General features: G+C 37.1%; 4 protein-coding genes across 18 annotated transcripts; 2 read left to right on the top strand and 2 right to left on the bottom strand.

The window, feature by feature from the left end:
* Positions 1-11,476: 11,476 nt before the first annotated feature.
* LOC127502735 (RAC-alpha serine/threonine-protein kinase) lies at positions 11,477-48,010 on the top strand. Of its 5 annotated transcripts, none has more exons than XM_051876026.1 (15): positions 11,480-11,735; positions 13,990-14,181; positions 16,060-16,208; positions 25,419-25,547; positions 25,712-25,823; positions 26,007-26,133; positions 26,414-26,545; positions 26,747-26,812; positions 28,078-28,146; positions 28,336-28,461; positions 29,234-29,362; positions 41,464-41,678; positions 42,746-42,833; positions 42,927-43,029; positions 43,233-48,010. In XM_051876026.1, the coding sequence occupies exons 3-15, from the start codon at positions 16,163-16,165 to the stop codon at positions 43,310-43,312; spliced, it is 1,422 nt and encodes a 473-aa protein (XP_051731986.1). In that variant the 5' UTR covers positions 11,480-11,735; positions 13,990-14,181; positions 16,060-16,162; the 3' UTR covers positions 43,313-48,010. The 5 variants fall into 5 exon arrangements, with proteins under 5 accessions (XP_051731989.1, XP_051731986.1, XP_051731987.1 ...); XM_051876027.1 differs by having other exon boundaries at positions 13,990-14,123; XM_051876025.1 differs by lacking the exon at positions 13,990-14,181 and having other exon boundaries at positions 11,482-11,735.
* Positions 48,011-48,353: 343 nt separating this feature from the next.
* cep170bb (centrosomal protein 170Bb) lies at positions 48,354-72,199 on the top strand. 7 transcript variants are annotated; one of them, XM_051875944.1, is made up of 20 exons: positions 48,354-48,595; positions 50,655-50,789; positions 56,732-56,821; positions 58,615-58,693; positions 58,987-59,045; positions 60,214-60,328; positions 61,265-61,381; positions 61,482-61,979; positions 62,491-63,602; positions 63,939-64,115; positions 64,244-64,370; positions 64,487-66,184; positions 66,624-66,855; positions 66,997-67,156; positions 67,460-67,498; positions 67,972-68,103; positions 68,269-68,357; positions 68,680-68,773; positions 68,862-68,913; positions 69,009-72,199. In XM_051875944.1, exons 2-20 carry the CDS (start codon positions 50,685-50,687, stop codon positions 69,182-69,184), a joined length of 5,151 nt encoding a protein of 1,716 aa, XP_051731904.1. In that variant the 5' UTR covers positions 48,354-48,595; positions 50,655-50,684; the 3' UTR covers positions 69,185-72,199. The 7 variants fall into 7 exon arrangements, with proteins under 7 accessions (XP_051731904.1, XP_051731909.1, XP_051731905.1 ...); XM_051875945.1 differs by lacking the exon at positions 48,354-48,595 and adding an exon at positions 48,912-49,175 and having other exon boundaries at positions 50,637-50,789; XM_051875943.1 differs by lacking the exon at positions 48,354-48,595 and adding an exon at positions 48,912-49,175.
* A 1,437-nt stretch (positions 72,200-73,636) lies between these two features.
* On the bottom strand, positions 73,637-83,657 carry LOC127502725 (pleckstrin homology domain-containing family G member 3-like). Of its 2 annotated transcripts, none has more exons than XM_051875992.1 (4): positions 82,935-83,657; positions 80,188-80,295; positions 78,387-79,929; positions 73,637-75,528 (listed from the first exon to the last, which is right to left on the bottom strand). In XM_051875992.1, the coding sequence occupies exons 1-4, from the start codon at positions 83,004-83,006 to the stop codon at positions 74,600-74,602; spliced, it is 2,652 nt and encodes an 883-aa protein (XP_051731952.1). In that variant the 5' UTR covers positions 83,007-83,657; the 3' UTR covers positions 73,637-74,599. The 2 variants fall into 2 exon arrangements, with proteins under 2 accessions (XP_051731952.1, XP_051731951.1); XM_051875991.1 differs by having other exon boundaries at positions 82,848-83,657.
* A 2,937-nt stretch (positions 83,658-86,594) lies between these two features.
* Positions 86,595-105,986, bottom strand: LOC127502740 (pleckstrin homology domain-containing family G member 3-like). 4 transcript variants are annotated; one of them, XR_007926913.1, is made up of 7 exons: positions 105,701-105,986; positions 102,028-102,485; positions 92,811-92,911; positions 88,161-88,230; positions 87,538-87,584; positions 87,164-87,267; positions 86,595-87,054 (listed from the first exon to the last, which is right to left on the bottom strand). XR_007926913.1 is itself a non-coding variant. In XM_051876038.1 (6 exons), exons 1-6 carry the CDS (start codon positions 105,798-105,800, stop codon positions 87,240-87,242), a joined length of 804 nt encoding a protein of 267 aa, XP_051731998.1. In that variant the 5' UTR covers positions 105,801-105,986; the 3' UTR covers positions 86,595-87,239. The 4 variants fall into 4 exon arrangements, 2 of the variants coding, with proteins under 2 accessions (XP_051731998.1, XP_051731997.1); XR_007926912.1 differs by having other exon boundaries at positions 87,164-87,270; XM_051876038.1 differs by having other exon boundaries at positions 86,595-87,267.
* Between the last annotated feature and the right edge of the window lie 38,193 nt (positions 105,987-144,179).

Below are 144,179 nucleotides of genomic sequence, written 5' to 3' on the forward strand. Positions count from 1 at the left end.
CTTTCTTTTGTTTGTAATTAATTTGTTTGGTTGGTATTTATTGTGATTTGTTTTAATGTACGTTTTGTATTTAAGTCTTTCTTTTGTTTGCGGTTAATTCATTTGGTTTTGTATTCATTATTTTTGGATTTGCATCTAATCTTTTTGTTTACATTTAAGCTTGTTGCATTGTGAATGTTTGTTTTGCAGTCAAGCATTCTGTTATTTAATAATTCCTAGTACTACGGGCCCTATTGAAGCCTGGTGTCTCGCCGCCTCCCTATTGCGAAGCCCCTGCTCTTTTGTTTACCCTTGTCCTGTTGTCTTGTATGTACTCCCTGGCAGCTTGTTGCACTTGTGTATAATCTTCATTTTTCTACTGAATGAGACAAATTTTAACTGAGATTGTTTAATAAAGATTTGTATTTTTATACAAGGTATTCACGTCTCTGGGTCATTTTGTGAGAAGGTGAACCTGTGGGTCATTCCCGGGTGGCATAGTCGCGACTGTGAATTAGTAGAATAGTTTCAAAGTTGAGTAATTTCTTTAACCTTTTATATAACATCATCTCATGTCACACTATCACTAGTGATCATCAAATCCTTTTAACGGTTTATTTTACAGACTTTGTGTTTAAGTCTTCCACTTTTTTCACAAAACCTTTGTTTTCTAGAAACCCAGTCAGTTTGGGTTAAAATTCTTTTAAGTTCAAGTATTAACATTATAAACACTGAATTAATACCAACATATGAAATTAAACTAAGGACATGCATCAGAAAAATTGGGAATGTAGGACAATAAATATATAACAGAATATAACAACTTGACAGTAAACTGTTTTTGCAGTGTTGTCTTATATTAATGTCTGTTAAAGCAAGACTATGTAAACAAACAAAAAACACAGCCACTGTGTCCAAAAGTGGAAATTATGGGATAACAGACACAGCAATGCATCATGTTCTATAAGATCATGTTTGCAGCTTAATCCAGGGGATTAAAACGTATATATTTCAGACCTAGTGGAGTAATTTACTCCACTTTAATCCCCTGGATCACGCTACAAACATGATGATCTTAACTTTATTAATTATTAATTTACTATTAATAGTAAATATGTAAAGTTGCATAAAATTGAAATACTCAAAGTAGGCTAACTGCGTTACTTCAGATGTGTAATGGTTGAATTCCACAACTGATAATATAAAACATATATAGGCTAAGACAATACAACATTTACTGTAGATGTCATAAAATGTACTGAATTTGAGAAATTTTCTATTGCGTTCCTGGCTGTGAGATTCGCCGATTTTGGGTGCGTAAGATGTGATTGATTCTATTGTCCAGTTGGCATTTTCACCCCAAAATGGCTGCCGCGCTACCGAAGCGCCACCTAGTGGCTGTTACCTAAAAAGCATCAGAGTTTCGCCTCTTGGGTTCTATGCTCTTTGGTTGCAAACCAACTAGTTACGTGCATACCGGCACCTCTGATGCTGGAGTGTGGACAGAATTCAGTCAGAGTCTAATCATATCCAATACCCACACTTGCGGTCTTTGCAATTTAAAATAAACTTCTTACATGTATCTTCAGTAGTTTCTATGTAACAGAGGACAAAATTTATTAATTGTGGTGTCAAGTAGGTTACACTTGACATTTGATATTCAACAGTGTTTTGATCTGCCTGCACTGACACCATTGTATGCGAACTGAACTGAGCTGGATGATGACATCACTGTTTATTCCAGTGCTGATATAGATAAATGAACTAAATTAATAACTATTGATTCTTACCTCGGAATGAATCAATACTGAATTTACTTAAGATGGATAATGACACCATTTTCTTTAAGAGCTGCTGTGCGGCCAAAATTATATATCAGTTATCACTGTAAAGCTGCTTTGACACAATCTGCATTGTTAAAAGCGCTATATAAATAAAGGTGACTTGACTTGACATGACGAAATAAACCCAAACCGTGTAGCCATATAGCCTACTGTAAATAAATAATTTTAAAATAACAAACAAAATAAAACACTTAAAAAAATAAACTTGGCATGAAACAGAAATTGTGATAATCTTCTCTTCCCTATTGTCACATATATCCAAGTGAAACAGCTTCTCGAATGAGAGAAGAAAATGTAACAATTTTGTCTATAGGAATTGATTGGATCGTTGTTTGTTAATTTCTGAATTTAAATAATAATATAATGTACACTGAAAAATCATAAAATACACTGCAATATTCCATTAACAAAAATAAGAATTGTTTATTTTGAATTCATGTTGACTTTAAATAGTAAGAAGTCCCAAAATGTTTGGCAGACAGTTACTGAAATTTCTGTAGTGTAGAAATTTCAAAGGTTGCGTCCCAATGCAGCATTGCTGGTTGACAGCCAGTCAACAAAATGTAGTTGGTTACTGATTCTAAATTACATGACAAAAATTGTAGTTAGTAACATAATCCATTACTGTCACACTCGGTTGTCAGAATGTGGGTTTTTGTTTTGGTCTGTGTGATCCCGCCCACTGCCAATTCACCCAATAGTATTTTGACAATCAATGAATTATGAATAATTTATTGCCATTGAGAATAACATGTAATCAATAAAAAAAAGTATCTGTTGTCTGATTAAGAGTATTTTAAAATGTAATATAATCTAATTACAAGTACTTAAGTTTTGGAATCTGATTACGTAATCCAAATTACATGTAATTTACAGTTACTACCCAGCACTATTGGCAGCATATATGTTTTGCACGCTGGGACCAGCATGGGATGCTGGTTTGACATTCCCTAGTCATTGAAATGTTTCATTCAGGGGTCCTATATGTTCCCCAGATTTTTATGACAAATAATGAACTCATGACAAAGGGTCCCATGTTCCCTGGGTCAGGCATATGCTAACATAAGAAAATTTAGGGTTAACCATAGGAATATAATGAAAAACAGACATCTTGATTACAATATTACAAATAATAGGATTCAGATGATAGGATACCAGCTCATGTGGGAGTAAAAATAAATTTTATATCAGATGATAGTGCAAAGAATCTAAAAAGCAAAGATATATGGACATAATTGTTAAATATAGTAGGACTGAAATCCTACTATATTCTCCATCCTCCAAAATCACACCAAACAATATTCATCCATCCTCCAAACCGCTTGTGCCATGCAGGGTAAGACTAAAATGAAGAGTACAATTAAAAAAAAATGAGGATCAGACATAAAAATCAACAGGAAGAGGATACAACAGGTATGGTTTTATGAAATTCAAACAATTCTCCAGATTTAAGTTCAAACATGACACAGGGAAATGTGAATTTTGCAAGGAGGAAAAGACAGAACGTGGTGATGATCGGTCCCAAATATTAACATGACAGGAAGGAATTGATTCATGTAAACTTTGCAATTTAGTCAACAAATATTTTATAAAGGACTTTTTTAATTTTAATGAAATATTTGGAAGTGACTGTGATATAAGAGAATATAGTATAAAAAAAAAAAAAAATTTATCCTGATTCACACTCCTTACCAGTTAGTGGCGGTAAAGCACCTTGTATTAACCCTCTGGTAAGCAATATGATATCAATGAGGAAAAAATGATTTGTGTTGTTTTTCCTGGTTAAAATTGGACACTTTAACAATATCAATAAACATTTTCATTAATTTTACATTTTTTTTTTTTTTTTAAAGTTTGTTGCCTCGAGGCAACATTGTACCACAATGGACAAATTGAAACATTTGGCATTTTCATGTAGAAAAAAGAAATATATTCATTGAAAACTTAAATTTCTTTAACTAGACACTTGAACAAACAAATTTATCCAGTTTTTAATGTATCAAAAGTTTCATATTTAATAAAAAGTAACATTTTATATCCAGCTGTTGCCTTCAGGCAACATTGTACCATAATGGAACACAAGTATTACCAAACCATCATATTATTATGTTATCATATCAAGTTATCATATCCGTCTTCATCCTCATCTCCATCTTCTCTCTCACCCTCACTCTCTCCCTGACGGATTGTCCCTATGACCTCATCTTCCCCATCACAGTATGACCCCTCATCCTCACCAAGTGCCTGTGCTATGTGTGTTTTATACCTTTTTGAAGTGCTATAGAAAATGTGCAGATCATAATATATGCAGATATGTGTATTACTATTCTTATAAGTGCATTACCAAATCATGACAAAATGCAAATAAATTTAGATAATTCTTTTAGATAACTCTATTCCATACAAATATATTACATTTGTTTTCAAACATGCCTGTATGGCCTTATGCAGTTCCAATATGGTACAATGTTGACTTGAGGCAACACACATTTTTTTGTTATTTTCTCTAAAACATTTGTTGATATTTAATGTAAAGTTTGTGAAAATACTTCTTTACTTGCCAGTGAAGGTGACTCGTATTTTTTGTGGGTGATTAAATGGATACAAATAAGTGAAAAACGCACTTTTCATTGGAGAAAATATGGACCCATGTGACGTGCACATGTGGTGAAACAGGACACAAAATGGACCCCTGTGGGTCATGTTTTGGTCTTTTTTGCACTTTCTTTGATTAGTATTTGAGTTTTTCTGCCCTGAGATATGCTTGATCAATAAATGGTGTCTTATTTTATTAAAAACAAACTAAAATAGACTATGTTGCCTGGAGGCAACACGGTACCATAGAGGGTTAAATGCCAACCACCTCAAAGGACAAGAACTCTGGCAACAGGTTAAACTGATGCTGAATTCGGAACCACATACTAGTACTACTACAACAACAGTTTTACCACATCTTTCTATGGCAGAAATAGAGTAGTACATGTTTCCGAATTAAGCATGAATCAAGATCAGTTACATACAACACATTTACAGTATTGAAAATAAAAAATAATAATCTCAGCCCAGTATGGAAGGTTCTGTTGCATTGTAAATACTTTTTTTTTTTTTTTTTTGTGCAAAACCAAGCCCAAATGAAAAAAAAACAACAACTAAAAACTACTTCTGTCATTACTGCTAATAATAAATAATAGGCTATATTGTTTATATTCTTTATTATTGGCATAGTGAAAATAGAGAAACAAATTGTATGACTTAGTTTCTTTTAAAATTATACACGCAGAACCTGTAGATTATGAAAACCTAATAGACCTATAATTGTATTCATTGATTTACAAGTAATTGGGGATGTTCTCATAGAGGCTATCAGTATCTCAGTATTGAACTGTGCTCTGAAGACAAGGACATTTTTCATCAGTCTCAGGCCAGAGATTTATGAAAAATCATTGTCACGTGTTTAAATGTTACAAGCATATATACTGTAATTTAATAAATACAATACTTGTTGTCTAAAAGGATATTTTTCTAAATCAGTGCTTATCAAACCTGTCCTGGGGATCCCCCACCACTGCACATGTTGGATGTCCCTCAATGGGACACACCCATTTGGGGATTTTGCACTCTGTACTAATGAGCTGATTAGTTGAATCAGCGTGTTAGCTAGATGAGGGAGACATACAAAAGGTGCAATGGTGGGGCATTCCCAGGACAGGCTTGAGAAACACTGTTCTACATTAACATTTACAATGGCTTTGTTTCATAATTGTTTTACTACTCTTCAGTAGGCTATTTAGCAACCTACCCCAAACAGTGACAAGATGTCCTAGTATAGATCAGTGAACTGTAGCCAAGCCAAGCTGTTTCAACCAGGGGACTGTGAACTTTCTAACTAATTGTCGGGTGTCACCACAGTCACCACAGTCACCACCCACTACCGTCACCAGATCCCAATCACCTGATCACATTCACCTGTCAGCGATCATCAGCCAGCACTATATTAATGCACTCCTCCCATTCACTCACTGTCTGGTCTCAACTATACCATGTTGTTTCGCCTGAACCACTTACCTGTTGTTTACTTACGTGTCGTTCCTGTAATACCTTCCGGTTTTTCCTCATTGCTGCTCACCACTGACTCCACACTCCACAGCTCCTCTCGGATCACCTGGAAAATACAAGGACATGATCAGACTCAGATAAGCCGCTCAAGACTTTCCCACCTCCCGCCCGCTTACCTGGACAGTCCTCACGCCTGTGTTGTCTTCCTCGTTGTCAATAAACCTGCTGTTATTGGTAACACTTACCTCTGTGTCCTTCGTCTATCTGCTGACAGAAGATCAGACCCAACCTTCATCCGGAGATGGAGCGCCTGACTCCCGCGGCTGAGAATACCATCGAGGAGCTGGTCAGCGCTCTTCGAGCCACTCTCTCTCTGGACCCACATCATCAATCTGCCTCTGCCAGTCCCATGGCTCTTCCTTCCAACTATTTGGGTGAGGCAGTAGAATGTAGCGGTTTCCTCCAAGTATCACTATACATTGAGATGCATTCCCATAAATTCACTAACGAACGATCTAAAGTGGCGTTTTTCATCTCCTTGCTCACTGGACGAGCATTACTCTGGGCACAAGCCATCTGGAATTCACAGTCTAACCTCATTGACTCTTTTGAGGACTTCTCTTCTCATTTCCAGGAAGTTTTCGGTCTTGCCACAGGATCGCACTCCGTTTCCGACCAACTCATCTGTCTCCGGCAAGGCAGTTCTTCGGCCAGTGATTACACTCTGCGGTTTCGGACTCTAGCAGCCACTTGCGGATGGAACAAAAATGTATTACTAACTGCTTACCGTCAAGGTTTAAATCCCCAGCTGAAAGCCCAAATGGTGATTTATGAGAATTCGGTCGGACTGGAGAACTTTATGCAGAAAGCAGTGAAAATTTCCCAACATCTTACAGCCTGCCTACCGGAAACAACCGCTCATTCTCCATCCTCACCCGCTGCCTGTCCTCCAGTACCAGAACCCATGCAGGTGGATTCCAGTCGCCTTTCCCGCCCAGACGTGGGTGCATCAAGTTCCGGTCTCCACCTATCACACTGCAAATCAGATGTCTTCACAGCGAGAGAATCTCCTTTCTGGTACTGGAGGGACCCACCATAGATGTCATCCTGGGACGCCCCTGGCTCTCTCAACATTCTCCAGAAGTCAGATGGGACACAAGTGAGATTTTAAGATGGAGTCCTGCCTGTTTCCAAAACTGTCTTTCCAACGTTCCTGAACTCCCAGTTGGTGACCCAGTGCTACATGTTCAATCCACACTTGTGGAGAGCCCTGAACCTCACACTGCTCCCACGATCCCATCTGACTATATGGCGTTCCAGGATGTGTTCAGCAAACAGGCAGCCACGAAGTTACCACCCCATCAGCCATGGGACTGCGCCATAGACCTGCTGCCTGGTGCCACACCCCCCAAGGGGCGAGTGTACCCCCTGTCCATCCCGGAGCGCAAGGCTATGGAGGACTACATCATGGAGGCTCTCCAACAACAGTTCATCCATCCACCTCACCGGCGGCATCGAGCTTCTTCTTAGTGGGTGTTGGGGAAATTTTAAATTTCTGTATGATTTCCATATGATTTTACTTATATGCTTATGGTTAAATGATTTTGTTTTTCTCAGAAGTGTTTAAGTATGCATTCTTTGGGTGACGGGGGAAAAACACTGAAGTGGTAAACATGTTCCTAATATGGTAAAAGGACAGAAGCTTCAGCTTTGGAGGTTAGAGATATAAAAGTGAGGGGAAGCTTTCATTCTTTGTCTTACACTCTGCAGCTACTTGTGTTCCTGTATGACTGTCTGACCTATCTTGCAAGAAATAAAACTTTCGAAAGACAATTGGATGAGTTTGTCTCTTATGCAGTAAGAGTCAGTGTTGATCTTTGCCACAACAGTGGGTAAGAAGGACGGAGGCTGTATCGACTACCGGACCCTCAACGAACAAACCGTCAAGCTCCCTTACCTTCTTCCTCTGGTCCCGGCCGCCCTCGAGGAACTCCGTGGGGCCCGCATCTTCTCGAAGCTGGATCTGCGGAGCGCCTATAACCTCATTCGTATCCGGGAGGGCGATGAGTGGAAGACGGCTTTCATCACCCCTTCCGGCCACTATGAGTATCAGGTTATGCCATATGGCCTGGCCAATTCACCGTCCATCTTCCAGGGGTTTATGAACGAGGTGTTCCGGGAGTTCCTCCATCGGTTCGTCATCGTGTATATAGACAACATCCTGATCTACACCCGGAACCTGGCCGAACATCACCACCACGTAACACTCCAACAACTCAGGAAGTACCATCTCTACCTGAAGCTTGAGAAGTGTGAGTTCCACCGCCCCACGGTCCAGTTCCTCGGTTACATCCTGAGCGCCGATGGTATCCAGATGGAATAGGGGAAGGTCCAAGCCATCCGGGACTGGCCTCAACCTCAGACTGTTAAAGAACTTCAACGATTCCTCGGCTTCGCTAACTTCTACCATAGATTCATCCAGAACTTCAGTATCCTTTCAACCCCACTCACTTCCATGCTCCATCAGAAGCCCAAAGCTCTGTCCTGGAACCCCGAAGCTCGAGCAGCCTTCCAAGCACTCCAAGAGGCCTTTTGCACTGCTCCTATCCTCACACAACCCGACCACAAGCTCCCGTTTGTCGTGGAGGTGGACGCCTCCACCACCGGGGTAGGAGCAGTGCTATCACAGTACCACGGAGAGCCTCCCTGACTTCACCCTTGCGCTAACACCCCTTTACTGTCATCACGGATCACAAGTACCTGGAATACCTCTGCAGCTCCAAAAGGTTAAACCCCTGGCAAGCCCGCTGGGCCCTCTTCTTCACACACTTCCAATTCACCATCACGTACCGACCCGGAGAAAAGAACGTCAAGGCAGACTCTCTCTCACGCATCCATGCTCCTGAGGAACCATCCATACCTGAACCCATACTCTCTCCAGCCGTCCTCGTAAGCCCCATCCAGGGGGACTTAGATGAACAGATCCGCATCACCACCACGTCAGAACCTGCTCCGCTGGGAGGCCCAGAGGGTAAGATCTATGTACCCACCTCCTTGAGAATCACCCTTCTGGGCTCCCTTCACGCTTCCCCAGGCTCTGGACACCCAGGCAGCCAGCGTACCCTCTCGCTCCTCCAAGCTCGATGCTGGTGGCCCAGTATGGCCCGGGATGTCTCCTAGTATGTTTGAGGATGCTCAGTCTGTGCCATCTCCAAAACTCCACGTCACCTACCCGCTGGTAAGCTAGTACCACTACCCATCCCACGTCGTCCCTGGTCTCACGTCGGAGTCGACTTTGTAATAGACCTGCCAAAGTCTGATGGTCACACCTGCATTCTTGTTGCAGTGGATAGATTCTCCAAGGCATGCAAGTTGATTCCCATCTGGGGTTTACCCACCGCCCTCGAAACAGATGAAACCCTCTTTCATCATCTATTTCACACCTGTGGCATACCAGAAGAGATTGTCTCCGACCGTGGGCCCCAGTTCACATCCCGGGTATAGACAGCCTTCTTCAAACTCCTCAATGTCTCCATCAACCTCTCCTCCGTCTATCATCCCCAGACCAACGGCCAGACTGAGCGGAAGATCCAGGAGATAGGGAGATATCTCTATCTGGCTCTTGTCCCAGTATCTGAGTCTCCACCCGCCTTGCTGGAAGCTGAGTCCCCGCTACATTGGTCCCTTTACCATCGAGAGGCAGATCAACGAAGTCACCTACAGACTCCAGCTTCCAGCACAGTATCACATTCATCCTTCCTTCCATGTTTCCCTTCTTAAACCTGTTTCTCCCTCTTCCACAGAACCCGACGAGCCGCCAGTACCTCCTCCTCCTGAAGTCATTGAGGAACCTCAAATCTACTGAGTGCAGGAGATCTTGAACTCTCGGCGACAGGGCGGTTGTCTGGAATATCTCGTAGACAGGGAAGGGTACGGACCAGAGGAACGGTCCTGGGTTAACCGAGACGATGTGTTGGATCCCACTCTCCTGGCAGAATTCCACCAAAACAACCCGGACCGTCCAGCACCCAGAGGCCGTGGCCAACCCCGTCACCGTAGTAGGGTGTCAGGAGCCGCCCCTGGAGGAGGGGGTGCTGTCAGGGAGTCACCACAGTCACCACAGTCACCACCCACTACCGTCACCAGATCCCAGTCACCTGAGTACTGATCACATTCACCTGTCAGCGATCATCAGCCAGCACTATATTAACGCACTCCTCCCGTTCACTCACTGTCTGGTCTCAACTATACCATGTTGTTTCGCCTGAACCACTTACCTGTTGTTTACTTACCTGTCGTTCCTGTGATACCTTCCAGTTCTCCCTCGTTACTGCTCACCACTGACTCCACACTCCACAGCTCCCCTCGGATCACCTGGAAAACACAAGGACACGATCAGACTCAGATAAGCCGCTCAAGACTTTCCCACTTCCCACCCGCTGACCTGGACAGTCCTCACACCTGTGTTGTCTTCCTTGTTGTCAATAAACCTGCTGTTATTGGTAACACTTACCTCTGTGTCCTTCGTCTATCTGCTGACACTAATGATCTGTCAATTTTTTTTTTACAATTTATTTAGGCTATGCATTTAAACACAATGAAACCCCTATAAATCCCTAAACTCCTCTCAAAGCTAATGTTGAAATAGTTATAAATACATTAGCCTATATCTATAATTTCAATAATTGATCAATAATTCACCCTTTTAGCATCGTTTTGGGGCTCATTTGATTACACTACTCATAGTGGCCAACATTATTTGGTTGAAAAGTTCCACCCTCCCACATCTTAAAATGGAACATTTTTGCTATGTAAGCTTGTGTGTGAGGTCTCTTTTAATTTTATTTATTTATTTTTTATTGCAGAACAAATAAGTACAAACATGAACAGGGAAATCATATTTATATCTCAAATAAGATACAATAACAATAAAGATAATAACTAAATAAAAGGCAAAATTAAGTGAACACATGGATTTACATACATAAATTAAGAAAAGCACAGTATTAAATTTAAATACATTTTTTAATAGAGCATCAGAAATCTTGCACTTTTATCATTGTTTATCTGCCTGAGGGATGAAATTAGAAAATTAAATTCGGTAAGAAATAGTGGAAGACATAATGGAGATTTAAACCATTTTTGTTTATGAATGAAAAATGTAGCTTACCAAATAAAGTAGTTGGCAACATATTCAAGATAGGGATAAATGAGACAACATATTCAAGAGATATGAGATCAGGGTTTTCATAATAAAAATGATATCTTTGATAACGATTTACTTCTGTAGGACTGCAAAAAAAAAAAAAAAAAAAAAAACCTTAAATCAGCACAACATTGCTTGGTTATATTACAAAAAAGGCACCAGCTTCTTCTAAAAGACCACAAAAAGAGCATTTCTAATGAATGTCATAATATTTAGAAATTGTGAAATTAACAGGATAGTTTTTATGGAGTATTTTAAAGTGGACTTCCTTAACCTCATTAGATGTAATCTTTCCCGCTGTGAACTTTTTCCAATCCTCCAGGTAACTTCCCTTCCCGGGCTCCGTACTAAAGAACCCCAGTATAATTATACCGTCTCTTTGAGGAAATGTTGGGTCTGTTTAAGACAACCTGACGTCACTGCCTGCGCAACTCAGTGCTCACTACTGCATCACACTGAAATATCCCGAACGAAGGGAAAACCAAACGAGGTGGATGAAATACACGCCAAGCCGAGGAGAGAGATAATAAGAGCGGGAAGAGTAACTTCTGCAGGACATACTTTTACCCACAACATGATGGAAATAAGATATACGATAAGAAGCTTGAAGAATTTGTGAAATGAGCCGAAGTCGCATCTGAAGTGTTGAGGTATGACATGATGTTGTACATATGTGGATATAGAGATTTTTTTTAGTCGTATGTTTATCAAATTAGAGATGGGTTCCTCAGGCATCTAACTGTTTGACGGCTCAAGTTGCCCGAGCTTACACAACTTTTAACTCCGTAATGGTAGACAGAAATATTTTGCGACCATTCTGTTTTTCAGAAGTCAAAAATCATATGGTCAAGATCATCTTTCCACCATCTTATGAGTAAATCATTTATCACATTAAGTTCTTTGGCTATTTTAGGGCAGTGCATAACAGCCGATTAGCCTAATACAGAACTGTTCTAAATAAACTAACAAACTTTTGTTTATTTTATTTTATTTTAATTTTTTTCAAATCATATGAGCTATTTATTTCATTTAGAGCAATTATTCATTTAGGTTAGATGGCCATTCATCACCAAAATGCATAATTTACATATACAGGGATGGATGTTAGCCTATTTTGTGTCTGAGGTGGACATTTGTACATTTGTGGTGGTCAACCAAAGCTGAAGTTTAGTGTCCAGTCGCCAGGAGGAATGTTTCTTTGTGGAGTCTCACAAACAGATGTTTAGAATGTAGGAAACGGTCATAAATATTTGACATAAATCTATAAATGTCTGCTAAAACCAGCTAACCCTGAGAATTGTGTGAATTGGACAGGATTTCCTCAATCAGAAAGAGGGATTGATTGTTTTATGAATTAGATTATTAGTTTTAGTAGTTTCATGGGATGCCTCATGACTTTTCTTACATCCCATCAACATTTAATCCTCTGAGAAATTTTGAAAATTTAACTTAAGTGTATTAGTCAAAACCCACTGCTCATTGGCTGTTTAGTTGCTGAGAGAGCAATTATGTCCTCCTTTTTAAGAAATTCTTAAAAGAAACCTTGTCCTCAGGCTGAAAAATCAGGCGTCTCTCTCAAGGTGGTCCATTCTCAACCAGAGGTGTAGTGGTTGCTAAGTAACTGAACATAAAAACAAACAGTGCTCTAAAAGCAGTAATTCAGGCCTTGTTGTCTTGTCCAGAATAATTCAGAATTCTGGAGATGTATTTGAACATTTGATCTTGTAAATAATACTCCCTTAATTATTTATTTACAAAGTAATTGTTGTAAATGAATTGTAAATATTGACTCATGTGAGCAGCATCTAAATATCTATTTTTCATCCTTATGGTACTAGCGTTCACTACTGGTCAAAAGTTTGTTTTATATGTTTGAAAGAAATATCTTTTGCTAACCAATAATTTATTTTAAATTTAAAATTTAAAATTGTAATTAATCCCTGTGATGGCAAAGCTGAATTTTCAGTATCGTTACACATCCTTCAGAAATCATTCTAATATGCTGTTTTGCTGATCATGAAACATTTGTTGTTATTATCAATGTTAAAAACAGTTGCACTGATTAATATTTTTTTGTGGAAACAGTGAAACACTGCCATTCAAAAGTTTGGGGTAAGATTAAAAAAAAAAAAAAAAAAAAAGAATTTTTATACTTTTATACAGCAAGAACACTTTATTAAATTGATAAAGTGAAAGTAAAAATATTTATAATGTCACAGAATTTTTTTTTTTTTTCAAATAAATTCTGTTCTTTTTAACTTTCTATTCATTAAAGAATTCTGAAAAAATGTATCATGGTTTCCACAAAAATATTAAGCAGCAATAACAATTTTCAACCATTATTTATAATTGAGTACCAATAATAATTGAGCACCAAATCAGCATATTAGAATGATTTGTGAAGCATCACATGACACTGAAGACTGGAAACATTCAGCTTTGCTATGACATGAATTAATAACATTTTTAAATATTATAAAATAGAATACAATTAATTCAATAATATTTTACTGAAATGATCGTAAATGATTATGGAAAAATCGTAATGATTCCAAACTATTGACCAGTACTGTATATACAGCCTTACTATGCATACCAGGAGTTGGCATGCAAGTTACATGCAAGTTAAACTCAATTCTGTGTGCCAAATATGTCATTAAGCGCTCCTAAAAACCGGGGTGACTGATGCATTTTCCTCCCCTTCTTTCTCTCACTGAGCCACGAGTAAGAGCAGAAATGTTGAATGAAGTGGGTGGCCCTAAGGGGCCTCTGTCTCTCACTCTTTCGCTTTATTTGTGCCACGTGACCATCTGTGAGGCCACTGAGTTCATATGGAGTGCTGCATTGAGCACAGGCTTTGGTCGCCCGCCCACTTTTTTTTTACCCTTTCTTTTTCTCCCGCAGCGTGGCGGCTTTGGGAGGGGCCGTTCTCAGAGACAAGCTGCAGTGGCAGCACCAGACACACATGAGACTTCCCTGGTGCGTTTGGGGTTGTGTGAGACAGACAGACAGACAGACAGAGAGAGACATTAGAGAAGGTAGTTGTGCCTGAGAGTTATAGGTCTGTGTGCACCTTTGCATTTGCTTGGCATCATTGTGAGTAAATGGTTCTTCAGTGTGTATTTTTTGCGTATGCTTGTGTTCTCATAGATTATGTGATTGCATGTCAGCTAACTTTTTTTGGCTTGCAGCCTTTGCTTCTCACATGTGTTGCCATCCCAGGGTTAGTATGTTTTGTGCATGCATGTGTGTTTTGTGTCAGAGGAGTACCTGCAGATCACTGAGGCAGGGGGAGGGGAAGTTCACATAGGGTTGTTGTTTTAGACGGCTCTGAGGCAGGAGAACGCTGTTCTTTCTCACTGCATTCCAAGCAGCCGGAGGCTGCATAGCTGTGGGGTGCATCAAGGGCAGCAGGTTTTAATAGACAGAACTCAGAAACTACAGTCAAAGCTATTCCCCTGTTGACATGACTCGTTCTAATACTATACTGTAACTAACCATTGTGCTTTTTAAAGAGTTAATTTGCAAAACTTGTCAATTTGTCTATACGATTGACTCTGGACCATGCTTACGCACTCTTTTACTGGTGTGAATGAAGTAATGACATAAACAGAATGATTTTAAATTCTGCTTTCCATTTAATACACAAATTTTTATTAAAAGTGCCATACTCATGAATGGAGTTAAACACTAAAATTACATAAAATCATTATTCAAAAGTTAAGATATTATATGAATTTAGGCTATAAATAGCAATATTAGTAGTGGATGCACTGCTACAACAGCAATTATATGATTATATGGGTCATTAGAATTCCACTTGAAATTGTTATCAAAATTACAGAAATAATTTTTTTTGTGTGCAAAAGTGAAAAAGATCAATCCAGTTTGACCAGTTCATGCTGCCACATGCAGGTGTGCTATTGGTTTCATCTGGATCTGATCGCAGTGACCGTTAAGCGCAGTAGTGTCACATGTCTAAATGGGAATTATGCATATGTAAATGATAAGCATATGAGGTTAGGCATAGTCAAGCTAGGCATTGTAAGTTCCAGATACAATATGGTTTTTTGGGAGAGGAGACTAATAATGAGGTGGGGAATAAAGCTTGTACATTTCTCTTCCACTAACTGGAAATTATAAAGGGATTTTTTTGCAGGTTTTGGCATACCTATGGTTTTATCAATCTGAAAACCCTTTTTTGAACATGTTTGTCGACCAGTTAAAGTTTTGATGGTGAAGAGCATGGCTATGTTGGTCTACCTGCATAAATCAGCCTGGAACAACATGATGCATAATTGCATAATAACCAGATAAATAAATAATTAGAGAATGCCAAATGTGTGCAAAGCTGTAAAGTAGGCAAAGGGCTGTGGAGATTCATTCCTTTTTTTTTTTTTTGCAGTGTGGTTTTCTTTCTTTTTTAACAGACACAATATAAATATATTCTGTAAGAGTCCCATTTATGAAAATTGCAAGCCCACTTTGAGCTGAAACAGAGGGATAAATCTACAATAATATTATCTTAAAGGGATAGTTCACCCAGAAGTGAAAATTCTGTCATTATTTACTTACTCTCAAGTTGTTCCAAACCTGTATGAGTTTCTTTCATCTGCTGAACACAAAAGAAGATATTTTGAAGATTATGAGTAACCAAATAGTTGATGGACCCCATTGAGTTCCATAGTATGGAAAAAAATACTATGGAAGTCAGTGGGGACCATGGACTGTTTGGTTACCAACATTTTTCAAAATATCATCTTTTGTGTTCAGCTGAAGAAAGAAACTCATACAGGTTTGGAACAACTTGAGAGTGAGTAAATAAGTTTTCATTTTTGGGTGAACCAACCCTTTAAGTGACTTTGACTTGGTCAGAAATAACTAGCATTTTTGATAATTGGATAAATAACTATTATGTTCCTATAGCTTTTGGTGAAAAAAGATCAGAATTTTTTCCCCTTCTGTTTCCTACAGACCATTTGTCATGCTGAATGTCTAGACTGAAGACACCCAACACTTCCCACCTTCTGCTCCTGGTCCGAGTCAAAGGGACAAGAGGGTTTTCTCCCCAGCCACAATGAGTGATATTGCCATTGTGAAGGAAGGATGGCTACATAAGCGAGGTAAAGTTTCTCTGAGGCTTTCCTCCAGTTTCAGACATGAGTCACAAGAAAATTTTGTTTTGTTTGTTTCCATTATTACCAATAATAGGTTAGTTTTATAATAATGGGTCCATTATTACCAATAATTTGGGTTAGTTCACCCAAAAATGAAAATTCTGTCATTAATTACACACCCTCATGTCATTCCAAACACATAAGCCCTTCATTCATCTTCAGAACACAAATTGAGATCTTTTTAATGAAATCCTTTCTGACCACCCCATAGACATAAACGTAATTATCACTTTCAAGGCCCAGAAAGGTAGTAAAGACATTGTTAAAATAGTCTGTGAGACTACAGTGGTTCAACCTTAATTTTATGAAGCAACGAGAATATTTTTTGGCCGCAAAAAAACAAAACAAAAATAACAACTTTATTCAACAATTTCTTCTCTTCCGTGTCAGTCTCCGACGCTGTTCATGTGAGCATAGCACATGCGTGTTATTTTTGTTTTTTTGCACACAAAAAATATTCTTGATTATAAGTTAATAATTTAAATCAAGTCACATTTATTTATGTAGCACTTTATGCAATACAGATTATTTCAAAGCATAAATTCTTAAATATTAAACAAATTCAATTTGAGCTGTAAAGCAGCTCTACAAAAGACAAATGTGCCATTATTCAATGTTAATTCAATTTATTTCAATATCAGTGTTGCAAAGTTCATCAATGATGAAACAACTTCGTGACAATAGTGTCATTATTCAATTTGAGTCTGTGTTGATTTCAGTTCAGTTCAAAAACAGTTCAAAGTTCTTCAATTATGAATTCAGTTCAGCTTCAAAGCAGCTCCACAGAAGGCAATAGTGTCTTTATCCAGCTCAATTCAGTTCAAGTTTTGTTCTCATCTGATAGTGTCAGTGCAGTCAAATCAATAATAGGTTATGTTTGTTATCCAGGTAAGAGGTGGTTATGAACTGTCAAACAATTATATTCTGTATGTTTACTGTTCATTTCATATGAATTACAAAGTCTAAATTTCTACATTAAAATGTCAATAAAGATACCCCCCCCCCCCAACTGGCAGCAAATAAAATATACTGAAAAAAAAAAATGTTACTGTAATTGGTACTTTTTATAGTTATTCCTTAAGGTAATGTAAAAAGTTTCAGAATGCAACAACTTGATCAGACAATAATATGACATGCAGAAATATTATGGTATGTTTCGGGTGTTCAAACTGTGTAACTATCAAATGAAACATGAAATGAATTATTTCAAATGAATTTAAAAATGACAAAAAACAAAAAAACATAAAGAGGGGACTTTCTCATCATTTTATAAGTCCACCTCACACCACTGCCTGTTAGCAGTAGCACTCACAGTGTGTATACACTGCAGTGGCAAAACTCGCTTTGGGGTGTCTTGTAGCGTGCATATTTAATTGATGTTTTATTCAGCACATATAATGATTATACTTGCTCACATTTTGTGAACCAAGTCGCCTACTCACAATGAAAGCGCCCTAAATTGCATATATATATATATATATATATATATATATATATATATATATTAAAAACATATATATTTAATATATGTAAGAACTGCAAAGTATCCAGTATGTGAACAATATGATTTAAGCATGAAATCCAGCAGAAACTCCTGCACAATCTGCATATTTTTAAACATTCAAGACAGACATCACTACTTGAACTTTACATCTGTTTGCACAGGATTTCTCAACTTTTGGATGCTCTCGACAGCTCTCAACACTTTCTACGATCCACTGTCAGTCCCACAATTTACCGTGCAAGCATGAAGCTCAACTCCCATTGAAAACGGCCACTCTGCTCCGCGCCAAGTGTAAACAAACTGTCAGTGACAATGTAAAAGACTGTGTGTGCCTATAGCCATTACAAAAGTTGCCATTCTGCTTATTTCATCAGTTTTTATATTTTGCTACTTTTGTCATTTATTCAGTATTTTCAACATTAGCCAACAACATCATCATATCACATTTTTCTCAAGTAAAATTTCCAACGGTACGTGTCAGTGAGAGGATAATACTGTGTTGCACTTTTCAAAGCATGGAAATTTTGAGCGCATGTCTGTCCTTGCAAACCACAGAGCATCAGAGTCATTGGGCCAAACAGGCAGACGCAACAGTGTGCAAGAAAAAAAAAAAAACAGAGGGTGTGGCAAGCAGAAAACAGAAAAAGGGCTGAATATCAAGCCCTGAGGCACTCAGAGTGTTTGCTAGCCTCAGTTTGCCAGGGCCCACGAGGCATGGACTGTCGGACAGTGTAGGGCTGTGTGCTTCTGTAGGCAAGGTCATTCCAGTTCAGCTATGCAGACAGACACCACCCGTAATGGCACTCTAGGCCCAGATGAAAAGCAGCTCTGCCTTTGCCTGGATTTATGCTGCTTAGTGTGGCGGCAGGCTTGTTTTGCCCACAAGGGATTTGGGGAGTTATTTTTTCCTCTATGTGTAGCCATGGGGGCATGCAGGACATTGTATTGAATATATTCTGTTGGTTTCTCACATTTTTCTCACTTTTTTTTTCTCAACTTTATTTTGACATATGGGATTTGTTTGTTTTCAGACATGCTTTTCCTAAAGACTTATTCATAATCCCCTTAACTAACTAACTTACTAAATAACTAACATCCTCTGCTCATCCGTCTATAAACTTATTTGATGTCCTTAAGCAGAAGGAAGTCATTGAGTGCAAACTGTGGCCGTGCTTAATCTGGAACAGAACAATTTTCACACAAACTCGTTGATTATGTATACACACACAAATGAGCTGGGCTGTTTGTTTTTCATCACAGACAGCTGCTTAGATCAAATGTTGCTAGTGAAGATTGATCTTTCTCAGAGGGGAACTTCTTGACTTTTACCTGATGAAAGAATGTATTGCTGACACAAATCATATCTAATACCTTTATATTGGATTTTATTTTGGATTTTGAATTGCAGAGTTTTGCTTGATGTTAAATAGGGTCTTAAATATTCCACCATGTGTTATATTCATAGCCCGTTTCTTTGGATGTTTGGGATAGCTCAAATTCCAGGCTATTATAGTTTTGTTTATTTTTTTTATTAACCAATCAAAATTGCAACTGAGAACTTTGCTGAGAACTGAACAGCCAGTGTTTACAGTGCATTTTTGTTATGGGTTTAGTGCACATACTTTAGTGACCTCAAATATCAGTTTCAGAGGTGAATGTTGTTAAATGTATATGAAGAGGCAAGATTTGTGTAATCTAACATAGGGACTGAACAATTATTTACAGTGTACTTGAGCAGAACATTTATTGTGTTATTATGAGTAAAAAAAGAAAGAAAAGATTTTATTATAAAATAAATTATCGGTAACATAAATGAATAATGAATTACAGGGGCAAGTATTTCCTTTTAATAAAAAGGTTATTTTCTGTCACACAGTTAAAAACTGACACACTCCCTGGACGATCATGTGATATGATCTTACTGTGCATGTGTTTGTGTGTGTATATCAGTGCAGAAATGAGTCAGCAAAAGCAGTAGCTCATTTTTAAACTGCTTGTGTTGCCACGCTATCTTTTGTGTCGTTTCCTGTTTTCAAGAATCCGACTCTTGGTTACCAGAAGTCCCACTAATGTGGCGACATTAAAATAAAAAAAAAGACAAAGAAATGAAAATACAACCATAAAACCCCAAACACCAATATCAGTCATGACTTCTTACTGTTGTTTTTGTTTTTTTGAGTAATCTTGTGCAGGTTTGTGTAGGTGGTGACTACTCTCGACTGATTAATAATGTGAACTCTTGCCTTTGACAGAGACTGTCTTGCTCTTATTTGATCTTAGTTTTTTTTCACTCTAGTTGAGTTTGTGTGAACCTTATCTTGAGTAAGTTATTCAGAACTAAACAGCAGTTTCCTGTTTGTTTTGATGGCTCTAGATAAGCTCATCAAAAAAGGAAAATTCTCATCTTTCTCTTTTATAAGGGTTCAGGGATGCCCCTTCACTATTTACCTGAAAGTAGTGCCGGGTACTTCCCCAACAAGAAGAAATTGACTAGTCGTAGGTGTGGACTTGCAATCTATGTGGTTTAAAGGAGAACAGCCAGTGACAGTTGTACTGTAATTTGTGTAATTTACAAGAATTTGTATGTTGGTCATAGATAATGGTGTCTACATAAGAATAGAAATAGTACAATTTGACTTATTTAGTTTACATCTTATTTCCTGATCGTAAACCTCTAATACAACATTTAATTGCAAAGTAATTATTCACTCATATCATCCTGTTTTTTTAGTAAGATGACAAGTAATGAGTAATAACTTAAGTGCCCTCTACAAGTGGTAACAGAATAAGATAGATTGGCCCAGACAAAATTTTACAGGTACCATAGGATATTTTAGCTTTCTAGACCCTACAAATCTCAGTTCATTTTACATTTTCTAGTTGAAGTAAATTATTTTAGGGATGCATGATATTGGAAAAAACTGACATCGCAATTTTTAGTTTTTCTGCGATATTTATTATAATATGGAAAAAAAATAAAATAATAATAATTCACCAGATGACTTGAATAGCTCTATTTGGAAAGATTAATCATTCTACAACGATTGGGGTGATTTTGTAGGGGAGTCAATCTGCATAGAAAATAATAAACAAATTACAAGCATAGATAAATACAATAGAACAAAAATACAGATGAAATACATTTACATTTACATTTAGTAATTTAGCAGATGCTTTTCTCCAAAGCGACTTACAAATGAGAATAGTAGAAGCAATCAAATCAACATGAGTACAACAGTATGTAAGTGCTGTGTCCTGTCACAGTTTCATCAGTAAAGTGCTCGTAGCAAGGTTGGGTTTTTTTAAATTTTTTTTATAAATATATATGCAAATAGATGTAGAAAAAAATAGAAAATCGAGAAAAGTAAAATATAAATTTAAAAAAAGTGCTATATTACTGGGTCAAGTGTTGACGAAAAAGATATGTCTTTAGCAGTTTTTTGAAAATAGCTAAAGACTCGGCTGCTCGGATAGAGCGTGGTAGGTCATTCCACCAACCAGGAACAGACCAGGAGAAGGTCCGTGAGAGTGATTTTGTGCCCCGTTTGGGATGGCACCACAAGACGCCGTTCACTTGCAGAACGCAAGCTTCTGGAGGGCGCATAAGTCTGAAGTAGTGGGTTTAGGTATAGTGGTGCAGAGCCAGTGGATGAGGCAAACATTAGAGCCTTGAATTGGATGCGAGCAGCAACTGGCAGCCAATGCAAACTGATGAAGAGAGGTGTGACATGCGCTCTCTTCGGTTCGTTAAAGACCAGTCTTGCTGCAGCATTCTGGATCAGTTGTAGAGGCTTGACAGTGCATGCTGGAAGGCCTGCCAAGAGAGCATTACAATAGTCCAGTCTGGATAGAACAAGAGCTTGGACAAGAATTTGTGTGGAAAGCTCCGATAGGAAGGGTCTAATCTTCCTAATGTTGTACAGGGCAAATCTGCAGGACCGGGCCGTTGTAGCGATGTGACCTGTGAAACTTAAACAATCATCCATCACCACTCCGAGATTCCTGGCTGTCCTGGAAGGAGTTGTGGTTGATGACCCAAGTTGAATGGAAAGGTTATGATGAAGTGTTGGGTTGGCACCGACCACAAGCAGTTCCGTTTTTGCAAGGTTGAGTTGAAGGTGGTGGTCCTTCATCCAGGCAGAAATGGCTGTCAGGCAGGCTGCGATGTGACCAGCAGCCGTCGGATCATCTGGTTTAAATGAGAGGTACAGTTGTGTGTCATCAGCATAACAGTGATAGGAAAAACCATGTTCCTGAATGACAGAACCTAGTGATGACATGTAGATGGAGAAGAGAAGTGGTCCAAGCACAGAGCCCTGAGGTACCCCAGTAGCAAGATGATGCGACTTAGACACCTCACCTCTCCAAGATACCCTGAAGGACCTACCTGAGAGGTGAGACTCGAACCACCGGAGTGCGGTTCCTGAGATGCCCTTCGACCTGAGGGTTGACAGGAGGATCTGGTGGTTAACTGTGTTAAAAGCAGCAGACAGATCCAGCAAGATGAGTACTGATGATTTTGAAGTTGCTCGTGCCAGTCTCAGGGCTTCAGTAACTGAGAGCAGGGCAGTCTCAGTTGAGTGGCCACTCTTGAAGCCAGGCTGGTTGTTGTCAAGGAGGTTGTTCTGTGTGAGATAAGTAGACAATTGGTTGAACACAACTCTCTCAAGTGTCTTCGCAATGAATGGAAGAAGGGATACCGGTCTATAGTTTTCTAAAAGTGCTGGATTCAGAGTGGGTTTTTTAAGTGCTGGATTCAGAGTGGGTTTTTTAAGCAGTGGTGTAATCCTAGCCTGCTTAAAAGCTGTGGGAAATGTACCAGCTGTGGGAAATAAACAGTGCTTTATGTTTTTCAGGTACAGAAATTGAATAATCAAATGTAAAATAACACTGCATAGTCTTCACTGTATAGATGAAATATAATCAATCTTTATTACAACTACAAAAGTGATTTTCTCTTTGTATTTTGTTGTTTGATTAATATTAATGACACAGACAGCAGCAGGAATATTAGGCTGCTGTCACTTTAAGAGCGAATGCACGGATCCAATATAATGATACACACTTGTTTTTTTTTTTTTCTCAATTGTTTATGTTCACGTAAACCATAAGCGACTGTTTACGAGGATACTTGCCGAGACGTGCATTTTGACATAATTTTGCATGTATATGTCCATTTAAGCACATATAGAGACCGGCAATCAATGTTCACATGCTGTCTGCGTAGCTCTGTGTGCATGCAAAAAAACAAAAAAAAAACAGTTCTGAACAGTTCTGAGTTCTGAATTTCTCTTTTTCGTCTTCTTGCACACAAATTGTTTAAAATTGCTTTTGATGTTTAAACTGACAGGACTTAAAACACGTGCAAATTATAAACTTTTGGTTAAACATTGCAATTAATCTGAGAATCACATGCATTTCGAACCGTGGTGCCTGGTTCCTTACTGATCAACTACGATCCATATACTTGACATCGCGGATGCCCACATTGTGATATTGGAGCTAAAACGTTATATCGTGGACATGTAGCCCTAAATTATTTGCCTTTTATAACCCTGACGTGGAGTTTTACATAACTTTCCATTATATAAATCCCTCAAGATTTTAAGTTAACATTTGAAAAATATGAATGTTAAATGGAAAGTGTATATGTTATGCACTGTTACTGGTTACCATTTCTTTATCATTTTAAACACCTTTGCTGCAGTTCAGTTAAATAGATAAATAAGAAATATACAGAATGCTGTTTAAAGTAGTTTTAGTATAACATGACATACCACTGGTCAACTTCCTAAACGTATTTCATATAAATTACACAGATATTTATCGTACACGATCGTTTGAAAGTTTGGAGTCAGTAAAATTTCTTACTTAACGCATTCAACAAAAATGAAATTGATCAAAATTGACAGTAAAGACATTTAAAATGTTGCAAAAGATTTGTATTGCAAATAAATGCTGTTCTTTTGAGCTTTTTATTCATCAAAACAATCCTGAAAATAATGCATCAAAGTTAAAATATTAATATTAAAATATTAATCTGTTTTCAACATTAATAATATTAAGAAATGTTTTTTGAGCAGCATATCAGCATATTAGAATGATGATGCGATTGAGAGTAATGATGCTGAAATTCAGCTTTGCATAAATTATATTACATTACATATTAAAATAGAAAACAGTTATTTTAAATTGTAATAATATTTCACAATATTAGTTTTTCCTGCATTTTTGATTAAACAAATGGCTTTTGAACAGTAATGTATTTTTATCATGTACACTATATTGCCAAAAGTTTTGGGACGCCTGCCTTTACATGCACATGAACTTTAATGACATCCCATTCTTAATCCGTAGGGTTTAATATGGAGTTGGCCCACCCTTTGCAACTATAACAGCTTCAACTCTTCTGGGAAGGCTTTCCACAAGGTTTAGGAGTGTGTTTATGGGAATTTTTGACCATTCTTCTTGATGCACATTTGTGAAGTCAGACACTTGATGTTGGACAAGAAGGCCTGGCTCACAGTCTCTGCTCTAATTCATCCCAAAGGTGTTCTATTGGGTTGAGGTCAGGACTCTGTGCAGGCTAGTCAAGTTCCTCCACACCAAACTCGCTCATCCATGTTTTTATTGACCTTGCTTTGTGCACTGGTGTGCAGTCATGTTGGAACAGGAAGGGGCTATCTCCAAACTGTTCCCACAAAGTTGGGAGCATGAAATTGTCCAGAATGTCTTGGTATGCTGAAGCATTAAGAGTTCCTTTCACTGGAACTAAGGGGCCAAGCCCAACCCCTGAAAAACAACCCCACACCATAATCCCCCCTTCACCAAACTTTACACTTGGCACAATGCAGTCAGGCGAGTACTGTTCTCCTGGCAACTGCCAAACCCAGACCATCGCATTGCCAGACAGAGAAGCGTGATTCTTCACTCCAGAGAACACGTCTCCACTGCTCTAGAGTCCAGTGGCAGCGTACTTTTCACCACTGCATCCGACGCTTTGCATTGCACTTGATGTAAGGCTTGGATGCAGCTGCTCGGCCATGGAAACCCATTCCATGAAGTTCTCTACACACTGTTCTTGAGCTAATCTAAAGGCCACACAAAGTTTGGAGGTCTGTAGCTATTGACTCTGCAGAAAGTTGGCGACTTCTGTGCACTGTGTGCCTCAGCATGCGCTGACCCCGCTCTGTGATTTTTACGTGGCCTACCACTTCGTGGCTGAGTTGCTGTTGTTCCCAATTGCTTCCACTTTATGATACCACTAACAGTTGACCGTGGAATATTTAGTAGTGAGGAAATTTCACAAATGGACTTGCAAAGGTGGAAACCTATCACGGTACCACGCTTAAATTCACTGAGCTCCTGAGAGCGACCCATTCTTTCACGAATGTTTGTAGAAGCAGTCTGCATGCCTAGGTGCTTGATTTTATACACCTTTGGCCATGGAAGTGATTGGAACACCTGAATTAAATGATTTGGAGGGGTGTCCCAATACTTTTGGCAATATAGTGTATATCACAGAGATTTTTCATTACTGTATTATGCCTCCACTTTAAACTTGGCTTCATAATAATATCATAATAGTGTTTATGTTTGGAAGCTTTTTGTTAAAGATGTTCTACTAATCTAAATGCACTCTCTATTTTTAGGAGAATACATAAAGACATGGAGACCAAGATATTTCTTACTCAAGAGTGACGGAACATTTATTGGGTACAAAGAGCGACCGCAAGATATTGACCAGCTGGAAACTCCACTCAATAACTTCTCAGTGGCACGTAGGTATCCATTTTGTTTTAATTTACAGAATTTACAGGTGAAAAAGAATCTCTCCCTCTCTCTCCCTCATCTAGCCCTTTTTGCATCCTTTCCTAACCTCACTTAAGAACCCCAAAATAACCAAACTGCACACACACTTTTTCTCTCTCTTGTATTCTCTCAGAATGTCAGCTGATGAAGACGGAGCGACCGAAGACAAACACTTTTATTATTCGTTGCCTGCAGTGGACTACTGTTATTGAACGCACTTTTCATGTTGAGACCCCAGAAGAAAGGTTGGTTTGTCAAATTCATGAGCAAATAGTATGCAGTACAGTTCATTTACTGTATAAACTCTTTTGCTTAAATTCATGATAGCACTTCTCAAGTTCCCTAAAGTACATTTTTTTAAACTCTCATTGGACAAAAGAAAGCTGTAAAAGAAGAGTTATCCTGCATGATTTTCTTGTTTTCTGCAGGGAGGAGTGGACAAAGGCCATCCAGGCTGTGGCAGATAGTCTACAGAAGCAGGAGGAAGAGAGAATGGACTCTTCACCTGACCCCATGGACATGGAGATGTACCTGTCCAAACCTCGACTCAAAGTGGTAAGATTATAGCCCCCCCCCCCCATAATTTCTGGTCCTCTCTTAACTATTTCTATAAAAAATGTAAAGATGAAGGGAGTATTTTTTATGAGTATGAGTATGTTAAAATACTTTCTCTTATTCTTTTCTTAAAGAAAATAATTCATTTTATAAGTAAAAACACTATAAGATGATGAAAAAGGAATAAAATATTGAAAAACAAAATCTGTGTAATATAATTGTGATTCATTGGATATGCATTTAAAACTATTTCTCAAAGACTTCTCTTTATGTTGTGCAGACAATGCATGACTTTGAATACCTCAAACTTTTGGGGAAAGGCACATTTGGGAAGGTCATACTAGTGAAGGAAAAAGCCACGGGCAAATATTATGCCATGAAAATTCTCAAGAAGGATGTGATAGTAGCAAAAGTAGGTTCTTCGCTTTTATTTTCTCTACTTTTTCTTTCAGTAAATTTAAACATTGCATTGTGTATTCACCTGTACAATGTTTTATTTATTTATTTATTTTTGATACTTACATTTATTTATTTAGTTCTAATTATACATAAATTGTAATTACTGTATATAAGAAGTTCTAACACGTTCTTTTCTTTTCTTATTTATTTGTAGGATGAGGTAGCACACACACTTACTGAAAACCGGGTCCTCCAGAACTCCAAACACCCTTTCTTAACAGTAAGCTGATGTTATCAAAGTAGAAACATTTTAGAATTAGTGGTTTATACACTAGTAAATGTCATTTATGGTACATTCCAGATTCAATAAAAGTTAAACCCTTATGCCAAAGTCGATAGAGCTTGTTTGTTTTTTAACCACAGAACAGAATTTCAACTCTTCAAAAATTGTGGTTGCAATAACTCACTTATAAAAGAACCAGAGTTCCAAGTTTAAAATCAGAAAATGCTCAAGTCTTTTGGCTATACTTTTAAAACTGTGTATACTGCCTGGCTCCATATACTTTTTTGCATTGCAAGTGTCTTACAATTGCCACAGTTTTTGCTTGGAAAAAAAAAGAGGGAGATGAGCCAAAATGGTTTTTCACTAGCTATTGTAACGCAGACTTAGACGTGTTTGGGTTGAGATCCATATGCGGTTTATTGTACAGGTGTGTTAGCAGAAAACAAACAGGCATGGGTCGAATCACCAGCAATAACAGCAGAACAGGCAGAGCAGTTTACGTAGACATACAAGCAGTAGGTCAGGCAGGCAGCAATTAAATACAGAGTAATCCACAGACAGGCAGGGTCAAAAGGCAGGCAGCAGGAATCAAAAACAAACCAGGATAGCAAAAGTCAAAACCAGGCAACAACATAGGGAGTAAGTGCTCAGAAATGTTAGCCAGGGCAAAACAAGACTTCGCACTGAGTGTGGATCGCTCAGTGCTGAAATAGTCTGTGAAATGGAGTTCAGGTGTGTGTAATCAGTCCAGGTATGTGGGTTGCTGGGAAATGAAGTCCGAATCAATATTCAGGGGAAAGAGACCTCCGGTGGTGAACAGAGGGATTTTCAGGATCGGTAACCGTGACAGCTTTGTTTCTATCCACCTATTTTCATGCGCATTTTAAAATATTGCATACAAAAAACGCTGGATGGAATGGCAAGATGTGCATACATTCTAAAAATGTGCATACAAAAATTATGCGCTCGATTGAGGTGGATAAATTTGTGATCCGATAAGAAGACATGCGCATAAACTACGATGGAAATACATTTACTGAATAAATCCCCTGATGCACAACAAAAAACTCAAGTGACTTTGCCTCAACAGAGGATGTGATTGGATAACTAGACTAACCAGCCAAACATCAGGCATCTGAACGCAAGATAACATGATAACGCAGTTTCTTCCCCGATTTCAGCAACTTTCTTCTCTTGAACACATGGGATGTATAAAAAAACAGAAAAAATTATGTGCACCTATTGTCACCTCTGTGTTGCAGGGTCTGAAGTATTCTTTCCAGACTCATGACCGATTGTGTTTTGTTATGGAGTATGCAAATGGTGGAGAGGTGAGCTCTTGTAAAGGTGAAGTTTAGCAATGATTGAATTTGTTCATTAAATCTAACCAAATAAATATTTTCATTTATTTTGCACACAGTCAAATGTTTATTTAATTAATGTGTGTATTAATTATAAACCACTTTACCCCAGAATATTTACAATTCCAATGCATCTTGATATTTGTTCTTTTATTACAGCTTTTCTTTCATTTATCACGAGATCGAGTTTTTTCGGAAGAGAGAGCTAAGTTTTATGGGGCAGAGATTGTCTCAGCCCTGGATTACCTTCATTCGGAGAGAAACGTGGTATATAGAGACCTAAAGGTGAGATAAATAGAAAAATATAGTTTAAAAATAAAAAAATAATGAATTCTATACAGGATGAAACATAAATGTGTGAAATGACTTGTCAGAAAAGTGTATTTAGGCCGTATTTACACTGCAGTTCTTGATGCCCAATTCCGATTTGTTGACTATATCCATTTTTTTTTTTTGACCATCTTACATCTTCTTTTAAAAGTAACCCATATCTGATATCTACATTTACACTATACACTTGGCGAAACAAGCCAAGGTAGACGAACTGACGTGGAAAAACTTGCTGAAAAAGAATTAAAAATGGCACATTGGACACAGACGAAATGATAATACAAGCTTTTGCTTTCCGCACCTTCTTTAAAGGTCAGCAATTCCATTGAAAAGAGACATGTGATCGCAGTTGGTGTCCACCTGAGTTGACGTCATTCACCACCTTCGCTTTTTCAATGACGTATGACTCACATTGACATAGGAATATCCGATCTGTCCACTTACATGGCAGACGCAAATGCACTTATCCAATTCATATCCGATTTATTTCCACATATTATTTCCACATATGAATGTGGCCTGAAACCAATCTGAGAATATCGAAGTCCATGTGCTTTTTTCTTGCTTACACATTCGTGGGTCCGATCTGTGCCACATGGGAGGAAGAAATCGGAATTTGTGTCACTTGAACCATGTAATGTAAATGCAGCCTTAGTATAATGCTACTGGTTGTATCACTATCAAACAGATATATCACATTATAAGGAATATAATTATTCTGTGGCAGTTGGAGAACCTGATGCTGGATAAAGATGGCCACTTAAAGATCACAGATTTTGGCCTGTGTAAGGAGGGAATTACAGAGGGAGCAACAATGAAGACATTCTGTGGTACACCAGAGTATCTCGCTCCAGAGGTAATAAAACATTTGATATGAAATGAGTTCCATACGATAATAGTTAGAAAATATATTCTAATAATTTCTGTATGAGCAGTGAATAGAGAAGGAATTCCAAGGAGGAACAAAAGAAGCAATTTTTTACTTTTCTTTTTCTATCTCTATTTTTTTATTTTTTTTGGAAGGTGTACTTTTTACTGCACAAATTTCCCTCTGGCTCCTGGACCGTCACCCTCCTTTTTTTGAATAATTTAAGTTCCCTTTCATAGGTTCACTCGATGCTGTGTCAGTAGCTGACACTATGGGAACACCCTTCAGGTGTGATGATTGTCTGAAGACTGTATAGAATCACAACAATTCGTTTGCTGATGGTGTAAGTGCCGACCTCCAAGGCACCGCATATCCAGTGCTTTAAAAAGATGCGCCTATGCTATCGCTCCTCAGATTTCTCTTCTTTAGGAAGATGGTTTACCTGCCCTTGATATCTTCAGAGCTTTACTGTGTTATAGAAACTTACTTTAAGTGGTGTTTATCTTCCATTTCGTCATTGCGTGCCTCAGTGTTCTCATTATGAGCAATGACACTCACAGGAAATGTTTTGGCTTTCGTCGTGTGGAAACTGCACTCAACAACTTGTCGAACTTCTCACACTGCAACAATAGACCATTTAGATATTTGCAAACAGCGATGACATTTTTTGTGGGCGGAGCCTACCTGGTGGCAGAAAACAGCTCCCATTCAGTCAGTCACGTTCGACGTTACGTCGATACTGACGTAATGGGGTCACGCTTGGGAGCCTCAATCACCTCTAAATGGTACAAAACGAGCCAATGGGAATTGGCCAGTGAGATTTACATGCCGCGCCACACCCACCCGGCACATCCGAGTATAAATAGGACCGGCATATTCACTTACATTCATACTTTTGCTTCGGAGCCGAACGGTTGTTTCATCGCTCTCTCCAGTTACCTGCAAAATGCAAATTTCTAAAAAGAAGCTACTAAGAGCAAACAGCAATTTTAATTGCTATGAGAAAACCATCTCCTCAACAGCAATTTTTATTGCTCGTCTGCAGCAGCTTGTGAACTTCTCGGCTGGTGGGAAGGCGCATTCAGCGGTGTGTGTGTGTGACAGCGTGCTGGCACAGGCAGTGCAGCACTCATCCCTGAGCGCTTCGCTAAAAGAGCAGTCCCTAAAAGAGCAAGCGCGGGCGTTCAGCGTCTTTTTCAAGATGTCTTTTCACCCGTGTGTTTCTGGATGCTGTCATTTCCTGACCTCATCTGACGGCCACGATCGCATGCTGTTTGCCCAGGCATGTGAGACAGCGATTGTGGCCGTCTATGTTGGCATGGCCCAGTCCCGAGATCAGTTGTGCGAACACAGGGACCTGGTGCTCAGGCACCTCGGCCAGTTAGGGCTTCGGAGCAACTGGGAAAAGAGCAAGCTCTCCCCCTTGCAGAGCATCTCTTTTCTCGGTGTGGAGTTGGACTACATGACATGACAGCGCACCTCACCAACGAGCGCGCGCAGTCGGTGCTGAACTGCCTGAATACGTTCACGTGGAAAACAGCGGTTTCACTGAAGCAATTTCAGAGGCTCCTGGGGCGTATGGCATCCGCAGTCACGCTGCTCAGATTGTTGCATATGAGACCGTTTCAGCACTGGCTACACAGCCGAGTCCCGAGATGGGCATGGCACCACAGCATGCTCCGTGTGGTCATCACACCGAGTTGTTGTCGTACATTCAGCCCGTGGTCGGACCTTGCTTTTCTACGGGCCGGGGTGCCCCTAGTACAAGTGTCCAGGCATGTTGTCATCACAATAGATGCCTCCACCACCGGCTGGGGTGCTGTATGCAATGGGCATGCAGCTTGGGGCTCCTGGATGGGACCCTAACTATGGTGGCATATCAGTTGCCTCGAGTTGCTTGCAGTACTCCTTGCCCTGCACCAGTTCCGACCGTTGCTGCACGACAAGCATGTACTGGTCCGGACAGACAACACCAACCGTAGCATACATCAACTATCAAGGTGTCGCAACTCGACCCTCCATCTCCTCCTCTGGAGTCAGCAGCGGCTCAGGTCGCTACGTGCAATTTACATCCCGGGCGAGCTCAATCGTGCAGCCGACAGGCTCTCACGACAGCTCACACTCCTGGGGGAATAGAGACTCCACCCCCAGGTGGTCCAGCTGATTTGGAGCCGATTTGGCGATGCACAGGTGGACCTGTTTGCCTCCCAGGAGTCCACACACTGCCAGTTGTGGGGACCCTTGGCACGGATGCACTGGCACACAGCTGCCCCTGGGGCCTACGCAAATATGCATTTCTCCCAGTGAGCCTTCTCGCACAGACTCTGTGCAAGGTCAGGGAGGACAAGGAGCAGGTCTTGCTAGTTGCGCCTTACTGGCCCAACCGGACCTGGTTCCCAGAGCTGATGCTCCTCGCGACAGCCCCTCCCTGTCGGATTCCCCTGAGGAAGGACCTGCTTTCTCGGACGGGGCACCATATGGCACCCATGTCCTGACTTTTGGAACCTCCATGTGTGGTCTCTGGATGGGATGCAGAGGACTTAGGTGACCTACCACCAGCGGTAGTTGACACTATCACTTCGGCTAGAGCGGTTGGGGACCTGCAAGCATTTTCGGTCAGTCGTGCCTGGAATTTGGGCCGGCCTTGTCTCACGTCATCTTGAGACCCTGTCTTGGATATGTGCCCAAAGTTCCCACCACTCCTATCCAGGACCAGGTGGTAAACTTGCAAGCGCTGCCCCTGGAGGAGGCAGACCCAGCCCTTGCGTTGCTTTGTCCTGTTCGCATTCTGCGCGCTTACGTGGACCGCACGCAGAGATTCAGAAGCTCAGAGCAGCTCTTTGTCTGCTTTGGAGGTCAGCAGAAGGGAAAGGCTGTCTCCAAACAGAGGTTGGCCCACTGGCTAGTGCACAGGTGTCAAACACAAGGCCCTTGGGCCGAATACGGCCCACAAAGTTATCCAATCCGGCCCGGGGGATGATTTGAACAATAATTAAAAACAGTTATGCATGGTCCACTGTCCATAAATCCGAAAGGTTATTAGTTTTATCTTGGCCAATATCTATTCTGGACCTGCAAACAAACTGCTTTGCAATCATTTCCAAAACTGTCGTTTGTGTGGAAATATTACGAAGTCTATAAACAGGACGTTAACACAGCCACATGCTGAATACTGACGCAAAGAGAAGAGCAAGTACTGTACCAGGCTAAGCTCACTGTTTGTGAAATACAGGAAGAAAAATATAAATATTGAATTGGGTTTTATATGAATGTAGCTTACAAGGGAACTGTCTTCAGAAAAGTTTCGATCTCCGTATAAGTATCCTAATTTAAAAGCAATTTAACCTAATTTAACCAAGGAAACGCTATGTCGCTGCTGTTCCACAAGCGCCACCTACTATCAGAGAGTGAATTTGCATTTTCATTCAGTCTGTCTGCTATTTTTGTTTTGTGCAAGTGTCTTATGTAGCATAGGGCCGGTTTCACAGACAGGGTTTAGACTAAGCCAGGATTAAGCCTTATTTCAATTAGGGTATTTAAGTATTATTTAAGTATTTAAGTTTATAAACATACCCTAGAAAAAAAACATTACTGGTGTACATCTTCACACAAAACAATGGCAGTGACATATTTTAAAATATGTCAGTGCAAGTTACTTTCAGTTAAAACAGCTCAAACATGCATTTTAGTCTAGGACTAGCTTAAGCCTTGTCTATGAAACTGGGGGATAATTTCACAAAGCAATAAAGTCAGACTATGCTGTTTTTCTTTATGAAAATCTTGAAATTATACAATCTAATTTAAATCAGAAACAACTGCTCATGCTCAAAATGCAGTGGTGCCTGTATACCGAAAGACTACACATATTTTTTTTGTTTAAGGCTAGTTTGGCCTGTTATAGAACAAATAAACAACAAATAAAAAAATAAAGAAAAAATTGGCAACTGGTATTAAATTTGCTCCAAAAAAAAAAAAAAAAAAAATGGAATTGGCCATAAAAATAAATAAATAATAAAAATATCAAATAAAACATTATTTTAAAAATCTAATAAAGTCTTTTCACAGTAAAAACAAATGCAGTTTTCAAAGAGCAGTGTGTTTTTTCTTTTTTCTTTTGCAAATTAATGTGTAGTTTGTATGGTTAATATTAATGTAACTGTCAGCTCACTATAAGGTTTTTTTTTAAAAAATCTGCCCGCACATGGTTACATTTTTTTTTTTTCCCATCCGGCCCTCAACCTAAAATGAGTTTGACACCCCTGGGCTAGTGGATGCCATCACCTTGGCGTACCAGTCCCAAGGGGAGCCGTGCCCCCTCGGGGTGAGAGCTCACTCCACTCGGGGTGTTGCTTCCCCCTGGGCGTTGACGCACGGTGCCTCTCTGGCAGACATTTGCAGAGATTCGCTAGATTTTACAATCTCAGAGTGGACCCGGTGTGCTGTCTACAGCTACAGTAGGTAGTCAACCAGGGGTGCGTTTCCCGAACAATGATGTAACTCGCTGCTGAACTACCATAGTACGATGCATTGTTGAACAAATCAACTAGCTAGTTACGACTGTTTCCCGAAACCGTATTGTCGCAAACCTTTTTTTTAAATTTTTTTTTATTAATTAGCCTAATGAAAATGGAACAATTTACAGAGCATAGCATAAGACAATACAAAGTGTTGGTTGTTTGTAACTTTGTTTTTTAACAATTTCAGAGAAGATATAAAACAATCAAATTACATTAAAAATACCTTGAATATTGGAGATGAATTTAAGCATTTTTGTTTATGTATATGAAATTTTGCCATCAATATGAATAAATTAACAATGTATTCAAGACCTTTGTTAACATTGTTTTCATAGTACACAATAATATCCTTTAAAGAAAAACAGTATTTATCCTTTACTAGATTAAAAATAAATTCTGCCATTTCCTTCCAAAAATTTTGGGTAATTTTACAATCAAAAAACAAATGTGTTAACACTTCTTTCTCATTTTTACAAAAGGAGCATAAATCATCAATATCAGACTATCTTGAAATTATTGATTTAACAGGGTAGATGGTATGCAACATTTTAAAATGTATTTCTTTAATTTTGTTATTGATACAATATTTAAAGGGGATTAACCAAGCAGCCTTCCAATTAATATTATCAATAATAGAGTTCCAAAAGAATTTTCCTCTAGGTGTTATTTTATTTTGTTTTTGGAAAATAATACAAATATGTTTGTTATTGCATTTTTTTATCAAACAGTTCAAGACTTTATTCATTATTGTAGAGTTATAATGAATATGACTTTTAACAAGATGAACAAGAGTAGGAGGAATAGCTTTAATGACCAAATTAAATTCCTTAAAATGCACAGGGATGCACTGTGGATTCACATGAATTGTTCATTAATTAAAAGATTCCCATAATTAACATATTCATAAGATGATTAATATCCCTGTTAAACCAATTCCTTAAAAATAAAGATTTATTGGCAGTCATTATATTGGCATTATTCCAAATGAAGGAAGTATGAGGAGAGAAATTGTGTGAGTAGCAAATTTTCCAGGCTAAAAGCACTTACTGGTGGAATTTGGACAATTTAAGAGGGAGTTTAGAAATATTAAAGTCACAAGTTAACAGAAATTCTAAGCCACCTATTTGGTTAAAGAGACTGTGTGGGATGTGGTTCCAAAGGGAGTTACGATTAATCAAACATTTTTTTAATCCAATTGACTTTAAAAGTTCTATTAACATCTTCAAAATAAAGTATTTCCAAGCCCCTTTCAGCTTTCTTATTAGTAAGAACCCTTTTCTTAGGTCTTTGGGATTTGTTTTTCTGCTTTAGATAATAGGACACAACCATAAACCAAGAGATCACGTTGTAACCAACAGTTTAATAACGCTTTTGTCTTTTTTAATCTAGAGGAGAAATTTAAGTTTTGTCTTTCTGTAACATCCTTTGTTACAAGAATTCCTAGGTATTTGACAGTGGTCTTCACTGGAATGTTATTAATAACTTTATCATTTAAAATGTGTAAAGGGAGGTTTTCACATTTGGATAAATTAAGAGTTAAACCAGAAGCCTTGGAGAAAATATTGATGAAGGAGATAGCATTGGGAATAAGAGATAAGATCTTTAAAAATAAAGTTGTGCCATCTGCCAATTGTGATATTTTAATTTCTTTACCAAAAATTTGGAGACCTTGAATTTGTTCATCATTAATGATACCAATGGATAATAATTCAACTGCCAACAAAAATAAAAAGGGGGAAATTGGACAACCTTGACGTACTCCACGGTTAATGTTAAATCTTTTAGAGGTGGAAGTGTGAAGTATTACGGAACTATTAATATCATTGTAAAACATTTTAACTACATTTAAAAATTTATTTCCGAATCCAAAAAGCATTATAGTTTTAAATAAGAATTCATGTTCAATTGTATCGAGCGCTTTATAAACGTCCAGAAAAAAATTAACTGCCCCTTCATCAACATTCTCAGCATAATCCAAAAGGTCTAGCACAAGCCTAATATTGTTAGTTATGTGTCGACATTTTAAAAAACCTGATTGGTATTCACTAATAATTTTATTTAAACCTTCTCGTAATCTATTTGCAAATACTAAAGTAATTAATTTATAATCAATTGTTAGAAGAGAGATTGGTCTCCAATTTTCTATCAAGTGAAATTATACAGATCAAATTATGATCTGTATCATAATCTCTTCATAATTATATAGATCAAATTTGGAATTATATAGTTATTTATAAAATGAGTAACAAAGTCAGAAATTTTTTTTTTTGGATCCATGCAATGATTCCCATTAATATTTAAAGCAGTTAAAGCATTTCTTTTAAAATTTCTTTTCTCAAGTGCGAAAAAATAACTTGTATTTTTTAAACCCTCTTCAAGCCATTTCGCCCTAGAACGAATAAAAGCACCTTTTTCCAAATTTAAATAGATCAGGTCTAGATGGGATTGAATTGAGACTAATTCAGCTTCTTCCTCCTTAGTAAGATTTTGCTTCTGTTCCAATTTCCCTAATTTATCAATTAATTCTAGCTCATTTAGTCTATTGATTTTTTTTTTTTTTTTTTTTTAATTCTTTACTAGGTTTAACTGCAATCTTTCTGACGTTATATATGAAAAATTCCCATTTACTTTTAAATCCTTCCTTTAGACCTCCCAAAATATCATTGGCAATTTTGTTAACACTATTATTAAAGTATTCATCCTTAAGAAGATTATTATTAAATTTCCAGTACCCTCTAAGACTAGAGTTCTCTTTTGTGCCTGTAAGCGTTAAAGAAATAAGCTTATGATCAGTTAAAGGGGCATAATTATGAACAATTTCCTTGACATATTGCAAAGTAGAGGTAGAAATAAAGAACATGTCAATTCTAGATTGCAAAGATTTGTCTTTGTTAGAACATGTATATTCTGATATCCCGGGATTGTAGAATCGGCAAGTATCAGTAAGTGATAAGTTGGCACATAGAGAAGCTAAGTTAGATTGTGCGTCACGTTGAGAAGAACAAGGAGGATTGGAATTATGACCATAAATATTACAAAGTATAAATATAGAATTGTACAATTTCACAGTCAGAATAACCCATCCTCCGTTTTCACACGTAACAGAGTTCAGAACGTTTCCTTTAAATCTGTTCATCAAAACCATAACTCCCGCTGAATGCGAAGTGCCGTGACTGAAAAAATAGATTGTCCCCACTGAGATTTCCAAACATTTTTTCATCCAAGTCCGTAGAATGTGTCGCTTGACAAAAAATATGTCAGCATCAGTCCATTTTAAAAAAAGAAATAAAGCCTTTTGCTTTGTAATTTCTCGAACGCCCCTTACATTCAAAGATGCTGTGCTCAAAGAATTAAACTTAAAGTCCATTGCGAAAAAGAACTAGAATCTAAACAACAATAAAAGAAAAGAAAAACAATAAAAAAGTTTAATTCAAAAATTACCAAGCTTCAAGACCTAATGTCTTGAAGCTGAAATTACTGGGTTAAATGTGAAAACCCGGAGATGCAGCAGGCAGTAAACATTCAGTGAAAAGAAGAAGAAGAAAAAAAACGCCCGGCATGTAAAAGTTTGAAGATGCCTTTTGTGGTTTTTCAATCAGAATTCAATAAGTCATTGGTGTCAATCCTTTTCCCCTCGATGTATGCATATGGACCACGAAATACAGCCCGTTTACCTTCCTCTCTAGCCTTCTTCACCCTCGGCCACAGTTTCTCTCTTGTCGCTTTGTCTTCAGGTGACAGCAACTCAGAGATGTAGCGCGTTGTCCAGTAAAAATCTGGAGTTTTTGGCTGCCCTCCAAATCTCGTCACGGTAACGGCGCATCGAGAAGAGAATGACAATGGGCCGCTTATGAATAGCATTTGGTGGTGTTGATTTACGACCAAGACGATGAATTACGTCCACCACCCGATCAAGCTGGTCTTGAACATCTGGAGCAACTTTCGCAAGAACATCGATAGTTATCCGTCTGACATTTTCACCATCATCCTCCTTCAAGCCATGCAATTTGAGGGACCATCGTCGAGTGTAATGTTGAGCCACTGCTATATTAGACTTAAAAGTCGCATTTTCATCCTTTAGAGCTTGCATTTCTTTTTCCATCAGGGACAACCGTTTGTCGTGAGAGTTAACTTCAACGATGAGCTGTTGCACAGAAATTGCTAAACTGTCCACCTTGGCCGAAATGAGCTCTGTAGTTTTCTCAATCGCCGAAACCTTCAGGGGTACAGGAGACATTTTCAAAGTAGGGGGGACCAAATTGTAAGCAAAAGCCCAGATAGAAAGATCAGATTTCCAGATATCGGACCACCACTTCAGACTCACCATCGGACCACCATCATATATTAAACTTGCCTGAACATTAACCTCCTAAGCACTGGGACCATTTTGGGGATTTCCACCTGGATTTGGCATACCCAAATTGTATAGCTTCCCATACCCACACACAGTGCTTTAAATACAAAATCTTGGTGTCATTTTACAGGAAGCCCTTTGAAGTTACATAAAACACTCCTAAAAGTGATAAAAAAAAAATTATAGTATATGTTGTATTTAGTATACCTAAATAAAAAGTCTCCCCATACCATTTACAGTGGTATAAATCCAATATTGCAGTGTTATTTTACAGAAAACCCTTTGAAAATACATAAACACTGCTAAAAGTGATATATATTATAGTATATTTTGTCTGTGCTATAATAAACAAACAAACAAACAAACAAACAAGAAAAGAGGTGTTTTATGATTTTGATCAGTTTTATTCTTTCAGGAGACACAAGACTCTATTACAATCTAGAACATCCTCCAGATTTGTATAATTCCTTATATGTGCATCATTTTTGTCACCTGTGTTGAGCATCACCTCAGCGTCACCCGTCTGCCTCCTGACGATGTGATGCCAGCTGCTGCTGCTGCTCACTAATCTTCAACAGAAACTGAAACAAAGAAATTACTGTTTATATACACAGTTTTTGCACTGTAATACAGCTGTGCAGTGTGCAAGTAGCCTTGCCATATCCCAAACGTATAGTTTTGACATTTTTTTTTGGTCAAATTTATAATAGTTTATCATATTGGCTGCTGTTCTTTCACATTTTAAAATAATAATAATTCAATCAAAAATGAGTATAAGCATTGTACATGCAATAATACAGTTTATACATACCAAACGCCGAGTCCTCTCCTCTTGTGCGTCCTCCCCATTGCGTCGCTGGCCGAGGCAATCATCACTTCAGTTTCGCTTTCAAAGATCTCTTTTATGGATGCTTTTCCGTTGATAGATGTGATTATCGAAATCAAAACAGTCCATAAACTATAAATCCTCACGAAAACTCACAAATACTTCAGTCAAGCCAGCTCGCGTGTCAGCCGGAACTGAATGTGAGAGATCAGCCTGTGTCAAATTTCTCGGGTTCTGAATGGACGGTTGGCTTGATTGACATCCCCACAAACGCTAACTTTCGGCATGATTTATATACCATCGACATGTCCTCAGAAAACGTTACCACGCTTTGATCGATGGTTTGGAGATGTTTCGCGTGTTTCTCTGTTCGAGAGAGCGCATTTCCTGTTCTGCACATCCGCGACAAAACAGTTGATTATTTATGAACGAAAGCTCACAGAAACTTGAAAATGGTCTCATTTGAAAGAAAATATCCTAAGCTAGTTTGTAGCTTTTTTAATGCTGTTTTAGTTTGATACTGACTTAAGCAACCCTTATCAAATGTGCGGGGGTCAATTTCTGTCATTTTAAAACTGCGGGGGTCCTGACCCCCCTGTCCCCCGTGCCAACGGCGCGCCTTGGGATACCTATCTCGGCTCCTCAGCAAAATATGAATGGAAGTGAGTATGCCGGTCCTATTTATACCCGGATGTGCCGGGTGGGTATGGCGCGGCATGTAAATCTCACTGGCCAATTCCCATTGGCTCGTTTTGTACCATTTGAAGGGATTGGGGCTCCCAAGCGAGACCCCATTACGTCAGTATTGACGTAACGTCTCCATTCCCTCCTTCACAATAGTAACCTAGACGTTCTGCAGAAGCTACAGAATAAAAGAATAAAAATGGTAATTTCGAGTTTATATCTTACATTTCTGACTTTTTTTTTCACAATTCCAAGTTTATATCACAATTATGAGAAGAAAAATCTGAATTGCAAGATATAAAAAGTCTAAATTCAGTTTTTTTTCACCTCAGTATTGTGAGTTTATGTCCTGCAATTCTGACTTTCTCCTCAGAATTGTGATATAAACTCATAATTGCAAGTTATTAAATCTGAATTGGGAGATATAAAAACCTAAATTGTGAGAAAAAAGTCAGAATTGTGAGGGGAAAAAAATGTAAAATGTTGAAAGGTTTAAATATTATTTGATCTATTGTTTACATCAAATTCTGGCTTTAAAAGTAGACTAATCATCACGGGTTTCATCAGTCTAGTCTGTCCGTTTAATGGCTTGCAACCATAAAGGGCATCTTTGACGATGCTGATGAAGACCATTTGATATTTTATCCCAATTCTGACATCCAAAGGCACAACAAGACATTTTTTTTCTCTTATTCCATTTTTTTCTCTTATTCCGTAGACTCCCAATTGGTCTATTTTCTCGCTTGTAAGTCTGCTTCCAGGAGTTCTGAGGAAAGTGATGACAGAGTGAGTCTCTCGCTGGTGGGGCTCTTGATTAGATCTGCTCTTTCATCAGAAATTAGAGACCATTTTGAATGCAAGAGCCCCTTCTACTAGGAGGCTCTACGCTTCTAAGTTCAGACAATCGTTACACCTGGAGGGTGTTCCTATAGCGTCAGCGTCTCATTCCCTACTCAGGGACCCAGGGTTACATAAGTAACTGCACTCCACTTCGCATCAGGTGGTTCTTTGCCTCCATGTTGTGCATTAAAATTGTTTAATGCACAGCTAGCCGTGGATTATTTCTTACATGGCACACTCACATAAAGCGATATGTACTAAATAGCAAATCTCAACTGCTTGATTTTTTTTTTTTTTTTTTTTTTTTTTTTTTTTTTATAATCATCCCCATATGTAAATTATTGCCCAGCTCAAAACTGCTAAATGTGGACACTTAGGCATTAAGGTATCACAAACATTAACATCTTGGATTTCTATAAAGCTGTTTTGAAACAATGTGTATTGTGAAAATAAAATAAAAATAAAAATGGTTTTGACTTGAAATTGACTTCCATCATCCAAGCATTTAGAAATATGTTTGGTAAAATATAGCACCATCAACTTTAACCATTTCCACATACAATCATCTGTTCTGTCATGTCATTAATCACTCTGGAAATGTGAAAACATTATTTCATGACAAGGCAGATTGGCTGATGGCACCACTAGCAGTACATACACAGTGCCAAGCCAAAAATAAATGATGTTGTCAGAACACACAGTAGCTATTGAATGCTTGTCAGTGCACAGACACACTTTTTTGCCCTAATAATGTAGTTATGTCATCTACCATGCTAACCAGCAAAATCTTGACCCGTTTGCCCCACTTTTGAAATTATCAGATTCAAAGTTTATGGCTCAGGTTCTCTGTTGCTTTTTTTTTTTTCAGGTTCTTGAGGACAATGATTACGGCCGGGCAGTGGACTGGTGGGGATTGGGTGTGGTCATGTACGAGATGATGTGCGGCCGGTTGCCCTTCTACAACCAGGATCATGAGAAGCTCTTTGAATTAATCCTCATGGATGACATCCGTTTCCCTCGTACACTTGGGCCTGAGGCAAAATCATTGCTGTCAGGACTGCTCCAGAAAGACCCAAAACAGCGGTGAGAGACCTCTGAATGTTGTAAAGTCACTCTTAGTGTTGTTTGGTCCCCTCAATGTACATTGTTTCAAGAATTCATGAAGGATGAATAAATGAAGGAAGAATAAATGAAGGATGTGTTTCTCTCAAGTAATTGATTCATTACATAACCTGGAAGTTTGAGTCTTTTAGTAGATTTTTATTTCTTTGAATTGTTGTAATTGACATGCAACCCTGAATGGAGTAAACACTTTTTATTATATATCCCTGCTGAACAGCTAAAATGAAACCTAAGTTGATTGGCTAGTCTTAGCCTGTTTAAATTGTAAGTAGCTGGTTTAAGCTGGTTGTCTTTTAGCTTGTCAGCCAGGTGGTTTTCCAGCCTGACCAGCAAAAAGAGGGGTCAAAACCCCTCTAAAACCAGCTCAGACTAGCTAACCAAATAATATTGACAAATAGGCCTACAGTGTGAATCAGAATAGGGCTTTTCACACTGCGCTTAACCCTGGGTTAAGTGTCCTTCTAAACACAGCTGTTCCTTATAGTGGGAGGTGGGTAGAGGAACATTTTACAACTGTAATTTAGAAGCGGTGAGTTTTATTCTTACCTTTTATAGTCTGAAAAGTCCATTCAGGAAAAAACTTGATAGTACATTAAGCAAATATAATGAGATGAGAATATAATATAATATCAGGATGTGTAATGCTAGAGCCTTTATGTAAATGGTCCGTGCTGCGTTCATCCACTTAATGACAATGACACTGCAAATATGCAAACAACAACTCAAACCCAGGATTCCATTTACCCTGGTTTTAGAATGACACAGGGTAAACTATTTCAAGTGTGAAAAGCTCTGCTATGTTTTAAGGAATTGCTGTGAAAGAGGTGCTTTGTTGTAACATAGAACTAAGAAATGTGTGACTGTCAAAAATAAGTGAAAGCATAGTTTTGTGTATGAGTGTGTGATTTAGTTAACAGTTTTCTGAAAGTTGTTATTGGAAGAGGCCTTAAAGGTAACAAGGGAATCTGGCTATTCAGGTGTTTGTTTATCTGTTCTTGTTTTGTTTTTGTTTTTTTTGTTTTTTGCAGGTTAGGCGGAGGTCCAGAGGATGCAAAAGAAATCATGCAGCATAAGTTCTTTGAAGGCATTGAGTGGCAAGATGTTTATGAGAAGAAGGTGAATAATACAGCATGTAGTTATTGACAAAATACCTTTAGGTCTTAAATGGAGGTCACTCAAGTATAATATTGTTTTTCTGTTTCTCCACAGCTTGTTCCACCTTTTAAGCCCCAGGTAACCTCAGAGACAGACACTCGCTATTTTGACGTGGAGTTTACAGGGCAGACTATCACCATCACACCCCCAGGCCAAGGTGACATTACACTACACCCTGTCTTACACTACATGCTAAAACTCTCAATTAACAGATATTTGGTTGATAATGAAGGTGCCATCTAGTGGTGATTTACAGGTTGCTCTAGAAGGATATAAAATGAATTAGAAGAATACATTTCATTTTTCATTGGTAATTTTTTTTTAATCTGTGTTGTTTTAAGTATAACTTTTTTTTTCCAGATGAAAACATGGAGTCCTTTGACAGTGATAGAAGACCCCACTTTCCTCAGTTCTCATATTCTGCCAGTGGCACAGCATAAAGAACCCCTTAAAAAATAGTTGACCCAGAAATTAAAATTTTGTGATTATTTAGTTATCCTCATGTCATTCCAAAGCTGTATGACTTTCTTCCTTATTTGGAATAGATTTTTTAATATCCTGACAAAACTTTAATTCTGTCATTTTTGGAGTTTAACACTGTTCCATGAAGCTAGCTGAACAAACTCTGAGGTTCACAGTAGGTTTAGAGTTGACAAAACATACAAACCCAACCCGGTTTAGATCAAGTTCAGTGGGCTCACAACGCTCGATATAAACGTTCTCTGTCAACTCAGAGTTTGATCCAGGGTTTGTGATGTCCCGTGTGCCAGTCACACCGAACATGGAGAGCATCAGTTTGATTCACTTGTTGTGAGAGAGCAGCCCAATTCACTTCTCTGTTGAATATTAAGAGATCTTTATGAAAAATATCATGAATTTAAACCCATTTACAAAGCAGGAACAAACACTGCTGCTGCAGCGAAAGTTTGAGAAGGCAGCTGAAAAAATACCTGACTATATTAATGCAAGTGAATTAACTGAATTTAAATAATAATTTATAAAAGTTCATGAAGAGTTCAAAAGAAAACACGTAAGCTTAATAAGTTTAAAAGCTTTATATTAAAGCTTGTATTTATATATATATATATATATATATATATATATATATATATATATATATATATATATATATATATATTTAAATGCAAAGTTTAATATTAATTGTCAATTCATATAATAATTAAATTAATCTTTTATGAATTATACATAATTATAATTCATATAATATAAGTATAATAAATAATTAGCAGCAAAAGATGGCCAATTTTTTCTAAATTCTTTCACTATGAACTGCTTTAATTTGGAGCAAGAGATACAGGGATATTGGCTTTATGGCATCACACACACAAACACATATATATGCATGTCACTTTGCTCAAAGCTAATTTTGGTCCAGTTTTGGTTTGCGATTTCTAACCTAGAATAAAACCTGCTCTGAAGTAGGTTAGCCGTATAACGTAAGTTCTAATGGCGATGAACACTGCTAAAATCCAATCCACCTTCTTGAGCAGGAAAAACCAGTTTGCTGAAACTAATCTTAAATTAACCTGGGTAGCAAGTGAAACCGGCTTCATGCAACAGGCCTCATGCCCACACTGGGCACGACCATTGTCGCATCAAAGTGCAACAGCTTGAGGCTGTCTACACTGGATGTGTCATAGTGAATGTTTCAGTTCCATTTGTCCTGTTGTCAGAAGTAGCCCAAGCATGTGGTGTATACCAGAAATAGAATGGGGCATCAGTTTTCTTTTGGCTATGCCACATCCAGTGTAGACAGCATCACTAATTGTAATGGATTAAATTTGCTTTTGACAATGTCACATTGCGATGCTTGTATAACCACAGTGTGACGGTCCCAGTCCCCATTCACTTTCATTATATGGAACAGTTGCCAGTGCATTTTTGAACATTCCACCTTTGTATTCTTAAAGCATGCTTGAAAAAAGAAAGCCATACAGATTTGGACATGAGGTTGAATAAATTACAGAATTTTCATTTTGGGTCAAACTATTCCTCACTAATAACACATATGCACACAGTTTCTGCACAAAACACTCCCCTGTGGCACTGCTAATACCTGCAACACAGCCATTGCTGTACTCCACTTCTTAAGTAGTAACACCCTTCCCATACTGGAATTCACACTGTTTCACCAGTGGTTATTATTCAGTCTAATTCTCTATTAAACATTTAGCTAGCTTCTCACAAATGCACATTGTTTCTTAAATTGAAAGGATAGTGGATATTTCACCCAAAAATGAAAATTGTTATTCTTTACTCACCTTCATGTTGTTCCAAACCTGTATTACTTTCTTTCTTCTCTTCTTTCCTCTTTAATTGTACTTAAAAATGTTGTCCTTACATATGAATGTAGTGTATCATGGTTTGTGTCCTATGAGGACACAATATTACCTGAATACCAAAGAAGTAATTAAAGGGGTAGTTCACCCAAAAATGTATTAATTTTCATTAATAATTAAATGTCATTAATTACTCACCGTCATGTCGTTCCAAACCCTTTTGTTCATCTTTGGAACACAAATGAAGATCTTTTTTGATGAAATCTGGAAAAATTCTGTCCCTCCAGCTACGTAACTACCACTTTGACTCTTTAAAAAATTCATAAAGAGATCGTAACACTAATTCTTATGAATTGAGTGGTTTAGTCCACATTTTCTGAAGAGATTTGATCACTTTATAGGATGAACAGATTGAATTTAGGCTTATATTCACATAAACATTCAACTCACACATCAGTTGTGGTAAACGGAAGCTCAAGCATGTTTGCTTGATGCGTGCGAGAACCAGTGAAGAGCCTTCAGCAAGAGGTTTGTTCTCTCGCACGTCAATCATGTTCAGTTGAGCTTCTGTTTATGTTCACTGATCGATGTTTATATGTGAATAAAAGCCTAAATTAAATCTGTTCATTATAAAAAGTGATCGTGTCTCTTTAGAAAATTTGGACATATGTATTAGTTCCCTTTCCATGGTTATATACGTAACCAGAGACGTTTTATGATCTTTTTATGAACTTTTTAAAGCGTCAAATTTTCAGTTGTGTAAGCTGTCTGTGGAGGGACAGAAAGCTCTAAGTTTTCATCAAAAAGATCTTCATTTGCGTTCCAACGATGAAGGAAAGATTTGCGAGTTTGGAACGACAGGAGGGTGAGTAATTAATGACAGAATTTTCATTTTTGGGTAAACTAACCCTTTAATTACAGATGGAGACTCATGTTGGAGCATAAGTTTCAAAAAAGTTTGTTTTGATTCTCTTTTATTAGAATAATCTTTCAAAAGATTCAATGCATTTGCCAAGATACTGTTAACCACTGAGATTTTTATCAAACAGAACAGCTTCATTCAGTAATTCAGTATAGTAGATTGTTTTTGCCCCATTGAGGAAGTACTATTTGCTTGAACGTTACAGCCGTGGACTGAAGCTTTCAGCTATAGTGGTTATAAAGGAAATTCTTTTGTATGTCAGTGCAGTTTATAATTTATAAGATCTGTCTATGAAATGTATTCATACATTCATGACTCTCAGTTGCCAAGAAACAATACTGATGTTTGTCTTCATGTGAGTTCATTGTAGCAGGAAATAGTTACACTGCATAAACGAACTAAAATTGTCAAATAATCTATCTGCTTAATTATTTGTTTTCGTTTCATGGTACCCAATATTTTTTATGTTGTATATGAATTCATGTAAGAATTGCATTTCAAGGAATTTTTTGCTAAACTTTCCAGACCCTTCATTTTGAAAACAGTGCTGCAGTTAATTTAAGTAAAACAGTTTGGCATATTTAGCATTGGAAGAATTGTATGATTCATCCCCCCAATGAATAAGCTGCAAATTCAGTTTTTTTTAAGCCTCTGCAAATGTAGCATATTTAAAAATTCACATAACAATGAATAAGCAGGTTTCAGCATTTTAGATAAACATTGGACAAAATGTGCACAGACCAAACATTTCTGAGAATGGTTTTGGTCCATATTTTAATAATGAATCCCCAAAAAATATTGTGTTGGTTGCTGGTCTAATGTGTATCTCTATATTTTTCTTTTTTTTCTACTTTGCTTTTATATTTATTTATATACGTTTTTCTACTTTGCTAAAATGAAATATTTTGTATTGATACAGTTCTAAAATTGTGAATGTTTCTCTAAAAAACCACGAGCTTTAGTTATTTGAGTTATTGTCTTCTTTCTAGCCTCTGAAAGAAGAAAGGCTGACTGAAAGACAAAAAAAACTAGACCATGTTTTTTTTTTGTCTTTCAGTCAGCCTTTCTTCTTTCAGAGGCTAGAAAGAAGACAATAGCTTCTTATATATATATATATATATATATATATATATAACGTTTAAATAAAAGTTTTTTGGATTAAAGACTATCTCCTTGTGTTTGTTGATGAATCTCACACCTTTAGGAGAATAATGATTATGCTTAGGAAATTGAGAATATACAGTATTTGTCATGGAATTGCTTCGAGATCAGTTCATGTAAGTAAGCATCAATTCTAACACATTTATGAACATAGGCTATATATGAATCAAAGTATAGTGCCATGTTTAACTATTTAAATGTTTAGCAAACATCTCTTATTGATCATTGTAATACATATAAGAACATGGGCTATTATGAAACAAAGCAGTATGCCATTTTGACCTTTTTTTATTTTATTTTATATAGTAACATGCAGTAGTAGCAAACTGTCTCTTAGTATTATACATTTTCACTTCTTGTCTGTGTTCTTTGAGTTTAGTTCATTCCCTGGGTTTTTTCTCAATCAGCTGCCCAGGTCGTGAATCAGTATATCGTGTACACGAATTTGCTCAGGACACTGACTCAAAACATATTGGGGCAATGATGGCTCTATTTCTGGCAACATGGCAACATCCTCAGTGTACAGAGTCACTACTTGTATTTATGAACAACATCTTTCTGAAATTACTTGTTTGTTATTTAAAAGTACATTATGATAAATACTTTGATTGTTACATATCCCTGAAACATTTTAGCCATAAATGTTAGCTACATTATGTCCATTACTTGTCTATATTTATGCTGAAATATAATTAAATAGTGGTTTGTTTGTTTGTTTTTTTACAAAATAAAAACATCTATCCCGTGTCATTATGTGTTGTGAGTTGGCTCGCGTGATTTATGTTTCACTCTTCAGAACTTCCGGTAAAGGAACAGTGAGATGCTCCCTGGTTTTCACAGTGCATTGTGGGACTTTTTAGAGAGCGAAGGATTTTTGCAATTGAGACAGCCTTTAAAATGTCTGACTCCCTGCTCAGTGCCCTGACTGCTGAACTAGGGAGCTGATTGAGACACACCCCCTGAGTCTAGTCCCCATGTCATTTGTCTCCATAGTAACTGATTTGGTTTCCATAGTTACTGATTATGATCACCTGTTTCCAATTTAATTTCTCATTTGGTCGTGATATGTGATCGCCTTGAAGTGGCACTGCACAGACCGATCGGAGTATGAAATCAAAGTACCACGAGAGCAAAACATATGGAGTCATACACCAATCTGTAATTCCTTAAACATCCACAGATCAGTTATCTGTTAAGAAGATATTTTGAAGAATATGGGTGACCGAACAGTCGATGGAAGTCAATGGGGTCCATCAACTGTTTGGTTACCAACATTCTTTAAAATATCTTCTGTGTTCAGCAGAAGAAAGAAATCCATACATGTTTGGAACAACTTAAGGGTGAGTAAATGATATCAGAATTTTAATTTTTGGGTGAACTATGCCTTTAAATCTGTCATTTGCTTGCATCAACCCGTGACAATGAAGTAATGATTATGAAAAATTATTTGAAAGTGTTACTTACATTTTCGAAAGTACTTCGAATGCATAATATGAATATTTCTTTAATCGCTGCCAATATGCACCGGGAGCTTTAATCACTGTTAAATTGCTCATTCATAGCAAATGCGACTTTATTTTCAACATAAAAATATATATTTTCTGTATCCAATGAAAAATCCGTGTCCTCATATTGAACCCCCACTCGGATGCGGTCTAGTTCAGTAGTGTTGCAGTGCTGTGCTGTACACATGCACCGGTGGCGGCGCTGGACGCAGATGCCATGACAGCATGATCTGTGTCTAACGGGAGAGGGTGTAGTCTACATGGAACCACAACACTGATGAGAATCCACGACCTTTAAACTGGATTTCACTGAATAACGGTGTAGCCGGGGAAGCGTCTATCGTATTAAGGAAAGCAAGAAGAAGACATTTCATTTGTTTATCTGGGAAAGATCAGCGCATCTGGAGTATAGTAGGTAAGGTCGGAGGATATTCAGCATCCTAGGCTGTAGATAAAAGAGCAGATGCGCACTAGATTTATCCGTTTCACATTGCAGAAAGGTTCATGTTTTGCTACGTGATAACGATTCTTGTACATGACAGTTTAATACGCGGTTAAATTACGCGAATAAATTCAGATCGGAGATATCTTAATTCAGCTACCATAATCAATATGGCTAAATATCTGTGAATTCGTGGATTTGGTATGAACACTATAGTGTGTGTAGTTTGTTATAACATTCATGTCTGATGTAATTGAGAAGGGGAGAGAGAGAAATTAAGGCAGCAGAAGGTCCCTCTCTTGTGATGGTGCGACGGCAGCTGATCCTCCATCACCAAACCATTGCTGCTCAGTCACTTATGATGATCGTATATGGAGCAGACGTAGGCCCGATTTAATGCAAGTGTGTGATAAAATAGCCTACACAAAATTATACTTGCATGCTGAATCCTATTGTCCACTAATAGAATGAAAATAACGAGGCTTTTGTGTATTACATGAATAATTTATACGCTTTTATCGTCTCTTTGAGACGAACAGATGAAAGATGAATTATATGTGCAGGCCTCCTGAAATATAAAATCTTCTAGTACTTTGGCACATTTTTAAAAATCTTAAAAAAAAAAAAAAAAACTTTTTATCTGCTGTTTTAGAAATCTAAATCCATTATTATTATTATTTATTATTATTATTATTATTATTATTATTATTATTATTATTATTATTATTATTATTATGAAACCTTAAATCTACCTTTTCAATAAAAATCTGAAAAATATTATTCCGACGTAACATGTCTAGACAGCGGTCTTATCTAATAACGTGTTAACTGTTAAGCATACTTTTTGAGGAGAACATGTGCACAACCCGAACTCTGTTGTTTTAAAACAAGAACGCATTATATCTATAAGTTAGGATTCATGAAGTCTTGTATAATTGTGAGGATTAAATAATGATTGTATAATTACAGTCTTAGTTAAGGTGAATTCTTGAAGGATTAAACATGCAGCAAATTGCTGTCTACCAGCTCACTCACTAGTGCTGTCTAAAATTCGGAAACTTTGTCTTACATTTACCACTGTTCTGTTATTGTCATTAACTGGTATAATGGAAGATGGAGACATGATGGTTAATTCACAGCTTAGAGACTGAATTTATTGTAATACTTTTGCTGAATTAACCTGTTCTGTCTAAGGCTCTCAGGTGGAATAGAATTTTGGTCAAGGGTGTAACCTACATCACTGGTTCTGGCTAATAATTTTGCTGCAGTGAATTTAACATTTGTGTTATAATGAACTGTAGTACAGTGGGTTTTTTTTTTTTTTTTTTCTTCTCAATGTTTTATTGAAGTACTTATGTAATATGACATATGGGTTTACTTGACTGTTTTCTCCTTCTAGTATTAAAATATTAAATAAAACCTATATTTCTTAAGAAACACAATCTTTTACAGGATGCAAAGGGGTTTCTCTGAGCAACAAAGATGAGTGTGACATCATGGTTCTTGGTCAGCAGCTCTGGTACTCGTCACCGTCTGCCACGGGAAATGATCTTTGTTGGCCGGGAGGACTGTGAGCTCATGCTGCAGGTAGGTTTTTCATGTGCCCTTCCTTCCCTTGAAGTATAAAAAGTGTGTTTTAACCACCATATTTGTGAATGCATCAGGAACTGTTGGCATAATGGCAGCTATTGTTATAGTGAAAGCTTAGTGTTAATGGCTGAACACGAGCATGTTTAAGTTTTCATACTTTAAAATCATATGAAGAATGTACTTAATAACTACATATATTTCTTCAAAATAATATGCTGAATTTTGAACGTGAAAATCTATACTATTTGCAGTTATTTATATCTACCTGTAATATCTTTTGTAAGAAATAGATTAAATGGTCTACAAAGCTAGCACTACAGCTGGAGTATTTTGTGTTATGTTGAAGTACTGTTGTTGGGAGAACAGATTTATGAACTTGTGTCAGTAATAGTCCATTGGTGTGAGCCAAAACCCAGTGCTCACTTTGAAACAATTTCCTGAAGTGGATAACAAGAGTCCATTTTTGAACAGTGTATTTATGTATTTCATAATAAAGGACTTTGCATGAAAGATTTTATTGTGTGAGCCTCAGATGTAAAGATTAGTCTTAGGTGGTTAAACTATATTCATGTAATAAAAAAATAAATAAAAAAAAAAATAAAAAAAAAAAAAGAATTCTGAATACTGCTCAGATGGCTTTGAATAGGATCCACTGTTGCATCCAAATGAGTCAATTTATCAATTTTGATCTGTTTAATGGGATCCCACAAAGTCTGGAGTATAATGTGCTGCTTAACCATTGTATCAATGCAAAAAAAATTCTTTTGTAACATGCCTTAGTAAACGCTTGACCTGTTTAGAGTTTTGTTAAACTCTAGATTGTAAACTCGCAATTGCGAGAGAAAAAAGGCAGACCTTTTGTTTTTTATTTTTATTTTTTTTATTATTATTCCTTGGCGGAAACAAGCCGCTATAACAGCTACAACATATTTGAGCTTGAGACATGTTCACTCAGACTGCAGCTATTTTGTACGGTACTGTACTGTACTGTACTGTAATGTCTTCTGAAGCCATATAATAGGTTTGTGTGAGGAGCAGACCAAAATTTAAATTGAAAACCTCTGGCTGTAGCACTTAAAGGGTTAGTTCATCCAAAAATGAAATTTCTCACCCTCATGCAGTTCAAAACCCACAAGACCTTAGTTCATCTTTGGAACACAAATTAAGATATTTTTGATGAAATCCGAGGATTTCTGAACCACACATAGGCAGCAACGTCATTGCTACTTTTGAGGTCCAGAAAGGTATTAAAGACATAGTTAAAATAGTCTACAGTGACTACAGTGGTTAAACCTTAATATTATGAAGCAACGAGAATACTGTTTGTGCACAAAAATAATGACTTTATTCAACAATTTCTTCTCTCCCCTTGTCATTCTCCTATGCTGTTTACGCAGTGAACAGCATAGGTACGTACGTACAGCGTCGGCCAATACTGAGCCGGCATTTGGACGTAAACATGGAAGCGCTGCACTGCGTTCATTGCATAGGAGACTGACAGGGGAGAGAAGAAACTGTTGAATAAAGTCGTTATTTTTGTTTTGTTTTTGCGCACAAAAAACTGAGCAGCACGATGCATACGTGTGATGCTGACGCAGGAGCTAGGCAATAATGAGTCGGCGTTCTGATGTAGAAACTTCTTTAAAACCTTTCTGGACCTCAAAAGGTGCAATGACATTGCTCCCTATGTGTGGTTCAGAAACCCTTGGAATTTCTCAAAAATATCTTAATTTGTGTTCCGAAGATGAACGAAGGTCTTACGGGTTTGGGACGACATAAGGGTGCATATTTATAGATATACAGAATTTTCAATTTTTGGGAGAACTAACTCTTTAAACTAAATATGGCATAGACATAGAGACATGAGAACCAATCACATCCCTACTGAAAAATTCAGCATAAACCAGCAGGAAATCCATGATTGTCCTATCTGAAACTAGTTTCATAACTAATTAGGTAACACTATACAATAAGGTTCATTAGTTAAACATTAGTTAATGTATTAACTAACATGAACTAACCATGAGCAATACATTTGTTGCTGCATTTACTAATCTTCGTTAACGTTAGTTAATGAAAATACAGTTGTTCATTGTTTGTTCATGTTACTTCACAGTGCATTAACTAATGTTAACAAGATTTTAATGTATTAGTAAATGTTGAAATTAACATTAACAAAGATTAAATAAATGCTGTATAAGTGGTTCATTAGTTAACTACATTAGTTAACATAATTAATGTTAACTAATGAACCTTTTTGTAGTGTTACGACTAATAATTATATAGCATTATATGATAGAGTGTTACTCCAATGCTCGCACTGGACACAAAAGATTCAATTTTGGGTGCCACGAAGGAAACGAGTCATCAATGGGTTTTTCCCCACAGTGGTACCATCCACAGGGGCATGGTATGCAGAGATAGAAGAAACGTACACTTTTAGTGTAGATGGGGAGAAACGACTTTGTAAGAACTCTAGTACTGAACCAATAGGGCAGTTAACTGGATCTAACTGTCGCTCATGACACCAAGAAGTGAAGAGTTTCCACTTCAGGGCATATAGTTTCCTTGTGGAAGGAGCTCTGGAGTGAAGAATGGTCTCTACAACCTCAGTTGAGAGACCAGATTCTATGAGTTGGGCCCCCTCAGAGGCCAAACCCACAGGTTCCACATTTCTGGGTGGGGATGATGAATCATGCCCCCCACCTGAGATAGAAGGTCCCTCCTGATCGGAATCCTCCAAGGTGAGCCATCGAGGAGAGTTACAAGGTCCGAAAACCGTATCCGACTTGGCCAGTAAGGTGCTACTAGCAGTAGGCTTATCCCTTCCCGGCAAATTTTCTCCAGAACTCCTGGGAGCAGAACAACTGGGGGAAACACGTACAGACGCGGCCTCGGCCACGTCTGTACCATGGCATCCAGTCCTAGTGGAGCTGGATATGTGAGGGAGAACCAAAGTGGACAGTGCGTCCTGAGATGCAAACAGATCCACTTGACTTGACATTTGATATTCAACAGTGCTTTGATCTGCCTGCATTGACACTATTCTTTAAGAGCTGCTGTGCAGCCAAACAATGTACCAGTTATCAATGTAAAGCTGCTTTGACACAATCTACATTGTAAAAAGCGCTATATAAATAAAGGTGACTTGACTTGACTTCCGCTTGGCCATAAATCTCCCATATGAGCTTCACCACTTCTGGGTGAAGTCTCCATTCCCCTGGCCTCAGCCCCTGTCTCGACAGGTTGTCTGCTCCTATATTCTGGGTCCCTGGAATATAGATTGCTCTCAAGGACAGCATCTTCCCCAGAGAGCACAGGAGGATCTGGTGTGCCAGTTTGCAGAGTGGGCGCGAACGGAGAACCCCCCCCTGTCGATTTACCTAAGAGACCACTGATGTGTTGTCTGTCCGGACAAGCACATGATGGCCTCTCCGGTCTGGGAGGAAAAACTTCAACGCATTGAAGATGATGACTCCTCCAAAGACCCTGAGCTGAGCGGCCTTCCATTACTGTTCCCCAGCCCGTGAGAGAAGCGTCCATCGTGAGAATGACCCGACATTGAGCTCCTAACACAGGGCCCTGGGACAGGAACCAATTTTTGTTCCATATGACCAAGGCGTGGAGACATCGCTGCGTGATCTTGATCATACGAAGTGGGTTCCCCCTCAAGGAAAACCCTTTGGTCCTGAGCCACCACTGTAAGGGTCTCATGTACAGCAGGCCAAAAGGTATCACGTTGGACGCAGCTTCCATCAGACCCAACAGTTTCTGAAACTGTTTTACCGTGCGTGACTGGCCTAGCTTCAGTTCTCCTAGGGCTGATAGAACAGCAGTGATGCAAGCGGGTGAGAGACAAGCCCGCATTGTCACTGAATCCCATACCACACCAAGAAAAGTGGTCCTCTGTAGTGGAGAAAGCACACTCTTCTTGGCACAATCTCAACCCCAGTTTTTGAATATGAGCAAGGATGACATCTCGATGCCGAACCGCCATCTCCTCTGACTGTGCTAATATCAACCAGTCGTAATTCAGAATGCGTATGCCCTGCAGCCTGAGCGGGGCCAGCGCTGCATCTACGCATTTCGTAAATGTGTGGGGTGAAAGAGCTGGGCCGAACGGAAGAACCCGAAATTGGTACGCTTTGCCCCCGAAAGCGGAACTTCCTGTGCTGTGGAAGGATGGAGACATGGAAGTATGCGTCCTTTAGATCTACTGTGACAAACCAATCCTCGGATTTGATTTGAGTCACGATTTGACATCTTGAATTTTAGCTTTCGTACTGCATGATTCAGATGACGTAGATCTAAAATGGGGCACAACCCCCCCCATCCTTTTTCGGAACCAAGAAGTACCGGCTGTAAAACCCCGACTCTGTCGGTAACCGGGACCCGTTCTATAGCCTCCTTCGCTAGCAAGGCCTTTACTTCTTGCTCCAATACCAGAGCCTGCTCAGGAAGCACTATTGTCTGTAGCACTCCTTTGTACAGAGGTGGGCGGCACCAAAACTGAATTTTGTAACCCTTTTCTATAATCTGCAGGACCCAACATGAGATGTTTGGAAGAGATTTTCTATTCTGCCAGAAAATCTACTAAGGGAACCAGCCTCTCGAGGCTGGCCTCTGGTGTAATGAGAACACATGTTTCATGTAATTTTTATCCTCCTCAGAGGATGCGAATGTGACGCAGTCCAAGTATATTTACTTCAAATCTACTTTACTTTCGCCATTGACTGATTTTGATTCATTTTTCAGGCTATACGGTAGGGGGCGCTGTCACGCATCTTCTGAAAGAGTACAGAATCCATAGTATTTGACAAATGCAATCTTCTCAGCTTTTTATTTAAAATGTTTCCTTTCCTTTCCTTTTGTGGGTTTTTTTTTTTTTTTTTTTTTTTTTTTTGTAAACTTAACCACATTTAAGTGTTGATAAAGGATTCATGAAGCTAGAATAAAATGTTTTTAAAATGGAAAGAATTAAAGTACAGTTAAAGGTATTTCAAGTATAAAAAAATAATACCTAAATAGGAACATGGTAGGATACATAAAATGCAAAAATAATATATAAAAAGTAAACTATAAGTGTGATGTTATGTTTACTTAAAGAAAACTTACATGTATACTTGCACTAAACTAGTAGTTTACTGAGAGTGTATTTCAAAGTGTAGTTTCATATACTAAAAATGTACTACTAGTATTAAAATAGTAAACTACTAGTATATTTGTTTACTTGTAGTACAGATGCAGTACAAATGAGAAACCTAGCTGTGCACTAGTTGTGTACTTAAAGTTTACTACTGTTACACTTATAGTACACTTAAACGTATACTTCAGTTGGGCCAATTTAGTCCCAAGCAGTATTAAAATGGTACACTACTAGTACATTTACTACTAGTACATTTATACTAGTATACTTACTACATAAAGTATACTTAAGTAATGTTCAAGTATATTTTTTTTTTAAGTATACTTGATAAAATGAACTTGAAGTATACTTCTTTTTCGTAAGGGCAGTGAGCAAAGCGGTAAATAGATTTGGCATTGCTGTCCATAATTGAAAGTTCAATCTTGAAATGGGATTGAGCTCTTGCAGCCAGGATTTACTAAAAAAATCTCCCTTTTGTGTTCCATGAAGGAGAGAGAACCATATTTTGAGATGTTGCAAAGTACTTGCAAGCCACACACAGGTGATTAATAAAGAGATTCATAAAGCAGAAATGTGAGACCTGATTAATGATTTTAAAGATCCAACCTATGTTTACTTTGCTAAAGGAGCACTACCATTTCTATCTAAATTAGGTGGGAGTGCTCAAACTTTTATGAGAGTATTGTAAATTTTTGGGGGCATCAATAAAATATCCAGTTTAATTTGGGTGGAGTGAAAAAATAATATAAAGAATTATCAATATGCCTAATTTAGATGCCTTTTTCCCCTTTAGTCTCGTAGTGTGGATAAACAGCATGCTGTTATCAACTATAATCCTGCCACAGATGAGCACCTCGTCAAGGATCTTGGAAGTTTAAATGGGGTAAGCTTTTAAACAAAAACCAACATTGCAATTGTGACTGAAGCTCAGAATACTGTCATAAAAACATGAGTGCAAAGACAGTACAGAGATTACTGCAGTACAGAGAGGATCAATTAACCCTTGAATCAGACCCAGTCCCAATGACAAATGTATTATATTTAGGATTGGAAACTTTCTTTAGAGGGATAGTTCACACATTTAAAAAAAATAAAAAATAAAAAATCCTGTCATCAACCTCACACTCACATATCATTTTAAAACTCTATGTATTTCTTCTGTGGAACACAAAAGTAGATTCTGTGCTAAGAGTATTGTTAATGGGGACATATGATGTAATATAAATCTCTGGTGTCCCCGGAATGTGTCTGTGAAGTTTCAGCTCAAAATACCCCCAAATAGGGGCAAATTTGGCAAGCTGTAATAAATGATCTGGAGGGTGAGCAAAAACACGCTGTTTTTGTGTGTGTCCCTTTAAATGCAAATGAGCTGCGGCTCCCCACACCCCTTCCAGAAGAGGGCGGAATCCTTTACACAAGCTTCGCATACTCCGTCAACAAAACAGGTGAATCTCACCCAGCCAAAATGTCAGAAATAACCAGTTGATTAGTGCAGCCTTACATGTTTGAACCGGTGTCGGACACAGATGGAGAGACTCAGGAAGAGGTTGCAACTTTTAGATTGCACCTGGATGTTTCTGAATGGTTAGTGAATACATTTATGTAGTTGTTGTGGAGTTACGTTGATTCAACTCATCGACTAGCATGTACCGTCATGTTAATCTATAAATTGATGTATAGGTTAGGGCACTATACAGTGCATAATAAAAGTGCGTTTATGAATTACACAGACAGTGAGCGTTTTGGGATAAAACTAACGACATAGCTCTAAGTTAGTCTCTGAATACAGTCAGAGACTATGGTAACTTTAACCACATTAGCCGTACAGCATTCTATAAAACTCATTAAGAAAGGAAATTTGCAAACATTCACAAAATATGAAGTGCCATACTTAGATATACTTAGATAAGAAGTTAGAGCACAATGCGTTGGTATTGAAGGATATTGCGCAAATATATAAAATTTTACCGACATTCTCCGCCACATTTCCTTCAAAAATGAAATTCAACCACGGTGTCCTCAGTGGCTCGGATGCCGGGAGTCTATGGAGACTCATATGTTCGTTGGTACATCCTGTTTTTTTGGCGCAGACATTGTAATCCTCTAGCTAGCGGATACAGCGAGTAAACAGAAATGGTGGACTCTGTGCTTCTCACTCAGGGTTGTATCTATGCCAAAAGGGCAGATCACCAGTCATGGGTGGGGTTTCCCTACTCTTACGTAGGAGTAGGGGGAAATATAAAACAGAGCATTCTGAGAGATTGAAAAAGATAAATGGGGATTATAAAAAAGTATTGGGTGAATTTTTACCATTATAGGCTGGTTGTTTACACACACTGTGGACACACGTCTGTGTTCAAACACCTTATAAAAGTGAATTTTGCATAATATGTCCCCTTTAAATCTTGACTAATTTCTTTTGATGTTCCTCATTTCCTCATTTATCGTCTTGGATAAAAAGCATCTGCTAAATGAATTAATGTAAATATAATTTTTTTTTTTTTTTTTTTTTTTTTTTTTTTTTTTTTTTTTTTCCCCTTTCAGATTGTAGTTAAAGCACATTTATATATATTTTCTGAGGCAAAAGCATTTTCCCGTACAATCTTCCTTAATTTACTTTGGAATTTCTATATGTCAGGCACATATACATCACTTGATATTCTTCTCCTGTTTCAGACCTTTGTGAATGACTTGAGAATTCCAGACCAAACATACATAACCCTCAAGCTGTCGGACATTGTTCGTTTTGGATATGATATCCTTTTTCCTGATTAGCTTTTCATATGCATGCCAAAGCATGAAACCTTAAATTTGGTTGAGGCAGTTTGTTGTACAACATTTTGATGAGACTGTTACCATGATTTGAATGAGACACAGCCTTGTTGGGCACTGGTTTATTATTGTGGTATCATCAAATTTCAGATTAACCCACCATAAACTTCTCATAAAAAAGACAGATCAGCTACCTGCTTCCTGTCTGCTTAAGTGTTTGTCTTTAAGATTTGTATACATCTAAGTTGTAATGTACTGACTTAACATTAAGAGCACATTCACATGTGTATATTCTTGAAAAGAGTCAACATAAAGTCCCTGAAGAGGCCCTCAAGGTATGGTTCTATCTGTTTGTGTATGTGTCTATTTTATGTTCTATCTGTAGCAGGGGTGCCCAACCCTGTTCCTGGAGATCTGCCTACCTGCAAAGTTTAGTTCCAACCCTGATAAAACACACCTGAATCAGCTAATTAAGATCTCCAGGAGCACTTGATAATTACAGACAGGTGTGTTGAGCAGGGCTGGAGCTAAACTCTGCAGGAAGGCAGATCCAAAGCCACTGGAAGGCAAGCCTGCAACCTTTAGCCAAAAAAGTGTAACGGCTAATGCTAACGCTCCGCCTCTGGCGATACACAGGGAAGGAGACCAGAGGCTGTTTTTTTTTTTTTTTTTTTTTTTTTTTTTTAAATAGATGTCAATGGATGAGAGGCTTCACTATGCTGATTAAACAGCTTTTGTGGGGATATAGCTAATCATTTAATTAATCGACAGCCTGTTTGCTAATCTTCAGCATGTTTTACACCAAACAATACTTTCGTTGGGAACTATATGTAGATTTTAGCTTGATAAAAATGTATTTTTTTAAGAGAAGGCAGACTAGGGAATGTTGCGACTGATATCACTGCCATTACGATAGGCTGAGAGGTGCACGTGATTAAGTTAGCCGTTACGCTTTCTCCAATGGTAAGAGATACAGACCCTCTCATCTCCCTATAATATACAATCTCTGGTAGATCTCCAGGAACAGGGTTGGGCACCCCTGATCTATATAAAGGCAGGAACACACCAAGCCGACGGTCGGCCGTCGGGTAGTTTTTGTTCGTCGGCCGACTAAGTTTTCTCAATGTGTTCTGCACCGTCGGCTAAAGTTGGTCCTCGTCGGCTTTTTTTGGCCAATTCGACATGTTGAATCGGCGTCGGAGCTCGTCGGGCCATCTAATCATTCTGATTGGCTGTTCAGCTACTGCCACCTGCTGGTACGGAAAGGCATTTCATCTTACGCAGGCCCAGAACGGACGTGCTACTTGGCCGTCGGCTGTCGAGCGTTGGTTTGGTGTGTCAGGCCAACTTTGGACACAGACGCTGCCGACGTGAGCCAACCCCACAGTCTGCTTTCGTCGCCACTAGTTCGTCGGTGTCGGCTTGGTGTGTTCCTGCCTTAAAAACTAACTATGTATGTTTTATCCATTTAATATTTTGGTGGACTGCCCCCTGCTGTGTCAGCATGAGAAGTACACCAGTCAGCTGCAGATGGGCATAAAATCTGCAGAGGGCAAGCAACAGAACCTGCAGGAAGAAAGGTCCAAATTAGAGCGTTCTGAACGCAAGAGTCTCACAGGTGAGAGTGATAAAGAATGACCAAAGTCAGGAGGAAAAAGAAATTGAGAGAGTGATAAAAAGAATAAAACAAAATGCTTTGTAATATGGAGTACAGAGGATATCTAACAATAAGATTCTGTCTCTTATCTACAGTATTTGTTAATCTCTGTTTATCTGTAACACTGCAGTACAGTGGCCTGGTTTGTTAGTAAACCCCTCCTAGTTGAGCTTTTGGTCAGGTGACGGATACTAAAGATAATCCTTAAAGATATTTTCCTATATATGTCATATCTATTATTACAAATAATATTATCAGTTTTAATTTTACAGAAGCTAAAATTGGGAGATCAACATGGGGGTTGTTTGAGTTTTTAGATAAAATATTGAAATAATAGTAGTAGTAATAATAATAGAAACTGTAGAAATAATAACTAATAATATTTGTTAGGGTTAGGATACATTATAGTGCATAGATTATGCAAAGAGTAATACTAATGGGCAACATTTAATATGATGTATTTAATTTCTAGATAAGCTTACACATGGTTATTGTTTGTTCTATTGTAATTATGTTAACATGCATTGTGTGTAAATATAGAAACTTTAATATAAAAGTCTACTTAATGTCCAGTATACTGGACATCAGATTTCCAAAAGAAAACTTGTTTCAGGTTATATTATATACTGATTGGTCATATGGTAAACACATTTTCTAAAGTCAAAATATAATACAGATTGTTCCAGTATGCTAGATGTTTGGTATAAGGATGATAGTCTATATATTTAGTTTTATAGTAAACTGATATAAGAGCTGCTCCAACTTTCTGACAGTGATGAAGTGTTTAAGAATTGCTTGTTGAATAAATTGTGCTTAGTATGGTAAGCAACTCATCATCTGTCTTTATCTCTCATACCCTCTCTTTCTCTTTCTGTGTTTACATGTGTTCCACTTCAGAGTCCCCTGTACCCCGGCCAACACCATTGTATGGCCAGCCATCATGGTGGGGTGAGGAGGACTCCGGGAGCAAGGGAGGACACAATGAAGTACGAAGGTCAGGTGACAATCATTCAGGTAAGCACTTGTCCTCCCTTACGGCCACTTTCATGTGTTTTTGATAAGGACATTTGTCTTATTACCATATTTACAGTTTGGTGTGGGTGTCTGTCGACAGAGATCACAAAGGAGGCCCCGACAGCTGAGGATGAATTTAACGTCTCTGTTCAAGAGATCCGTGACAGCCAGGCCAAGTCAACCTATCTATACCACCGAGAGCCCAGCTATTTTGAAATTCCAACAAAGGAGTTCCATATGCATCCCAAGTCCCCAGAGACGGATTTGATCGACATCCCAACCAAAGACACCAACGTTCCTCTGATTTCTACACCTCCAGTTGTCCAAAGTCATGCTTCTTTTACTATCGAGTTTGATGACTGCATGCCAGGCAAGATTAAAATCAAGGATCATGTGACCAAGTTCTCCTCTCGTCAGCGTAGCAAGCAGCAGCCAAGTAATTCTTTAGTAGCCACACCCACAGAGGTTCTGTCAGCTGAGAGCAAGGTGGCTGATTGGCTTGTGCAGAGTGATGTTAGCATGATGTGCAGGCGGTCACCCTGTGAGGATGTGTACAGCACTAAGAGTGACTTAGCAATGCATATTCGGACACTCAAAGGTAAGAGACATCTTACACTACCTTAAAACACACACTGATACCAAATGTTCTATGTATAATATTCTAAAAAAAAAAATATATATATATATATATGTATATGTGTGTGTGTACACGCACACGCACACGTACACGCACACGCACACGTACACGCACACGCACACGTACACGCACACGCGTACGTACACACACGTACACACACACACACACACGTACACACACACACACACACGTACACACGTCCTATGTGAATACCTAGTTACTCATTCTGTGGCTGTGCTGCCTGCTCTTAGTAGGTCTAGGCGAGGCAAACTGGCTGTAGTCTTTGCAAAAACATGAAGATTCTGCTTCAAGCTTCGATTGTCTCAATTTTAGCAAAAAATTATTATAGAATTGACATATAGGCTACGAGGAATGATTAATTGCATGAATTTTTATTATTTTCTTTGTAATTAGTTGCACTGCATTTATGCATTGGCAGCCATAATATACACTAAATTTGTAATCTTAATAGGACACCATCATGAAGATGGAACACAGAGTGATTCAGAAGACCCTGTAATGAAAGGAAAACGCAGCAAGTCACATCATTCCGTGCAATCCCAATCATCAGTACAGTCACACCAGTCAGCTCAATCAAAGACATCCGAACCATCAGAATCAGTTCTGTCCCAGCAGTCAATACCAAAAACTCATCATCCTCAGTCAGTCTCGCCACACAAACACCATCAAAGCGATCTTGATGAAAGTGAGGCTCATCCTGTACAAGAAGCCTCCTCTCCTCCCCAGACAGAGGTTAAGCCAATTCACACTGAGCCTCACACCCAGCAGGCCTTCATTATTGAGTTCTTTGATGATAATCCAAGAAAGAAGCGGTCACAGTCCTTTACCCACAACTCTGCACATGCTGATTCCTACTCTGCATTGAAGGCCAAACTAGAGAGACGCAAAGGTCTGGCTCATGGGGAAAGGCCAGCCTCTGTGCATGGCCATGTTCCTCCAACACAGCAAATCACTGTTCCATTGAAAGGTTCAAGCCATGGAGGTTCACAGCGGTCAAGCTCACTGAAGAGAGAGAAGACAGAAGACAATGGGACCAGCACATCTTTATTAGGGACCTCGTCTCGCTCTTCACCAGCTATCTCCATTAAGCCTTTTGGGAGTGTGGGCAAGAAGTCCAATCTTGCTCAGGAATTTACTGCAGAGTTCTTGAAGGATACAGGAAAGACTTCCCCACCTCCCATGTCTGCCCCACCTGTGATGATGTCCCCATCACACACTCTTTTACCCTCCCCAGCAGAACCCTCTGGACCCTCATCTGTGTCGTATCCGTCTTCTCCTTCTCAGCTACCTGCATTATCCCAGTCTTTTCTTCCAGTATCCTCCCCTGTCTCTGTCCCTTCTCAAGCCCCTGGAAGGGGTCCAGTTTCTAGTGCCTCCCCAATCTGCTCAGCTGGGTCATCTGTGCCCCAGTTTTCACCACGATTATTTAGTGGTGTTGAAACCAAGGGCTCAAGGGCGACCCGAACTGAGGAGGAGGACAGTCTGAGTGATGCTGGTACCTACACAATTGAGACAGAGTCACAAGATAAGGAAGTGGAGGAAGCTAGAAGTATGATTGACCAGGTGACAAAGTTTTTTCTTTTTCTTGGGAGATACTATAGACACTATAGATATAGTATCTATGTAGATACTGTATTACAATTGGTGTTAAATTCTCCTATCACATTGTAATATACAGATACTATAAATATGTGATTGGCAAGTTAAATGGTAAGAGTAGAAAACTGTGGCTCTGTGGCACTTTCAAAGCATTGTACTGAGTACAATGTTTGAGTAAATTTCTGTTTAAACTGCTGGTGTGAATTTGTGATGCACTACCTGTTGACCAATGTGGTCACAACAATGGAAGACAGTAGTTTTTTAGAAACATGGTAAATCATATTTGTTCACATTTCACAGGTGTTTGGTGTTTTAGATGCACCAGAATACAGTGGTCAGACTGTTGGAGTTTATAGGCCTGTGATTGATGATGGTAAAGATGAGCAACTATTCTTTAGTCATAGCCACAGTATGGCAGCTGATGTAATGTCGACATCATCACAGGGCCATGGTGGAGACCAAGTCATCTCACTGCAGGTATTGTAATTATGTACTGCTCTGACAACAGTGCTGTCCTTCATTACTGAAATGTCGCCCTAACTGTGTCAGTGAATAGTGAACAATTAATGCAATTATGATGTCAGTTGTTGCCCTTTGTGGTTTAGGCACATCCAGGTGTAGGAGGGCCTAAATGGGTCTCACGCTGGGCCAGCCTAGCAGACACTTATAGTGATCCTGGGGCTACACAAGGATCTATGGGAATTCCACCCCAAAGTGGGCCTGCAGACAGAGGTATTTTCATTGAAAATCACAAGTGGTGTTTGAACAAATAGGGATTTCAATACAAATTGTGATGTCATTATGAATAGGCCAGCAAAATAACAATTTTCACTCTTTTGATTTTGAAGATGATAGAGTGACATTAATGATTAGTCAAAGCTCAGATATCTCAGAATCAGAGGGCAGTCAAGGTTCCAGGACCAGACGGCTACTTCCTCAGGTTCCACCAGGAGAAAAACTGGAGAACACGACCCCTAGTATCTTGATCCGGCATGAAACAAACGTGGACCATGAACCACCAGAGAAAGGTTCTAGAGAACCACAGCAGAAGGACTGCACTCAGAGGCTTCGTGTCCAAGATGACGTGGACCCAGACAGTTTGAGTGACACCAGCCGTTCAGATGACAGCTCTATCCTTGATAGGAGTGGAAGGAGCCAAGGAAAGAGAGAAACTTCAACACCCTCACCTTCTGAAAATGTAAACCATTCTAGAGGGTTAAGAGAGATGCCACCACCCACTCCCAAACCCACCTCATTTTATATTGGTTCTGAAGATGGTTCATGCAAGTCAGATGCGTCCAAAAGTCCAATTCTTTCACAGCCAGAGAGAGACTACTCTCCTAAGATGCCTCCAACCACTGTCTTGATACGACATTTGAGTGGCCATGAGTCTAGGCGTCCAGTGAAGCCCAACTCATCGGCCCCGAACCTTCAGGCGGATAACAGGGATGTAGTGCCCACCAAAGAGACCTCAACCTCATTTGTTCGGCAGGAGAGTTTTACCAAAGATAGGCCAAGTGACAACATTCAAGTCAAGAAATTACCACATATCTCTAGTCATCCTGCTTTGAGAAGCTTGGATACAGAGGAAACTGTCCAAAGTACATTTCCCTTTCCTAAGGAAGCAGAGAAATCTTTGGCATCACCAGAAGAGAAGGTACCTGGATCTAGTCAACGTTTAAAAACGGGAAGCTCCCCTGCACAAGAGGACTCCCTGTCTGGTGATTCAGATGTTGATACCGCCAGTACTGTAAGCATGGTCAGCAGTAAAAATGCTCCTGTCAGTGCACTTAAGAAGCGCACATCTGCAAGTGACCTGCGTAAGGAGAAATTATCTTCCGGTTTACCTGCACAAGACAAAGCACGGCAACCTACAGCCCGTGAACGGCTATCAGAAAAACGCAGAAATCATGCCTCAGCAGATAATACCAGTAAAGCTGAAATGAGTCGTCGGCTCCAACTTCGTCGCAGTGCTGGTAACCGTGGTTCTTTAGACCTTTCAGATAATCAGCATGGTCAACAGCTGTGGCTGGAAGCTGCTGCTTCTGACCATGAGTCAAGTTCACGGGCCAACAACCGCAAAAAACTCACTGCACCCCTGCAGAAGGAGGAACCCAATAAGGTGACCAAAGGAAGCCATCAGATACTGACCCGATCCAATAGCCTTTCAGCCCCAAGACCAACCCGTGCCTCCATGCTCCGCCGAGCTCGACTAGGTGAGGCCTCAGACAATGAGGGTGCAGAGACGGACCATGCATCTCAAAGCTCCGACCACAGTAAGACTCCTGCTGAAAGCAAGAAACTCTCAAGGCTGGACATTCTTGCCATGCCTCGGAAACGCACTAGATCCTTCACTGTTCCAAGTGACAATGAGTCCACCTCAAGCAAGCATGGCATTTCCAACCGTCCTACAGAGGCGAGTAGCAGTGTGAGGAAAGGGGCTTCAAGTGAGGTGAGGCAGGCAACCAGCAAAGGGACTGCATCAGTAGGGAAATATTCCTCCACTCGTACCCGCTCTAACCAAGTTAAACACAGTAGCACAGCTGGTGAGTATCTGTCAACTTAATACTCTTACCCCCGGTTTCACAGACAAGGCTTAAGCTAGTCCTAGACTAAAATGCATGTTTGAGCTGTTTTAACTGAAAGCAACTTGTACTGACATATCTAAAATATGTCAGTGCCATTGTTTTGTCTCAAGATGCACACCAGTAATGTTTTTGTCTAGTGTGTTTTATAAAAGCTACTTAAATATCCTGATTGAACTAAGGCCTAATTCTGGCTTAGGCTAAGCACTGTCTGTGAAACTGGGCCTTAGATCTCTAACTACAGTTCTAGACGACCACTGGAGTGGCATACATTTTTCATTATTACTGACAATTGAAACTTTAAAGTTTCAAATCACAAACATGATACTTGAATTAGAAATGTTCATTTCCCTATTTTTTTTTTTTTTATTTATTTATTTATTTATTTTTTAAACTTGAGGTTCCCACCGTAGACAAAAGGATTCAGACTATTCCTCTACCTCAGAGGAGGAGTTTGAGACCAATTCCAACTCTAAGCAAAAACGCTCCCATGCCTCAGCTTCAACTCAGACACAGACACCACAGAAGACTGTTCAGATGAGGCTAAAATGTGGCTCTTTGGAAACGGAAGAGGACGAAACTCAGAATGAACACTTCCAGAATTGGTCTACTCATAGTGCAGAGATTGCCAGGTTATTTGAATTTTATTTTTTTTTATTTTATTTTTTTGGTGGTGGTGTTTTATGCTAATGCATTAGGTACTGTGTGCATACATATTTATGATTGATGAATTTTTTTTATTTTTATTTTCAATTTATACTTATTTCCTTTAGGCTGAGTCAAGACCTGGCCAAAGATCTTGCCATTCTTGCACGTGAAATCCATGATGTAGCAGGGGATGGTGACTCCCAGGCATCCTCAGGCATAGGAGCTACCACTTCCCCAAGCTCCATGCCAAATACCCCTGCATCTACTATCTCGACCAGAGAGGAGGTAGGCCAAACTTTAGTTTGTTTGCTTGGTTAAATGACATCCCATCATTGGCCCATTCCAGTACCTTTTCAGTATGAAGCAGAACATGCTTGCATTCTCCTCATTAGCAAAGCGAGGAGAAAAAAATTGTAGATAAATGCTAAAGTCAAAGGTAACCAAGCATGTTTGGTTTAGAGTCTTGGTGAAGTACACCTCATGATAATTATATTGTGTCCCAAAAAGGGTTAAGACTAAGGTAAAAGTTTTTTTTTTTTTGTAATCTTGCAATCTTGCGTTTTGTTGTATATTTTCTCTTTTGTGCAGAGACCATTTGCATCATTACAGAGGTTCCTGTTACCTCAGGTGCTGAGTTCATCACTCATTATCACCAAGTGTTGTCAAATTAAAATACTTTCTCTGTGAGCCAATATCAATGTACTAACCGCTGTCTGATGTCCAGCTTTGGAACCTGTTGTTGAAACTGCTGCCTTACTGAATTATTTGCATGAGGGAATTCCCTAATGCATGGAACCTCACTTCCAAACTCACTCCTAAGGCTGTATGTTCACAAAACAGCTTATGTTCATATTGAGGAGACTGTCCTGCTATATCATGGAGGAATTAGAATCAAATTTGCTATTGCAACTGTGAACATAGAACCCTTTGCTGGGGTAACTGAATTAGCATGATCATATAAATATCTTCCCAGAGTTTTATCTCTGAAGCTTCCATTGTAATCTGAGCTCAGAGATGTTTGTCTGTTAACATCAAATTTAACCTGCAATTCATGTCCACATGTTCTTACTGGTGCTTTCCCATCCCTGATTAATCTACAGCTGGTACAGCATATACCCGAGGCAAGTCTGAACTATCAAAAGGTTCCTCCAGGCTCAACTAGTCCAATAGACCAGGACTCAAATATGAACGACCATGACAGTTCCAGACGGCGTCCCTGGAACCGTGAAGAGGTCAAATTTGGTCAAATCCTTTGCTCATTACACTAATAAACTGATCCATTAGTCATTTGCTCAGGGTGTTACAACCTGCATAGCCAATGGCAGTGTCTCTCAGATACGGTATAGATAAATTACAATTACATAATTTTTAATTTTAACCTTTGACTTTAATCACAGGTAATTCTGGACAATCTCATGTTGAACCCAGTCTCCCAGCTCTCCCAGGCTATCAGAGAGAACACGGAGCAACTAGCAGAGAAAATGAAGTATGAAGTAAAATATTTCCTATATAAAAGTCAATAGGCTGTAGGTACATCATAACCATAAACCACTTGCTAGCTGGAGATTCTCATCATAGAGAATATGTGAAATATGTGTAGTCCAGGATGTCGTCAATTTTTGGTCCATTTTCACCAAAACAAAGAGACTATCTGCTAAAGATTGATTACAAAATGATTACACTAGCATATACAGTAGATAGCTTCAATGCTAATAGACCTGAAAAGCACAAAATGCATTTTGATGTTCTTTAAAACAAAGAGTCCAGGTGTTTTGTCTGTATAGTCCCACAAATATTGTTTCTTTTAGAGTTTTGTTTCATAACAAGACTGAAGTCTGGGAGGAAATAGAAGCAAAAATCAACGCTGAAAACGAGGTTCCCATCCTTAAGACATCTAATAAGGTAAATTCTGTCCTGATTAAAGGCAATTTCCAAGACCAGACTTTCATTTCAGAGATTTTGTAATCTATTTTCCTTGCATTGCAAGCAGGAAATCTCATCTATTCTCCAAGAACTGCGACGAGTCCAGAGACAACTTGAGGGTGAGTTTATTAGCCTTAGCCTTTAACTTTGACCTTGTTACACATTCTGGTGTTTTCTCTATATCCATTTGTGTTTTGTCTTTGCCATACCTTAGTGATCAACACTATTGTTGAGCCTGGAGGAATCCTAAAGTTGCCCCCTATGGCAGCTTCTTCCAGGGGAAAGACCAAATCTGCTTCCAAGGAGTTTACTGGCCCCACTTCCTCTAATACCAATGCAAGTGCAAAGCGAGGTCCCAGAGGGCCTGAGGGAGGGCGATATGTAGTATAAGCATAGTAAACATCTGCACATCTCTTTGGAGACTGCCATATTCATGGCGTATTTGTAAAGTATTGTGAGACTATCTGTGGTGCAAATATGCGTCATATGCTTTCTCTAAGACTGCAGACACACTTCACAAGTTAAAGTAGGTTGTAAACATTCTTTTCAACAATTGTAATCAGTGGCTTGCTTGAACGATTGTCCGTATGCCATGTTGTCATTCATGATTGAGTGAATGCGTGGGTATTGTGTTGCCGTCTGTTTCCATGTTCACTGTCAATCATGAAATGCACTTGGCTGCTACAAATCTACAGCATGGAAAAAAAGGGTGAATACACAATACCTAGTACTTGCCTTCAACAAAGGCATAGCCATTAGCTTGCTTTGGAAAAAAAAAAAAAAAAAAAAAAAAATTCAGTTTTAAAATATAATGCTATCAAAGTTATTAATTGAATATTGCTGCTTCTGAGAATATGGCTACTGTTGATTTCCCAGATATAGCAAGTTAAAATAATGTTAATAGTTATCAAAAAATATCAAACTCTAGCATAAATGTTTAAGTACGGTGACTGGGAGGGAAAATGTTCGGTTCACTTTTGTAGTAGCCACGAGATCCTTTTCTCGTGGCCACGAGCGCCTTTTTAAAAAAAAAAAAAAAAAAAAAAAAAAAACACAGCAACAATTTAAAAGTAACCCAATTCCACAGGAAAACCGCAGACTTGGTAACATTGCGGTTATTGGCCCAAATTTCATTATTCAAGTTCAATTTCAATTAATTTGGTTATATACATGGATATATAGGCCAGTACATGTTAATAAAAACTTTCTCAGCTAATGTTCAGTCGTTCAATCAACTCGTGTTCATATGTAGCGGCCTCAATATGCTATGGCGTTCCCACAAATCAGTATCTCACGGCCAGGAAAAAACTAAGTGAACCAAACAAGTGTCCTCCTGGTCACCGTAGTTTTGCAAATACACCACATATGTCTGGAGTGTTAAGGGTGTTTAAGTTTATGCGTGTAAGCGACTGCTAGATTTATAATAGTATCGTGTGATGCTGTGAACTGTTGTTGCTGTGTTACAGGTGTAAACTTGAGAAACGGGTTACCTTCACCCTGCCCCACTATATTATATGCTTTTATGATTGTATGCAACATGTGATTGTTTTTAATTTGGGATGACAAAGAGCTATCATTAGTGAGAACAGCTGGATGTATCAGGCTATCACTCCCATGTTTACATTAGCCGTGTATTTACATTAGCCGTGTCTCATATTCTATGTATTTGTGATTTTTGAATGTTTTAAAAGCATCAAAATGATGTTTAAATATCCTGAATGAGATCCACAACAATAATGTCACAGTAATATTCAATTTAGGAAATTGTAAGGTGAATTCAGGTTGATTGGGACACTTTTTGCCATTGAAATGAATCAATGGCAAAATCACCCTGAATTCACCCTACATTTTAGTAAGGTAAGATGCTCAGCCAGGTTCTCCAGGAAAAGTACTTGACCATTCTAACCATTGGGTTAGAGTTAAAATGAGACCTTTGGGGTAAGATGCCCACCTGAATTCACCTAGAGTGGGATGTTGTTACTAGTATGTATGTATGTATGTATGTATGTATGTATGTATTTATTTATTTATTTACTTAATACTTACTGAATAGCAACCCCATAAATTACAATAATTCCAATTAGATGTACATGTCAGATGTTTTTCAATAAAACCCATAGCCTTATTGAGTGAAATTATTACATTTGAGTTCAGTGTTACTATTATGACATATCTTCAATTAAAATATGGCCAATTAAATATGTAAATATTCATATGCCTGTATATAAATCATGGAATAAATTTACCAGTTTTAGATTAATCTCTTTTAACTGGGATTCTGTTATAAGTTATTATATATTAAGTGTCATAAGTTGTTCAGTTGTTCAACAAAATAATGCACAATTTTAAACAGAATAGTTGATTTTGTATTTTACAATAATGACACTTAAAATGACACCAATAATAAGGTTGATATCATTTATACATTAATAGTTTCCCCAGGTAGGGGCCATCTTACCCTAATAAGGCCTCTTCGAATAATTTTACATGTGCTATAACAACTAAATTAGCAAATGTTTCTATTTATTTCATTTAAGACATTGGCTGATGCATTATCATACTGCACGTTAAACTTATATCTAAATGTTACAATTTAAAAGTTAATGCACATTGTTCTTAAGGGGAGGGGGCATCTTCCCCCAACTCTTCTAGTTTGAGACAACAAAGTTCTGATGACAACAACGTGAATGTGCAGTGAACCATACAACTACTGTACATACAGTACAAAACATCTGTCTACCAGCATCCCATCAACACATTGCATTATATAGTAAATAATGCCATGTTAGTACTGAGTTGTATTTGCTTTGTCTGTAATTGTGATCTTCCGTTAGAGCATTTCTAATTTTTTTTTTTACCATTCGACGTTTAAAAAGGCTCTATAAGTCAGTCTTGAAAAAATGTTTCTGCACTAAGAAATGATTGTATACAGTAGATTTGTTTAATGTTTTAACAGCTCACCATCGTTTGCTTTAGTTTCTTTTTTTACCTGAGTGTTATGAATGGTTTGATGTATGCAAATGAAATAATTCTTTTGGAATTATTGCATGTGTGCCATATGTAATCTGGCTTTGCCACTGATGCTAGTAGAACTTCCAAACTCGTAACTAACAGCAACAGCAATTATCTTGTGACGACACAGGTTCGACATCCATGTTTCATTTCATATGACTCATACATCTACATTATTTAAATCAACTTGAATCAAAACATCCTGGGATGAGCTCAAATCCAGCTTTTGCTAACATTTTATTTGCTTCTCCACCTTTGCTTTTATTATAAACATTGTAATGTTATGTAAATTCACTTTAAGTTTTAACAGATGTCACTGATATCATTGTATGAACCATCCAAAGTGTATTACAATTTTCATCTAATTTGTAATAAATTTATTTAAGCCATTAACATCCGTTTTGCTTTTAATGGAAACAAACTACTTTATAACTACGCAAAATAAATCGAAAAAAGTAGAAAAAACTTTAGTGGAGAGAATCTATTTGATATGAAAATGTGTTGTTCATGATACCTCTTTGCAATTTTGAGTATTTGTGTATTTTGAGAGGCTTCCATAAACATATCCAGATCCAGGAAAATAATATATTGTTGGACGTATGTGGGAGTCACCACCTTTCTTATTAACACTTTTTAATACAAGTCTATTATTTGATCTTAGAGTGTGTGTAAGCTAAAATCCATGCCAACGTTTATACTGATAAACGGCCTTTGACGTGAAAAAGTGCTTAGCACCACGTCAGGGTCTAAGCAGACGTACGTGCTTTTCCTTGTGACAGAGGACCTCATAAACCTTGTGTATGCACAGATTTGAACTTACAGTAGAGACCACTGTGGAGACCCAATTTCACAGTGATTGGCTAAAAATACTTCATCCTAGAATACTTAAATTTAAAGTATTAAAATAATATATGCCAAGATAGAAAGATACAAATTTATTTTAATTAGATAGTTTCAAACTAATCATCTTCAAACAACTAGGAGGATAGGTTGGAAATTAAAATCGATCAATTTTCAGATTTATATTTTGTCATTTTTGTTAACACTGCCTTTACCAGATGTGGCCATTGTGTGGCATACTTTCATTGCCTTTTAAAATGAAAACATCCTCATTGTTTCTTGCCAGGTTATTTAGTGAGAGTACACTATACAGTTCAAGTAAACTGACTTGATTGAGAAATTAAGATCATGTAAGACTATTCCTTTGCCAATCATGATTCAGGAGTATTCCAACACATCACTGATTCCCATTTGTAAAATGCCTCAGTGTGCATATTTAGAGTCCCAATCGTTTGATTGATCAATGATTTTCTGAAAGGTTGCAACATAAAACTGGACATTCAGAACTATTATTTAGAAACATATTTATATATTGTAATTCTGTAACTGTTCTATAATCAAACTTAAGGAAAATTATATTAGTTCAAACGCTTGCTTTGGATTTATAAATTTAGCAAAATTCTAAGCATATTGTATGACTTTGGCTGGGTGAGTGATTCAAATTGTAAATATTGTATGAGGTATGAGGTATGAGGTTCTGTTACATGTTTTGACCTTCTGCAAATCTGTTACCATGGCTCAGTGATGGTTAAGAAAACCTTCGTAAAAAGAGTTTCATATCTGAATAACATTTGCATAAGAATATCATATTAAAATCAAAAAATGAACAGACACTGAGGCTTCATTAAGTTCTAATTTGTTTAATCCTTGGAAACAGTGTTGAAAGGAGTCATAAATGCTCTTGGTTTGACTATATAAGATTTGCATTGAGGCCTACAGACCAGAGTCATTAAAACGGGACATAAAAAATTAGTGCAAGTCTTTGCCAAGTTGAATTTTCTTCGGTTTTATTACGGAGTGAATCTTCCAGACTTTTCACTTTATGAACTGTATTTCTTGGTGCATTTGTATATTTGTACAGATAGAATCTTAATAAATAACACACACACACCCCCCAATAAGAGAGCTGTTATGAAGAAAATTACCGATTTCACAAAGACCAGTCTATCAGCATTAATCATGGGCTGCTAAACCAACTGGATCATATTCTCTATTGTTGTGACGTTACCCAAAGTCTGGTGTTAGTGGCAGATATATCATGCACCACAATGACACATGGTAAGGTTAAAATTTCATTAAAATTGTCATACTGTACTACTTGTTTTGTCTTTAAACATTAGGATCTAGTTACCTAGACAAAAAGGGAGCTATTCCTAAATACCCTGCCTAGGTAAAAAGGAAAATAACACTTGTCCCATGCATGCCATCTAGTTAAAAGTTAAATAAAAACCCGTTTTCAAGTGGTCTGTTCCATTTAGAATATAGACTGTAATTACACTACTCTGCAAGTATAGACTTTACTGTATTACATGAATAGCCTTACTTTTGCCAAAATTTAAACAATCATAAAGAAGAATGTCATTTATGTAAAATAACTACTAAACTCATACAAGTACATCTACAATCAATGGTACAACAGAATGAATGCATGTGCAAGAATGTACAATATTTACACTTTCTGCCTGACATTCAGACCTTAAAAAAATCCATAGGTTTCTCCTAGGATTAACAGTAGGCAACATAAATCAAACAGTGTCCAAAATACCAGTAAAGTAGCATGCAAAATGTAAAGAATATTAGTTTTGAGGTTTAAATTTGCCAAATGATTTATTTGGCTACAGCATATGTGCTGACCATACCTTCAGTGGTCAAGACATAAAAAAAAATGAATGAAGCCAACAACTTTGTAGTATTTCTGAAACATAAAATACATGTACCTTAAAACAAGTGATTTTATCTTATGTTTTGGAATTTTTCTCTGAGGTTCCTGACAACACTGTGTTGACTAGCGTCAGCCTTTTTCCCAGAATCCAATGCATTTTTAACAACATCATCATCTAAGTGTTCTCTAGGGGATGGAGCTTTCTCAAGTTTTTTGCACCTTTCAGTCTTAGGTAACTGTTCTGTCTTAGATGCTCCTTCTTCCCTCAGACGGTATTCCTCTGACTCTTGATACGCCCGACAGCGGTCAATGACAGCCATAATTGAGATCTTCTCATGAGAAGTTGGTGAGCGAATTTGGACGTAGCCATCATCTGTTGTTATTTCCTGTTTCATGCACTCTTTGGTAGGTAGGTCCATCTCTACTGATGGTGTAACCTCAGGTACTTTCTCAACCACAATTATATTCTTCTCATTTGGAAGGGTAGCTTGAGCGGAGACATAGTAGCCACTGCTTTTACTCTGAAGATTATGCAGATCACTCAAGTACAAACTACCCAATTTTTGGTCTAGAGAACCAGCACGATGCATTCGAGTCAGCAATTCTCCTGAATCCTTTCCCAGATAAAACGTGTCAATTGAAGAGTCTGTGGAGCCATTAGAGGTGACTAAGCGGCTAGAAGAACAGCTAGAACGTCTTCTAGAACTGCCATCGAACATTCTCTCAGCCACAGAACGACTTTGGCCTACTAGTGGTTGAGAAGACGAGCTGCTAATGTGTGCATATTTTGAGCGAAGCTCACGGACATCTGGCCAGTTGAAGTTCTCAGGTGGAGGACTAATAGGACTCCTGGAATGGGACAAATGTGGGGACAAGACCTTTGGGCTACTGACAGAATTAGGAGTGTGGACTGGGCTGGGAGTCATAACCTGGGACTTCTGGTGTCTATCATAATCAGCCTCATCATTTGCAGCCATGGACAGCATCAAGTCTGGTTTACCTGTTAATCAAAATGCCAAATGTAAGTGGAGCAGCAAAACATGAGATCATTTTATGTTTGGATATATAGTACATTAAAGATTGAACAACATTAAGCAGAATCACTGCAACCAATATATACTTCAGCAACCAATTCATATTTAAAGGGGACCTATTATGCAAAATTCACTTTTGCATGGTGTTTGGACATAAATGTATGTTGGCAGTGTGTGTACACACAACCACCCTCCAATGTTGGAGTTTGGGTTCCTTGCCGCTGTCGCCTTTGGCTTGCTTTGTTGAATATCAAATATCAAGTGTCCCCAACTGTGTTTTGATCTGCCTGCATTGACACCATTGTATGCGAACTGAAGTGAGCTGGATGATGACATCACTGTTCACTCCAGTGCTGATATAGATAAATTAAATTAATAACTACTGATTCTTACGACCGAATGAATCAGCACTGAATTTACTTAAGATGGACAATGACACCATTTTCTTTAAGAGCTGCTGTGCAGCCAAAATTATATACCAGTTATCACTGTAAAGCTGCTTTGACACAATCTACATTGTAAAAAGCACTATATAAATAAAGGTGACTTGACTTGACCCAATAATGATAAAAATCCAACTTGGGTTTTTTTTTAAATCCCCATAAATCATAAGCAGTGTCTCAGAACAAGCCGTTTGCAGGTTCCTGGCAATGTGACGTCACATTAGGCACAGGCCCCGCCCACGAATGTTGACTGACACTGCCGTTTTAACATAGAACCGCCCTGAGCGATTTCACAGCGAGTTGTACACAGTCCGCTATTGCTGCACTGACGAGAATGTCTCCCAAGCATTTTAGGTGTTCTGTAGCTGGATGGATTAATCCACATAGCTCTCTCAATTTACTCCCTAAATATGAGCCGCTGAAGATGACGTGGATTAATTTTGTTTTCGAAGAAAATGCTCTCTCAACTCTGCACAAATCATTTCACACCGGCCTGCTTTGTGAATGAATGTCAATACAAAGAGACAATATAAAACATAGGTTGTGCTAAAAAGTTGTTACTCAAGGATAGATCAGTACAAACTGTTCGTGATCCAGCTTACAGTCTCCAGAGTGATACTGGATACGGCAGTAATAAAGGTGAGAGCACACAGTTCATCGGAGTTGATTTACGGATATAAAGTTTACCAGTTTAATAAGCACCACCCGAAAAGGCATAAGGTCTTTATATATTTGTTTACTGTTAGTTGTTTCTGTGTACTTCGCTATGTATGTTGATGATAATGCAAGGGAGAGAAAGAGAGTTTATGGATAATATTTTAATGCACACTTGCACTGTGTTTAGCTCTTACAGTGACTTTCTAGAGTGAAAACAGACCCTTCATATTTTGTGTGAAGTACAATAAACGTTATAAAACTCACTGGTAAACAGGCTTGTACTAATATAGTGGATAAAAACGAAGACAATGTAAGTTATAACCGTAATTAAATTAAACTATACCTGTTCTATCTCCATGCAGCATATATTCGCAGTTTCTGACATTATAGTGCGTCCTGACTGACTCCTGACTCCGGAGAATGAGCTCTTGAAGCTCCGCCCTCTTAGGCTGAGCGCAGCACTCTCATTTGCATTTAAAGGGCACACACTGAAACACTTTTTGCTCACCCCCAAAAAGTGGCAATTTTAACATGCTATAAAAAAAAATGATCTGTGGGGTATTTTGAGCTAAAACTTCACATACACACTCTGGGAACATCAGATACTTATTTTATCTTGTAAAAGGGGGCATAATAGGTCCCCTTTAAGAAAATATTTTGAAAAATAGTTGAAAAAAAAAAGAAAAAAAAAAAAAGAAAGAAAGATGTCAACCACTTCAAACTGGAAACCAACACGAGCAGAACTCAAAGTTATATCAGCCATATGTCCCAGGTACTTGTACTGTAGTTAGCTCTATTCTGGCATGGAACACTAAATTGTCACAATACTAAATTGTTAATATCCCGCTTCACTTGATCAATGTCATACAAACACAATAATGCTATTTTGAAGATCTGCACAAAGTTGCAGTGTGCCTTTTCTTTGTCTATTTTTTTATTTATTTATTTTTTAAATGAAAACAGTGGCAAAAAAGCTGAAGCTGGATAAATTGCATGTCTTTGAGCAACACACAGTAGTGGCATTTCGTTCTCAAAAGCATCAGTGTTTTTAACCCTCTGGGGTCTGAGGTGTTTTCTGGGCCCTGGAGATGTTATGACATGCCCTGACATTAGTGCTTATTTCTGTTACTTATAACATTTTAATGGCTAAAGTCAGATTACATTGTATGTAGCACAAACTCTGATACAAAAATATTATGTAAAAGTTTGCAGTTTTGAGAAAATTACATTTATGCATGGTAAGTGATTTTTTTTAAGTAATTGAAATAAGACCATAAAACCCATATTGAATATTTGACGAATACTTGACCAACTGAAGACTTTTGAGACATGGATCTTGTAGCTTAGACTTTTTGCTTCAAAACGATGTGAAATCATCCAGCCCACTCATTCACATAAAACAATATATTGATTTAAAATTTATAAGACATGTTTTGTGTTAGAAAGGCTGTATGCAGGGAGGCGTGAATGATAATGAATTTTAATTCAATGAACAAAGTAAATGATTCAATTACTCATTACATTAATAATGCACAAAAAGGCAGATTGCTCCTTGTCTGTGTTTGCAGCAATCTAGACAATGCAAAAAGTGAAAAGTCTCAGTTCTGTTGTTTTATTCTGTTGAAATATGTTGTGGTATGGAAAAAAATTGGTTGTAAATGCTGTTCACTTTTTTAAAATAAAGATTTGATTATAGTCAAATAGACAAGTCTCGTCCATCTTACCCTTGTTCTCCTTCTCTGGCTTTTCTTCTACCACCGATAGAAGGTTCCTCGTGGCCAACCATGTATCCCCAGATTCCTGACTCCTTTGTCTCAGCATTGGTTGTGTGCACTTAATGCGTTGACTGTACTTCCTTGCAAGATGAAAAACTTTGTTTTGGGATGAATCAGCATCTTCTGCTGACTGAGCTCCTGTGTCTCTCTCATCTTCAGTTTCTGCTCTCAGCCTGATAACTCGGGGGGCTAGAGCTCTAAGGGGTCTAACTTCATCCTCCCACTGTCTGGGTCTGATGACATCATTCTCACTGGCTGCACGGTTTTTCTTCTCTTTACAAGGTGATGGTGTGAAGGACTCCTCTCTGATAGTGCTCAGATTTGAATCTTCAGATATAACCTGTCCATCAACACCTTTGGCTTCTGTCTTTTTACCCAGGTTGGGATCCTTCCTGGGTAGACTGGGACTGGTCCCTCTATAAAAAGGACTTTCTCTAGGCCTCAGTGCTTTGAGATCCCCTTGACATCTAGTGACCTCTCTTTCCATATCTTGCCAGACTTTGATCATCTCAGAAGAGGAGCGGAAAACCTCTTCTGGATGACTTTCAGTTTGGTAATAGATGGACTGAGGTTTCATGAAACCATCTACATCAGAGTCAAACCTAGTGAAATCTGTGGGAGCACTGATAACAGGATGTTCCAGAGAGGCTGAATTTGCACTCAAAGTGGTCTCTAATAAAGCTGAAGTAACAAGAAGAGATTCAATAGCTTTATCAGGTCCAGATGTACTGGTGGTCTTCTCTAGGTCAAGGCCTTTATCAGTAGGAATGCTGTTGAAACGACTAACAGAATTTCTAACAAGCCCACTTGGAATGTAAGTGAGGCTCTCTCTACGCTTTAGGCTAAAAGTAGCATCCTGGTGTTCTGCATTCTCATAGTAGCTCCTTATCTTGTCAATGAGTAGTTGATCTTGCCGGGAAAGCACTGAATCCCTTCTTCTGTAGATGCTTCGATCAGAGTCAAAAAGACTGTCGTCCCCTGACGACCCAATCATGAAGTCTGATGATGGAGGGGCTTCCTGGGTCAATGAAATGCCATGTGACTCAGAGCAGGTGCTAGCAATGCGGGTATCTCCCAGACTTAGAGTGCTTCCAGTCCTGCTGGGAAGATGTGGAGATGGGCAACCAAGGGAGCGCATTTCATCTGTGCTTATGCTACTACGTCGTGCGGTACAGACAAAGTGTTCCGCAATGGCGCTGGCCTTATCAAGCACAGATGATGGTAGGATGCTAGTGGAGTCTGATTTCTCTTCTACATCCTCCTCTTCCTCTGAAGAATCACCAGGTGTGTCAGTTTGCTGTAACAGAGATGGGGCCTCTTCTGTCTCTTCTTTGGGACCTTTCTGATCATCTTTTTCCCTTGCCGACTCCAGATCCTGAATATTTGGGACCTGCTGGTCCATCTCTATGGACTCTGGATCACAAAAGGTGTCTGGCTTTAATTTCTCAGTGGATCCCCAGTAAGAGGCTATTTTCAGGTTTTGAGATTTTTCCTTGAGAGGGTAAGAAGCGAAAGTCAAATTACATTTACAAGCTGAATTTCTTGATCTCTGGGTTTTGTTTAAAATAGGGCTGGGTATCGGCAATAACGTCATGATACGATATTCAATACATTGGTTAGCTTTATCGTAACCTGTTACTTATAATAATTAACTTATAACCAATCAGTACAATTCTATAATAAATAAGTAATATATTATATAATATATATTATATAATTATATAATAAATAGGTTAAGTAAACAACTCACCTGTTCTGAGATATATTTTTCATCCGAAAGATATGCCTCCACCTGTTCAACTGATGGGCCATTTTCTCTTTTAAAATTATTCTCAGTGACCTCACACCCCTCTTCCTCCTAACATAAAAACATGTTTTTAGCATTTATGGGTGTGTGACACTTAAAAACAATTCAATTTAAATAAATGCATAAGAATATTTACACTGTTATATAAGCAATACAAGTATCAATAAGACAGTTATTCTCAGTATCAATAAGACAATTATTCTCATTCGACAATCCAAATACGGTTTAAGTTAAAATCATTAGCAAGCCCAGATGAAGTAGAATTTCCCCACATTTTCTGTGCTGATTTTGGGAGGAAAATCTGCCGTTATCGGAAAATGTTTTGTTAGCATGGCAAAATGTGTTAATAAATAAACACACAAGGGGCGGAGGATATGTAGAACATTGTGAATGATGGGTAGTGCAATTCTGAATGAACTCTGTGGACTTTTCTGCACAATTATGTGCATGCAGATTGCCTTTTGGGCTTGGGAAACGTTGCACCAGCAATTTGTAAGTTCTTAAACTGGAACGCAAGTTCCACACTAGAGGCTTAGTAACTACTAGCTAGTTTGTAACTCTATTCCGTTGCACCATTTGTTCTTAAGGCAGATCATAGCTAGTAGCTTGTAAGATCTCCATAAAGTAATGCATAATGTGGTTGAATAATATGACGTTCATCCTCAATGATCCAAAAGCAGCCTTCAAATACGTAAGCAAAGTTTGTGTTGAAATGCTGTGAATTTCAGTTTATCCTTGATTCTAACTTCTTTTGCCTCACGTAATTAATGGTAAAAATATGTTTCCATGAAAATACAATATTACGTATTTTCATATGTATAAATAACAGTCAGAAACTGTATTTGAAATGAATAAGGATCAATAAATAAATACTGTTGAAAAATATAATATACATAATGTTCTCTCTTTTAAAATGTGAGTGTAAATGTCAGCATTATCATATAACGATTTCTGTCAACGATTGTCTGAAAGTCTGTCAGGTAAAACAAGAGCTTACTGATGCAATTCAGTCAGTCTGCTATTTTATTCCAACCGTTACTCCTGGTTGGAGGCTTCCTTAAATATTTAGTTATTACGCAGAGGTGCATCTCAACTAAGTTTAATGGTGCAATGCAAAAATATTGAGTAGTGCCTATTTAGTAGTGCAAGTTGTAACTATGTGCTCCTTTATGTCAAAACTAGGCTAAGTTGTAACTTTTGCACAGTTGGTGCAATGGGCCCCTGGTCATTAGTTAGAAGTATTTTCAAAATAATATTGCTTTGTATTTCTGTGACATTGCGCTAGAGAGCCACACACACAGAAATCTGCACTTTATTTTACAGTACGTGCACTTACTGTTCATGTACCTGAAGTACAATATTTAATATCTAAGATAATATAGTACAATATTTAATATCTAAGTACTTGGTAATTTAAGGTAACTACATGGGTTAAGGTTAGGTTCAGGGTAAGTACCTAGTTATTGTAATTGCTATGATAAGTACATAGTATGTATTTGCAGAACAGGACTGTAAAATAAAGCGCTTCTGAAATCTCATTGGACCTGAAGTACCGCTCCTTATGAATAGCCATCAAACACAGATGTTGGAGGGACTGATTGTGAAAATTTAAAATCACATAAGGATATCGTGACAAATTCCTCAAATTTCATATGGAAAACCATAAAAACTTGTCGTCTGGTGAAGCATCACATTATAAATGATATAGTCAAGGTTCTCAGTTTTACGTTCTTTAGTTGCAGTTCTGCAAGTATGAGAGCGCGTGCAATCAGGGAGAATAGTTCTGACTGGGGGTGTTTTGTATTGACTGTCTCCAGGAAACTTTTACTGGGGTGGCAGAGGGACATAGTAAAAATTCTAGGGTGGCACACTAAAATGAACACTGAAAAAAGGAGCAACCTAAAACTATTTAAAGAATCTATTACTGATTGATTATTGATTTTACAAGGTAAATAAAACGTGCTTAAATATGTTGTACACATGCTTGTGAGACTTGACAAATTCAAAGAGATCCTCTCATGAACATGCAGTACGATTAAAGTTGCATATGCAAGTAAAATGGGGCGGAGCATGAGAAGAAATTTCTAAATAGACAGATGCTTGTTGCTGTTGAATCTTGATATTTGATCCATGTCTGATCATATGGGCAGACCTGAAAATATTATTCTATGTTAAATGTAAACGGATAGGTGGGCCAATTATTTTAGGGGTTATTATTAATATTTTGAATGCAAAGAAAAAACTTTTAACATTGAAAAAGTTTATCAAACTTTTATCATTGACAATAATAACACTGTTACTAGAAGTTTCTCTCAACAAAGTGAAATGAAGCAATACAGTGAACAGAATTCATCATAAGTACTGTACAGTATATGCATTATGTGCTGAATTGTAATAAGGTAACTCCTTGTTACAATTTTGTTTAGTTCCTCTAGCAGTGCTGATGATCTACAGAGTTAGCTTCTGCTTATATGAGCTGTTAGTGGATTGCGGTATTCTGTGAGAGCACATGCAACATGGTAGGGAGGTCTAGCAGACATGCAGGTCAAGTTGCAGTTCAGGTCGGGGTATGACAGAATCCCTTTGGTGGCAGAGAACCTCACCGTTGTGAAGTCCATGGAAAGCAAAGCTCTGGCTCTATAGTGCCAGCAGGAAATGGCAGCCAACATGGAACTGGCAAAGTCAGCTACCTGGTTGTCCTCCATTAGAATATCGTCAGAGTCACTTTCCTCCCCCTCTGCTTCGTCCTCATTGTCTTGCATCAATCTGCCCTTCAGAGATGGTGAGCTATGGACCGGCTCCTCATTATCACTGGGAATCAGGCCTTCAAGAGAGTATTCTTCTCCTGCGACAGGCTTCTCAGCTGAAGACTCGCACAAGCCAAGAGAGCTAACACTAGAAGTGGCTTGTAAAGGCCGCTTGTCAGCGGGCAATGTCCCCTCGCTGTCAGAATGCTGGGGTCACAATGAAGTAACAAAGATTTCTTCTTATGAGGTACAAGGACATGACCCAAACTAACAGAAAGAATTGCCCTTGGGGGAATAAAGGTGTTCTACTTGCAAGCTGTTCATTGAGCTCACTCTAAAACCAGAAGTGGGTAGTAAAGTGCTACATTTACTCACATACACATTTACTTGAATAACTTTTCTGAAAATGTACTTTTTGAAGTAGGTTTAATAATTTTTTTCAATTACTAATAAGTATTTGTTCTTTTTCCCACCCCTGTTTAACACTTCAACAAGCTTGTGGACAACAAAATAAACAGCACATCAAAAACAACAAATTGTACACTTTTCCTTGTCATCTGATGTTGACAAATGTGTGTTTTTAGGCATTTCCTTTTGGTCTTTTATCAATATTAACTACATCTGACTGTTGACAAACAATTCTAAATATTCCTTTGGTTGATTTATTGGCTTCTTACCTTCAGTACTGCTGAAGAATTTATTCAGACATCAGATCAGCCAGATAAAAGAAAAAGAATAGAAGAGTTAAAAAATAACAGAATAGAAGAGTTAAAAGAAATGTAAGCAAATTAGTGACATTAGCCATACTTCGTAGAATTTCTTGCTTCCATTCTCAAATCATACAACATGAATTTTCAGGTTTTGCATTTTGGGAGTTCATTAAAACAAAAGGGAGATATTGCAAATTCAGATTTTTTTTTTTTTTTTTTTTTTTTCAGTTAAACATTTACCCTAAATTAAACTTAAGTTAATATAATTTGGAAATAAAAATGTTGTACTACACTAGAAAATGCAAAATCTTTATGCACTGTATCTTTATGACATGCCAACAGCTAACACTAATGAACTCTTTTTTTAAAGATATCAAAATGATATCTTTATATCCAGTTAGAACAGAATGGACACATGCAGATTTACCTGTAGTGTTCTTCAAGATCTCTTTAGATGGTTCTGATGGAAAATGAAGTAGCAGTCCATTGGAAAATGTAATTTAATAAAATTATTTCAAGATTTTCGTTTATAAGTTTTATAATTGCAAGATATACAGTATATTGGGCACCTACCTGACTGTCTCCGGCCTTGTCTAGAGTTAGAAAACTCCTCTGACTGGCATGACACAGACTTTTTGAGTCTCTCAGGGCTGTACCTATACTTTTTGTCTTAAATTTAAAAAAAAAAAAAAAAAAAAAAACAGGCCCATGATGATTTTTTACACTTGTTTAAAAAACTAATGGTGTGAAACAAGAAACGTGTTCATGAGTGATTTTAAATACTTACAAATAGAATCCATCTCCAAGATCGCTTCCTTTGCCTAAAAGAGAAACCAAAATGTCGAACTGAATTTTATGTTTTCAAATACAAAACCCAAGAATAGGCTGTTTAATCATTACATACCTTTTGTGGTATCACAGCCTGATGGTTCTCTAGAATGAGCCGTTTAATATGATGAGCCCATAATTTTTTCTCCTCCACCGTTCTAGCCTAATGAGAATCAACTATTAAATGAGTTGTTCAATAAAAAAAAATTCTTTCATTATTTACTCAATATCATGCCATTCCATGTTTTCCAGATGCTATTCCAGAATTTTCATCACAATGACAGTTTATAGTGAGCTTGAGCTGTCAAGCTCCAACAAGAACATCATTAAAGTAGTCCACAGTATATGGACAGTCTTCTGAAGCCATAGGGATAGCTTTGTGTGAAAAAGAGCAAAATATTTTTTTTGTCTGCAGTGTCATATCACTATCATACCACTTCAGATGACCAAAGCACTGAGGAATGACTCTTTTTATAAGTCTTTGTGTTTTTCTGTTTTCTGTCTTTTTAAAGAGTTCTGCATTCGTGTAAACAAAATGTTTGTATCAACATGACAGTGGCAGAAGTATCCCATTATAAATAAAAGATTTTTATTCATGTGAAGACACAAATCATTGAGGACACACCTGGACAGTATGAGGTTGTTTGGGATGCTTGTAATGAGTGACACTGAAGCATAGCGAGTCCTTGGCACTCTCAATTAACATGAGCGTTGAGCACTGCATGAGGAAAGAGAAACAAGAGAGAAAACAACAATTTCAATGGCGACTTCACAATAGAGCTGACTGTTCAGACTAGACATGAATGGAAAAATGAAGTACTTCTCTATGAATGTGGATGCTGTCATACCGAGATGTGGGTCTTATAGACATAATGTTCTCCTCTTCGTTTGGTGATGAGGAGCATGCGGTCAAAGAGAAAGAGTGTACGCTCGTTCTTGGCACGATGGACACGAAAGGTGCCCTCGAGAACCAGTTCTCCATATGTAGTCAGATCAGGTCCCTTCCAGTTTATGAGCAGAGACTGGACTTCCTGAGATAGATGAGGGAAGTACAGATACTGTAAATTGGTTCATATCTTAATTAAATATGCTGAAAACAAACAAGAGCTGTGAAACATGCACATTACACATACTTTATGTGCGTATGTTTGTGAACCTACCTGAAGACGAACTGCATGTTCATGTTTTCTCTTCATGTCGTTTATATACCATGCAACACCAGTCATAGTGTATATGGCCTCCTCCACCACCTCATAACCCTCTTCCTCTGGATCAAAGTGCTTGGCAATCTCCTACAATACAAAAGTACACATCCAAAAAAAAAAAAAAAAAAAAAACAATAACCATTAACTTCATATTTACAATGCAATAATCTTTGCTTCACAGGCCAGATTTTTCAAACGACCTAACATTACCAAAATTGTCCATAAAAACAATCACAACACCTTTGTATGTTAACATGACATAGGATAAATAGAACAATTTTGTAATTGTATAAACAACAGAAGTGTAATTTCTTATAAATTGATTAATGTATTTGCACTAAAATACTGTAGATTTTGATTGGACACACAGCCTTTGATGCCAACAAAAATGTTGGTAGTGTTTTCTCCCCTCTAAATGCTCCTTTTATGCATTTTGCATTCTTTGTCCATATTCCTATCATAACAGACCTGTGATCCATTTTGGTTGAGTACCACTGATCTAGCCCTTTTCTATGAACTCTTTCAATAACTGTCTTGTAAATACACAAGAAGAGGTGTAACACAATGTAACAATATACAATGAAAAAAGCTATCATAACCCAACAAAAATTATCATGCATGATAATGGAAGCATTGCTCAAAGCAGGTGATTTGAAGCCTTTACTATTCTATTATAGTATTATTCTGGGAATGGTTGGTTAACCTGAAGTAACAGATGATATTTGAGGATCCTCTGGACAGGCTTGAGAAGATAAGATCCCAGAGGCAGAGATCGCTTTAAAGTAGCTTGCCTCTCCCTGAAGAACTTGGCAAGAGTTTTGTTTCTCATGCAGTCTGTTAGAGCAGCCACAGAGCTAAGGAGAGAGTATGAATGGTGAAAAAACAGCACAGTACACACTAACAAATATGTCACTATACAAACAATAAGAGTAACTCAAATACAACATTAAATAATAACCTTCTGATAATTTATAAATGAGTTAAAGTTTACAGGGTAAATAAATAATGCTTCAAACACCAGTATTGAGCAGCACATACTGTAAAGATAACCTACAGATTCAGAACATTAGAGACTCTATGGCTGCGTTTACACTTGGCATTAACATGTGACCTGTATCCGGATGTTGTCCACATACACATTGAAAAGACAAGTGTAAACGCGCTTCTGATCGGAATGTTATGCGTGAATGCAGCGTGTAGCCCAGAGGTAGTTGCGGACTTATTGTTATCGGATCTCATTGTAATGTAAATGCAATCCAGCCATCGTATCTACATTCAGAGGGCGGCGTCATATAAATCCCTGCCCATCTCTCCGCGTGGCTGTCAGAAAATAATGGACAGACATAGTTTTGACAAGAAATTGAACTTATTTGAACTAAACTATTTCAACAATAAACATCAAACTTTAAAACAGTTTATTTATACTTACATGATACCGTGTGTGTCGTTTTTCATTTTAATTGTGCAACATTATCTGAACGAGGCGATTGCCTGTACAATCAGAGTCATGGCATCTTGATGAAGAGCTGCACGCTGCTTTGCCAGAGAAATAATTGGACTTTGTACACTTTTATATTTATTATTGTTATAAATGTTTTATATTTTTTATTGTTTTTTTAAAGAAAAATAATCTTGTTTCTGTTTGGGACAGAAAATTACAGCATCATATTATTGTAAATAATATTACCAAGAAAACAATGGTGTTGTTCTTTGATGTAGGAAACCACATTAATCTGACAACCTAGCCAAAGACTCTTCAATATAATACATTATGCATTACTTTGGTCATTTATTGCAACTTACTTTGGGTAGTTGGTGCAATATTGTGTATAGATGTCAAAATATTCACGCTAAATACAGAGAGGAAAAACAAAGTCAGTAAATGCTTTTCTCAACAGTACACATTCACATCACACAATGCAAACATAGCACACTGTTCTTCTGGAGTTTGAGTATGACTAGGTTGTTTCCATTTAAAGATGTTGAAGAATTTCATGATTAAAAGGTACACTATGTAACTTTTGGCGCTCTAGCAGTTAATAAACGAAACTGCAAGCGTCTAGCGGAAGAACATTGTAGCCGGAGCTACTGTCACTGTTTATGTATACGACAAGTCACGCAGGTACTGGGCTACTCCGCAGTGAGTGTCGTCCCGCCCAGTTTAAAATAGTAGGAATATAACTTATTATAGGCATACCGTAGTGATTCAGGATAAGACAAAAACACGGTTTGGAAGATGGATTCATGATGTACTTTCTCATTATATAAATTTTGTTAATTTTGTTTTCTAATCAAAAAAAGTTACACAGTGTACCCATAAACCATAACACTTATTATATTTCCTGTTTAGTTACACATATAAACATATTATTGAAATATGATCAGATCTTAAGCCATAAAAGGTACTGAGCCAGTTTAAACTTCACCTTGATCACAAAGCATCTGGCAATGGCCACAGGATCATTGTCACACATGTCCAGTGACTGAAGCAGCTCACTAAAAAAAAAAAAAAAAAAAAAAAAAAAAAAAAAAAAAAAAAAGAGAGAGAGAGAGAGAGAAAACATGATTACAAACCCCAAAACATCAAACTAATGTTCACTAAAACACCACATGCTCTGCACACTGTAAAGAAAAACTCATAAGGTCATTATAGCGTTAAGCTGGCAAAAGGCCTTGTGATACAGAAAAGAAGCCAAGTCAGTCATCCTCTTATCCATGGTCCGTGGAAAAGAACATCTCTTACAAATCTCTATGTGTGTCCATGAGTGTGTTTAAGGAGAGCCTTAAATCTCCTTAATAGTAAAATTACTGTGATGAAGATTGGTAAGTGGCTTATTCCTTTTAAAAAATTGCCATGATAAAAGACACCTTTTCTTTGCCACTGGTATAAGAAATCTGAATCTCCTGTTCATATTTAGGTTCAATCCATGTTTAAAATGGATTTGAAAGTGCAACTCAGGGGTTAGCTGACACCACACCACAGCAAACAAAGGAAATTATGTCCACACTTTCTGTCATGCATTTATAATGAAGGACAAACAGAAACATTACAATCATTCACTCACTTACTTACTGTATGGTATTGAGGAGAAAAGTATCACTCTGAGGTAGCCCAACACCTGACAACAGGTGAGGAGACAACTACGTTCAAAAACAATGGACTAATAACTGGTTAGGTGAAGAAAGGTCAAGTCAAGTCAAGTCATCTTCAGTTATATAGCACTTTTTACAATACAGATTGTTTCAAAGCAGCTTTACAGTGATAATAGGAAAATTAATGGACAGAGATTGTTTTGGATTTACAGCAGCTCTAGGAAAAAGTTATTATCGAGCTAAAGTAAGTTTTTAATTGAATGACTTCCGTTGTAAAAATCATTATTAACTTAGGGGCCGCTTAAATGACACCTTTTTAACTGAAAACAGAACACTTTTAATGCTTTTTAGCCGTTCATTTACGTGTTTTAGTCTATAGGTATGCGCATTTGAATGTGTATGTGCGCAGACACTTAGTCTTTCTTTACAAAGTGACATCGCCAAATTACTTGTCTAGCCTGCATAATACAGAATTATTAGTCGTTTACGCGGATCCATGCGAACTGGAATTAGAATCAGTGTTTAAGTCTAGATCAAGCGTTTTATATGGAATAGCATGCAAAAAATGTCACTACTACCTGACAGAAAAATAACACACATCTCAGTGGAATCTTTAACCTTGAGTCACAGCACCTTCCCGGAAAATGTACCAAAAGTATTGATGATCATATTGACCATTTTCCACAACACAGCCTAAAGCCTATTGGCTATTTGAAAAGTCCATCAATATGTGCCACAGAAATCACGTTCCAATAGAAAATGTCAAAAGAAAGAAGAAAAGTGCACCAGTAAAGTGATTTCTTGGGGTCTTTAATGTTTCAGTCTTCCTATAGCTCAGGTAAAGCAAGGCACTATCAATGGCAAGGTCATGTGTTTTGATTCGCAGGGAACACACATTCTGGCTAAATATACTGGCACTTTAAGTCACTTTCGATTAAAACATCTAACAAATGCATATAAATGCATGTAAATTAAAATATGAAAAGGAGTCATAAGAAATTACATGAGAAAATTTATCAATTGGTAACATTTTGTTAAGACAGATAAGCTATTAGACAGTGTAGTGCAGTGGTTCCCTTTCAAAGTGGAACTTTTATGCCGTGTCCAAGTTGACGATATCGGAATGCTTCTTCGCGTGAGCCCGTGTCTACACGTGAATACACTACAATCTTGATTGGCTATCGCAGTCAGGTGACACAACAGGCGCATCAGCTGACTATAAAAGGATGCCTTAAGGGGCTGGCTGTGCACACTGTGACCACTTCACAGTGAAGACACTCCACTGCCGCTTGGCTCTCTTTATGGGGGATGGGAGCCAGGTGTCTGCACCCCACAGCTCGGGTCCTGCTGCTGCCGAGGCAGCGTGGCGACTGTGATTATGGGGCTCGCAAATTGAGTTTGCTGAGTAGCTTGAGGGGGGTTTATATATTTCTCAGCTCTGATACTGTCAGGCCAGATCAGGAAGCCCACTCGTCGGCCACTTCCGGTCCGACAGAGAGCATGCTATCGGCCCACTCTAGTTCTGAGGAACTAGATGTGATGGAGTTGAGGCAGATGTGAAAAGTGAGGCCACCTCCTCACAGGCACCCGCATATGAAGACCTGCTGTTATGTCATGACTCGTGCCATTGTCAAACTTAATTTAAACTGGTCGGTGGAGAAACAGGAATCTGCTCCAGGCAGACTGGATGAGCGTTTCCTGGCGAAAATTTCACAGCATAGGGGGCAGGCATTTGCTCAGTATGGCACAGTCAACATGGAAGCAGTGTCTCGTTCCCCTACTCAGGGAACTTGGCTACATGCATAACCTAAACTTTTCAATCCAGGTCCTGGTGACCCACAGCTCTGCTTTTTTTTTTTTTTTTTTTTTTACATATACCTAATTTAACACACCAGATTCAGATCATCAGCTCGTTAAGAGAGAGCTCTATGAAGTTTAAAGATGAATGATTTCATATCTCAAATGATTTCTCTCTCAGATAAAAGAGAGCGGTGGTCCCCCAGGACCAGGATTGAAAACCACTGGTATAATGGTTTCTCGCTTCTCTTTTTCTCTTTCAGATCATGTTAAAGCAGAGAGCATTCTTGAACAAAGGGGCTCTGTGTAAACATAAGCACTATTGTACATGGCAATTTTGTGCCGTGTATGAAGGAACATGCATTACAAAGGTGGACAAAGCTACAAAATTAGGCATGAACCTAGGGCTCTACAGTGCAACCCACTTATTCATTTGTAACTACAAATTACTATGTGCGACTGAAAAAATATTTAGGCACACAGGTAAGAGTGACTCGAAGCTCAAGAATAGTTGTATACAGAGTGCAAAATTAACACTCTGCCAGCACCAAATGCGTAAACATGAGTAAAAATGGCAAAGGCAAGTGCAATGAGTTTTGGTCATTTATAATTTGAATTTGAAAAAACACAACATGACAACCATCTTGTAATAAGAATTGCTATACAGTAAATCAAATGAGAAGCTGAAGGTTTTCCTCTGGTCTTCCTGGTTTTCTGGCATAATAAAAGTTTACACTGAACTTGCAGAGATGAAGTTCAGTAATAATAAATGATTTATTATTATTATTATTATTACTACTACTACAATTGTTGTTGTATAGTTGTATTGAATGCATTCCCATAAAAACAACAGTGAGAATATGGTCTGAGACAACTGAGGAGGATTTTTTTTTTTGTTTAAACAAACTAAAAAACAATATGACAAAATAAATGCAGTTACATGTACATTTTCAAATACAGATTCATGGCCAGTAAAAACTCCCAAAACGCCCTTTAACTGCACAACAGTTACATTTCAGTCAACCGAACAAGCGTGAACTGAAAATATTATTTCAATATTTAATAAATAAGTTTTTAATTTGCTACAAATGTACACAAGTAAGTCTAATCACATATTTACAGTCGAAATCAAAATGGACAATTCCTATTTTTTATTGAATATTGCAGTGATTTTTATATCACTTATTATTATTAATGATTTATCCCAGGACGTTATTATTTTTTTCGTAATATTTAATCAAAATAACTTCCACTCCCTTCTCTTCTTTGATGACATGTTTACTAGCACGAGGGTGGGATAACCTGTCACTCACATGAGATCACAGCAATAACACAACACAACCATCCAATGATCCAATCAATTGTCCATGGGAACAAAATCAAGTCCCGAATCCCACCCTACATTTTTTCTTGTTCAAGAAGCCGTTTCACTCTTCACACATGTTTTTACTAGTTGTGACCAAGTGATCATACCTTGATTTGTAATTATTAAAAACCTTCTTATACTAGGAATTATTTCATGTAACTTGTTTCCATGGCATTCATTCTATACCATCTGCCACCTATTAATATAAGAGTTTATTACTAGTCAGAGGGTGAAATTTGACACTCTCAAATATTCAAGTTGAGTGCCTCCTTTGCAGTGATGTCTGCTTTCTCGTTACCAGATAAACCAGGTGAAATTACGTTTTTTTCTTTGGATAAAAGCTCTATTTTAGCTAAGATACTTATAATTATGGGGTGGTTAGTCTTTACAGATTCAGTGTTTGAAGGCCAGATTTTGAGTCTGTGAAGATTCAGAAATTTTGTTTTTGTCCATTTTCCAGGGCTAGGAGTAAGAAATGAGTTTCAGCTCGGCAGACGACATAACTGCAGTGCGTGCTTACAATAAAAAGAATCTGCTGGTGTGGATGCTAATAAAGTTATCTTTATAGTTATTCTTGGTGTAAAGTGAACAGGCCTTTATTCACCACTGTTATCAAATAAGAAATTAAAATAACATCAAAATGTTGCAAAATTAAGATACTTCTTTGTACACAAAATCTATGGAAAGGTGTTGCATTCCGATGTCTGTACACACTTTAATAAATATAATAAAAATAAATAAAAATAAAAACACAGTCAATAAAATGACTGTTTGGTGTTGGTGTTGGTTGATTGGGCTACAATAATGAATGAGTTCTTACCTGTTAAACTCATAGATGTCCTCTATGTTTCCAAATAGAGCACACACCTGTTCTGGCTTGATGGGAAGATCTCCTGTGTCTATAATGTGTGCAAGGTAGTCCTGCAAGAGAAATATGAATATTTTTGAAAGCAGGGCAGGGCTAATTTGCATAGCACCAGCACAGCCCACCCAAGGATTTCCTAATGACTTTCCTGTTTACACTCAGTGTCACTAACATTAAAAAAAAGAAGTTAAAAACTAAAATATTATAACTGAAGTCTTATGGGTTTGGAATGACATGAGGTTGAGTAATTAATGACAGAATTTTCATTTTTGAACTAACCCTTTAAAAAATTACAAGGACATATTTTTTATTTATTTTTTTTTTTTTTTAAAGGATGTGCATAGATAAATCATTTATAAAAAAGAAAAGAATTGTTTAATTATTTGATTTCATGGTGACTTTAATATAAAACAAAAGACTTCAGACACATTTTAGAACAACTCAGAAGATAAACCCCTGATGATGTACTGTCCAAAGCCCGTGATGTTTTTGAAGATTCATATAATGTCAAATAATGCAGAATTTATTATACATTTTTGCAAATTGTTCACCCTAGCCATCTTTGATCATTGTGTCTTGTTTGCTTTTTCAGATTGTCGTGCCACGTTTTTAAAATGCCGTGACAAGATAAAAGAAGTACAAGTTTTAAAAACATGTCTCGAGACCCTGCGCTCTTTTCCATTTTTATCACATATTAAAAGCACAAAAGCGCTCTGTGTGAAGGGCTCATTACCTGTTCTGGCCAGTAGGTGGGACTGTCGACTGACAGTTAATAAACAGTTATTGATTCAAAGCTGATAAGATAATAAAATAATAAAGAGGTATTGAGTGAAATTGATAACATATGTCTACTACTAACTATTATGTGCTTTAGTAACTTTACTAACTGTGCACACTTTACAATGTGACCATATAAATGTATAGTTTTTTAATCAATTAAAAGAAAATTAATAAATAAAATGCAATAAATACAGGATATTGAAAAAAGTCCTAGAGCCGCCACTTTGATTTCCAAGATTACCACAAAAAAATGGTAAGTATATTAATGAGAAGCAGCTTTTGCTTTTTTTTTTTTTTTTTTAATATAAGCACTGACTGAAATGAGTTCTTATTTTAAAACATAAACAACATAAAAGTACTAAACCAAATTCTATACTTTCTATATATTTTATATATTTACTCAATAGTAGTCAATATCATTTTGATGGCTGATTTCAAATATACAATTAGAATACAAATTAGGACAGCTGTTTGTAAACAAGATTTATACACCACAATTAACATCAGGGTCTGTAGAATTTCACAAAAACTATAATGTATTTAAAATGTGCATATTTACAAAAGCCATCTCAAATGATGACGTCCAGTATAAGCCACTAAAACACTATTTCGAGCTCTGATCAGAAACTGGCCTTATTTAGTGCTGGGTATATAAGTAGAGTGTCCGCCTCTAATATAAATCTTTAATTCCTTTCCTTAATGGATCACATTATTTGGCTCTCTCTGTGCATGTGACAGTTGCTGAAGCCCTTCACTCCAACAGCCTCAATGTAATCCCACAGACAGAAATGACACTAGGTTGAGAATATGTAACCACATTTGGTATCAATCTTTACACTCAGTGTTCAGATAGCAAGTATCCAGAGCCAAACTTAGTCATTCAGTAGAATAAACTGTGAAGTTCAAATGAGGCTCGGTTAAAGAGCAATTAGACACTGATTGATTGTGTCAAGCTGTTAGAAAGAATGCAGGTTTACACTGTTTCGTTGACACTTTTTTTAAATGACTGCCTGCCAAACAGACTGACCCAAATCAATCTCACGTCATTGGTGTCGATTGGTCAGGATCCTTTTAGTCTCTGCATACTAGGCCGAGATATGAGAAAACATTTTAACTAGGGTTGGGAATGGAAACTCGATTCCAATTCTGGAATTGGATGGTTAAGTTCAGGAATCGGATACTTGTTATAAAATTAAAATTTCGATTGTGTTTGAAAACAAAACAAAAACAACAACAACAACAAAAAAACAAAAAAACAATGGTGCAACAGCACAAATGGAAATATCAGAATCAGGCCGTATTATACAATTTCAATCTGTCAAACAACAAAATAAACTTGTTACTGAAAAATTGTCTATGGGTTACTCAAAGTCAGTGAGTACAATAACAATGATTTGGGACAAATTGTAATTTAATGGAAAACTATATGAGTTGCTCTATGGCGCGGCAGGATTTAGAGCACCCCCAAAGTCATTACTTGGTGCCGCTGGAGTGCATACAAATCATCCGCCAGACCCCCTTTAATAATCTCCATAACTCAAATATAGTATAGCTGTATCCCTTGCCTGGACTATTACATTTACAGGTATTGTCATGCAGATACTGAAAGACTTTTGACTAAAATACTGAAATAAATTTGACTAAAAGCCACAGCAACCAACTGCATGAGGCAAGTGAAAATGAAACCTCACAAGTTTCACATGCTTATGGGAAACACTTAAGCAATTTACACAAGTACCAGCAAGTAAGCTGCAATTAACAAAGCTTATACACTTTGTAAACATATGGCTAAAACTGTATAACACTGTGTAGTCTTGTGGTGATTATAATGGGAGTTAAGCATTCTAATATTGAATAATTTTGTTTTTAATGCTTTCTAAATTTGGAAATGTTATGTTTACCATTTAGTCTTTATTTACTGATAAATACAGCAGGAGGTGTAGTCTACATAAACAATATACCACGCCATTGCCACACAAAACAGGTATTTTATTGTAAATTCAATTTATGTAAATTAATCATCTGAATTATAATATCAAGAGAAATAATAGAAAATTAAAGCTGCAAGCAGCGATGAAAGGGCCTTCGTACCAGTGAATAGTGGGTGACATGCATGTAAGCGAGTAAATACAGTTGAAATATGGCAAAGTCATTTCGACGTGCCACACTTCCTGCTGCCAACAGGTGGCATTTTGACTATTACTGAATATTGCCATGTAGATGTTTTCAGGCTAATCAATCATGTGAAGTTTGGAGCAGATCGGACATTGTTTGCCTGAGTTACAACAAATTCCTGTTTCATGGCGTTAATCGCAAACATTAGCACTTAGCCAAGTGTTGCATGATTTAACGTGTTTCTAGTATGTTTGGTACTTCATAGCATATTTAAATGTGTTTTTTGGGAGTGAATTATTGTACAAAGCATGCCATTTCCTGTTAACAGCAGGTGGCACTAACTGAATATTGGCATAGAGATGTCTTCAGGCCAGGACTCTTATCAAACATGTGAAGTTTGGGGCAGATCGGACACTGTATGTCTGAGTTACAACAGCTTCCTCCTTCATGGCGAAACATCAGACTTTATCAGGTCGCCACAGACACGCCCTTCAGTGAAAACTTAAGATCTTTGCAAGTTAACATCGCTAAGGCCTTAAGATTAGACTGACCAAATATTATGTTGAGCTGATTAAATAACTATGAGGAGTTAATCACAGTGTAAAACATGTCATTTCCTGTTACCTGCAAGTGGCGCTATGACTGTAACTGAATATTGCATTGTAGATGTCTTCAGGTCAGGACTCTAACAAATCATGTGAAGTTTGGAGCAGATCGGACATTGTATGCCCAAGTTACAACAACTTCCTGTTTCATGGCAAAACTTCGAACTTTGTCAGGCCGCCACAGACATGCCCTTCAGTAAAAAGTCAAGATCTTCGCAATTTAACGTCACAAAGGCCTTTAGATTAGACTGACGAAATATGATGTTGATCTGATTAAAGCTATAGGAGGAGTTTGTTAAAGTACAACGTCTGGAAATGGCAAAAACTGCAAAAATTTTGCAGAGAAAATTTAAAACATCTCACTTCCTGTTGGGTTTTCAGATTTTGTACCCAGGGACTTTTTTGTAGGTATTGGGCTGTTACATCTGTCTACCGAATTTCATACCTGTACGTGAAACGTAGCGCAAATGACGCTTAATTGAAATTTTGTAGGTGGCGCTATTGAGCCATTTTGCCACACCTAATTCTGAAACCCATATCAGATGTAAATTTTAAACCACTTCTGACACATGTGCAAAGTTTCATGAGTTTTTGAGCATGTTTAGACCCTCAAAAATGCGATTCATTTCGGAGAAGAAGAATAATTGACTGAGCAATTACAACAGGGTCCTCACACCACCGGTGCTCGGGCCCTAATTACAATTTTTGTCATAATCATGCAGCCCTACATACAAACTCAAATCCTACATATTCTTCAATCCAAATGTGGACAGATTTTCAGGACTGCATCTCAGGGCTCAGGGCTGTGTCATGTATACGTCCACTCATTTTCTCAAATAAATTAAAATAATGTGTTCAATTCTCTCAAAGTGTATACTTTTAAATAAATAATGATATTGTGATGCATGTTTATGTGGTCCTTTTAAACTCAACTTAAGCATGTGATAATGAGTTTTATGTTTACACCTCATGACTGTTTGTAATCTCACTTCAAGCTGTGTGACATTGTGTTGTGTACTTGAAGGACTCAACTGGCACAATCCAATTGTCAAACCTGTTGTTATATAACGTCATAATCCCAGTGCACAGGATGCCTGGCTGCTAACAAGTCATAATAAGCAATTCCTACACTTCAAATGCATTCAACATCTAATGAAAAAATGTACTCAAGTGTAAATAAAGAAGCATGGGAATTAAACATGATGTATGAGACGTGATATGACCTGATGGGTTTAACCACACACCCATCTTGACGCCAGTGCACTGAACTGACCTCCTAACGGAATAATCAGCTTAAAGCTGCAATGTAATGGATGTATCAGCAGATCTTTTCTACTGTATTGTGTAGGGTTGGGACATGGTTCTATTCTTCAGTTGTTGTACGGATGGATGCAGCTCTGAATGCAAGCTTGCAGGTGATTGTAAGAAAGGGGCAGGGTTTAAGCAGACTAAACGATTTGAGAAGTCCGGAATACATCACCAGAAAGAAGTCTGTTGTTCCACTGAAAGATCGAGTTATATTTTAATGAAATTACAAGGTCAAAAAATTAAGAAAAAAAAAAAAAAAATTAAACATATGCATGGATGAATCATTAACAATAAGATCAATAACATGCTTTTTGAAAATATTTGGGGCGAATTTTCATTTCATGCTAACTCCAAGTATATAACTCACTAGCGATATTCAAATCAGTCATTCTGGTTAAAGGGTTAGTTCACCCAAAAATGAAAATTCTGTCATTAATTACTCACCCTCATGTCGTTCCAAACCCGTAAGACCTTCCTCCATCTTCGGAACACAAATTAAGATATTTTTGATGAAATCCAAGAGCTCTCTGACTCCTCCATAGACAGCAATTTAATTACTTATTAATTTTATTCATTTTTATATAGTTATTTATTTATTTAACAATCATTTATTCTGTCTAGTACCTGGAGTAACAGATCTAGAGAAAAGGATCTGTCTGTATTGAGAAGATCCTGGCAAGTTTTTAAACTGGTAGCAAGTCTGTGAAATAAACCACATCACCTAAATTGCCCTTTAGAGCTGCAATGAACAAGAATTCACCTTCACCTATATTTACAATTTAGTAGATAAAGCACAGCTTGGCAATTCATGTTTGTAATCTACACTGTAACATTCCACATGCAAAGCTCCAGAAATGTGCATCTTAAACATTAAACAACAAAATGGCCAAAGACATCCATCAGCACTAGGGATGTCACGATTAACTGATTTCACAATTAACCATGGTTAAAATGTTAACAGTTATTAAACCATAAAAATTTGGAAGCTACGGTTAAAAAAAAAAAAAAAAAAAAAACATGAAATTGAGTCTTTCAGACTGGGATCAACTACTTGCGCCACCTGTGTCCCATGCCTGGAAGCCCTGTGAGGCTGATACTATAGTAGCTGAGTTCACTAAGTGATTCTCAAGGTAAGACGGGGCACATGAACTTTCAGCGCACATGATAACCAAAATGCTCTCAAATAGCGTATTTAATTTGCTTCTTTGGCAGATAAAAGTCCTGGATATCATGTTGGTTATCTAAAAAATTAATCAGAGGTGTTTGAAGATGGGTATCCAATATGCAAAACATTCAGACAAAAAGTACATGCTTCCTGTCCAATAATCTAATAAGCTATATGCTTTGTTATTTTGATAAGAACAAGATCTCAGCTTTCAAATTCTGTTCATTTTAATCACAAAATTCAAACAATAAATGCCATTTTGATGCTCTATAATATGGCATGTCAGGCAACACGGAGCGCACGTGAACTGATTATCTCTTTCTCTTTACTAGTTATAGCATGAAATAAATATGAATGAACTTCAGAAGGAATGTTAAAAGATGCATGAATGTAAAGCATTATAAATGTAATTATGTATTCATGTTTCAACCATTGAAAGACATCAATAAAACAGCTTGTGAACAACATCACTTGCTATTGTGCTTTTGCTATTGTAACATCACATGCTATTTACCCCAGGAAAGCCGCTTAGTGTCCAAAAACTTATTTCACTAGTGAAATTAACTGGGGGTATTTCTTCTTGCATAAAATGTAAATTTGCGGATCAGCGTTATATATCATGCTTTTTTTTTTTTTTTTTTAATCAGACAATAATCATTGAGTCAAAAATTCACATTGTGAAATCCCTTACATGTTTACACAGACCAACAATTACAAAATTGCAGTTTGCCACCAAGTCTACCTCAACTAAACTGTAAAATGTATACAATATAGTGACTATAGTCAATGATTTGATAATAACTAATCAATGATTTACTTGTCTACAATGTGTTGTGTAGTGTCTGTTCAAAATCGGATCTGCCCGTCAAGTTTAGAATCTTCAAAATGCTTTTAGCCTCCTGAACTGTGCATGTAAATCACGAATCGGCTCCGGCAAGTCCGGGACCAATTGCCCCATTGGCACCTTTGTTACCCCAGTAAAGAAAAACAGAACATATTCTCACCAGCTCCAGAGACTTCAAAGAGTCACCCTGGTGGGACTAAAGGACATATGGTCACAGACACTGGCCACAACCCCAATACACACACACATACAGACACTCACAAACACGCATGGAGATTGTGAATGTACATTTATCCTCCAAATATGACTGTGCCAATATGTACCCGTCGCTGTATTTAAAGGTGCATGTATTTATCCCTAGTATATAAGCTTAGCTATGACTGTAGTTGTATTAGTTTTCTTCTAAACGATAAAACTCAAGTATAAACTGTATCTCACCTTTTATGTCTTTGCCATCTGACAAGTTTGGTCTCATTGTAAAGCTTTCGTTATGCTCTAATTGAAAATGTATGTCACACGACTGTAAAATGCATTCTTCTATTTTTAATGGTACTTTGAAGAAAATGTACTCAGATCGGACACTTCATAAACCATGCAAATTAGGTCATAAATGGAGACAAAGAAAGAGTTTGCCCACCAAAATCGCACCCTCATCATTGGCTGATGTATCCCAGGAGGCGTTCTGGCCTGTTGTCCTTAAAACACAATGACACGCATCTCTTATTTGTCTCTCGATTGTCTCTCGCCATTTAACACCCGTCTCTCCCGGACGTCTCGGCGACCGCGCTTCCATCACGCGCCCCCTCTCTTCGGGACGACCATCTTTTGGCAACAAGTTTCTTTGTCAAACCCTCTTCATCCGTCGCCCTAAGTCTTCACTCTTCATCGCCTAGGAGACGGACTCTTTTTCTTTATTTTCCGGTTATCTTACTCTTAAGTTAAACCCTTGTTTGAAAATCCCGCCGAAGAACACCTTCTCGGAAAAGGACCAATCGCTTCAGCCGCACGCAACGAAACGCCTGCAGAAACACGAAACGACCACAGCACCTGAACCTATGCAAGTACAGAACCATTCTTTCCAAAGCGTTTTAAGCTCGGCGTGTAAGCTTAGTTTCCTTGCTGGCTCTCAAAGGTTTTAACTGTTCGTAAGTTGCCATTCCTTTGATCACCTCTGTTTTCTTGACTTTACTTTCGTTTTCTATATATGTGTATTGTTTGTGTATGTCTAGTAGTATAGTCTCTGTATCCATAGTTTCATATATTAAATACATTATATTCATGCTCGATTGTTTTTTTTTTTTGCTCATGCAACAAACCCAGGTCACTTTAACGTTTCGATCCAGTATCCTTGCTTTACGCATTGATGCTAGAATAGGAAGTCTTTCTCGTGGCCAGAGAAAAACCTTCCTTTTATAATCGGCTATGAAGAGCTAACGGTTTGCTGGACAAACTAGTTTCTCTAAATTATGATCAAGCCAGAACTAATCATATATGTAATTGATTATAATTCGTTGTAATTAATTCACAATATATGTATAATTCCCTCTCGGGTCGGTATATGTATTATAATTAATCATAAAGCTTTATGATTTATTATATTCATATATTTCACCCATAAATTAATTAAATACCTGTACAGATTCGCTACAGTTGCTTTAAATTATCTTCATTTTTCAATTATCTTCATCTTCATTCTCAGTAAATCTTGATATATGTGATTAACTGTGAATTGTTATATGATTAATTAATCTAGCATATCATGTAATTAATTACATTTTTGCACATTTTAATCGATTGACACTTGAAAACAAGCAGTTGTTTGTAGGACTGGGACAATACATTGAATCTCGATTTGCTATACGTAGAATCTGGAGCGATTCTGATATTTTCCGATGTATCGCGATTCTCTCTTGAATCGATTCTAAGCTTAGTTTTTAAACAGCAGATGGCACTACTATACATGCTTTAGAAACACTCGTACACTGCCTGCTTTCAGTTCCTTTACACACACCACTTAAACCTAAAATAAATCACTCATAAAGTTCAAAAAGTTTGAAGTGAATTACAAATCTCGCATCATAAAAGCATTCTGAGCCGAGGTGCAAGTATATTTAACCACCTACATGACTCAGCCGAACGCACAAGCGCTGTCCAGCAGTCTTCTTCATGAGCGTTTGAGAATGTGCTGTTAAAAACTAGTCTAGAGCGCCATCTGCTGTTAAAACTAAGCTCAGAATCGATTAGAGAGAGAAAATTTCATGATCGATCCAGATTCATTGTATCAATCAAAAACTGATGTATCGTCCCAGCCCTATATGTTTGTAAATGTTTGGAAAGGTTAAGACTCATGCTGACCTCTACGATACTCCGCAGATCTCTCACATACATCCGCTCCGTCTCAATGATCTCCATGACCACACGGTCCAAGTAGGTGAGCTCAGGGTTGGGTGCCATGGTGTTGGCAGCAAATGGAGAGAAAGTGTTGGAAATGGAGGAGCTGTTGTTGTTGTTAACAGTGTTGCTGCTATTTTGCTGGAAAAAGTGACAGGATGCTTGGGCGAGATTAGTGCCCTGAGTCTCATTTGAATCAGTAGCAGGCGTTAACTCCAGATCCACATTGTCTTCAATGGGCACACCAGCGGATGGGATACCTGACAGGAGAACGCCATCCCGAGAGGAACCAGACCCGGATGAGATGGTGGAGACCAAGCTTACGGGCCTCTGGACATCTGTGAAGTCAGAACAATCGGACAGCGTAGCAGTGGAGGCCCGATCATTACTGCCAACAGAGGCGGTGGACAACCGAGGTGATTCTAAAGAAGAAATGGCAAATAAGAGACAGAGGTACACAGAGAGTGATTTATCTGCACACTTTGGACAATCACAATTGAGATTTATACTTGATTTTAATAAATGTAAAATACAGTACTAGTGTTGCACAATATACTAGTACTAGAAAGGTATCGCGATACACTGCTATTAAAAACGGTACGATATGAAATTTTATTAGTACTTTAAGAATGACAGGATTCTAATAAGAGCCATATTTCTCAATTTGCGTCGATGTATGAAAGCAGGAATCAGGGCATCTGTGCAGAGCTTTGCTTCCACTACCTGCAGGGAGTAAAATATATCCGTGCAGCGCATGACAAAGAGAGCAACAAAGAAACATGCATGCATGAGAAAATAAAGCGCGGGACACTCGCCCTGCAGGACTCAGACCTGAAGCGCACACAGCCACGCACCGAAAGCCACATAGAGACAGCATGCAATCACAGCTTCAGGTATCTTTCATGGATTATTGCCCTTGAATGGTCAAAAATGTTAAAATGCACATCCTGGCGAGTATTTACATAAACACAGTTGAGAAGGAAATCTGATGTGTTCCAGTGTATTGGGTCCATGCAGGTCTTAAAGTGACAGTAGCCTAATGAACCAGCTGCTGTCTGTGTGATTAATGTTAATCAAACAACAAAAGAAAATAGAAAATCACCCAATGCTTGACTGAATAACTTTAATATATTTTTAAGAATCAGTGTATACTGATGTACTTGAATGCTACTATTAAATAGACCTACTGTAGCCTACCTGTTTATTTCATTTGTATGTTATATAGAATGTGTCTTATTGTTTGATTGCATCTTTGCTTTAGTAATAGAGATAAAATAAAATGAAATAACTATGTTGTGATTAAAAAATTACATAAATGTGATTATATAATGTGATTGTTGCAAACATCACTCTAAGAACGTTCACACTGTGGCATGTAATTTTTTTTTTTCTTTTTAATAAAGGGGATGAAATGGTCAAAAAGCAGGCCAGGAACACTTTGAACAAGTGATTGTTTTTTTAATTTATAAAACAATGAATTTTAAGTTCTGTCATATTATTCAATTACTTTTACAGTTTTAGTTTTTTAGTATCGTAACAGCACTATACAGTACATTAATGTAAACATAAAAAATACTATTCTTTTTTGCCTAAACCAGCAATTAAACTAAAAGAGTTTTATATCAGCTACTCTTACATTTTCACACAGTATACACAGTAATACATCCCAGTGGATTTTAGAGGGGACCCATTTTGTTACGTAATTACCATTAGTTACCTGAAAGATCAATCAAATAATAAGTATTAAGAAAGTTCTATTTAATTAGGTTGGTATCTGGTTAAACATGAAACTACTCATACTTCCCCAAACTGTGCACATGATAAATGTGTTAGCAAGAAAGAGACGCATTTGCGAACAGAAATTCACAGACATTCATTTAAAAATACCATTCAGTTTGATATGACAGGAATTCATGCATGCCTTTTGAAAATCACATTTCATGCATGTCAAAAGATTAGGAACAGGACAGGTTTAATGCATGGCATCTGATCAAGTAATAAAGCACAGCACATTAACATATACTCTGGCCAACTAGGCAATGATCTCACAACCACATTGATCAGAACTGAACCTAACAAAAGGACAATATTGCAACAACAACAAAAACAATCTGTGTAGATCTACCAGAGGAAGGCCACCATATATAACTTTGATTTATTATACAGAACATTTTCAATATGTACCTCATTTAACCTGAGGAAATGTGATATGAAGAGTTTCTCATCAAATTACAGCCTTCACATATATGTTCTTAAAAGCACTTTCTTAAGGTCCAAATTAAGATTCATTAAACCTGTCAAAAGACAGAAAAACAATAAACCCATACTTGCTCAGAGTCGGTGTCTCCCAGCCTATAAAAGTGAACTTGAGGTCAACAGCAGGACAGAGGGAGGAAACTAATTTTTTGCCCTTCATTTCCATACGAGCATTTTGAAAGTAAACACTTTCAAACAGCACTGGCGTCTCCTGCCAGCCCATCCCATTTACGCCTTGCGCTGGACTTTCACCTCTATATCTCCAAACCGTTGGAGGGTGGTCAATGATATTGTGTGTGTAAAAAAAGAATTAGCCTATGGAGATGGACAAGCATTTACAAATAAACAATGCCACAAAGTCAATAAAACAAAGTTTGAGACTAACTCCTATTTTGTACAGTGTCTTGACTGGATGTTCAGTTGGTCTTTCAGTATGAAAAAACAACTGAAATAATTCAATCTTATTTAATTAAAATGGACTAATTTACACTACACATTTTATGCTTAGTGTATCATGTCACTGGAACTCCAATGGAATCAACTGCTAGTCAAATCTTCTGTTCAAATAAGGGGCACAATTTGTGTGGCACGCAGACTTGCTGTCTATGTAGACCTTAAAGTATTTTTACAGTGTAGGAGCCACATGTGGTTGAGGTTCACACACAGGCTTCTCATATAAACCAACATATTGGTTTGGTTTTCAGAATGACTGGTCTCAGGCTACAATAGCACTTCTATGATTTACAGATGATTGGCATCCCTGGCTGAGAAACAGGTCCAGGGACTCTAAGTTTGAAGCTAGAGGATTTGAGTTAGGCAAGGAAGAATGCCTGACATCATCATGACTGATCTTGCCTTGAGTGAAGTGTCATCTACAGCTCAACCTTGCGATTACAACTCCTTGTAATCCCTGCAGACTTGTCAGTTGACCACAACATCAATGTTCAACTCAGGTTTACAACACTAACACCAACTAGGACAGCAAATAACCTAAGTATATTGTTTCAATAGTCATGTAGATTTGCGCTGTACAACATCAGGAATATCACACCATTATTATCAGAGTATAGCTCCTCATTCAAGCTCATCATTTCAAGACTTGACTACTCCATTGCTCTACCTGCTAGCCTTCCAAATTAAAGGCTAGTTAAGAATGTATCAAAACAAACTCAATAACACAAAAAGGTTTTCAATAAATCCTATATTTTTAAATGACCTCTAGTCAGAGACCTTAAAGATTCTAAAGACTCTGAATTTGGAAGCAGCGTCCTTCAATTCTTTTCTTGAAAGGCAGAAAATCTGAGTGTTCCAATAAATCTAAATCTAAATGACTCAGGGCAAAAAAGCCCACAGAGGGGAAAAGAAAAGCCTCTAGACTTACCAAACCATTGTGATAACCTGAGATTAAATCCAGTAAACCACCATCTCTCTTCCCAAATACTCTTAATGGTAGCAACTTTCAGATGTGGTTGGAGAACCATTCCCCAAGAGTACAATGGCCCAAAAAACTATGGATTGGTCCCGACTTGCCTCCAGCTCACTAGGTTTCTTTCTGATGTTCTCATGCCCTTTTCTAGTTTCATTCAAGTGTTTCCCAATATGGGTTCTAGGTACTGTCCAACACTGGCACTGGCTTCTCACCTGATTTAAAGTCAACTGTTACACACCAGCTCATGTGAACAAATAGTGCACACCTCTTTACAAGGAGGGAGGGCCTAATGACTGTGCTTGGCTGTGCTCATAAAAGGGTTGAGAAACTGATAATCATTTGTAGCACAGTAAGACTTAAGGAATGCAAAGACCGCAGTGAAAACCCCATCTAGGTCTCTTCCTTCACAGTACATTTGGCAAGAACAAGAAAAGGTTGAAAATGTTAAAAATGCAACAAAGAACGGTTTAAATCCAAGATTACTAGAAAGATTTAAAATGTTTTAGATTAAACCAACACTGATACAATAAATCTGTAAGTGAAGAACTGGGCAACTCACATGACTATCTGCTCTAAATTCCATTTGGATTGTCTGTCCCTCCACTGAAAAAAGACCCCAGACCAGCTGTGACCAGTAAGGAGTTTTTAAAGAGAGGGCCAAGATAAGCAGAGAGAGGCTAAAGTAATTGCATATGCTCTTGTTTGGATCATGTCAAAAAAGGAGGCCAATTATGTTGAGAATCACTCTAAAAATTTGTTCAATCCACAGAACAATAAATATTAAAATAAAAGAACCAGTCTACCACTTTTCCCGCCACAGATTCTCTCTTTATCCACAGTGCAACTAAACACAATAAAATAATAGCAGTAGAAGTTCTCTGGGAGGTATGAAAAAATAGTAGTTATTGATCAGCTAATAGTGAATTACAGCATTTAAATGAGTGCTATTACTTACTAATTTGTTAACCGAAGTTTGTTGCTAGTTATTAGGTACTAGGATGTTAATATTGTATTACTCATTTGTTTCTGTGTAGTTACTCATTAATGACAGAAGAAAGAATAATGAAAAAATTTAATTATGAATTGGTTGCTAATTATTATTAATTATTATTAACTTGCTAATGTGATTTAAAGGGGTCATGAAATGAGAAATCCTGGTACCATTAAAACATCCTACAAATTACATATTTTGAAGGCACAGTACAGTACATAAGTTTTGCTGCTAGAGGTTGCTTATTCAAAACAATAACAAAGGCGTAGCTTGATGATGCCATGAATGAGTGGGGAATCATGGGAGTTGTTGTCTTTACCTCCACAGCCGATGGAGAGCAATCCAACGGGACTCAGGCAGAAATCGTGTTCATGGACAAGCTAATGTATTTAAGTTTTAAATAACGTTACTGTAATATGAGGCAGGGTGGGGCCAAGAGCCTGGGACATTTTACATGCTGGTTTTATTATGCTAATATGCTGCAGTCAGCTGTTGATCGACTGATAAACCAATCGACACAGCTAGATTTTTGCCCCTGACCCCGATTTCTCCCAGCATGTAAATACATTATTCTGTGTTCTTTGGGTTTATTTAAGTGCGCATATGTTATAGACTATACAACAAGAATCCTTACTGTGCATTTAAGCACAACCAGACAGAGCGAGCTTTTCACGGTAGCTAGGAAGGAGGAAATATATTGCAAACTCAGACTCTTTCTTGAAATGTATTCTCATCTCGTGCAAAGGTACAGTCAAAATGCCGCATCTGTAATGGCATGAGAGTACAGTAATTACCTCTGCATATTAAGCAGTATGAGAAAGTGTCTTAATATAAAAGAAAAAGAATCACCTTTAATAAACCTTTTATCCTTTGCATAGTCAAATTTCAACTACTAAAATGTAACAGTATGCCCTGGAATTCTGAGTGTAGGACACATAAAGTTCACCTGTTCTGATTTAAAAGCAAGCTTTCCATTTACTAACCTTTCTCTGAAGCCAATGGGGTAAAAGATAAACGTCACTGGTGACCTATTACTAGCTTTGAACTGGCTAGCGGTCCCTAGGGGCATAAAAGCCATGAGGACATTGTGTGGGTGGGGGCAGACTCAGGTCTTGGCGTTCTGTCCATTAATATCTATACTAAGGGTGTCAAGAGTACCGGTACTTAGGTTAGTAATAAATAAATAAATAAATAAATAAATAAATAAATACCAGTCTTTCTAATTTACTCGTAGCACAATAAATGCCCAGGATTTGATTGAGAAGAAATCTTTTTAGGTGCTATGATAATCTTAGCAGGAAACCAAACAATTATACAAGCTACAAACAAACCAGCCTAATTACACAGGACCATTTTTGTACAGCTAAAATAACTCGAAGCAGATATTAGGAAAATGGAGAAAAAAAAAAAAAAAAAAAAAAAAAAAAATGGATAAAGGTCCTAGATCACATGCAATTTCACGTTTTGTCTACTAAGTGTTTTTGAAAAGCTGTTTTGTCAGCTGAACTATTGGCATGTTCAGCATCCACTGAACACTCTGTTCTTCTGTCTCTTACTGCCTCGTTTTAATTCCTGCCAAAAATTAAATATGGCAAAATCATATAATGAGGCAAAAATATATTATTTGTAGCTTATTATAAGCTAAACACTACATCTTCTTAGCATTTCTAATGTAAACATTTTTTATTCTTATAAAAATCCCCCAAATTGCATGAAAAAACAAACAAAAATACAAATCATATACTGTTGTAATTTATTTAACCATGTTTCATCTGTAGAAACATTGCTATGTGTTAGTTATGTATGAGTAATGCTCATCAGATTGCAAAATTTAGTGGAAATTTATTAGAAACAATGATTCTGTCTAAAGAAATATTAAGTAATATATATATGTAAATATATCAATAGTTATTCAACTATGCACAATAACTATTGATTTACTTTGCATGTTATTTTGCACTCCTGACATAAATTAAGAAATTACTGTCACTGTAACCAAGTTTTATCATGAACAGTGGTCAAACATCAAAGCTGCAGTCTTAAAACCTTCTAATGCTACACAGTTTGTCAAGATTAAATAAGAACCGCAGGGTAATAGTTTGCAGTAAACATAAACAACAACAATCTGAGGCAACTAGCGATCTTTGTTTGATAATTACTGTTACGGTAAGAGAGAACTGTTAAGACTGACAGTGCTGGAAAAGATCAAGCCAAACTTCACAAAAGCTTTCCAAACACTCCAACTGGAGACCACAAATGCATAATAACATGTCCAACAATATTCCTGTTATTGTAATGGATATTGCAAGAATTCTAAAACTGTGAATTCGATACGAATAGGATGACAGGGAAAAAACTGCTGTCTTCCTGACCCTCCATTGTGGTTGACATTGTGCCAAACATTGCCATGCCACTGTTTCTGTCTCTAGGACTGTATCTGTACTTGCCAAATGATTAGCCTAAAGCCGCTATGTGTGCAGCATAAATCAGTTGTTGTCGGGACGCATGTGATTCGCGGATCAACTGCAAGTTTAACCGCAATAGAGTGAAAGGTTATCATTTGCACGTGTTTTGTCTTGCTAGTTTACACATTAAATAGATATAAAACCATTCCAGCGCTGGAAGAGGCAAAAGAGGATTTAAATCTGTATCGCACGCCACGCTGTTATCGGTGCACACAGACGAACATACATACAAGGCTCGAGCGCACACAGAGAGAGAGGGGCGCGTTTCAGATAGCTCGCAAACTCCAAATTGATTTCTCTTTCGCGTCCTCAATGCACTTGGATGGACACATACATGCATTATGTCAGTCAAAATACCCCTCTCGGCAAGTATTCTCGTAAACACGTTCGGTTATGTCTTAATTGAACGAGGTGAGAATTCGGATGTGTATCTATCGGATGTGTGAGTGCATGGGGTCTTACTCTTAAAGTGACAGCAACCTATAAATACCTGCTGTTGTCTGTCATGTACAGGTGCTGGTCATATAATTAGAATATCATCAAAAAGTTGATTTATTTCACTAATTCCATTCAAAAAGTGAAACTTGTATATTACATTCATTCATGACACACAGACTGATATATTTCAAATGTTTATTTCTTTTAATTTTGATGATTATATCTGACAACTAAGGAAAATCCCAAATTCAGTATCTCAGAAAATTAGAATATTACTTAAGACCAATACAAAGAAAGGATTTTTTAGAAATCTTGGCCAACTGAAAAGTATGAACATGAAAAGTATGAGCATGTACAGCACTCAATACTTAGTTGGGGCTCCTTTTGCCTGAATTACTGCAGCAATGCGGATCAGTCTGTAGTAATTTGTTCTGATTACGGAGGGATTTAGGCAAGTGGATCCACAATAGCTTATGCACCTACACTCCATTGTTATGAATTGTTGTCTTTGTTCCACATTCTCATTGGTTAGGTGCCATGTGGCCGATTTCACGCACTAGCAAAGCTGCACCCAAATTGCTTGCCCAAGCGGAAAAATAATGAACTGCTGCCAAATTATACTGATTATAGAAAAATCACCAACAGTAAATGCAGTTGATGCCAAACTAAATCAATTGAATAAAATGAACAAAAAGTAAACATTGTGGCCCGTTCACACCAAGAACAATAACTATAAAGATAATTATATATTACGTTGGTTTCACACCGCAAGTGTCAGCGGCGCGTGAGCGTTGCGTTAGTAGCGCGTGAGTGTGAACTGCAGCTGCAGAGACGCGCGAGTATTCACACTGGAAGCGTTTGTACAGCGTCACAGCAGCGGCTCCAAGCTGCATTCAAGTGAGCATTTCTTTACAAATACAGCTATAAATTTGGTTTTATAAGTTGGTCAATTATAAACTTGACAGTCTTGAAAGTTTGTTAACATGGGGAGGTGTACAACTCTCGCATATAAACGTAAAATAAATAAAAATAAATAAATAAAAGCTTTGTGTTATCCATTGCTGCACACGAATGAGGTAAGCTTTGTGTTTTACATCATCTGATTAAAAACAAGTTTAAATGAGTAAATCTTCTATAAATATTTTTTAATATTAAATTTTCCTTCCTGACATACTCCAATTCTTCTTAAAACACACTAGATATGCTTATTTTGTGCCTTTTGAACACTTTTTGTGTGAAATCATTTATTTTGTCCATCAAAAGTGTACTTTCAATTGAGCATTAGCAGCACAGCAAAAATAGACCCCACGCTGAAACGATCGCGGCACTGCTGCTTCTGCTCCTGCTACGCGCTGCCGCGCAGCCTCTGCGTGCGGTGTGAATGCTCTCATCTGTTAACAAGGGCGCCGAAAAAAAATACGCGCTGCTTACGCTCTGCTGACGCGTGCGGTGTTTAACCGGCCTTAGCGTCCACACCAGCAGACGATATTGTTTGATATTGTTGTTTATTCTAACACCATGTCTACACTGGACGCAACTGTTGTCGCATTGCGTCACGCTGCAACATCTAGAAGCTGTCCACACTGGACGCGACAAAGTGACCGTTGCAAATCCATTGGGCCTTCTTATCAGAAGAAGCGCAAGCCCTTTAACTATGTCAGAAATAGAACGGGGCAACAGTTTGCTGTTGAGAATTTGCCGTGCCACACTGCATAAAGTGTAGACAGCATCACTGATTTTAATGGGTTCTATTTGCTGTTGTATGGAGTAAGTGCACGCTGCAGTTTTGTCGCCTGATGCTTTAAATGCTCAAGCTCTTTAAAGCAGGATGGATTCTGATTGGCAGTCAATGTTTTTATTGTTCATCAGCTGGAAAAAAAATCATTCTGAAAGTGATTCCAGATGATATAGTTTCTCTGTGTCATTATTGTTATAGTTGTGCTGTGCTATTCTTTTACATTTAGAACAATTTTTAGAACTATATCCTTGGTGTGAACAAGCCTTAACTGTATATTTTTATGTTTTTTTCAAACAAGACAATTTGTGAAACCCCACGGAAAACATTCTCCCACATTTCAGGCACACGCACACAAATTGTTTGTATACAGCAGGGTGGGGGTAAACATTGGGCAATTCCCTAAACATTCTTCAAAAGAAAGTTCTTAAAAATGTGCGATAATGTAAACCAAGATTAGTCATGATCATGACTTTTTGCTGAATTAAAAATTCAGTAACTCAACAAAAAACAAGTTAAATAGGAACCTAATTTTTAATTTTTGGATTACTCTTATAGTTAATCTCAAGGTTGTGCAATTTGATGATATTAGATTGTTCTCTTTTGTGTCTTATTGTGCTTAAAATGTTAAATACAAGAAAGGTTACGTCAAAAAAACATACACGGTTCACATAAACACAGTCGGTTATTGTCATAAGTGAATGTAAACATTTGGGAGAAAATCGGATGTGTGTCAATATATTAGATCCGTGCATTCGGTCTTAAAGTGACAGCAACAAAAAACTTATGTAAATTTAATTTGATCTTTTGCTGATCCTAAATGGGTCATAACATTACAACATCATTTTCTGCAGTATTTATTTATTCTGCAGTATATTCTGTAGAACATACGAGAGAGCCCATACACAGGACGCAATTACTCTAGCAGCACACACACAGATACCAGACACATTCACTCTAGAGAGACCACAAGAAGTGCAAATGAATGCAACAGACCTATCCATCTTGAGAAAAGCTCTTTAAAAATAACCATTTAAAATACAAGCATTAAAAAAAAAAGGTTACACTGAGTGCTGAACTGTTAAGCCAGTTGCAATGGAAAGTGCGCAGGCAGCACAGAAACAAGAGTTGTTCAGCGAGTCTTCAGCAAGAACCGGCATACAATCAGATAACACCAAAGTCATTTTCATCATCAAGAAAAAAGATTCTTAAAAAAATATTTGAGAATTGCAAACTCATTTCTTAACTTCTTCCTGAAAAAGGTTTTTGTGAATCCAGCCCCATTACAATAGTATGCCATTTCAAGCATAGACAGAATCTGTTTTGGACATTGAACACAGATAATCAGTATTACAAGAATTAAAAATAATAATAATACTCCAATGCTTCCTTTTCAGTAACAACTTGCATTAGGTAGATTTTTTTCAATCTATTGTCATCAACCTGCCCTGCTAACATGACACTAATAGAGCAAAAAGATACAGATACATTGTACACAAAAAACAACTTCTGGCTAACAGCTAAACACCTTAAAATAGGAAATAGCTTTGTTATTTAGCCCAGAATGGCAACATAGTTAAATTTTTTTTTTCTCTGCTTCAGCGGTGCACACAGACTCATTGTTGCTTAATAAAGACAGAGACGAGCATTGTATCCAAAGCAGAACATTACTGACCGCTCAGCGGGCTTGGAATGACCTAAACGACAGAATGCCAACCCAAACTCAAGCACAGAAACAAAAACATGCACATGAAATTAAAACATGACTTAAAAAAACAATACAGTTAAAATAAAACAGTTTTTATCAATATGTTTAGAGCTGTCAATTTATACCAACTAATTATATAAATAAATAAATAAAAATTACAATAAATCCTTCTCAATTGAGTCAATTTCTTATTAAGGGAATAAACCATTCATTCTACCGGTTCATTAAAAAAAAAAAAACACTACACAGGAACAACACAACACAGAAATCTGCCCCATTCCCTTATAAAGTGCACTATTTTGTAGTGGTGTCTAAATGTCATTTTAAAGAACTGCGTATGTCCCTCTCCAGTGCCAGATATTTATCAGTGTCCAAAACTGCTCACTTATTTTCATTCACTCTTTTCTCATGACATCTACTACAGCGAATGAGAGGATGGGGTGATTTCTTCATCAATGAGTCATTAAATCTGAACTGATTTGTTCAAAAACACTGAATCATTCAGGAACAAAACACCACTAATGTTTATTGCTTGGTATTATACCATTTATGCTGTGGCTTTCTTTGGAAATATTTCTGTTGGTGGAGCAACAGCAGACAAAGTATCTGGCAATATTGTGTCTAAAATGTAAGATACTCAATATTAACTGTTTGTTTGTTGAACTGTTGAATAAATGCAATATGACATAATCATGCTGCCTCCTTGTTACTCCTATAACAACTCAAGCAGTGCTTATATAAATCCATAACACCCTCTTGCTTGTGTGATATTCCTTACATACCAAAAACATTTTTAAATAATATATATTTATATATATATATATATTTTTTTTTTTTTTTTCTTTTTTTTTTTTTAAGATAAAAAGCATTTAATTATTTTTACAAATATAAAAAACAACAAGATGAAAAACAAGAATGATAATGATAGTATTTTTTTTGCCAAAGTTTAATTTAATAATGATCCTAACGAAAAGGGCTTGAGCAGCCAGGATCCCCAATAATATTCACCTTCTTAAAGCTGTCTATTAATGTATAATGTAATGTCTTTGAATTAACTTGTGATTGAAGATAACTCAAACAAAGATAATTAAATTCAACAAATTGGCATATAATGTAATGAATTAAATAACATTAAGTCCTATTAAATCTCATTTCATCCAAAACTGAAAATTTGTTTAAGTGCAATGATATGCTGTTTTGAAATTGAAATGTAAAGAGGTTACAGTTGTAACACAGTCTAATCTAGCTAACTAAAATAAAGAAACAAACAAACAAACAAACTAATAATCAATAATAACAAAATTCACACACCTTCATGTAGAGATTTGTCTTTCAAAATGGTGATTTCCAAGACATCCAGGTTCACACAACTTGATGGGTGGAAAATCCTGCTTAATGTATTTAAGGGAGTCTACAGACAAACACCATCTCCAGCCATACAGTTAACAAATCACATGACAGAGGTAAATCAACCTTACAATGTTCACTGCCTGGTCTCCTCCACACCGCAGATGTATAATAGTCGTAGAGTGAAATATCTATTTAATTACTGAGAGTTTAGAGGCAGCAGTGGTGTCCCACCCCCTATCAGAACAGACAACACATCACTCACGGCTCAGCTGTGCAGAAATGACAGCTACAGCACACACACACAGAGCCTGAGTCTCACGACACACTCACACAGCCACCGCAATGCATAACAACAGAGCTGAGAGACAACTTCCAGTTCACCTGAGAACTCATTAAGGCACAATGTGTTGTAGAAAACATAACACTAATGATAATGAACTGTACTGTTGTGCAACACATGCTGTGTGCTTATGTGTTTTGTGTTACAAAGACTCTAATTAGCTAAAACAGGTGGTTGCTTTGGAAGAGCACACAAACAAAGACTAGGAAAATACAAGCTGGAGTATATACAGTTCACAATGTGCTAACAAGCTCACAGCAAAATATTTGTTATCATTTATGCATCCCATTTAATCAATAAGGTATAATTGTGAATTATTGAATAAAGTCATGGCTTTTTGGAGGCAGCATGTGTCCTTGATTGCATGATATCCCACAATCCTGTGAATGCTGTTCAATGGTTGGTGGAAAACAAAAATGGCCTCTGAAGAAGTTTTTGGAACAATTAAATCTATCTATATCAATACTGCTTTGTTTTAAAAAAAAGAATATTAAAACATACTAAAAACAACTGTTACCTGTAACACAGCTCTCTTTAAGTGATACTGCTCTTTAAATTAACCTTAAAGTAGGTAAATATCCAAAATTGCCAGACATATATCCAACAATGGCTTATAACAATACAGCGAAAAACATGCATCCAAAATAGGACACTACAGTGTATGTCACTTGGCTGGCCCTCATATGTGAAAGCTTGGGTTTACACTAACCAGAGGAGACAGCGTGTAAAGTCTCTCAATTCACCTCCAGATAATCCAGTCTGTTAATCCATTTACCTGCTTTAAAAACAACCCAAGGCGTGTGCACTTCTGTTGCTCATGGCTCAAAACATGCACTTTTGCTCACCTAGCAATTTGAGTTTTTTGTTGTTGTTGTTGCCTTGATTAACCCTATGGTCTTGTCCTGTGTGTATGCTCTCCAAACAGAGTTTTGAGTACTGCTGCTGCAGACTGAAGAAAATCACAATGTACAGTACAACGTGATCTCAAGTGTATTTGTATGTATTTTACGTAACGTGGTTCTACCATACATACATTTACTTGTCTTTTCAAAGACACTAAAATGTACAATATTGACGGCATCTAAAATATAAATAATTTATGTATGAACAACTTACAATTTCTTTGAACTATGAATACTGTACTTAATTAATGGCATTAATCAGTTGATTCCTTTGTACTTATGATCAATAAGATTATGTTTTCAATCGCATAAACGCAGCTGGCTTATTTTTACTTATTTTGAAATTATAACATTTACTGTTCTGTGTGACCTCTGGTGCCATTTTTAAATTAATAAAATTTCTGTCATTGTTCAACCATTACTTATGTAATATTTATTTTGTCTGCCGTGGGACACTGCAGTTTTCTGAAAATGCTGTGAGCAAAAAATTACCATAATGTACACCACAAATGCACCATTAAATGATCATAAAAGTAATCCATTTTATTCTTGCACTATAATCCAAATTTTCAGAATCCATATGATTGCGTTGTGTGAGGAACAGTACCAAATTCAAGTATTTACTCAGCAATCTTCATCTAGAAACAAAGTAGAAACAGTAACCATGAAATCCCGCACTCATTAAAAATTCCAAATTTCCTCAAGAAGCATTAGGACAAGGGTTTTGTGATATCAAATACTTATTGGATTTTGTTAAACTCGTCACCCATTTTGACATGCAGTGTTTTGGGTGATGTGTTCTTTTGAATGAGATAGCGCTAGCATTTCAAATGTAACACAAAGATTTTTTTTTTTTTCCTGGTTTTTTTAAAGAGTTTCATGGGACTTGGACCCAAGTGCTCCACATCACAGGTGCAATTCTGTACCAGGTGAGCTACTGAGCAAGTCTGCTATGTCAGAATATCCACACATATGGTGCTGGTTATGTGATGCAAATGTCAAAGTATTAGTTTACAAATCACGCTCTATGGTAAAAGTGTTTTGAGGTCACAATAGTATTTTGCAAGGAATTGCGCAAAAATAAGTCTTTACTAATTAATAATCTGTTCCTGTAATCATAATTTTGTGTGAAAAAGAAAAAAAGTTGTTGCTATTCTACTGCCTCTAGTGTTAATGTCAGTATGAAATTGCAGTCATTTAAACTTCAAAACAGAAGATTCGTAAAGCTTTGAAGCTTCATGAAGCAGTGTTTTGAAATCGCCCATCACTAGATATTGTTGAATAAAGTGGTTATTTTGTTTTTTTGGTGCACAAAAAGTATTCTCATCGCTTCATAACATTAAGGTTGAACCACTGTAGTCACATGAACTGTTTTCACCCTAAAAATGGCAAAACCATAAAGAGACATTAGAAAATTAATTTATTGCTATTTTCCATCTTATTGGGACACAAATAATACAACTTGGTCATTTTTTTCAAAATATGACTTTTAATTTTTATTTTAATGTTTGTATCCCACAGGATACGTTGCCAGTTTAGGGGTATAAATTGACTGAAAACAGAATTCTTGTTTGGCAATGCATATTACAACATTTTAAACTATTTCAAAACATTTTATTCTCTAATAACTTATAATAAACATTATTTGTAACATATTCTGATGAACAATAAGTGATAAAAAATATTTATGAATAAGTGATAAACAATATTTCCGAATACATTTATATTGAAAACTCATTTAAGTTAATGCAACAAAGATAAATTTCATACTAGTCCTAAAAAGGGCAAAGAGAAATCAGAAAAAAATTATTTATTGCTATTTTCCATCTAATTAGGACATAAATAATATTTTTTCATGATTTCTTTAAAAAAAAAAGAAAAGAAAAAAAAAAGACTTTTATTTGTTTATTTTAATATTTGTATCTCCAGGATACATCACCCCTTTGGCAGTATAAATTAATTTAAAAAATCATGCTTGTTTGGCAATGCAAAATTTTAAAACATTTATTCTCTCATAACTTAAAGCAAACATTCTTCATAAAATTCTGTTGAACAATAAGTTTAATGCCTATTTATTAATATATTTGTCTACTGTATCATATTTAATACGCAAAATTCTAGGGCACATAAATTATCAATATGAACGAAACTTTGCTGAAAACCCTTTTGTACACAATCTCCTTCATGCCTTCTGTACTCGGATTGATAGTCCATACTTATAAAGTAAATGTAAGACAAAAATTTACTGTACTGAAGCAATTTGATTATTCATATTCATACACCATTTTTTAATGTTAAAAATTACTATTTACAATACTAATAAATGTTAATTTAAATGCCAAATATGACACAACAGGCTTTTGGGGAACATTTATTTTTCCATCTCCCAATTATCAATGATTTGCAAAAAATTACATATATGAGTTATAAAAGCCTGATGTATAAATATGATGCTCAACAACAACAACAGCACAATAAAAACATGCACATATATTCATATATTCAGTTTGTATTCTTTTTTTTATTTATTTTTTTTGTATGACACACACACACACACACACACACACACATATATTTTTTTTATTTTTAACATAAAAAAATGAGGCATGAATAATCAAGTAAAGGCAAGTTGCTTCATTCCAGAAAATGTTTATCTTACATTTACTTTATAAAAAATATTAAAGATTTATGAGTAAAAAAAGAGGTTACTTGAAAAAAAAATTATGAACTACCAATCAGAGGACAGAAGGCATGAAGTAGATTGTGTACGACAGGTTTTTCAGCAAAGTTTTGGCGATATTGATAAATTATAGACCCTAGAAATTTGCATATGAAATATGATAAAGTAGGCTAATATGTATTCATAAATAGGCCTTATTCTTATTGTTCAACAGAATTTTACAAATAATGTTTAGTTTAAGTTATGAGAGAATAAATGTTTTAAAAATCTGGCTATAATGTTGTAATATGCATGGCCAAACAAGCATTCTGTTTTCAGTTGATTTATACCCCTAAACTGGTAACGTATCCTGTGGGATACAAACATTTACAGGCAGATTATTAAAAATGTATAAAGTAAATTCATAAAATTTCAACATAAACGTAATAAGCTAACACTAAGCAACAACTTTTTAAACATGCAAGTCCCCTCCAAATATTGTAAATATGTGAAATATATAAACTTTTATCGGAAGGTGAGTAGATTTCCCACTACAGGGGGTCATGCTGTTTTTAAATGCTGCCCGTGAGCTAAACAAAAAAATTATGAACAAAGTGAATATATCTTTATATTCACAACAAACACCGTTTTAACATGAAACCAAAAAATGAGACCTAAACTTTCCCTGACTCTCCCCACAGCCTCTCAAATGTTTGTATCCCACAGGATACGTTGCCAGTTTTAGGGTTAAATATAACTTTAGTTCCTTTCTGGGCATTTGAAAGTGTAAATTAACTTGCTTTCAATGCAGGCCTCACTGAGCCATTGGATTTGGGCGTGTGTTCATGGTGTGTGTGTGTGTGTGTGTGTGTGTGTGTGTGTGTGTGTTCAATAAGTCAAGTCAAGTCAAGTCAAGTCACCTTTATTTATATAACACTTTTTACAATGCAGATTATGTCAAAGCAGCTTTACAGTGATAACTGGCAAATAATTTTGGTCGCACAGCAGCTCTAGAAGAAAATGGTGTCATTGTCCAGCTTAAGTAAGTTCAGTATTGATTCATTCCTTTGTAAAAATTTTAATTTAGTTAATATTTAATTAAACAATGTGTGTGCACTTGAATGGGTGAAATGCAGAGCACAAATTCCGAGTATGGGACACCATACTTGGCTACACGTCACATCACTATGAAAGAAATGTAAAAATATTTACAAATCCTTTACTGTAAATATTTAATACTGCTTACATTTAAGATGCTGGCAGTATGTCCATATTGTACGTTTCAGTATCTACCAAAACAAGCCATTTTGCCACAGCCATTTTGCCACACCTAATTCTAAAACTCGTATCAGGCGTAAATTTTCACCACTTCTGACACGTGTGCAGAGTTTCATGAGTTTTCGAGCATGTTTAGGCCCTCAAAAATGTGATTCATTTCGGAGAAGAAGAAGAATTGACTGAGCAATTACAATAGGGTCCTCACACCACCGGTGCTCAGGCACTAAAAATGAGATTCTTTTTGGGTATGTTTTTATATAGTTGTTACTGGATATTGATCACGGGGCAATGTTTTGAGAGCAATTTAATGGTAATTTGAACTTTTTCATGGTTGATCATCACTGTCACTCCTGTACCATTCACATACCCACAACTGATTTTTTTTTTTTTTTTTTTAATTCACAAATAATAGACCATACTAAAGAACAAAAAAATTATTCAATTATGTGTTGAATAAATGCCATCAGAAAAAAAAAAAACTAAAGACAAGCAATTATAATGGTGAACATTGACAGTATGCAAAGTATGCAGCTGACAGATTCCTAAAGTTCCACATGTCTGAAATTACATCATTCTTAGTGGTTTGGTTTGGCAAGAGGGAAAAAAATGCTGCATAAAAGCCAGAATCATAAGGTCTTGTTAATGATTAAGAGTAATCTAATTTTCACCACACTGGTGTGAAGATTAACTTTGTGTATTTGTTCAATGTTTATGCAAATTAAATAAACACACACACACACACACACACACACACACACACACACACACACACACAGACACACACACAAAACAGTGTGTGTGGTTATTGGTTATTTGCATAAATAAGCAAATAACCAATGTCTTTTGCTCTTTTACAACTAGATAACACAAACTAAGCACGGATTAATGATTAGAGGGCTGTAAATTTCCATATTTTGTCATCATCAGTTCATTACAGTGGAATGTGATTTTCTCCTTAGAACCATTTTCAAAGATGCAGAACACTTCCACATTTTTCCACAGACTTCTTGGAGCTCACCTGCACTTTACTGTTTAATCCTGGATGGACCTCCAAGACACTTACACTTTAATCTTACAGTTTAATCAATGCAGTGACATATCTACTTAATTAATGATAAATTTTTACTGTATAGCCGGAGGAGAACTGGCCCCCTGGTGTAGCCTGGTTTCTCGCAACTATTTTATTTGTCTATTACTACTGCTGTGACCTCAAAACACTTTTACCATAGAGCGTGATTTGTAAACTAATATTTTTAGACTTTTGCATCACATAACCAGCACCATATGTGTGGATTTTATGACATAGCAGACTTGCTCAGTAGCTCAACTGGTACAGAACATCAAATGGAGTTTTTTGTTCCTTGCCACAGTTGCCTTTGGCTTGCACACTAGGGGACTAATGATAGTAGGGCTTTTCACACTGCACTTAACCCTGGGTTATCGTTGTTCTAAACCCTACTTTTAACCCTATGTAGAGGAACATTTCACACTTGCTTTTTACCCATGGTTATGAAACCCTTCTCTTCTGTAGTGTTAACACCCCACTGCGGTGGCAAACTTGTACACTGTTAAACGATGCAGTGTTAGAATGTTACAGTAGATGCTTAGCAACACAGCCAATTGCATGCCTCATAATCATGTGCATTGTGCATTAAACAGTAGTTTCAGCGTTTGAAGGAAAAAATGTAAAATGATGATGGAAAACGAGTCAACTGGAGTTGCCCCAACATGCCCCGTTGTGCTATATTAAAGGTTCCATATTGTGTTTTAAAAGGTCTCCTACAATAAGTTTACATGCATCCAAGATCAAAAACATTTTCATTTCTAAACGGCTCAATCAAGGATCCAGTGTCCCTAAAGCCCTCCTTTCCGAGAGCCTACTCTGATAATCTCTGATTAGTTAGACGGCACAGTCTGTTTTGATTGGTTGACATTTCAACCCTTTTGAAATTGTATAGTTCATTTTGACAGCAGAGAAAGAAAAAGACAGACTCAACATAGCTCAGATGCCTTCAAAAACAATGCTAGACAAACTAGAAAAACCACAACAGGATGATGCTGAAATATCTGCATACTTGTGACAAAAATGTCAATTTTAAGTTTATGAAGATGGTATGTTTACGTTAGTACACCCGTTTTTTTGAAGAACACATTTTAAGACCGAGTTCTGTTTCATTCTGGTGTGGTCTGTCTTGCTGTTTTTTAAGAAACAATGACATTTTGTGTGAACTTCCAATAGGAAATGTGTCTGATCGGTGTGTGGTGTCATTATTCACTACTTTCTCAAAGCCATCTAGTAATTTAGGCAAACAGACTACTAGTACTCAACTTTGAAAATGTGTAGTTTTGCACTTAAACAGTATATGATGTAAAATATTCCAAAATTTTGTTAAACACAGCAATAGATACATGGCTCTTGTAGTCTACAGTTTGAGGTACAGACTTTGGAGTTCTTCAAAGGAGACATTCCTGTGGGCCCCATTCTTCTGATTAACAACATACATTTCTACGTTTTGAGGGGCAAGTAAATGTTTACTATTAAAAGTATGATGTACTCAACAAATGATGTACACTCACATGAGATGATGACTCTAGTCATTTCAGTGCTCGAAAATCTGTTTTATTATGTTACAGAATCTAAGGGGATACTTGAACCATTCTAACCAGCCAACTGGTGCACCTCTATCAATGCATGGTAAATGATTTGGACTGAATTTAATATTCTATAGTATTCACTGAAACATGATCAAAAGTAACCATCATCTAACCAACAAAAAATGATTAATTGGAAAGAAGTTCATGATAAACTATATATGATATTTGCATTCTGTACTGCCAAAATATGGAATAATGATAATGATCTTATCCAAAAGTACATCAAAGTTGAAATGTGATGAGTAATTAATTAAATGTTTGCTTTGGCTGTGAGAAGTTTTACTCTAAAATTTCTATACAGAGGAGAGGTGGTGTCTTACCTTCACCCATTGGGACGTCATGGGCCGTGCTATGGGATTTCTCTGGCATGGCACTGAGGCCTCACTCCTGTAAATCAGAGTAAAATAAGATGTGATTCACTATCTGACAGTAGGTGGTGCTTATGGAACTGTAGCAATATAGCATATCCTTGGTTAGCTCTCTACACAGAGCAGAGCTGTACTTAGAAACACTACTTTAAAAGGCATTATAGAGAAAAAAAAAAAAAAAGAAAAAAAAAGAAAAAAAAAAAAAGAGGAAAAGAAAATTCCATCAAAACTTTTCTGAAGACATTCAGTTCCTACCAGAGATACATTCATATAAACCCTCAATTCGATATTCATATTTTTCTACCAAAATTTACAGATGTCATAATATTTCCACAAAAATAACATTTTTGGAAAATGATTGCAATGCAGTTTGGCTAAAATAAAACAATAAAATGGTTGGCAATTGTGTGTTTGAAGCAAAAACTGTCCAATTCCAGTTGATGGCCAGATGACCGGTGCATCTCTATGATGTTTCATTGATTGGTATTGTGTGTTAATTGATCCTTTGAAATCCTGTTTAATACTGTCACCCTAACTGGGATTCTGACTACTTTTTGTCAGACAAATACTGCTCTGATTTCAATCATCAGATGAAATCTCTTTGATTGGGATTCTGTTACTGGATTTGTCTGTCATTATTCAATTAATTAAAAAACAAATGCCTCACTCCATGGTAAAATGGAGTGCAGATAGAGGAGTACAAATTTGGGGGGTTATTTGGGGTGCCTGGAAGAATAGTGTCTCTAACTACAGATGGGTTCTGAAAGCTGCAATGTTAGGTTTTTTATTCAGTACAGGAGCCAGACTGAGAAACACCAAAGCTATGAAAGATCCTGATATTCCCCTCACATCATAGCAGTATGAATGTATGAATTTCTTTAATCATAAAATTGAGGCCATCAGAAAGAAAATTAGGACTACACATCCTTGACTTCTATCTCCATAGGACGTCCTTTCACTACGAGCAATTTAAATCTTTCAATGTCATATAACAGGAAGATACGGAGCCCCGCACATGACATGAAAGAAAAAAAAATTATAAATCGAGGGAATGAATTAGTAAATCATGCGCACGATTTAGCCTACTATTTTTTCCTGCATGTCATGTCCGGGACTCCATAGGAAGAAGTAACAAGACTTATCCAATCCTCAAAGCCAATAATGTGAATGTTAGATCCTTTAACCACTAAGTTACTGAAAATGACATTTCCTGTAATCAGAACCTCTTCTCAACATTATTAACTCTTTGCTTTCTTTAGAGCATGTCACAAAATGTTTCAAGTTGGCAGTAATAAAACTCCTCAAAAAAAAGAAATCACAATTAACTTATTATAGGCCAATCTCAAATCTGCCATTTATATCATAAATGTTAGAAACAATTGTCTTCACATGAACTACGTTCATATCTGCAGAGAAATTATATCTATGCAGAATTTAAGTCACGATTTAGACCCCACCACACTACAGAGACTTGTCAGAGTTACAAATTACTTACTCGTATCATCTGATCGCAGCTATATCATCCTTCGATTGTTAGATCTTAACACTGCCTTTGATACCATAGACAACAACATTCTGTAGGATAGGTTTGAGAATCACGTTGGCATTTGTGGGCATGGTTTAGATCCTCCTATCATTTTGTGTAAATGAGGAGATGTCAGCTCAAACAAGTTAGGTAAGGCCCCCTGATTTTTTCCATTGTTCTTCCCCTGGGGAACATTATCAGAAAACATGGAATTGGATTTCATTGATATTCTAACAACACCCAGCTTTTTATTTCTACATGACCCAAAGAGGCTCTTCAATGGAGTTTTTAACGATAGGACCAAATGCCACTACACAAAAGATGCTAGAATATAATATGTATCTCAATGGTTGTACTATTGTCATTCTTTGCAGTTAAGAACCTGGGGCCGGATTCACAAAATATTCTTAATCAGTTTTTTCTTAACTACTATTTTCTTCTTATTTTCTTACTTTAAAAAAAAAAAAAAAAAAAGAAAAGAAAAAGAAAAAAATATTCTGTATTCCCAAAAACTTTTTAATTAAGAATGTTCTTAACTTTTTTTCTTAAGATTGTTCTTAAGATAAAATTTAGTATTCAAGTATTCACATTCCTGAAAAGAATGTTTATGTTAAAAAGTTAAAATGTTAAAAATCATCATAAATAACTTCTTTAAGTTAGGATAACAACTAACCTGTCTTAAATCCCAAAGATATTTAATGAATGTATTGGGTTGTTTCAAATATTAAGCATTACAACATAACACTACATATAATACATATTACTAGTAACAGGAATGTCGACAAGTACTCTGAAGTGACACAGATCAATCAAGAAAAATCACTAGAATGAATGCATATATGTATGATGCGTTCACTCTAGCTAGAACTAGCGAGGCAGCACAAAGATACAGGACGCATTCATTCTAGAGAGAATGCAAGAAAGACGCAAATGAATGGGAATAATTTTTTTTTTTTTTTTTTTTAGGAGTGATTAACTCCTATCAAGCCAGTCGTACAAAAAATAGTCTGCGTGCTTATTATGATTTCTATGGTAATCTGCAGGCAGTGCAAAAAGACAGGCTTTGAGGTGTTTTTTCATTCGACGAGTCTTCAGAAGTTCAGTAATGCCCACCTTTAATCAAATGATATCAAAGCCTTTAATTTCCTTCTTAAGAAAAACTGTAGATGTTCTTAAGAAAATATTTGAGAACTTTTCAAGAATTGCACTTAGTAACATTCTTTATGTTTTATGAATTTGTCTTAAGAATTTTCTTAACTTCTTTCTTAAGAAGATTTTCGTGAATCCGGCCCTTGGGTGTTACGCTTGAGCTGTCTTTTAATGGTCACATTGCTACTGTTCATAGAAAGGCCTTCTTTCATCTTAAAAAGAATGCTAAACTATATTAATGCATTCATAACCTCCAGACTAGATTATTGTAATGTGCTGCTGGGTGAATGTCCTGACGGCTCTATAAATAAGCTCCGGCTGGTTCAAGAAGAATCAAGAAACATCCTAACTAGAACATCCTAACTCAGATACACTCTATGTTGACATTATATTCATTTTCTTCTTACTGTGTCATTTGTTAAGGTAAAATCACTAAAGCAAATATATAGAAAGTTGTTTCATAGTAATATGCAAGCAATAACTGCACCAACAGCATGCTTAGGCCTATGATGGACCTATGAAAATAAATCCATTTCCTTTGGTTCAGGACATGCCATAAAACAAAAGGAACATTAGGATCTCACACCCAGTTACCATTTCCTTAGAAACAAATGATCCTGCCAACCAGAACACCCTTGTCATTTATCCTTTCATGTGGTCATTTGTTTGACCTGTGCAGCACTGGTCAACAGTCAGCATATGTATTTATGTCACCATTGCCAAAAGAGATTTGTGCCATATGGAAATGAAGGAACACTAGCTTGATTGGTTTAAACTAAAGTCCACTTGTTTAATCTTAGTATAATCAAATTTGTTTTTTTGTTTTTTTGGAACACAATATGGAGAAAAATGTAAATATTGTTTAAATTTAAACAGTCAGTGAGTCAGTCATTATGAGGAATATCAAAGCTGACAGATCACCATTAGTTTTTTGCATTGCAATGTGCCAATGAAAAGTGTAATTGTTCATTGTTTATGGTCGCCAGGAAACATTGCAACTTGTAATATAAAATTCAAATGATATGCGCTCACAGGTGTGTGTATACTGGCAAGTTGGGCGTTTGGTGAAAAAGAAGTGCTCATGCTGTAATGTTGTTGTCTGAATATTAATAAATTCAACTCACTTTTCATCAATCAGTCTATAAAATACAACATTCTTTCAGAATGTACCTCCTCATTTGACAGTGCTGTCCTAAACTCATGACATTAAGTGAGGTAAATTTGGTTTGACTGCTCAAACCATCACAGCAATGCTCTATGGTACAGATACACAGCATTTACAATGTTAAAAGAAATTAACCTACAAATGGTTTAGTAATAGATGTCTCTTATTATTAATTTGGGATAGGAGAAAGATTAAATAAAAAAAAAAGACACTTCATTTCACCTTCTGTGGGACTAAGCTTGCTCATCTATTATATGGCTTCACATTTATGCACACATTACTCTGAACTCTTCATCTGCAGTCCAGCCAATAAAAATAAAACAGCCACAGCATCTAAGTTTTCTTCTCCACAAGCACAATAAATGCTATGATGCTTTCCAGTCTCCATTCATCATTTCCTTCTACTGTCTGACACTGAGGGTCAAAAGCTTTGCTTGGATCAGCACACAGCTGTGATCTGACATCTACATGTTGAAACCAAAGCCCATTACCCCACTTAAATACTATAGTATTGCCTAATGTCTACATAAAAATGGTAATCTACAAACGTCAACATCAATCTTCAAAGTAAAATGTCAACATCAAAGTAAAACGTCATACCACAATTCTTAAAATATTTGGAATAATTTCTTCATGTGTTCACCCTCTAAATAGCAAAAATATTTCCAGTCTATCCAGACCATTTACTTAAATCATGATCATAAAAATGTTTTTGACACCACAATCATGAGCTCAATAACAAACAACAATGATACGTCTGTACTGAAGGTGCAGTAGCAAAATCAGCTTGTTTAATTGAATTGAGAAATTGAAATGATCAACAAAACTAAACTGTAGTCCTATTCCAACAGGATTAGTTTTGCCAGAGGAGGTAAATTTGTATTTTTTCAGACACACTTTCCTTTTTTCTCATCCAATTTAAATCTTGTTTATTTCCATACGTTGTGTGATGCACACATACAGAATACAAGTGTATATAAAGTATATGCTGCATTTAAGCCATTTTTGGAAACTGTATTGATAAGTAGGATTTGTCTAGTTTTGTGCCTTGCACGACAACACATGCTTGCATGACTTTTACAGGAGCAAAAAGGTACATCCTATTAAAAATGTTTGTCTAAAGAGATTGCATGGCTGTATACTTGATTTTATGCACCTGTAAGTAATAGGTGTATCTGAAATAGTCAAAACCGTTAATTAGGAGGTGTCTACATACCTTTGGCCAAGTAGTTTACCTATTATGTAACTGTTTTGGAAGACTACACCCAGTCAATGGTTTGTTAACACCCTGGCTTAAAAGTGATAGTTCACCCAAAAATAATAATAAAATTCTGTCATCAGTCACTCATCCTCATGTTGTTTGACACCCATAAGACTTTTGATCATCTTCAAAACACAATTGAAGATGTTTTTAATAAAACCTGGGAGATTTCTGCCCCTCCACTCAAAACTTTCCACTCAAAAAGTCCATTCACTCAAAACCTTTACGCTTCGGAAATACATTGTAAAAGTAATCTATATGAATAGAGGTTATTATTAAGAGACACAATCACTTCATATGATGAACAGAGGATTTTATTCATAAACACTGAAAAACACATACATAGAGCCTGTCAAATATGGTAAATGGAAGCTCAACCATACTTGCTTGACACGCAAGAACAAACCGCACTGGTTCTTGCATTTCAAGTCTAGATAAATCCGTTCATCATATAAAATGATTGTGTCTCTACAGAAGACATGGAATAAAGCACTTGATTACATTCACCTTGACATTCTGAATTTTCCAAAGAGTCAAAGTTTTGTGAGTGTGTGAGTGATGACAGAATTTTCATTTTTGGGTGAACTATTCCCCAAGTACTGTAGGTTATCACAAAAAGCCATCATCCTTAGCCACCTTAAAGGTGAAGTTTTTTTTTTTATTAAAATACTTTGTCCTATCCCAGCTTAATTGAGAAGTGTAAACAGAAACTGTGGCTCTGTCATGTTATTAAAACACTGTTCTGTTTGTTTAAACATCCAGACCAGTCGAACAGAGCCATTCTGAGGCAGGACTACAGTATCTGTCTATTAAGCCAATGGCAGACTGGGGGATTGTTCAGGAAATTTGTTTGAAAACAATCTTTGTTTTTAGAAATTCCTGTTTCACGCCACTATCAGCACAGAAATTACACCCCTCAGCTTTTAAGATGAATGACTGCAACAATGACACACTCAAACTGCATCTCTTTTTGTTCATTGAAAATAATACTTTAAAACATTGTTTAGTTGTCTCTGTGTATTAGGCTGGGATAAGACAAATAATGTTAACATTTATGCTGTAATAATTTTTTATGGCAAAGCAAAGCTTTGCTTCAAGCTTTAATTAATAATTCAGACCTCACAGTAATATGTCAATGAATAAGGCTACAGCTATAATCATGACTCATCTTGGTGTCATGGCTAAAGTCAAAAACTTATGTTTTAACCAATAACATAAGCAATAACATAACCCACAACATAAATTTATGCATGGTCATACTGCAGCCTGTAGCTACCCTGAGTCATTAATGCTTGCCTACAACATTGGTTAGGTTATTAAAACAGATCACAATCTAAATCAAATCCAAAAAACAAACAAACAAAAAAAAAAAAACATTTTCCTATCATACTGTAGGGGATTTCCACAATTCCCATATTTTAAATCTGCCACAACGTTAATGAGCCATAAATCAATTTACTACTTTTAGCTCACAAGATCGAGGTTTCAAACGCTGTGGAAGGGTATACTTTTTCCTCTGAAATCTGGTTTGCCTATAGTGGTTTGTTGAGGGTGACATTTTGTGATGGTGAGATGAACTAAATCTGCTTCTGTGGTTTCCATCTATTTAAAATAAAGTTTGTAGAAGTTAATATACTTTTACCTATCCTTTCTTTACATGCAGAGATAACTATAAGTTCAGGTTGACTTTCTAAAAACATACCCATGAAATGCTGATGAGACTTACCATGTTGAAGTGACTCCTAAAGCTCCTAAAAGCAGGCATGATGTGACATGGAGACATAAGAAACTAAATCTTGTTTTCAGACTTGGTTAAAAAAAAAAGAGGGATAGGGGTTAAATGACACAGCTGGAGAACAATGAACAAACAGCCCCTCACAGCCCAGTGCCAGATCACATGACAAGGCAAAGCACAGATACAAGAGGGCCTATTCTGGGAGCCTCTATGTGGCAACACACTAACCTATGCATATTGTCAAGAAGATACACAAATAACAAATAGTGGCGTGCAACAAGGCAATATTTTGAAAAACTAACATTTCATCTATATGCAATAATGTCATTACAGGATGCAAATTTTAGTCTAGCATGTAACCTGTTTATTCACATATGATCACTGATCAATGCACATACATAAAACCAAGCTTTAAGTATGTGGATATTACGTGATATGCAAGAACAAAACTCATTGGTTCTTACACATCAAGCAAGAACATTTGAGCTTCCTTTTACAATATTTTAATGTGCACTAAGATTGGGTGTTGCTGATCAATGCTTATATGTGAATAAAATAATTAAATAAATGAACTAAGTTAAACCTGTTCATCATATAATGTGATTGCGTCCCCTCAGAAGCCTTGCATTAAACCACTTGATTCATATGGATTACTTTCACAATGACTTTATGAACTTTTTAACTCAGAATAACAAGCACACCATTTGAGGTCTCACTCTGAAAATCCGAAACCCAAAACATCAACATGGCTGTCTGCCTACATTTACATATCAACAATCACATGTTTTCAGAAACTTGGCCTTCCCAGTCAGACAAAGTAGGACAGATACTATTCCTTAAAGAACTAATGATAAGAGCAAAATGTGTGAATGTGTCTGGGGTCCCCCACTTAGTGGTTCCCAACCTGATCCTGGAAAACCCCCAACAGCATGTTTTTCTAATCAAACACAACTAGTACTCCAATGCTGTCCCAAATAAGCTGTCTTATTTTAAAGGCTGCGCAACTGGTCGCAACTGTTGGCCACATATGTCATCGAGGATGTCTCATTTCAGAAAAGTAAACATCATAAAATTGACTTATTCATTGTAATTTCTTTCTTACTTTGCAATATAATGGTTACTTTTCCAAAATGAGGCAACCTCAATGAAGTATGTGGCCGACAAATGCGACCTCCGGAGGGCACAGCCTTAGAAATAAGACACAGCAACATATTGTGATAGAATTCAGAGAATGTACTGTTGTGCGTGATATTTTCCACAAACCAGTTCAGTGGAAAGTTTTTATTGGTCATGTTAATCACAGTGATTGCCTAACACTGATCCCTAAACCTACCCATCACTGTAAACTTAACCAATGAAATTAGCTGCATGGCAGGATTTCTGCTGAACAGGTTGTCACTCCTTTGACCTGGATATTCTTTTAACTTGAAAATAATTTTCTCAAGTGTTGTTATATGGTAATACTTTACAATGCAGTCTCATTTATTAACATTATGTAATTAATTAGTTAACCTTAACTTACTATGAGAAATATATTTTACAGCATTTATTAACCTTTTTTAATGTCAGTTAATAAAAAAAACAATCGTTCAATATTTGTTCATGTTAGTTCACAGTGTATGAACTAATGTTTACAGATACAACTTTTGATTTTAATAATGTATTAGTAAATGTAGAAATTACAGCTGAGGTCAAAAGTTTACATACCCCTTGCAGAATGTGCAAAAATGTTAATCATTTTAACAAAATAAGAAGGATCATGAAAATCACATGTTATTTTTTATTTAGTACTGTCCTGAATAAGCTATTTCACATAACAGATGTTTACATAAAGTCCACAAGACAAAAAATAGCTGAATTTATAAAAATGACCCAGTTCAAAAGTTTACATACCCTTGATTCTTAATACTGTGTGTCATTACCTGGATAATCCATGACTGTTTTTTTATTAAAAAAGCTGCAAACATTCACTGATGCTCCAGAAGGAAAAGCAATGCATTAAGAGTTAGGCAGGTGAAAACTTTTGAACAAGAAAATGATGTGCAATTTTTTCATATTTGGTTTAAAGATCATATTTTTTCATTTAGTACTGCCCTTCGGAAGCTACAAAAGATACTTACATGTTTCCCAGAGGACAAAAGAGTACAATTTATCCTGTTCATCCAATTCAAAACGTTTTCACCCCCTGACACTTAATGCATCGTGATTTCTTCTGGACCATCAGTGAATGTTTGCAGTTTTTGTAATAGTTGTGTTTGAGTCCCTCAGATGTCCTCAGTGTGAAAATATGGATCTCAAAACCATACAGTCATTGTTGGAAAAGGTTCAAATATGCAGAAGATGCTGGAAAATCAAAGAATTTGCAGGACATGGAGGATTTTTCTAAAGAACAGAGCTCAGTTTAAATGCTCAGGACAAACAAGGTACTCAAGAACAACCATCACAAAAACAAAAAACAGTCATGGATCATCCAGGTAACGACACGCAGTATTAAGAAACAAGGATATGTAAACTTTCATTTGGGTCAACTGGGTCATATTTATAAATTCAGCTATTTTTTTGTCTTATGGATTTATGTAAACATCTGTTATGTGAAATAGCTTATTTAGGACAGTACTAAATAAAAAATAAAATGCAATTTTCATGATCCTTCTTCTTTTGTTAAAATGATTAAAATTTTTGCATAATTTGCAAGGGGTATGTAAACTTTTGACCTCAATTGTAACTAAAATTAATAAATGCTGTAGAAGTATTGCTTAGCTTTAGTTCATGTCAACTAATGTGGTTAACTAATGTCAACAAATGAAACTTGTAATTTGTTACCTCTTAAACAAGTACATTTTTACTACAAGGAACAACTTTCTTGGTACCTATTGCACTTACTGTATATTTGAGAATATGTGCCCAGCTCTGCCATTTTTTTATTTACAATTTTTTTTTAATCTGACAGCTGCCTCAGTCCTGTAGCCTCATGGAGTAGAAAAATGTCCACTATTTCCACATTTCAAAATGCTATATGATAGGGAAGTATGCATATGCAAGTCCTGGGGTGTCAGATAAATATTCAAAATGTGTGTTGGGGGACCTCCAGAATCAGGGTTGAGAACCACGCTGTACCTACTGTCACATGCAAAGAGGGTTTTTACATATAACTCTTAAAGAAGCAGCAGGAAAATGGAAGGTTTAATTCTACATGTATGGTCAAGTAAATCTAAACTGACTGTTCTGTAAGACACACTATGACAAACTTTAAGTAGACTTCAGGGAAAATTAAATGGAATTGAAAAAAAAAACATAGGAAATGAACCAATTTCTACACTTTCAGAAAAAAAAGATATTGACCCATAAGGGGTGCATATTAGTACCTAAAGTGTACATCTTAGTGTCTTTTGAAAGGGTACCGCCCCAATGAGAGCTTTTCTGAGAGTGTAGGCTATACATGATATTTACACATACCATTCCTTATTGTGTGCCATCATGTAGAGAGTTCACTAATATTCCACAGTCTGAACAGAAAGCAGACAGCATGACAAGGGGTGTTAAGCTTCCAAGGAATTCTGTCCAGTAAAGTTACTGAAGGTTGGTAACTAACAGAGGAAGTAATTTTCACAGGATAAATAGACACAGAAATCTAAAATAAGCACAGATAGACATCTCTCAGCATGTTTACACACAGCCATGATCACTGCTTCCAAGAAAGCTGATGCACTAGTCATGCCCAAAACTCTCCTGGAGGCCGCCCACTTATACACATTTTGGGCAAATTCCAAACGGCATTTTTGCACCTTTGAAGGGCACTTCGAGAACGGGACGTCATTTGTAGGGGTGTTCCAAACGAAAGTAAGCAACTGAATACCTTCACAAAGGGCCCTTTAACTTACAAACAGAGCAATTCAAGTTGTTGTTTTTTTTTCGTGATATATTTCACAAATTTTTGTAATGCTATGTTTAAATAAGTTTCATAGGTAAGAAATGTGTTTTCTTGCAGTGTCCAAAGATGAGACGGCAAGTTTCAAAGTTTAAAACAGAGAAATACACTCACACACACACACACACATATATATAACACATATTTTAATATATATATAGACTGCAAGACCTGAATTGGTGGTGGTGGTGGTGGTGGGGGTGGGGTGGGGTGGGGGGGGGGTGGGGGTGGGTTCTCCAGGACAGGTTTGGGATGCACTATGATACAGTGCCCTTCACAATTATTGGCACCCTTAGTAAATATGAGCAAAGGCGGCTGTGAAAATAAATCTGCATTGTTTATCCTTTTGATCTTTCATTCAAAAAATTCACAAAATTCTAACCTATCATTGAAGTAAAACAATTGAAAGTAGGGGGAAAACACACAATGTGAAATAATGTTTTTCTCCAATACATGTTGGCCAGAGTTATTGGCACCCAAAGAAATTCTTATGAGTAAAATATCTCTGATGTATATTCTCATTCATATTTACATTTTTTAGCACACCAGGGTGACTAGGAACATGAAATTGTCCAGACATGACTTCCTGTTCCACAGGAGTCCAATGTTTGGCCTTTGTGTTTACAAATATGTGTAAACACAAAGGCCAAATTCCCTTAATCATCCATCACAAAGAGAAAAACTAAAGAATATAGTTCTGATGTGCAGCATAAGATTGTTGAGCTTCACAAAATAGAAAATGGCTGTAAGAAAAAAGCTAATGCATTGAAAATCCCTATTTCCATTATCAGGGCATTAATTAAGAAGTTCCAATCAACTAAAAATGTTACAAATCTGCCTGGAAGAGGACATGTGTCTATATTGTGCTAATGGACAGTGAGGAGGAAAGTTTGAGTGGACAAAAACTCTCCAAGGATCACAGCTGGAGAATTGCAGAGATTAGTTGAGTCTTGAGTCTCAGAAAGCTTAAAAAACATTATCAAACCTACATGTTGTTCAGGGGGGTTTCAAGAAAAATCCTCTGCTCTCATCCAGAAACAATCTCCAGCATATTCAGTTGTCAGACAAGACTGAAACTTCAAAAGGGACCTGGTTCTATGGTCAGATGAAACTAAAAAAAAAAGAGCTTTTTGGCAGCAAACCCACCAGATGGGTTTGGTGCACACATGATATAAAAAGTACCCCATGCCCATGGTTAAATATACTGCTGGATCTTTAATGTTGTGGGCCTATTTTTCTGCTGGAGGTCCTGGACATCTTGTTCAGATACATGGCATCATGGATTCTATCAAATACTAACAAATAAAAATTAAAACCTGACTGCTTCTGCTAGAAATCTTATAATGGGCCGAGATTGGATCTTCCATCAGGACAATGATCCAAAACAAACATCAAAACCAACACAAAAATGTGTCACTGAGCACAAAATGAAGCTTCTGCCATGACCATCCCAGTCCCCTGACCTGAACCCTAAAGAAAATGAGTGGAGTGAACTGAAGAGAAGAAGCACCAACATGGAGCTGGGAATCTGAAGGATCTGGAGAGATTCTGTATGAAGGAATGGTCTCTGATATCTTGTCAGGTGTTCTCCAAACTCATCAGGCATTTTAGAAGAAGACTTAGAGCTGTTATCTTGGGAAAAGGACGTTGCAATAATTGGGTGCCAATAATTGTGGCCATCGTGAACTAGAGAAAAACATTTATTTCATAATGAGCTTTTCCCCCCTACTTTCAATTGTTTTACTTCAATGATAGGTTAGAATTTTGTGAATTTTTTGAATGAAAGATCAAAAGGATAAACAATGCAGATTTATTTTCACAGCCGCCTTTGCTCATATTTACTAAGGGTGCCAATAATTGTGGAGGGCACTGTATACTGATCATTTCCATTACTTTGTAGTAATTTATAAATCGGGAGTTCCAAACTTCAGCTATCCACCTTTTTCCTGAGCAAATGATGAGCGCCACCATGATGGATTCTAACTTCCATTTGGATGCTGTCCCGTTACGGTCTCCTTAGGAACCCATTGTTAAAACGAGGTAAAAAGAGTGACTGAATTATTTAAACAGAAACTTTTTGAACATTACTAAAAAGCTTTTGACTGCCGCCACAACAACAGCAATAAACTGAAGAAATTCCTGGAAAGTACGTGTTTTGAGCATCAGCAAATCTGAAAAGAATGTCCATATGCGGTGCTTTGCCTTGCAATTTTATGCCAAAGACTGGCAAGAGAAAACAAGCATGGCTTGCAGCACTTAAGTTAAAATACTCTCCATAACAAGTATATGTGCACTCTTATCAATTTGAGGACAAAACCCGCCCCGAAATTCACCCGATCGGGAGCTGTATGTTGTATATGAGCACCCATCTCTTTTTAATGTAGCTAACTTTGGGCAGACAACTTCTCTGACAAAAGACGGTCATTGCGACACTGTAAAGTGATGGTACTATGGAGCCATGTGCCATTTTCATATCAACTTGGATATGCTAATTTAACTAGAAACAACATTGAGCAGAAATCATAAAGGATAATTCCGCTATGAGTCAGGCCAGACTTCCGCATTCAGGAAAAAGGCGGATCTAAGTAATGTTAAAAACATCTTTGCATATTCACTTGTGTTTTGTCTTTAATTTTATTACATTTCAGATATTTTTTTTCGTTTGTTTTATTATTATTATTATATTTCAAATTCCCTAATATGTTAATAGTTCCCTTATGAACTCTCAGGCATAAAAGAAGCTTCATATTTTCCTTCATATTTGGATTTTCACACTTGAAATTGTTAACCCAGGGTAATTTTAAACCAGGGCTGGGCAACTCTGGCCCCCCGAGATCCACTTTCCTGCAGAGTTTAGCTCCAACCCTAATCAAACACACCCAAACAAACTAATTCTTCAGGATTACTAGAAAACTACAGTTTGACCAGGGTTGGAGCTAAACTCTGCAGGAAGGATCTCGAGGGGCAGACTTGAGAACCCTGTTCTAAACCCTGGTTAAACTTAATTTTTATGTTTGTTTCAAGTTTCACACTGTTCATACTTTAAAAATGTATTCAAGATTTTACACTGTACATCAGTAAAACCCTGGGTTAATGTTCTTATGTGCATTTATAAGGTCAATAACATTGACTGGACGAATACAGCTTGCAACAGGCACACAACGTTCATGTCCATCTGTGAAAAGGTCGCCACGCAAGTCTTCTTAAGACCTTAAAAGCAAAAAATCAATAATAAACTCTCTTCTCTAGCTTAGGCTTCTTCCTAAAACCAAATATTATTATCACCCTGAAATTCATTTAAATGAACATTTCTTTAGTTTGAAGTACTGTCAAATCCCTTTCTTTGAACTGAGGAACATCTGTTCCAAGCAGTCCAAACTGCTTGCTGTGGTTCTGGTTCAGCATTATAGAGCCATTTTAACAATGAATCTACAGAAATGGAAGGGTTAAGGAAGACCAAACACCATCCTATTGTTTGTACTTCCGCTGATTGTGTTTCAGTGGTCTGGTCATAGCTCAGAAAAACTGACACAGCCAATAGAAACATAAATACCACCACTAGTCAAAGATTTGGGCATCTTTGGTAGAATTTTTGTTTCTCATGATCCAAAAGACCTTTTGATATGAAAGTGTACACTTACTGTAAATGCTTAAAATGAGTTGTAGTTAGTTTTAAAAAGTGATTCCGAATTTCAAATCTTTAAAAAATCACTTGACAAAATGCATTAATTCGAAACACCCTGCAACATCATCACAGAGAGATGAATAATCAGCAGGACCAGAATTGAGAATCGCTGATGTAAACTGTAAAATATAAACTAAACTACATATAAACGTCCTTGTTTGAAATGGTTTCCTTGCCTAAAAAGTGCCCAGCATACATGGGAACTCCTTTAGAAAATAAATAACATAATTTTTGTCCACTACATAATTACCAAACATCCACTGGTATGATTTCATTGTTTTGATGACTCTTTGATTTACTCTTATTGTAAACAGGAGAAAAATAGTGATAATAATGAATGAAAAGGTATGTCTAAACCTTTGACTGATTGTGTATTTCAAAGAGCAGTAGATTTAACAGTCAAATAACAAGTCTCCAATATCAGGCTAAGGCAAATATTAGTCAATGAACGGAGTTTGTTTAGTGACATCAAGTTGCCCTGGTGATAAAAAAGACAAACTGTGGTAATAACAGGAACCCAGTGCTGCATCTTTTGGACCACTGACCCATTTCTAACCACTCATTATCTATGGTATCTATGGTAACTTCAAAAAACAACAGGAGTCAAACAACAACATTAAAAAACTATGATTCTTTAAGCAAGGATTTGCCTACAAACTGGAGACAAGTGCAATTTTTAAACAGTGTTCCTTCCTTATCTGTCCAGGATCAGGAAATGAAAGAAGCTGTCTGGCACTCAGCCACAGGCAGGACTGGAAAAGGAACTGGGTGAGTCCACAATTCTATCACAGGTTTAACACACTCTCACATGGGACCCATTAACAAAGACTTCCCCAACCTGTTAGTGCCAAGAACCAGTGGCTGTATCTCAAACCTACCTAGAAAGGATTTGAGAACATCACAAGCTACATTCAGACTGGACATTTATTCCTGAAAATTGTAGGGTGTGTGTAGTAGTGATGAAAGAGCAGGTTACTTGACAAGTACATAAGATGTCACACTTTACAGGACTGTCTGGGATGCATGTGAATAAGACCACAGATTAAGGAAAAGCTCTGGTAGTGCGAATGAACAAAAGTCTGCAATAACAGAACAACTTTTCCAGAAAGTTTCCAAAATATCTTTGTGTAAGAGGCTTTAGACATGCTCTGCATCACCTCAGCTCACAGCTTATCTGGACTTGAACATTTGGTGCACATAGAAATAACAAGTGCTGGCTACAATATGATCACTGATCACTGGACAAACTGGATAAAACAAGCTGTGGTTGGTTGCTTTACAGATGCTCCCTTCCTGTCAAGTGGACAGGTCTTCACCAGAATAAGCTGCAACAAAGACCAGACAAGTTAAACGTCTGGCTACTCATAACTAAAGATGCCCAAACATGCTGCCTAGTTAGGCAGCTGACCACATTTTTTTGGCCTTGTCTACACTAATACGTTATTGTTTGAAAACGTCTTCAACATCTTCTTTTTCTCTCTGTTTTGGCCTGCGAAAATTAAACTTGTTGAAAACAGGAAGTGTATACATTTGAAAACGCAGTTTTTGCGTTGTAGTGTGGACTTTGAAAACAGAGGTATTCGAAAACGATGATGTATGTTTAGTCATGTGTACATTGTACTGCCAGATATCTCAGTATTGCGCATGTTATGTGCTATTCACTTTCACACTGTTGCTAAAGATATCTTACTTTGTACACTCTTAATATCACAGTCCTGCAATTCATTTGTCCTGTGGCAAAACATGAGGACAGTTACATTTAAGACCGAACATATAATGATGGTTGAGTGCGACCTGGACGAATCAGTGAATGGTGAGGTATTTTGCTAAATAATATAATCCTTCCAGAAGAACAGCATGAGAACTTGATTATATTTGTTCTGTCTGTATCATCTCAGTGAACTTTTATTCTACACATGCACAGTCAGGTAAACTTAGTGTTTTCCGACATTTCAGTGTGGATGAGAAACTTTTGTAAAATGCTAGTGTGGACAGAGAGTGTTTTTAATTGAAAACGCAGTTTTCAAATGTATTCGTATTAATGTAGACATAGCCTTAGACACAGCCAGTAGACGCACACGTGTGACTAGCAGTGAAGGTGGGGAAAAGAGCTTTAATGTTAGTTCAAGGCATTTTTTTGCATCGTCCACACATAATGAAACGTACAAAGCCCATAGTGACATGATAAAAACTGGCAGGAGCTTTATATTTGTAAAGATGTCCTAATAACTGAGAACATTCCTCAGAGACTGAGTCACAAGTCCTGCCTCTTTCACAATTCTCTGGCTGAAATGTATCTTTTACATGCATTATACAACTGAAGGTCTTCCTGCAGATTTGTTTTCTTTCCTGTAGAAACTTGTGAAACAACTGTTATCTTGTTTGATAGACTGATAGGCTGTGGCACGTCTTCCGATCAGAGGTTTTTCTACCTCTGTGGTTTTTCTGCTAAAGAAGTGTCTGCTTAAGCTACTAGAGAGGAAAATAGTTCTTTTGATGAGTAACCTAGTGCAGAATTTGAAATATAGGCAATACTTGATTTTACATCACAACTTTTCTGTTTAAAATGTTCAATATTGTATCAGACTTTTGATCCACACTGTGTGTAGGCTATATATTCTTGTTCGACAGAGCTGCATATAGGCTACGTCTATATCTAGTCAGTCAAGGTTTTTAAATCGTCTTATTTTCAACCCCTTTTTCAAAGCTTCAAATCATCTCATCAAAGGTTTAAACTAAGAGGTGAGTTAAAAGAATAAAATATATAGCGTAATATCACATGCAAATATTTATTCTCGGAGCTGTCATCCACAATGCAAGTGACTGTCGATTTCGGGTGACGAACATATGGCATTTAACGCACACTTTCAACTTTTGCAGTTTGCTTGTGAATACAATGCCCACATACTTTACATTCCTCCTGGAAAACATCAGTGGAGGTAGATAACTTCATTTTTACACTTTTACAAAATGAAAGCACGATAAAAACTAAAACCTTTAACATAAAATAAAGTTTAGGAACGTAAGGTATAGCTCATACAAGCACTTACCAATACAAGAGAAATAAAGTTTAAAAGCTTCGAAAGACGTCAGCCGAACAGTCCGTGATAAAGTTGCATTTATGTTAACAAAGGCTCTGTGGCACGAAAAAAAAAACTTGTCGAGGTACAAAAGGACAATAAAAAGGTTGTCCTGCTCAAACTCCCCCGTTTGTTGCTTGTAGCTGTAATGATGACAGCATGATCATGTTCACCTCCTGTAACACTCCGCTTTTTTCGAAAGTGAACGAGTGCGCATGCGCGTCTGTTTAAGGATGTGTGTACGTCGGTGTCGATGTGCGTTTGCGTGCTCATGAAATTCTTTTACCAGTGCATACGATCATAATTACTTAACTGTATTGGAACAGTAATTAGTTACTTTAAATAAATTACTTTTTAACGATTTTTAATATTTTATACATACATATAGCATACTATTTTTTATTGTTAAAACTTTTTTATTCTTTAATTTCTTTTAAAAATGTTTTTATGTATTTCAATTTGCATGTCCACATTATTCATCATCATTACATTTTAATGGGTTAATTAGAATAAACAAATGAAACAGACCTGAATGTATCTTTTAAATTAAAACATTCTGCTTTCACTATACATTGTTTTGATTGATTGATTGATTGATTGATTGATTGATTGATTTGGTCTTTAGTTCAACCCTGTTGAGCTGTCACTTTTCCAACTTTAAAAATAAAAGTTTGATCTTTCTGACACTTTTAGAAAGTAGCAACTGAAATTTTCAGGCACAAATGGCACCATGTCCCTTGAATGTCCTAACGTTTAGATTGACAAACAGACATTTATGACTCTTGGGACTTAAAAATGCATGATGCAAAAGTTTATGCTTTAATGAAAAATAAAACTCAGGAAGTATGTCTCATGAGTCATCTTAAAGGGATAGTTCACCCAAAAATGGTGAAAATTATTCCATGATTTATTTACCCTCAAGCCATCAGGTGTACATGACTATCTTTCAGACAAACACAACCGGAGATATATTTAAAAATATCCTTAGTCCTCCAAGGTTTATAACGTTTGTGAATGGCTGCCCAAATTCTGAAGACAAAAAAATGCATCCATTCATAAAAAAATGAATCCATACGATTCCAGGGGGGTTAATAAAGGCCTTCTGAAGTTAAACAGTGTGTTTGTGTAAGACAAGTATCCTTATTTAAAATTTTATAAAGTAAAATAACGAGCTTCCGGCACGACATCCATACGCATTCGACATACGTCCAAAAAGTGCTAACTTCTGCGAAGTAGTACACAATACCACGACGTTCTACACAACATCATTACATAGAGAATTTGGGCAGCCATTCACAACCATTATAAACCTTGGAGGACTAAGGATATTTTTAAATATATCTCTGATTGTGTTTGTCTGAAAGAAGATAGTCATATACACCTAGGATGGCTTGAGGGTGAGTAAAACATGGGATAATTTTTGGGTGAACTGTCCCTTTAACAACCATCACAGCTTTCATACGCAACCGTTACTCATGTTATAAATATACAGTCTTTTCACATAACATTACTACAAGTCTACAAATATGTCATTATTAAGATAAACATCGAAACAAACACGCCGAGACATGCCACAAACATGTTTGTCAACCAACGCAACCAGCAGGACAGGTGTATGAATTCTGTCCCCACGTCACCATTGTCGTTAACCAGAAAAACTGAAAGACTGCCATTAAAAGAAACAATGTGTCTTGAAGTTAATTCTTACATGACTCATGGCAAACAACAAAACATCTCACACTGAGAAAGGAAATCTGTTTAAAGAACACACTTTCGCTCATTTTAGGGAATCGATAAAAGTCAGAATGTAAACATACTGGTATTTCAGAAACCTTAGACCCTGCCTCATTGTATGACAAATCAGCATGCACACGTCCTGGTCAACAAAAATCAAGAAAAGAAAAATTGAGCAACAGGGTGAAAAAGAATGACAACCATCACGTGGACTTTTATTTGTATAAAAAAATACAACTTTTTCAACCTGATCTGAGTTATACAGTGTTTGGTGTTTTAAATTTATGAAAGGTGCCACTCCCTAATGAATAAATTAACCTTGATATTTAAAGGGATCGTTCACCCAAAAATTAACATTCTGTTATCATTTAATCACCCTCAAGTTGTTCTGACTAAACCTGTGTGAGTTTCATTGTTCTGTTGAACACAAAAGAAGATATGTTGAAGAATGTTGGTAACCAAACAGGTGATGGTAACCCCCTTTACCACAGTATTTATTTTTTCCATACTATGGAAGTCAATGGGGTCCATCAACTTTTTGGTTACCCATATTCTTCAAAATATATTCTTTTGTCTTCAGCAGGAGAAAGAAATTCATACAGGTTTGGAACAACTTGAGGGTGAGTAAATGATGACAGAATTTTCATTTTTGGGTGAACTATCCCTTTGAGTTGAGAGCCAAACATTTTCCTTTAATTCAGATTGCTTTGTTATTCAGTATGGTCACTGAGAGATGAGTGATGAAATTATAATGGCTGGTTTCTTAGTTAAGACATTTCAGACAAGACCGAACAAGTCAGGACTTGCTTGGAAGTGACAGATTCCATGGAAACATTGGGTGGATGTTTGGCTTTTGTCTAAAACCATTGTGTCGATCATGTAATTCAAGGTGAAGAATTAAGTTAGAGGTTAAAACAACAACAACAAAACCAAGACATAACAGAAAAGGCCACTGGCATGTTACAATTTTAATGTAATTTTATTATGATATACAATAGTGAGAAAAATTATTAGTGCTTATTATATTTTTAATTATTACAAAATTATTACAAACATGATGGTGAATTGCGACAAAACGCTAGAGTAGCTACACTACAGTACATAGCATACATTGGCTATAACTTTTATATTGGAGAAATTGTGTCTTCTAGTGGACAAGAGAGAAACCAGGTCAGTATTCAAGGAAATATGCATGATAATTATAAAGTTTTCCACAAGGGGGCGCTTGACGTCTCATACTGATCCCCATTCACTTATTATTAGCGTTCTTGGAGTATTGGTACACTGACAGAATTAGTGTTTGTACGCGAATACAGTATACGTTTTAATCTATTATTTCCACAGTATCTGACATACAAATGTAAATTTGTGTCAATAATATGTATAAAATATTCAATAAAAATTTCCATCTATAACCACAAACAAATGTGATTAGACCATTGTGATCAGAGCTAAGAAAAGTAACAAGTTCCATGTGATGTCATCATCACACGCGATTTCAGCAGCTTGTATGAACAAACATACAGCGACGAATGACAACAATTAGATTCCCTTAATCCTTCGTAGCCGATTATTGCAACCAACTTTCAAGCAACAGCGATGGGCCCGTTTTCTTATGCCCTATTTTTGCTCATTCTACCCCGTTATAGTACTTATATGGAAATGTTTACTAAATTGAATTTATTGCTGCTTGTTCTGAAAACATATGTTCTGTCCATTTTCTAACATTTTACTCTGCTTTTTGATTCATTTTTATCATGTCGTCTAATACAGGTAGCTATTTTCACGAAACATGTGAGACTCGTTACTGCCAATGGATGTCGCTATTGTGCTGGCTACCAAACATAACAACGAGGTCTACCAGTGGATTAATATTTAGGTTAGCACAATCTCACAACTTTTAGAAATAGAAATTAAATGCTGATTTAGTACATTAAGTCACCTTAAGTGTTTTTCACGTTAAGCGTTTTAAAATATCCAACTGTCTAGTGAGTGAAATAATGCAGTATGCACTGTATATGGATCACAAGTGCCCAAACTTGCATTTTGTTGACATATGTTTGACCTATGTGTTGACCTCTTTTGAGCTGGAAAATTGACAGGCATGTGCTGCAGTTCTAAGGCTGTTTTGCCCTCCATGTCCCCCACGTAAGGCAGTAATTGAAAACTACGAATTGTCAAGTGGTCACCTTTATTTATATAGTGCTTTATACAATACAGATTGTTTCAAAGCAGCTTTACAGGGGTAAACAGGAAAATGATTCAATGATGCAAACAGAT

The sequence above is a fragment of the Ctenopharyngodon idella genome, chromosome 20, assembly GCF_019924925.1.
Source record: "Ctenopharyngodon idella isolate HZGC_01 chromosome 20, HZGC01, whole genome shotgun sequence".
Lineage (NCBI taxonomy): Eukaryota > Metazoa > Chordata > Actinopteri > Cypriniformes > Xenocyprididae > Ctenopharyngodon > Ctenopharyngodon idella.

What these genes read in the sequence shown, in the direction of transcription:
- cep170bb (XM_051875944.1), top strand. Translation starts at nt 50,685, where the DNA reads ATGAGTGTGACATCATGGTTCTTGGTCAGCAGCTCTGGTACTCGTCAC. An exon ending in AAGTGGGCCTGCAGACAGAG is followed by an intron (nt 64,371 to 64,486) that starts GTATTTTCATTG and finishes TTGATTTTGAAG; the next exon opens with ATGATAGAGTGACATTAATG. An exon ending in TCCTTAAGACATCTAATAAG is followed by an intron (nt 68,774 to 68,861) that starts GTAAATTCTGTC and finishes CATTGCAAGCAG; the next exon opens with GAAATCTCATCTATTCTCCA.
- LOC127502740 (XM_051876037.1), bottom strand. Translation starts at nt 105,800, where the DNA reads ATGGTTCTCCAACCACATCTGAAAGTTGCTACCATTAAGAGTATTTGG. An exon ending in GACATCTATGAGTTTAACAG is followed by an intron (nt 88,231 to 92,810) that starts GTAAGAACTCAT and finishes TTTTTTTTTTAG; the next exon opens with TGAGCTGCTTCAGTCACTGG. An exon ending in CCAGATGCTTTGTGATCAAG is followed by an intron (nt 87,585 to 88,160) that starts GTGAAGTTTAAA and finishes CTCTGTATTTAG; the next exon opens with CGTGAATATTTTGACATCTA.
- LOC127502725 (XM_051875991.1), bottom strand. Translation starts at nt 83,006, where the DNA reads ATGCAAGACAATGAGGACGAAGCAGAGGGGGAGGAAAGTGACTCTGAC. An exon ending in TTTCCATGGACTTCACAACG is followed by an intron (nt 80,296 to 82,847) that starts GTGAGGTTCTCT and finishes TTTTTATGTTAG; the next exon opens with GAGGAAGAGGGGTGTGAGGT. An exon ending in AAAAATATATCTCAGAACAG is followed by an intron (nt 79,930 to 80,187) that starts GTGAGTTGTTTA and finishes TACCCTCTCAAG; the next exon opens with GAAAAATCTCAAAACCTGAA.
- LOC127502735 (XM_051876026.1), top strand. Translation starts at nt 16,163, where the DNA reads ATGAGTGATATTGCCATTGTGAAGGAAGGATGGCTACATAAGCGAG. An exon ending in CCAAACACCCTTTCTTAACA is followed by an intron (nt 26,813 to 28,077) that starts GTAAGCTGATGT and finishes TCTGTGTTGCAG; the next exon opens with GGTCTGAAGTATTCTTTCCA. An exon ending in AAGATGTTTATGAGAAGAAG is followed by an intron (nt 42,834 to 42,926) that starts GTGAATAATACA and finishes GTTTCTCCACAG; the next exon opens with CTTGTTCCACCTTTTAAGCC.